General features: G+C 44.2%; 1 protein-coding gene across 1 annotated transcript; it reads right to left on the reverse strand.

Moving 5' to 3' along the window:
• Positions 1 to 42,884: 42,884 nt before the first annotated feature.
• On the reverse strand, positions 42,885 to 89,055 carry LOC128306479 (hemicentin-1). The gene is made up of 16 exons (XM_053044013.1): positions 88,788 to 89,055; positions 63,273 to 63,614; positions 62,674 to 62,784; positions 62,333 to 62,536; positions 62,076 to 62,227; positions 59,683 to 59,827; positions 57,326 to 57,456; positions 52,859 to 53,018; positions 49,631 to 49,800; positions 49,198 to 49,321; positions 48,521 to 48,681; positions 47,290 to 47,431; positions 44,488 to 44,611; positions 44,099 to 44,325; positions 43,720 to 43,910; positions 42,885 to 43,597 (listed from the first exon to the last, which is right to left on the reverse strand). Exons 1-16 carry the CDS (start codon positions 89,053 to 89,055, stop codon positions 43,355 to 43,357), a joined length of 2,895 nt encoding a protein of 964 aa, XP_052899973.1. The 3' UTR covers positions 42,885 to 43,354.
• Between the last annotated feature and the right edge of the window lie 55,124 nt (positions 89,056 to 144,179).

Here is a 144,179-nt window from a genome sequence, read left to right on the forward strand (position 1 = left end):
CGAGATTAAAACAGCTCGACAGTAATGTAATTGATAGCGATACAACAATTGCAAAACGGAAAGTTATCATTCAAGTGGTTTTTCCTGAGGTGAATTAAAGCTACGCGAAGCGTGCACAGGAAGGAACAAGCAAATGAAAGAAAAGCTTACTTATCTCGCCTATGCGGTGGCATCGCATGCAATATCTCATACGCCACGGTTGCACTATCGCATCATTTGTCTCGTTGCTGCAGGGAGCGTTTCGACGACCGCAGCCACAGTCCCGCAAAACAGCACATCCGCATGCCTTTCCCGGATCGCCATCCGTTTCTGGTTGGGGGCGGGAGTTATCTCCGGTGCCGTAACAATTTCCCTATCGATTTTTCCGTGCTCCCGTGCCCCCCGCACAGAAAACCGAGAAACAGTTCGTTAAGTAAGAGAAAGCACAATTATTTGTATTTGTGGTTAGATGCCACGAAGCTGCACATTTCGAGGGCAGCTGCACCAAAGCTCTTTCGCGGTTAAATCGAGTGTGACGCTTCTTGTGAGACGCGGCAAAACGGGTAGCAGTATCAACCGGATAGTGTGCGACCGGTGAAAAATGGTGCCCCGGGAAGCGCAAAACATCTCCGACCAGGCCGTCTCAGACGACGTGAGGCACGTGGTTTCCGGATGGTTGGGATGTTGGTAGGAAAAATTGGAACCGTGCACACTGTTTCCGGCAGTGCCGATTGCTCCGGACGGTCGGTCTTGTTCTTGTGAGGGCGCCGTGTGCGCCCGGTCGCTTCCGTGATTGGGCAATGCAGTGCGAGTTCGGATCGGGCTGTGTTTCGTACGGTGCTGTTTCTTGTACCCCGATCGGATGGTTTGCTTCACCCGTTCGGTGATAACAAATAGGACACGCCGGAAGTAGAGGACTGTTTTATTTATCTCCCGGTTTAGTTAGCTACGGGGCTGTTTCGTTTTTTTTTTGCCTGGTGGTGTGTTGTACTGCTTTGTTTCCTCTGCTCTCCATTCACCCACCCACCATAAACAGAAGGGTATTAGTGCGAAATAGTGCCAACCGGGTGGGTAGATTTCGTTAGTACCGGCTATTTCAACAGCACCACGCAAGCCTTGCGTGGTTGTACCGCACTTTTGGGGCACTTTTTTGCGCTGACCTTGGGTTTCGGCCGGTTGTGCAGTACGGCAGATTATTTTAGCACTGACCGGCGAGCACTTAACAATGTTTCCTTAGGCACCGGTTATTTACTGACTGGTATTCCTCGTGTTCCCGTCTGGTATACACGCGTGCCTCGCAAGCTGCTAATCGTATCGGTAGTGCCCCCCCCCCCCCCCCCCCCCCACCCACAGACAACCCATAAATACCATTTTCCCATCGAGCAGCAAATGAAGATTAATTATTAAGGCTAGCGAGCGTCGGGTCGGTGGGTCGAAGCGACGAAAACTACAGACGAGGGAGAGTTTGGAGGCTAGTCAAATAGCTTGTGTCCGACAAAAGAGGGATGTTTACGTTCCAAAAAGTACGTAGTTCGCGCGGTAACACGTGTTTTGAAGTGCTGTTCTATTTTAAATCCATTAGCAAACCGTTCGGTACGACTCGTTTGATATCCTTGGAGTACTTGTGGAGTACTTGTCCCTTGAAAAGTGTTTTTTTTTTATTGAACAGTTTCGCATTCTTCCTGATGCGCTGGAATTAAACAAATAAAATCCTAATATCCTAGAGTTAATCTACCTTAAATTCTGGCTATTAGGCAATTTGCAGCATTAAAATGATCTTGGTTTAAGTTTAAGTACCCATAGCGAACTCTAATGCCTTTCAAGGTGTATTAAATCTATTACTGGATATTTATCATCCAGCTGGTTTAATTTGCTGTTGGACGCATTATGTGATCTACCATTCGAACCATTTCACACGATTCATGCCCATTGTATCATGCCTCCCAGCCCTGACAGCCCTGTGTTGATGTGACCCGGATCTTTCAGTTCTATTACTTTTCCTTCCACCGACACCGGCCTAGCCGGTGAATCGCTGAATCGCTCACCCACACTTCTAATAGCTCCATCCCTCGGGGGAAGGGAGGTTTTTGACCGCGCGGAACGACATCGCCCGACGGGACCGGCACCGGTCACCGGAGTGAATGTAATCTCTCATCCAGCCGGCCAGAAAATGATTTATGACAGTCGCATAATGCAAAAGATGTGTTAATCTCAGCTTGAAAGCGATCTAGGCCAGATGCCCGGTTTCCCTCCAGCGCCTCCGGTGCCGCGATGGTCGCGCAACATAATTACTGTCGCCGCACACAATGGACGAATGGTTCGAATTCCCGCACGGATGCTGCTGCACTGGAAGCCTCATATTTTTACGCCCGATTTCCGTGCGGCTTCCGGTTGTTGGGCCGTTTCCCATCCCGTTCCCGTTCGGTAGCCATTATTGACTTGTGCATTTGTCCAAAAAATAAAAAGGAATCGCTACGTATGATTCGAAATCCTGTCCGAGCTGGCTGGCCATGCGCACAGTATCGTTCTGTTTGCGATGGATGATACCGATGGTACCGGACGCAAAAGGATTATGAGTGAATATTCCATTCATTTCGGCTGGAATCCTATTAATTGAATGGCTAAAATCCAAGCTTATCGAGCATGGCGGGACTGGACTGGAAGTTGGTTAGTGTGCACAACACAGTCCAACATCGTCGGTGGTCAACAGAATGTCGAAAGCAAACCGCACGGAACGTACTGTGACTAGTAGTCGAAAAGTCTGTGCAATGTGGCACAGTGGCACATTACGCCGGATAAACGGAACGGGGACCTTCTCACTGCTGCAGACGGTGTATGTGTGTGGTTGCAATATTTGGTTAATAAATTACATCACGCTTTGAAGCACCAGCGGTAGTGAACGAAAGTGAGCTATTTGTTTAATTGATGCATGAGTTTCCTAACAAAATTTAAACCAAAAGTCAAATACAAGGGATTTGATTATTGTATCTTGTTTTTACACGTTTGGGTTAGTAATTTTTACCTTTCCATGCATTATTTCTAGCTTCGTTTTGTAAGGATTCGTTGTTAACATTTATTAGCTATGAAAAGAAGAAAAAAATGCTAGTGCTTTTGCAGTGCCTTCATAAACAGATAACTTTATTGCTTTACAATTCGTGAGCTTTTATGTAAAAATAAAAGCTTTGAAGGGAAGGGCGTGTTCAAAATGTTCTTATTAATATTATCGCTTCTCGTGCAAAGCGTTTTTATGTACTATTTTACTGCATCGCTGCACGTGACATTGTTGCAACGGTTTCACGTTGACTGGCGATGCCCGCAATCATCACGTGCGTGGTACGTGATTTTTGATTAATTTCCCTACCCAGACCATGGTGACGTGAAACAGCTGGGAAATTCGAAATGAAAGGATATCGGAAAAGCAGCGAGCGGGAGATAAAGGGATGTATTTTTTTTTTTTAAAAGGAAGAAACATTCCTGATCATCGATGTAAAATCGCACGCAACGTAGCACGAGTCGAGTTTGGTGATGTTTGGTGGCTTAATTTCCGGTGGTGTATCTTAACTTGTCAACCCCGCGACAGCGGTAAACGAGCGAATGATCCTGACGCTTTCGCGGCCACCCGTTTCCATCGAGAAGCAGGCAGGCAAATTTGGCGGACGTCGATGGAAAACCATTTTTCACCCCAGCACACACACACACACACACATTGGTGTCGCAGGCGATCGACGAAATCGGGCGTATCGAGCGTACCAGTGGTATGGTACCAGCCTCAAAGTGACGTCGTGTCCGCCGTGCCAGGCGGTACCTTCACCAAAAGGGAAGACTATACAACGAGTTGTTAACCTTCCAGCACCATCAGCACTAAAGACAGTGAAATCGAAATCCATAAATCAACCGGTGCAAATCTTCCCGGCCGAGCTACCGGGTGAGACGGGCAGCAATGGGTGATCGGTAGGGGCTTCACTGGTAGGTGGAAAACAGGACCAAAAAAAAAAAAACCAACAAACAAAATCCTTCCAACTGCACGATGGGCGATGAGAAAGGAAAAATCGTTTTTCGCGCAACATCTAAATCTCCCGGTAATCCGCTTTCCGTGTGCACGATTTAACGATTTTCAGTCAAACTTCCTGCGAAGGGCGGTTGGTAAAGGCCCGGGTGGGGCATAGCGGGGCGAGTTGTCGCATGAGGTGCGTGCTTGGTGTTGGCCGTACCCAGTGCTAACCGGGACCGGGGTTCGTGTCGTAAAGTTTAAACTGTTCCCCTTCCGGCAATCGGTTCACGGATTGTGGTGCGATGTTGAAAAGCAGTGTACAACCATAAAGCTCACCATTTCTTCATTCTAGGCCGGTCTGCTGGTGTGGTGTGGTGCTGCTTCACCAAACGCACGGGTATGGCTTCATATATGACCTACCGCAGGAGGTAGGAAGGCCAAGCGAATGGGAGTGGATCTTCCCGGACGAAAATAGAAGAAAAAAAAACTCCGGCCCCGTGCTAAGGAGACGATGATGTTGCCCGTTTAGGTAAATTGAAAATGTGATTCCTGTGTGCGAGCGTGCTACTAGATTAGGCTGAAACCAGTCGGGCTTAATGTTATGGCTTAATGTATTGTTTTGGCCAAAAAGGAAAGCTCGGAAAGCCACCTTACCACCAGCCGCGGAAGCACTACGCGGGTTGAAAGCAAAAAACCGAAATCACTTGCAGGAATGTGAGGGACCAATTTATGGCGCAATAATTGTCAATCTTGTGCCATAAGAAGATAGAGCCGGTACGTGTACGTGCCGTGTAGTCGTCCGGGAAGCTATGTGTCTTTCTTTACCGGTGATAGCACCAGCAATAAAGGTCGGGAAAGGAACGAAAAGTGTAAAATGTCCGATAAGCGGATGGTATGATACAAAAACTTACTTTTTCAGAAAAGTAGTTTAGATGAAAAACTTTAAAAAATCAGGTAGTCATTCATACATAAATTAATTAATTTATTATTCTAATTAAATTACACAATTTAAAAGTAGTTCTAGCGGATGGAAAATATATACAGGCAGTCCCCGAGATACGCTATTATAGGGGACCGCTATAACTCGGAAAAAAAAATCCGCGTAACTCGAATTTCCGCGTAAGTCGAATCCTGGTGCAATTTCGTTTATACTTCAAAGTCACAGAGTCGACTTCCTTCTCTGGACTTAATTTATTCCCCGAACCAGGAGATTTTTAGAAAGATTTCATTAAAATAAGATAAAAAGAAATTTTTTATAAAACGAAAAAGGTTATTCAAACAAAATTTTCATCTTTTTGCTTAGATTTTGTGCTATAAACTAGCTCGTCTGTCAAATTTCCAAAAACCGCGTATCTCCGAATCCGCGTATAACAGGAACCGCGTATCTCGGGGACTGCCTGTATTGCTCTTTGTGCAACATTTAAAATATGTTTCGGAAATAGTTGTGATTTGAACTAAGATATGAAAAAAGTGTCTTAGCGAATCGTATGGCGGGAACATCTTCCTGCTAATCTTGTCTCTGCTAAGTAGCTCTTTTCATTGCTCCAGCATTAAGACCTCCATTGAAACCCATCAAACCCTTTGAAATATTGAAATATTAAACACTTTTTTGTATTGTTACTGCAGAAGGAGATCGATTGAGTGAGATAACTCTCGCTTATCTTCTTTCTTTTCTTCACTAATCCAGAAATCCTAACACACGGTAGTAGTGAGAAGTCAAACATCAAGTCGGAATGGTCAACGGCGTCATGTATGACGTCAAATTTTGCCAGCTGTGCCCATTGTTGACCAATGTATCATACTCACGGTTCCCCCTGCACATACGTAAGCCTTTTCTTTCCGAATTCGAGGCATTTGCAGCACAAGATGAGTTGATGAATTTGTGAATCTGTTTGACAGAAAGGGCATGATTAACGACTGGTTTGCCTCAGTGCAGATCGTGACCTTTACAATGTTGCAGCAACAGATGAGTTCTGCAAAACTACCGTGGTGAAACGAATCTTTGAATTGATTTCTTAATTAACGAACATTTATCAAAATTTGTTTCACAACAGTGACACACGAAGTTACGCTAAAGCTATGGAGAAGCTACTCTGTTTCGTAGAGCTTTTTCAAGGTCAATGCAGGAAGATTCTACTGCAGTTCAATAAAGCTATTTGAATTTAATTATTTGAAGAAGGTTTTTGGTATAAATGTTAATGGAATTGAAAATAAAAGAAAAACGATTCACGGCAAGTAGCATGATTGTTGATACTGAATTTATTCCCGCAACAAATCTTCACATTTGAACAACTCCTGCTTCCAGAATGTACATGAAATTGAAAGCCTAATGTGAAGCCTCGCTCCATTGTGCAAATGTTTGTTTGACTGAGTTCAGCATAATATTGGCTTTAGCTGCGGGATTCAACAACAATCCCGCTAACGCGTGTGCAATGCAATGTTGTCTTTTCGGTGGTGGAAACAAAAAAATTAGCAACCAAATTTTGTTTTTATTTCTGCAGCAAACAATTTCACCAACCGCAACGAGCTTGGGCGAGCAGCGCATCCCCAAGATAACCACACATTTGATGGGCTCGTTCGAACGGAATCGCACGAAGTATCCGGAAAGCATCACACATCATATGCTAACGATGGCTAATCGTGTACATAATGGGCTGTTGTTCAAATTTCTGCTCTCTGCGTCTCCTGCCGTCCCACGCGCACATCAATCAAACACAACACGGCGTAGCGTTTGCGTGCGCTGGCAGGCGGTGCTGAAGCGGAAAATAAATTCCGGCCATTCCGATTTCCGGACAAAGCAATCCCGTGTGCCGAAGGAACCCCTTTGCCGGGGTCGGATGCGGGCATGTATCCGCACTGTTTGTTTTGCACACACACACACACGAGCGCGTGCACAGATCCCGGCGATGCGTGACCCGGTGGAAAGCCTCGTATCCATTCCCGGTTTCATCCTTTCGGCGAAGCGTTTCCCAGAATTGATGAATGCATAAATTATTATTTGTCTATATTTTCCATATTTGATTCCGTTCTACCCGGCGTCGAGTTTTCCATTCTGGTGTGGGAGAAGGATGGGTTGATGGAGTGTTTGCGATGCGTGTTAAGTTTTGCAAGCGATTTCTCGATTACCGGGAGCGTGCATCCCTCTCGTGTGGCGATGGAAATGATTGTTAAATTCCTTGGAAGACGCACTGCATTTGTATTTCGCTAGGGGATTCCTCTCTTAGTGCTAACAGGTTGGAACATTGTGGCCACTCGTTTGTATTTCATTAGCGGTGAATGTTGGAATGGGCGATTCCACTCCAACAGCCATTGGTTGAAGGATTCATATTTGTTTGTAGTATTTCATTGGCAGAATTATAGGGAAGATGCCTTTCGAACCGGAGTTGTTAGTTGTGGAGAATGTATTGATTGATGTCCGGTTATTATTAAGTCGATAAAATTGTTTATATTAATTGTCAAGATTTATATTAGTGATGGAATAACTACAACCGGACAGCTTGTTACCGCTACGTGATCGCGACTTCTTTATCGCGACTCTTTCTTCTATTCTCTCTTACTTTTGTACAGCGGCACTATTGCGGCGGTACACCTCCGCCAAAAAGTCTTCCTTACATGTATAGGACTGAAGGTAATTCCAGAGCTTTCTAAGTAGGCATAGACTCTAGAATTTCAGTCTGAAAATGTTTTAAATATAAGAGCAAGGTATAAAAAAATAACAAGGTCCAAGGACCGGTTGAAATTGTACCGCTAAGTACTGCTACTGTTAGTGTGTCTCTTATAACTAATAACCTGGAAAATGAAGCATAAAAATAAAATGTATTGAGTGTTAAGCCGTGTTGGTGGAAATAGAACCGATATGCAAAGAAAGGCCATTTAATGGCATTGCGACCATTTCCTGCCATTTATTTCGCATCATAAGGGCGCCAAATGTCACACCCGGCCGGTTAGTGTGCATGGCTGACCAGCCGGGCTCTGATGCACCCGTTGCGTGCAGGTGTCTATAAACATGTCCACCCTTCGACAATTCCGCCAGTCCATTTTCCTCCGTCTGTGCCATTTTGTTCTTCGCTGCTGTATGTGTGTGTTTTGTTTTTCCTTCTTCTGTGTTTAGTGCTTCATCCATCCGGATATTGACCATTTTCCACCATCCCGGGCACCAACGCTTCGGCCCGGTGTGTTCGTTAAACAATGCGAAACGATTATCACGCTGTGCTAAAACCCGCTAAGCCCGGCTGGTGCGTCCAGCGGATGGAAAACTTACCCCCTCTCGGGGAAGTTGGAACTATTTCCTAACCGTTTTCCTCCCCCTGTACGATCCGGGTACGCGAACTGACACACGGACAAATGAAACGTTGGAAACATGTAAGTTCCCAACCCATTGCGTTCGTAGGCGTGATTTTATTATTTGTTGATGTTAACTTCTGTTTTCGCACTTACGCGCCTTGCGGGCAATTGCGCTTACGCCAGGAACACATCACTCACGCCAGGGAGTAGCGGGCGAACATTGGTTTGCGCGGAAATTGGGTTGGTGGTGGGTTTGGGGTTGGGTACGCTCGCAAAACTGCCATGATGTAACATGAGGCCCGTGCTGGGTCTTTCTGTTAGAATTACAACATTCACCGAATCAATGCACCGAATGCTGCGCCAAACGCGCGAACGATGCGTGTCGTGTTGGTTTGGTTTTTGGGAGCGGAAGCAATGGGACAAAATGTGGGCCCTACAACGCTACCTTGCTACACGAGCGAACGGATTTACCGCGCAACTTCCCGGATTCATCAAACAGTGGCAGGGGCTGCAACATGAAATTCAAAATCTCGCATATCCACGCCGGTATTCGCGCTAGATAGATACGCTTGGTCAACTCGACTGAACTGTGGGTTGACCCTGAGTAGGTACCGCGCATCCAAAGCTGCACTTCATCATGCTATTGGTTCCCGGTGCTGTAAGCGCACTCGAGCCATCTTATGCCGTCCAGGCTCGGTCTGGTGGAATGTTTCGTGCTGTTCGTGAAATGAAAATGTGCTCCGCGCTGCTTGTTTGTAACAGTTTCACTGTTTAACTTTGTTGCTCTTTCGGCCCGGGGTTTTTGGTGCGATGCGCTACGCAGCGCAACAAATGCGCTTATTGTACCGCGAGGAATGTAGAACAATGCGCGCCATGGAAGAGTGCAAGCTCGGTTGCATTATCTGCCCGTGCAGTGCACCGAATACGCCTGATTGCTGTTCGCGTTTTTTCGCGTCGGAAGCTGAAGGTTCATTCCCGGCGTTACGCTGTTGGTTCCGGCCGGCCGGGGAAGCAATCCGGCAAGACTTCTGGCCACCAGCGGTATCGTTTTGCAAGCTGCCTTCCTACGCAACCTGTTAGATTGCAGGAGTTTTGCCATTTCAAAACACGGTTCAGCGGATGCACAACGTCCGCAAACAAAGCATTTGTCAACAAGTGCGCCCTGATGCTGCTGCTGTTTGTAAGACAGGGAAATAATGTTCGTAAGCGCGTCAAGAAGCCATACGAGGGGATGTTCAGCATGGGGATGAAGGCGCCTATTAATGTTGATCATAAACAATCGCAAAGGAAAACGTTTCCGCATTGTTGGGTCTGGCAGTGGGAAGCACGGTTTGTTAATATTTGTGAAAGCCTGGCAAAGAAAATAGCTTTGCATTCTTCGAGGGAAGGAAAATATACAAACAATGCGGATAAATTTGAATTGTAAGCAACTAAACTATTTTCACATAATTATTGAGTTAGCTTTGCCGTACATTTAATCTTTCCGTTTTGCCATTATACAAATAAACTGTGGGAAAACAACAACTACTTTATTAAGATATAATTTGTGTCAATTTAATGAATTGTTAAAGGGTTGTTTTTATTTGAAAGATCCTTATTTAAAACCATAAATTCAAAATATAAAATTTGTATAGCATCATACAAGAGCCAGCTATTTTATGTAGCTATGATGCTGATGATGCTGACGATAATCGCCATCGTCTTAGTGTAGTATGGGTATAGTAAATACATTTTCTTCGTTTGTGGATGTGATTTATATAACTTGTACTCGCCTATTCGGGGACAACTATCTTTTCACGTTTGAAGAAGTGCTGCAGGAGTGCTTGAAAACTGCTCACGGTTGATAGCCGTCGTCTGCCTATCTAACATCCAGGCCTTTCTGGCGAACGCATCAACGCCAGTTAATGCTTCTTCTTAATTTGGACCTGTCCATGTCCATGAGCGATCGAAAAGGAGTTTACGAGCTGGAACATCTGATATTATTTACATAACATGTCCAGCCGAAGCCTAACGAGTCGAATTCACTGTACGACAGTAAGTTCATCGTATAGGTCGCAGAGCTCGCCAGTGTCGCTACTCTTGCGGTTCTCGTTGCGACTCCATCATTGTTTTTCCACACAAATGAGGCCAAAATCCTTCGGAGCATTGTCAGTTTTCGATAAGGTTCATGTCCATGGTCCAGGTCCATGTCCATGTGTGGTGTATATGAGTACCGGTGTTAGTTCTATATAGTCTCAGTTTTAATAGTCGCGACAAGTGTTTTGTGTACCTTAGTTAGTATCGCCATATCAATATCTGACTTTAGATCTAGGATAGGTAGATGCAATGTTTGACGATATCAAAGATTGGGTAGTATATCAGTACCTTAGCCTTGCGTAAGTCAGGATATACTGAAAGGAGTGCCACCATCATCTTGAGATATGCTTTCTTCAACAAAAGGTTTTCAGTCATTTTCAGTGCTCCTCTGACAAGCATCCGCTATAAAGGGTACCGTGAACCTTATCGTTATAATATACCACGATCAGAAATTGTCTTATGCAAGATGGTCTCCAGTTTCCACGTCTACTTGTTTTCTTGTTAGGTTTTAGGGCGTATCAAACTATTGATCATTAATGAACAATTTCTGACTTCTAAATTTTTAGCTTATGGCATTCGTATTTTATATTTTTCAGTTTTTACTTGTGGGACTTTTTTCATGCAAATACTGATAGTTTTAATATGTACTTGGAGGAATTCCTTTTAAAAGCTTCAGTTAATTAGCTTATCTTTTGTTTCGAAAACATAAAAGAGTGTAGTTAATTTTTTTAATTCAAATTGACATATTTAACTTAGCATATATATTTTTTGTATTAACATTGATTGCTTAACGTTCATACTTTATGTGCTGTTTCATGTTTTTCAACGATTTGTTTCTTTTTTTGTTGTTATTTACAATAGAACACAGATTCGTACATGCGTCCATAATTACTTCGCTGCTCTCATTTGCCACAATTATTGCGTTTTATTTTCTAGAGAATGCTAAACAAAACAAACAAAGGAAGGAAAGGAAAGAAGCAAAATCACCGCCGCTGTAAATGTTTACCGCCGAATGATTAAAAAGGTGGAATAATATGCACTAACAAGAAACACTAACCAGCTCGAGTTGCGTTTGGAAAAACAAACCATTTTGTGGAAAACCGGCTGCAAATAAATCATACGCCATCCGCAAACGTAAGCATCTCCGGCATCGTGTAAACAATCCGTGAAGCACCTTTCGTCATCGGAATGTTGGTTATTAGGGGGTGTGGGGGAGAGAGATAAGAGGATGGAAATCTGAGAGGGAGATAGAGTGATACAGAGAGAGAGAGAGAGAAAAAGAGAGAAGAAGAAGAGGGAGAGAAAAATCATATAAATTACCATTTCTTCGCCACCTTGATCCCAGCGTTGCGTTGCTGCTTTGGCAACAGAATCAAACCACAGGACGATGGCGTCCTGTGTGAAACGAAATGCTGGAAAAGATCATTCGACGAGAGCAGCGCTTAATCACTTCACGCCTCATAAGCACCTTGCAATTAATATTCGTTAGTAGTAATTAATTAGTGTAATAAAATTTTCCAACCTAGTGAGTCCCGCGGTACATTTGCACCCTCGTTAGAGGATACTCGGTGTAGTGTGTACTTGTGTTCGCTGTTTTTTTTTTTCGTTGCATTCGTTTTCCGACCCCTCCCATGGGACGGAAGGAACAAACCCAGGGAGACGCCGGCACTTCAAAATCAAACAAACCATTTAAATGCCTTCTGCGTGTGTGTGTTACCATTCCGCGCAACGGAGGGCAAACTGGACTTCGGTTTCGTTGTTTGAGGTTTGTTTTGCTGTGCATAAATCGTAATAAATTCCAAACGATCCGTTTGGATGCTGGTTTGGGGTGGGCGCTGAACTAGAGGGACCGCCGGGGTGTTATAAGTATCCCGAATTTACACTGACACGGATCATCAACGGCACCTCGCGCTATTGCTGCAACATTTCACAAGTGTGTTCGACACCCTCGCCGAAGCTCTTACTACCGAGAAACTCGATGGAGGGAAAGGAAAATAATTGAGTTTTCTTTTTAAAGACCGCTGCGTCAGCTTTCCCACACCGTACACCGGGTTTTTGGGAACAGGTTCGGTGTCTTCACGAAGTAGAACTCTCATTAATAAACACTTCAATTGGATTTTGTGTTTTCTTCCCTCCGAAAGATAGGTCCTATCGAAATGGTGTGCAATGCGCCTCCCAGCCTTTCCGGTGCCTCGCACGATCAGTTTCCGATCTTTGCCAATGTTCCTTTCCTTCTCATCAGCACGCGCACTTAAAGTTTGCGCTTGAGTGAACCATTTCGTTCGGCTGGATAGCCGGTGAGCAGCTCTAATAATGCGGGCCAAAAGTCCTTCGGTCGTTTGGGTTGTGTGGGTTTCGGTTTGTTTTTTTTTTTTGCCTACATCTCCGTTCGATCATAAATTCATTTTAAAAATTCAATAACCAGACGTGAGATAAAAGAGCGGGGAAAGCAATTCATCGTGTGACGATAGAACGACACCAAAGCGAAACCCCTCGGCAAAAGTGGCGAAACGAAGGTAGGGCTCACGCTGGAACGCACAAGAAACGTATCGTTCGGGGAGTGGAGCGAAGGAAATAAATTGATTTTGATCAATCGAGGGTAACTACTGTACGCTGCGCGACGCTGTTCGCACCATGCATACCTTTGGTGAGGCGTGAATACATTTCATCGGCACCATCGCGCGTCTCGCATTTTCCACATTTTCCTCAGTCGGTAATGGAGAAAACGTAAATGGATAGGTTATTACGCTGAGGAACTTCTTATTTTCTTCCCATTTTTCGTCTGTTTTCGTTTGCATCGTCATAGAAACGCAGCAAATGAACGAAAGCATTATGAGAACAGTGACTTCACAAGAATAGTGAATGTCCACCTAGCCTGGCCGACAGTATTGATACCATAATTGTTCTCCCATTGCTGTCGGTTATCGGGATGCGAAGATGCGATCTTATTTGTAATGAAATTTTGCCCCGCACATCGCAATCCGTACAGTGCAATGAATATCGAAGGCGAATGGAAAATTGTTTCCACTTTACTGTCTAAGTGACAGACGTACAATGCGACAAAGAGCGACCAAATTGTGTACCGTGCGGAAGGAAGGATCTAAGCAAACGACGATCATAAACGCGACTGAATAGCGACCTCGGAAGGCTGGAAGGAAGAAAATCAAATGATTATTAAAATTGATTTCCCCGGTCGCACGGTCTGCTGTGCCGGTACCATTTATTTGCCACCCTCGAGTTCTTCGTCATCTTACGTTCCGTAGGCAATGCTTTCCAGGGAGGAACTTTGCAATTAGTACATACGCAAGAACGCACAGTGTGTGGATTGTGTTTAAGTGTAGCGTGTGTGGGTTAAGGTAATTCATTACACAAAAAGTTGGAGACTTTAAGGGAATTTTGTTCTATGAGGAGTACGAATTAGTGAACCTGTTGAGTTTTCTTCGCTTCGCTTGATTTTTCAACTTACTTAGAGTTTATTTTTTATTATTTTTTTATTTATTTATTTATTTATTTCCATTCTGACAACCGAGGGCCGTATGATCAACTTACAGAGTTTATGATGAATAAATTGACAAGTTCAACGAGATGTTATTTTGTTCGGACACATATTTTAAATGTTATGGAATTGAACAGAAGATGCAACTGACTAATGTTGTTGTTGCCAGCAGTGTTTGAATATGAATAACATGAAGAATAATTTGTAATATGCAGTTGCGCTTTAATATAAATATTGTTGTAAATATTGATCAGTTTGATCCGAAGATCATTACATCTGAAAGTTGTCGATCTAGATTCTGTGTTCCGAAATGTGCTAGTTCTTAAAATCTTTCTAGGCACCTGGAAATCAAACTCTTTTCAATGTGTCGCCTATTTTATTTATTTTGTTATTTAATGAATATTTTATTTGAATTGCCTTTAATTTCTTATCCACCACTGTATATCAGCTGTTGTTGTTCTTATTGTCGTCTTCTCGCACTTCCCTCGCCAGTTCATTTATTCCTGTTGTGATTATTTCGCAGCCGTTTGCATTCATGCCCACCGTTCAGCACCGTCCGTCCCAACCTGGCTTCTGAAGCGACTCGACTCGAGAGCGAAGCACAGAATTAATAAACTCGCGCTTTATTAGGTTTTGTGTGCTGGAGAAGCCGAACGAACCGGAATCAAATCATTCGGTACGATTGGAAAAGCTCACCGGTAGCTGCTTTGCTTCTCCTGCAAGGGGTTTCCATTCCATGCTGGAGCATTCTTTTTGCTTACTTCCCCACGTTGTGCCCCCTCCAATGTGCCCCTCATCGATAGCAAGGTGAAAAATGTGTCGGAAAACATGTGCGGAACCATTTGCGGTTGAGGGGTCGGAGAGCGAAATGTCGAGGTCCCTAGTGGTGCTCGTGGTCGCTGTTTAGTCACGCGGGGAGCGCGAAGTGAGCGAATCGGGATGAAATATTTCACGGCAAGCGTGTCAAATCATTAGAAACGCAAAATATTATGATCGCGTAGTTGGTCCGAGCATTACACGGGCACCAGGGTGCGTTTTTTGTTGTTGTCGTTGTCAAAATGTTTCCAATCACCGACCGAAAGCGACGAAATGAGGATGTGAAGCCAAATAATAGAACAAAATTGGGAATGTGCAGAAGAAAGTAAAGGAGCAAAACAAAAAAAAAAAACACCCGAGCGGAAAAAAGGAATCCTCAAATAGAAGGAAATAAAATGAAATTGAAATGAAAAAGAAAAATCAATGATTATTCATGCGCAACAATAAAAAAAAATGAATAATCGGAATAACGCTTTGAGCGATATTCATGAAAGTTTTACGCGGTTTTCCGCCATAACGAACGGGAAATTGCTTTCCCCCTTTCGTTTTGTTCTTTGCTCGCTGTCTCCTTCTCTCCACCGCCTGAAAAATGTTGATGAGAACGCAAATTGGAATCGGCGCGGACCAATACGCGCGGGAAACCTTGGGCCACGATTTGTGTGTGTGTGGTGGTTTGTTAAAAAGTGTTCTTTTTGTTCGCGTTGGAGTACGGTTTGCCTTTGTTGCATACAGACGCAGTGCGTTGTTTTGCTGGCCAGAGCCGAGCGCTGATTATGGTTTTTTGTCTTGTCGATTGTTTTGTGTAATATTCGCTAATGCTGGTGCGGATGAAAGCAATGGATAAGCAATGGCAGCGAGCGTTAAGCTTGAAAAACAGATTTTCCGATCATTTATTCCACCGAACCGAAGGATACATCTTCTGCGCATGGGAAAGTATTATTTGAAGGGGGTGGTTTTTTCATCCACGCTTAATCCCGGCAAATGGTGCTAACTTTGCCACACACTTTTTCTCCGTCAAACTTGCGGCCGTACGCGTGGCGTTTGTCGCTCATTGAAGCTTTCGAAAAACAGCACGTGAACCCATGAAGCGATATGGATGTACGGCATTAATGCCGCCCTGACAACGGGCGCTACTCAGGGAAGACTCAGCGACGAAGGTACAACAGTGCAAAGAACGGTAAGACAGTTTCCGCCGCACGCACGTACGCGACGCACTTGTGAGCGTTCGGGGCGGTCTCCTTTTATGCTTTTTCTTTTTGTGTGTTGGGGTTGTGCGGCCTCCCCAAAGCCCGTAGAACGCATGCGAAGGCGACTGACTGACTGCGGTGACGTACCCGTAAGCAAACAGTAAAAAGCCTACGAGAGACAAGGGAAAAATCAGTCCACCACGCTGACCAAACATATAATTTATCACTTATCGTGATTTATGGTTTTTTGATTCATTCAGGGGAATTTAATATTATTTATTTATTTAGGGCCGCAACGATAAATTTCGTTGACTAGGGATACCGTTTCGTGGCTTTTTTTTTTGTGTTGCTGTTTGGTTGCTTCCTCTCGTTGCTGTATGTTTTGTTTGCTTGGTGGTGGTGATGTTTCATTTGTTTCATTCACGTGCATGGTGGTTCGGTTTCTTGCTGTGCCGATGGTACGGTTTCCCGCACACGTAAAGAAAGCTCGTCAGCTTTGGGGAAGGAGGGTCGACCACCGCGGCCAAACAAGCGGCTCGAGACCGAGCCATCTCCCAAATGAAAAGGTATTCGGTGACTCGTCGTACGGTAAACACAGGACCAGGTGCACGACACGATGACACCGGGAATGTGAATGCGACCTGTGACTTGTGAATGGTGCGGCGAGTGTGTCATAAGTGCTGGGCGGAGCTTTATTTGGCTTTAATTGATCAATGTTGATGGGGGGTACGTTACGCAAAAATGTGAGTGAAGAGTCTTTGACGACATTCGGTGACCTTGGGTGGCCAAGGGTTTGAACGCTCTGCTAGCACGTGGAAGAGGGTATTTTGTTTTGGTTTGCTACCAAAATGTTTATACAAGAAGTTTACGAAAGTTAAGAATGTTAATGAAAAATGATACCAAATATTTAAATTGAACATCACGTATCGGGTCGTAACGACCCTTTCAATCGTGCTATTACTTGCTTTAATCTTAAATTTCATTACTTTAAGTTGAATTCCTCTTTAGCCTCCTTCCTTTTAGGGCTTACTTCCCAAAGATAGGGTTTAGTTGTTAGGTTATTAGCCATTAAGTTAGGATTTGTAAAATTAAATAAAGAAAAAGCGTTTATTCAATTCCTACAGGGCTTTAAGCTCTGTCTAACAGAAATAATAATCAATAAATCCAAGGTATTAAAGTGCCGTTATTTATTGTTAAAGTTAAAGAGCAAATGCCGTGTTTTACTTCTCGCGAGTTTAGAACTGATACTCTGTAATCTTTTATCTTTTAAAGTTATTTATAGTGTACGTTACAATACTTTTATTAACATAATTTTTTGAAACAAAAAAAAAATAGTGAAAAAAATCGGTTTAAATTCAAAAAATGAACATTAGTAAGTTTAAAAAATCGATCAAATTTAAATCAATTTATTAAGAAAATATATTTGTCTGGAATTTCGGTTGAATGATGAAATTGCAGCTTTTGAGAGTTTCGTCAATATTTGTTGAGGTATTGTATGGAAGCTTCTTGTAGAATACATATAAAGAATATGCAAAGAAGTGGAGTAATCAAACAGCAATCATTATTATCAAACCAATTTCTCGGTAACCGGAATTGATTTTGATTCCCACTGACTTTATGTTGAGTCAATGAAGATAAGTTATGTGTGTGAAGAAAGCTTAATTTATATAAGAATAAACATAGGAATACGTTTGCATAAAACATGTCACTCCCGTCCACCGTGTCTCGTCGCAATGGACTGATGACACGCGCTGCATCATGTAGGAGGTTGGATTAAAAACAACCCACGCAACTTCCCGCCAGGTTACGGAACGGTGGTGACAGCGCGATTCGCTGTAACAACAGTGCGTGCTGCGTCACCTTTTTTTTTACTTCCATGCAGCACGAAGAATCGTTTACATTCACTAATTACAAGCTATCTGCCAAACGACCGCAGCTTCAGCCTGATTACTTCATTAATTTGCTGCAGTAAAACGGGACCTGTGCAGTGTCAGAGCGACCCACCGGGCCATTCCGGGCTGGTGGTAAGTCATGCCGCGCGGATTCCATCCGCCCTAGGGGGCAGCTCCAGCCCGACACATGTATAAAGTCTCGGGGTTTTTCTCTAATTTTCCCACCCATCCCAACGGTTATACGCTCTGGTTGCCGAAGCGACGCGTAATGAAGCCAGTGATCAGGGATACGGCCGCACCGTATCGGTGTAACGACAGCATAGCAGGCGGTGAGCGGTGTTGGTAATTCAAATCATCGTCCACCCACAAACAAACAACAGCCTCGCGTTCGGCTCGTTCAGCGTGGAAGCCACACCGAAAGCCCGCATTAAGAAGTGAAAATGGCCTGTCTCGTGACACATTAGCGGGGAACCGTTGAATTCCCGCGAAACGCGGAACGCAGCTCGCACCAGTGCGGTGGAACAAACAAACGACTAATGCTCTTTGCGATCGTTTGTTCTCCCGCCACGGAGGCACGCAATGCGAACATTAAAAAGGCAACGAAACAGGCATCTCCCCAAGGAATAGCGCACTCGAGCGACAAAACCATGACCTGCGCGACCCCTTTAATGGTAGGATTAGAGTGAGCTAAGGCAAGCGAGAAAAAAAAAGAGAGCGAAGAAAAATGGTGTAACTCAAACCGCAGACACGGGCCCAGCTCGGTGGTGATGTTGGCATTCTGCAGGACATTTGCAGGATGTGTAGAACGGGGGAGGGTCCTGCCGCCAACCGGTCCTACCTGGCGTGTGGCTTTTTGTTTTGTTGGGAAGAATTAATGTTGCTACGAAACAATTCGGACACTTCCGCCGGCCAGTATCAGTAACAATGAAACGTAAACGTAAAAAAATGGACGGGTGACATAAAAAGCACACGGGTACCGGGTCCGCAGTACGACCAGGTTTGCCAGGTGAAGCGCAACAACACGAGCAGCAACATTCCAGGCGCAGACCATAATCGTAAAGAGTCCTAAATTAAAAAGGACCTCAAGATACATTCGTGAATTAGTAATTGTTTCTACCTTTAGCAGATCTTTTACTTTTTCCGTGACCATTTCCTGTTCCACCAACAAAAGGCCTTTGATGCATCGTGGAGCAGCAGAAGAAAAAAAGAAAAAGCAACGAACCCCAACCTGCAGCCGTCGTTGGGATTGTGCTGGGAAGTTTAATTTTACTGTAATTTCCACTTTTTTATTCCACTTCCGCCTATCTGGTCGATGGTGGACGTATCTAGCAAATGTTGCACGTGGGTGGCATCGAGTAGGAAAGCGGAATGAAAATTAAGCTAACCGATGCGGCCACATTGTCTCATAAAACAGGACGAAATGATTCGTGCTCGGTGGCGGATGGGGCGCGTGACGCGGCACGCGGTGTCGTGAAGGAACCGAACTGAACTGAATGGTAGACATAAATTCATCTGGTGGATTTTGTAGGAAAAACAGGGATTAAAGCAGTAAATGGTTTCAATGGCTGGGATTTTTTGTTATCGTCGAATACGTGGATCGACACGTGGATAAGAAAAATATAAAATCGCGCTTAATGAAAACGTAATTACTGAAATTTGTTTTAATGCTTGGTTTGTAAGTTGAAACTTTACAATCAAATATTTAAATGATGTTAGAAAATGTAAGGAAATTTAAATAAGTGTTTGGACTTATGTACATATTGTTTTTGATGGATTTAAATAGTTTTAAATTTAAATAGTTAAAATAGTTTAATAGTTAAATAGTTAAACCACAACAAAAATGTAATGCAATTTTCGTTCTATCATGTGAACAAGAACAGTAAACAAGGAAAAAAAAAACAATACGTAAAGATATGAAATATTTACGTAATAAAACAAACCTTAAAATGGGCGGCCAAACACAAGAAAGGAAAGAGGAGAAATTAATGAATAAATGAATAAATTAATATATAGCTAAATACACAAATATGTAAATGAATAAATAAATTAGTAAATATATAAATAATTACCTGTGTTGCCAAGAGAACGATTTATACGCATCGTTAAGCGTACAAATAAATAAACATTTAGATTAATAAATAAATAAAGGATGAGAAAAATATGCTTTAGAGAGATGAATCCGGTTTTGAATCCTTTGATTATGAGTGTTTTAATTTTCCTTTGCAAAGTTTTAAGCCACTAAAACGGTGTCTACAGTCTGACACGGATTGTTGTTACAGTACTTTTCATTTAAAACCCGCCCATCCTGTGCGTTTTTTCCGCAGGAGGTGAGTTTCAAAATTGATCCCTTTGAAACCCTACACAACATCGATGAAACAATGTGAAAACGTGAACAAACACTAACCAACCATTAAATAACATTTCCCGGCCGCTTCGGATAGTCCAGGTAGGAAACAAGTCCACAGTCGCCAAGCACTAGCTAACCACACATACCGGTGTTACAGTGTGCCACAATCGAAACCAGCACCAAAAAACGCTAAACAACGAACCTTCGGTGAGCCCGGATAGCCTCACCGGTAAGTGAGATGTTTGCTGGTGATGGTGGCTGGCGTTAAATAAAACAAAAAAAAAGTGCCCCGCACGAAATGTGTCGGGTTCGAACAATCGGAAAAAGTTGATTGATCTGCTGCTGGTAACGATAATTTCAAATTATAGTTTCCATTTCCCTGCCCGGCCTACTGTGTTGGTCGTGTTGGGTTGGATTTCTTCATCGCTGACTATCATCGCATGCAATCATCGCCACACACTGAGGGGTTTCGCGATGCAAAATTCGATTCCGGGTGGCCTCGGCCGGGTACGTGGGTTCGGAGGTTTGGAATTCATTCAACTTCGCTAGTGGGGTTTTGATGAACGGGTCTATAGTTCGTTTGATTTTCTGAGCCGGTTTGTTTGCTCTGGTTTTTTTTTGTCCGTGTTTTTTTCCTGTACACTTCGATTTAAGGGTAGTTTTTGCGAGTTTTCGTCCTTTTCAACGCGCAACCGGAAATTGCCTTTGAACGTCTGACGGTGGGGATGGCGTGAAAATGTCGATTGCAGTTTTATAATGAAGGTTTTAAAGTTGTTGGCAGACTGGGCGGAAAACGCCTCTCGTTCCCTCCCTTTTTCGCACACACACAGTCGCTAAATCTGAGTAGCACTGAGTACGATTCTTGATGTGGAGTGATGGACGGGTTAAACGTTAGCGAGAACACACATTTTTGTTTGCAGTACTGCATACCCTCGCCAATAGTTCACGTTACCGATCGGCGGTAATATGGGCCCCCAAAATTAAGTCGTCACAAACGGTGAATGGTAGAAAATCGTTCCTTCAACGGGACGGGGCTAAAGTTTGATGTAATGCCAAAACTGTTGATGAAACGATTCGCTTAAGAGTGTTTGTGCGTTAGCAAAATAAAACACCAACAAAAAAAAAAAAGAAACCAACTTTGTTTAGGCAACTTTAACGGGAAGTTATTTTTGCAGCACAAAAACAGCATGTTTTAAATCGCTTCCCATCAACCGACTACATTACTGTGTGCCGATAAAACTCATTCAACTCGAATCAGAAGAAAATAGGAAAATTGTATTAGCGAATTGCGTTGCCCCATCTGCTGTTGGTAGTGTTTAAGGTACCAGCAAACGAGGGATGTACGATGTAAAAAGCTGTCTAAACTTTAACTTTAGTCACACCCCAATTCTATCGCAGGTCTGAAAAATTGTCCCGAATGGGAAAATGGTCAAAGTCAGTCGTTTGCTTGTAGATACTGGCAAATGAAATAACCGCAAAATATGACAGCACGTTCCGAGCCACCCACCCACCCTGTTTGCAGCCCTCGGGTGTAAGATTGCGCCATGCTCAACCGCGAACCGTCAGATGACTTTTGGCACGCTTTCGTGCGCGCGTTCGCTGTTCGGTTCCACACCTCATTCCAATAATAGATACCGGGTATAGCTGATGCTGATGTAAATGGCAAGATAAGTAATTTAAATTTTACAGCACGATTGTGTTTAGTGTTTGAGTTTCTTTGAAGCCGCGGGTAAAGTTAGCTGGGGCGAAAGGAAAACTCTAGCGCTCAGGAATGTTCACCAATGCAGTGGGGAGGGAAAATGTTAGCAAATTCCATACAAAAAAAACGGTGTGCGTATTCGGCGGGGACAGTTACAACAATACACATCGGTGCGAGGGAGTTTTCGTTTACGTCTGCCAGCGATGATATGACACGCTGGAATAACAATGTTTGATCAAATATTTAAAATGTGTAGAGTTTTGTAACGGTGTGTTTGCAGGCGAGGAACGTCCATTATAAGTTGCTGATTTGGTGCATATCATACACAGAGCTTTAACGAAGGATTTCAGCATCATCAAGAATGTTTGAATGATCCTAAATAATGTATTGGTTTGGTACTTGAAGAGGCTGTTTTGATCAAATCTGTAATATTTTCCACTATCCGGTAAAATCCCCAATTTCTATGGAGCCCCAATCTAGGACTGCTTGAAATAAATGTGATTAAGAAATGAAGTATCATTTCTTCGTAATTTTACATGTGAGGACTATTTGCCACATTACTCGAAAATTAGATCCTTGTTTTATAAAGGCAAGAAAATAGATTAATTTAAGTAGCAATCTTAGTTGTTCAACGTGTTATTACTTGTTTACAGTTGATTGCTAGTAGATAGACCAAATCAATAATTTGGAATCTGATTTGGAATGATTTGAAAATTTCAAGTTTATAAATTTTAATCGTTAATGTCAACCTCAAACGTTTAAATTATCAAAATATGCAATCATTTTCTTTGTTACATCCATTTTTGCTGGTCAAAAGTTATAAACTTTTATTTTGTACTTCAACTCGTGAATTCTTCGAATGATAAAATGTATATGAATAGCTCTTCTCAAAGGATACATAAAATATAACACTAATGATTTGACATTATTCTGTATGTACGAGATGTTGTTAAGCAGCTTAAAGGATGTCGTGACTTTTTACGTAACAAATTCGTAACTTATAGAAGCGAACAAAAATTATCATTCTTCACAAACCAGTGTATGGTGATAAACCCTACTTAAATAAAAAAAACTTCTGGCATATCATAACGACCTTAGACCATCAGATAGATAAAATTAAGCAATTTTCAATGGGAATTAAAAGATTACTACAATTAAACAAAACTAGTAAAATCAAGTATTGCAAATCAAATGCCAATAGTGCAATTAGATATCGAGAAATACGTTGAAAACCTTTTAATATTCCATCTTTTCTGGTTAAACTTATTAAATCGTACACGTCTGGTAGCATCTCCATGCATTATCTCTATGAAGCTTGCTGATGGAGCTTAATCAGTTAGCACGAAAATACTGAAGCTGTTCAAGGGGCATTGCAATCCATGGAAAGAAAACACATCAACAACAGCTTCAAAACTCTTCCTCATTCCCATTTTGGAGCAACTTTGCTGTTCATCGATTTGCTCCATTTACGCAACTTTCCCGTGAGCGCATCTAGACGTAACTTTACGTCAAAGCACTCAGCGCCTTCCCATATCCTGCCAGATTCTTGTCAAAATCTTCTCCCCATCAGCCGGCCCCTCCACACATCCTTGCCCATGTGCATTATCCACATAACCCGCAGTTCTGACTTTACAACCTCATCCATGCTTTTAGCTGCGCGCCCCTAGCTCACCCGGCTTACTGAAAATGTTGGAAAACTTTTAAACAAACTTCTCATCTCCTGCCAGCCCTTCTCCCCCGCAATCCACCCTGCCCAATCCACCAGGTTGGTTTGCCGTATAGTTGTTCCTGGAATGCCTAAACTGGATGGGACCCAAAAACGGCTCCTTGGGCTCGCACAAATCTGATCCGCGGAACGGAATGCCACCAAACGCGGTGTTTCGCAGCCCGGCGTAATGAGTGGGAAATTCGTCGGAAAATGTGTGCTCACCGCAGGGATTAGTGATGTTGGGTTGGGTTGGAAAGTTGTGTAGTTTTTTTTTTTCGTTCATCCATTCTTCGGTGAGCTCTTTGTACTCCTTTGGTTGGGAAAAGCTGCAGACCACCCGCTGGCAGTACCCAACAAAAATGGTGAATGTACGGCGGAGATCCGGCAAAACGAATGTGAACCCTCATTACGATGTCCTTTGTAATGGTGGCCGAAAGAAAGCGCTTTATCGTAGTGCGAACGAGTTGGGCAAAGTTTTTGATCCGCATGCACCGGTGCCTTTTTTTTTTCTTGCCGGTATAGGGAGCCAACTCCTTTGCTTGCGGTGGATAGTTGGATGCTACGGCAGAGTCTGCCTGCAGCTGATGAAATTCCCCATCCACTGTGTCACCGGAACGTACCGGACGTTAATGCATCCCGGTCGGGAACGGTCGTAATCAGTTTTTAATCAAAGCCTCTCCGTGGTGAGTTGAAAGCGCTTTTTGAAATTAAATTTCAGCACTGCTACAGGCTGCAGCAGGCGCCAACCCTCGCGGTGTGTAATGGCGGAAGTATGGCGTGTTGAGCTGTTGGTGATTGTTGGTGACTGGCCTGCTTTTTTTGTCCCTTCTCACACGTATATGATTTCGGCAGTAAATGCGATGGGCCCTTTTCAGAACCTTAACAAAAAACCTAATTAAGCCACTGATTCAATTCCGCACAATGCTAAAAGCTGCTGTGTAGTGATGCACTGTAATTATGATCAGTGTGGATATTTTTTCCCCCATGGAAAAGCAATGCTTGAAAGAACTTCAATCACAGAACGTAACAAGGATGTACGATACTGGAGTTGTGAAGCAAAATTAACTGCTGCTGTAACTGCCTTATATAACTGAGTAAATTCAAAAGCTCGATTTGAAAGCTCGATAAACAAAGAAATGATAAAAATGCTGGTCAATTTCTCGAAGTGCAGCATTATGTTTAAATCTGTCCTCTTTTTGGCAAATTAAAATAAAAGCGAAATTTATCCAACACACTCAATTAGTAAAACGTAAAAAGAAAACAGCTGAAGTGCTTTATGAAAAACACATTAACGATCGCTTGTGCCTTGGTAACGGGGAATCGTCCAGCTTCCATCAAAACCATCGATAAACTTCAAGTACGTGGAAAAGCTTATGGTGTGCCCCCGTCATCACGGTACGCACAAAAGCTCTTCGGTAAATAAAACAAGTTAATTTCATTAAATTTATAGCGTGGATATTTTATTAACCAGCCCATTTTACATCAAACGGCGCACAGGGCACGGGGCGAGCAGTGCCAGTGCCGAGGCCGCAAGTCAAAAGGGAAAAGTTCGTACCGTGGCAGTGTGTTTTAAGGTTAGGGGAATGTTTTTTTTTTCCTTTTTTTCCACCCTGGTTTCGTTTTGCTTTATTCATTCAGCAATGTTTTCTTTTCGCGCATTCTTTCACCCCCCCCCCCACGCCCCGCCCCGACCATGTTGGGTGTTCGCTTTCCCGAAGTTTTCGATCCGGCACTGACTAACTGCGCTGCAGCTCATCAGCACTTCGGTGCGCTGCGGCTCGATGGATGATCGGAAAAGTTTATTGTTTGAAGTGTTTAATAAAATTTGATCCTCAAACACACAGTGGAGCACACTGCCAGGGACCGGGTACACCGGATGCCCTGGCGTAGAGGCGATAGAGGCAACGAGGCATTCAATTCAAATCCTGCCACATCGTGGTTTGGGCGTAAATCAATTCAATTAGATTTAAAGTGAATTAAAATTTATAGCATCAAAATCGTCATGGGTCGTAAAATGGGGGGACACCATTGTCATCGGTGTCCTGTGGAGACACCGGAAGAAGCGCTACCGAAATGCAGACACACTCCCTGCAGAGAGTTGTTCAAAGTGTGGGGGGGATTTTTTTGTTCCTTCTCGCTTCGTTTGCGTTCCGTGCTGCTGATCGTATCTGATGCACGAATCGAACAGAGCTACCACCACTTTCCATCCAGCCAGTTGGGGCCAAAGACGGGGGGAAAAAAATCCCCGAATGAAATGGTCGTAAAAGTTAAGCCTTTCCTTCTGGTTGACGGTCGACGAAACGGTCACATCCTGTTGGTCCTTCAATATAGACTTCCTTCCGGTGATGGGATGGGAAGCACGGCGTGGGTTTCTTGATGATCGAAAATTCCAATATGTTGTGCCACCGCCGTACCGTTCCCCAATCCGACGGTGGAATGAATGTTCGTGCCCAATCTGCATTAATGGCGCTCACGATGAACGTTGGGGGCTGGAGTGTGAGATCACCGTTGACGACGAATGTCTCAATCAAAACTAGACGATCACGTCAACGGCGCTAGCACATTGCACTAATCCCGTCCAATATTGGCCTGCCCACTGGCAGGGTCCTGCGTGGTTCTTCCCGGTGGCCACCGACTTTCATGTGGCTGTGTCGGAACGGACAATTGGAGAAAAAAGTTGTTACCGATGTAGTTATTATTTGAGCACCGGTGAATAGACTTCACCAAAAACCTGGACGTATTACGGTTCCCGGTCACAAGGGAAATCGTTCGCTCGGCTTGATGTTGGCATGTTGTCCATTTTCTTCCATGCTCCAACTCCGTTCCGTTTTAGTCTCTTCTTGTGCCGGTGGCTTCGTTTGAATGACAGCTCGCAGTGTATGCCGCGGGAATAATTCACCCTTATGCTAATGTTATTAGAGTTTTTCTAGGTTTTTTTCTCTCTCTCTCTCTCACACACACAAAACGCTGTTTCCATTGTAGCTCCGGTGGCAAAAAAAAAGAAGCTATGCGTCGTACAGCAAGAACATGGTCGGAGTAGCTTAGAGACCCAGTTTAGTGGAATACGTGATTGGAGCGCGTAGGTTATGGCAGGACAATTCCGGCATCCGCCGTTATTCGGCAGTGAAGGACGCTCGAATATCGAGCACTCGAGTGCGTCCCGCGTCTAATTGTGTACGACCGAACCGAACGGTCGGTCGGTTGCCCTTTGCTGCAGCATATTTTTGGAGCAATTTATTAAGAGTGGTGTGTATATTGTGGTCGTCGGTAAAGTCGGCAGCTTTACCTTCGGTCACACCTGCCTCGACAACCCACGCAAATGGATATCAATTTGTTATATTGACACACAAATCTCTTCTCATGAGTAACGGCAAAGTAGAACGAAAGTGGGTGGGAAATTGGACTCGTGCTATCCTTTCGTACCGTTGACGTCAGAATCGTCAGTGGTGGCCAGAAGGATAAAGTTGCTGCTGCTGCGAAAGAAAGGGGATAAAGTTTGGCGACGTGTGCTTGGTTGGCCGCGGTAAGGGAGACGTACGTACGTAATTAGTGCTAATCACTCTTGCTCGATGGATGCGATGGAATACTACCAACCGGTTGGATTAAGTAAGAAGCTATGGTATTTTTTTTATGCTTTCACTTTTGTTGAATAGCTTGAACAACATGCAGGAACATTGCTCACTATTCAATACAATGTTAATTCTATTTTCGTGCAGCTTCAATGGTTCGAGCGGTTGGGAAAGTTTTAATCCCCCGTTGTAGCGCGCGGTAGTTTGAGATCAATTTAATTGATTTTGTTTATGGTAATGCCTGTATGCGCTTGCTTTTAGAGATAACATTTTTTTTATTGAAAGTATTATTAGTAGCACTGTACACTAGTATATAGAATAAATTAAAAGTATTGTAGTGTAGTGTAAATAGTGTAATAAAGAGATTATGACTTAAGTGACGTAAGTGTTTGAATTCAATTTCAACCGTTTAACTTCCTCTCAGCAATCATCATATTCCTACGGTTTCGAAATACCTATATGTTATTAAGAATCTCTGTGGAAAAATTGAGAATACTTCTCGACAACCATGTGTACAGGAATACACACTACGAGGAAAACATATTTGTAGATTATTTCTTGTTAAATGATCTCGAATGATTAAATTGGTTTTTCGGTATTGAAAAACCGGTATGAAACCAGTATGATATTGTGAAACTCATAACGAATTCTTCAATTTTGCATTGTAACCTTTAATCTTTGCAATGTTTAATAGCAACCATACGAATGCTCAATAACTGACACGTGGCATTCTTCCGAATTCTGTAACGAAATGGGATTGCGATGAAAAAGATTTTGTTTTGTTGATCAGATTTGAAGTAATTGCGAAACATCAGGTGTATCAATGTACAATTAATTAACGCCACGGCTGGCGTTTCGCAGAGCAACTCATAGTTTTGCAGCTTTCATCGCATCACGTAAATGTTTATTTAAATTGTAGATGGAATTTTTAATTTAATTATTTTAAATGTAAATGTTTCACTCTGAAAAGTTTCAAATATTCCTGGAATGTTGCCTTAATGTTATTATATTTCACACAAAACTGACAGTCGTTTCAACTCTTCGATATTTCTAAACAATCAATTCCAATGAAAATTCTGTCATGTTTATAATAATGGTATTCGTTACAAAAGCATATTATTGCATGTTTGGAAGTATAAACGTATCGTAAAGCCTGTTTTTTAGTCGTTTTTTTCCCCCCTCTTCACAATGTGCGGTACACCAACACGACATCATTTTACTTGTTGACCCACTGCACAGGACAAATGTCGATTTTTTATCATCCTAGTTAGCTCCGCCCAACCCGGTTCTGCCATTGAAAACCGAAACCCACATCCGTATCCGCCGGGAGGCGTTAAATTTGGCATGAAATTAAATCACATCTCGCTGCCACTTCAAACAGAATCCATCTCACCGCGCATTGAGCCGTGAATATTTTTGCCCTTTCCATTCGGGCGATCGCCCGTTTCCGTCTGATACCGCAGCCAAGGGGGGAACCAAGGGGTTCGCATCTGACCATCGGCCGTGGTCAACCATATCTACACTACTGCGGCACCACGGTTCAGCTTTCCTGTCCCGCGCTCAAACATGCCGGAAACCGGCTGAAATTGATACCCAATTTGTCCCGGAAAGGATAACGGTTGGCAGGCGAAAACGGACGCCAACCGCGCGGTAGGGCGCTGCGGATGAGCCCGGTACACGGTTGAGTGTAATTGGCTTCGGATGACCTTTTCGGGTGCTCGTTGTTTGTCGTTGTACGATTCCGTCCGTCACGCAAATGTCAGGACGAGCGTTCAACTTTAAGCAGAAGCATTGGTCGCATGCCAATCTTCGCTTCTGTTCCCGCAGCCCTTGGACGCGGACACAAATTAGACCTTTCTTGCACCCGCACCAACTCCCACCAAATGATGGCCAAATTTAGCTCCGGCGGCGACAAACGTTCGAAGTGACAAGTTTTAGCGTTTGGCAAACAGGAGCGCTGGTGGCGCGAAGGGGGAACGAACCAGAAGGAATAATAAATGGAAAATTTAATTCAACTACGAACAAGAATTTTCTTGTTGCTGTTCTCACGGAATCCCACGCTCCGCTTGGCTTCTTTCGGGCGCTGGAAAAGCCGGTAACATTTGCATATTGAGATAAGCGAACATCTGCCGTGCTGTGAAATTTTCGTTCCTCCCGTACACAGTACACATACAAACACGCGCAACTCGTACGCATTATACATCCACTATCGTGCACCTGCCGGAAAGGCAAAAGCCAGATTTTCCCGGGAAAACTTGACTATGTCTCCATCCCCGCGCATGGATAGCATTCTTTTGCTGGTGAAAATAAATCACCTTCTAAGGCGCTTCGTTCCGAGCCAGAAACCAGGAACTTTTTCCCTGTTTGTGTTTATTGGGGAGAAGTTGATTCGCCCGTCCGGGCGACATGAGGTGGCTTTTGTCGTGATGTGGGAAGGCTTTTTCGGCAGCGGGTGGAAACATTGTACAGTCACGTGGAAGTTTCGTTCCGGACATGTCGAATGTTGCTTGCGAGAAATGCTAAGTCTGCGCTCGGTTGCCGTTGGCCATTCAGCAATCGGTCATGGTATTTCCTGCCCGTAACGTGTCCTAGGGTGCGGAGAAGTTTTAATGGGGCCGGTTTTCTGATGATGTAGTACGTTGGGAATGATGAAGTGCAATTTAATTGGTAACTCATACCAATTCGCTCTTCCTGGAACAGAAATAGATTGTTTTCATGTCTTGAATTTCGAAGAATGCATTCACACATACGTGTGAGTACATTGTTCTGCTTTGCGAATAAAATACCACCTTGGGCGACTTCAACAAGACAAAAAAGGAATCGGTCGTTTGCCCAATGCGTGGCATGGTGGATTGATGGCGATGCTGGAGCTCATAGCAACTGTCTATTTTTCCGGCAGATTAGACCCAGGACAAAGGGCCCTTTCACAGCTTTGGGGAAGGAAATGACTCCCATCTAATGTGAATTATAACAAAGGTAAAGTTATCGCTATAAGCAAAACGGTTTAACAGTTCTGAATGAAAGGCACATTTTTTAAATTTATTGTTCTAGTTTTGGTGGATCCAACCGCAATCTAGTTTTAAAAGATTGTCAGATTATCAAGTGTCGTGGTATACCGCAACTAATGAAGAATATCTGCTATTATTAATAGGAATAATCGCCAATTCCGTTGCTAAAAGATAAGAACTACCAAAAGTCACTGATGTGGTGCAGTCCAGTAGCATAATGCTAGCCTTCACACGAACGGACCGAACCAAAATCCCGCAAGACGTACGCAAAATCGTACGCAAGACTGACAATCCTGGTAGGGATAAATAATGGCAAAATGCCAGGCGTATAGACTTCTTGAGATAGTTGTGCCGATAAAGAAGAAAAGTCGCTGATGTAGTGGCCATATTCTCGTGGCCTTTATTCGACTGTCCATGCCTGGGCCCGTACGTTATACTTTACGGGGGTTGTCAGACACACAGGGCCCCCAGACCCAATGAAACTCGTTTGCAAGTGCAGGTCATATAGCTTTTTGGATGTTAATATTCTTTCAGAGGCAAATGAATAAACATCCAAGGGTATTCTGTTTAATCTGGGGTATTGCTTTTATTTAGTGCTAAAATCACCGTATCGATTTTAGCTGATAGCTGTGCTGATGCTGTTTCCAAACAGCTTAATAAATAATACAGTGAAAAGTGCATTTAAATCAGCAATTAGTTAGTACGCAATCATGTTAATGGATCGGTTTCAATAAATATTGTTCTTAGTGAAGCATACGAGCACGTTATTATAATCCAGGATTTCGCCATCCCCGTTTCCCCCCCCCCCCCACCCGGGTGAATCCACATGCCTGCCTGGGAAGTTACGGTAGCAAATCTTCCACTTGGCAAGTTAATTGTGTCATGACGAGGTAAAATGAGAAAATACAAACAACAACCATCCATCCAAGCTCACCAACAATTCCAGCATCCTCCGCACCGTTCGGTGCACACGAGCCAAGTGCTGTGTTCGGTGGACAAGAAGTGCGTGGACCACCAAAAAAGAAAAAAAAACACAGCCGGTAGATTGCATCCACAAACGGCAGCAGTAGCGGTCATACTGTCCCACTTCAATTACGTGTGCGATGCCTGCGCGATGAATTATTCAGTAATAATAAATATAAATATCGACATTAAATGAAAATGGAAAATTAACGAATTAGTGACGCAACTGGGTCCTCCGTTCCGCGACCGGTGCCTGGTCACATAAATGCAAAGTTGGGGACAGGGGGACCGCTGGGAACGAACAATTGTTGGGTGCGGATTTTTTCGTGCAAAATGGCACCACCCGATACAACGGGCGCGTTCAATTCCAGATTTAACCTTGGTGGAAAATGTTAGTGGCGTAGGTTTGATGCTGGCTGTACCGGTTGCAATCAGAATGGAAAAGAATACCGAACAAAGAAGTACAGTACATGAAAAAAAAATCAAACACACAGTGAAGGAAACGTAAGCAGCACGAAACGGCACCCAGTGCCGGAATTGCAGCATGCATTTGCACATAACATTGCGCTGAGCGCACACACTCGCATGCACGGCCACAGGATAACGTTTGCTGCGTAAAGTGGAAACCTTCCAAGCATGAATCAGGAATTAATAAATAAAATCATATCCACAATATTAATTGCAACCTTCATTATTTTCGTTTCTTTCATTTAAATGGATGGTGTTTGCAGGTGCAGGCGTTTGTGCGTGCCGGCTCGCATGGCTCGTGCCGTTTCGCACATTTCGGTCGGATGTGCCATCCATATATGTATATGCACCGTTCCCCCCAAAAATCAGCCGGGACGTATTTGCGAAAACAAACGACAATCATCATTTATCATTAAACGGCCGGTGTGATAATTATTATTTTAATTATCATTATGATTACAGGCCTCAAAAGTGAGCGTGGGTGTGTGTGTTTGCGTTTTTTTTTTCTCGCTCGATTCAAGATCGGCAGAACCACTGGCTTGTTCCCATTGGTGCACATAACCGCATGCAAATGAATTCGACACGATCAATGATAATTATCGTAGCGGTTAAGGGTGTTTTTTATCATTTCTCCGCGCGCGTGTCCCATTTTTCGTTAATGTGTGCAGCTTCCTTTCAATAATTCTTGCATACCGCTCCATAAGCAGTAATGTGAATCGATTTGATTTTACTGAAACATTTTTGTCTGGCCCTATAACATTTTTGCCAGTTAATGATGCGCAATGCCTGAATTCAATTGAGTATCGAAACACTTTATTGAAAAGAGCCATTTTTTTAATATACTTGATTAGGCACCTTTCCAGTCTTACTTTTTCCTTCATCCGTGTGCAGCCACACGATCAATCAGATTGGTAGCAATCAATGGAAAGTGCGCAGTGTGGCACTTCATTGCGGTGGAATTAACATTCTATTACGTACTTATTTATCTTCCATTTAACACATTTTTCTATAATTCCATCCGATGGTGCCATTATCAGGCACAGGGTTGGAATCCCCGATAAGGACCGGGAATCGATCGTAATGCATATAATTCGGAAGGATTCGAGACGAGAGACGATTTAATTACAATTATTGAAATGAAATTGGACACACACACACACATAATTGGAATTGATTGAGCAGTAGTGAGTGGTTTGATAATAACCGTCTGATTCTTTTCCGCGCTTTAGGCTTCTACTTTTACGATGCGGAATTTCCTATCTGCTATAAGTCTTTTCTCAAATATCACACCATTGCTTTGTACCTTATGGTATAATCTGCTTTATTATTTATTATAAACTACACTTCGTAGTCTGTTGTATATTATTCGTTATTATTGCAATAGCAAGTATTGAAATGGTTTTTATTTATTTATCACTACTTCCCCTTTTTAGTTGCCTACAGTCTCTATTCAGTTGAGTTTTTCGCTAATGTTTTTTGAGCTCAAACCCGTATGCGAATTAGAGATGTGCGCGCTGAGTAAGAGTGAGTGAGTGAGTTGAAACCTTCGAGAGAGTGAATGGGTATAAATCAGCACGAAGAGTTTTTATGACTCCTTTAACCTCAAATCTCAATCTTATAGTACTCTTTTACTCACTCTTACAGAGTGATTATAATCTAAAGAGTGATAAAACAGTTTTACTCACTCCTGAGTGAGTTTCTAGTCGGCACAGAGAGTGAGAGTGAGTATACACGCAAAAGAGTGGTAATATCAGTAATGCATTGCAATGCTCTTTAATGAATCTCAAAAGTGTTAGTAAAGGTTTCAAATCTTTAAACCCATTCTTTGACTCTGATTCAAATCATTGAAAAGAGTGATTATTCTCATCTCTAATGCGAATGTTACGTTTATGAGATTGAATAAATTTCACCTTTACCACATACACAAAGTAAACCACAACTGGGCTGTGTTTTGCGTCGGTTTGAGTAATGCTAAAGCCAAAAAGGCTTTATTTATAATTTTTTCATTTTTGATTTTATTTTTGAACCACGGGAACAGTAATTTTCACGCAGGAACAAGCTGGAAAAATGAATTGAAATTTCCGACTGGAATATGTCGGAAAGACCTTAGAAATATGGCTTAATTTACATAAGAGTTGTTGCTATTTCTTGTCGATATTAATCGATCAATTCTTTTTTTCGGTTTGCAGAAATATTGTCAAATTTTTCCGCCCATTTTCCGCCCATCCGCATATCTTTACTTCACATTTCTGGTCGTTTGATAACAAAAATCCTCCTTTACTCTGATAATATACGTAATATTCTTTCAAATAAACAAAAACTATTGAGCGAAATTTTCCTACGCCAGCAAATTATGGAAATAATTAATTTCCATAACGTACGATTGTATTTTTTTCTTATGTGTCTTAACACAGTCCTGAGCGTGTATGCATGATTGAATGATTAAAATAAATCCACTGCCACGCAGCTCTCATATCTCATCTCTCCGTACGGCTCATTAAAACTATTTTCTCCACCAGCTCGTCCAGCAGAAACAATATTTCTTCTTTCGCCCACGGTGCAGAACCATTTTTTTATACTACCGGCAAACGGTTTCGTACTCGGCACTCGATTGCTTTGCCAGGATTGCCGGGCCGGATAAACATATGCGAGCTTTAATCCAATTACAGTATCCGTCAGCACGTACATGGCATGCAGGAATAAGCGGTGCGATGGTTATGAAAAATCGACAATCCAACAGCGCGGCTATCAAAACCGGCAGCTGCAACTCCCACGGGTGCCTCCAAACCGAGAACAAACAAACAGGCAAACAATCGAACGAACGAAACGTTCGTGTATCATCACCAACACGCCAGTGCGCCAAAATAAACAGCGACCGGTACCGGTGGGTTGCAAAAACAAAAAGTTAAGTCAAAAATGATTAAAAACATTTTGCATACGAGTGATGGTAATGATATTTTATTTTTCCTTTCGTTTCGTAGTAATGGAAAATAATGGGATGCTTGGGAACAAAACCAGTGCAGCAAAACTCTCACTCGCCGAAACGATTCACGCCTGGCCAGTGGATGGTGGCCAGCAAATCGAATGACCAATGCGCACAAATCAAAGCACACAGATGGCCCACTCGCAACTAACAGCTTGGCCACATCCCGCTGAGGGATGCAGTTGGGATGAGATAAAAATGGCAACATACTATCGAAAGCAATCTCGGAAAGGGAGCGATAAAGGAATATCTAAAAATTAACGTACCCCCCGAGGATCGTATCTCATGGTGGATGGAATTTGTTTGCGATATTCGTTTATCCCGGCCGCAAGCGAATGCAATCCGCTGCGATGCATCATGCATATTGCAACTTGTGCATTTTCTCTCCCTTTTTCTCTAGACCACATTTTGCCTGGTAAGGAGTAATAGGAAATATTTATGATGCATGGAAGGTTTTATTTTTCATCACGAACCGAACGAAAGGGAGATAGAGAGAGCGAACGAGATGTTGGTAATTCCATGGTAACGCCCGAGGGATGCATGTCGATGTGTGACGGTGGTTAAGATTCCACATTAATCATGCTTTCAGTTCACGGCACAAACGCAAAGCAACCCCCGGCTACCGGTGGGAATATACTTGAGCGGGAAAGTAATCCGGAAGAGTTTGAAAGTAACAGTGTGTGTAGGTGTTATACTTTGCTTCCGGGGCTACGACACTCTTCGGAATCCGTGGTTTTGCAATTTCATCAACGAATGCTTGCGGAAGTAACGACTCCCATATGTTTCACTCCAATCAGCTGAACAGTTCCACGTTGTATGGTGATGAAGGCAGTGCATTAGATTAGATTTAATCAACAATTTCTTTAATTGAAATTGAAGATTTAACCGCTAAGGGCACCAAGCGCTAATGATTATCTATAAGTTCGTAGCGTTTTGATGTCCGATGTGCCCACTGGTTTTCTAGTGGTAGTTGAAGTGGGAGTTTAAGGTTAATATGCTTTTGCTGAAGCCAAAATTTGGAAATTCTTAATTTGACGTGGGATTCAGAAGCTAGAAGAGTAGATGCAGGATGTAGATCCAACACAAACGCAACAAGAATTCGCTAAAATTTCTGAACAATCTTAGGATGTAGTTTACCATCGATTAAGATCAATTAAGTAATTGCTCAAACGGTGAAAGGAAAATATTTTTTCTTGCAACCAATAGTTAATGGAATAAAAGAATCGGCCCTTTAGGATGATGCAGAACGCCAGGCAAGGAAAGTGACCATCATCGATAGCCAAACTGAACATTCATGATCATAAGATCAAACTGTGAGGGATGGTGGGATCAGCTTTATTATTAGCTGCCACAACCGATCGAAAAGATCACAGGAGATATAGAACGATGACTACCAAAGCGTTAGTGCCGAGCATTGCGGAAAATACGGTCACAATAATAGGAGACGATAAAGTTATTCTACAGCATGGAAATGGTCGGCCTTATCTGTTTGGTAAGCACTATCTCAATTGCGATGAGTGGTTTAAAGCCGGCTTTTTTTCGTGGTAGGATCCGGAATTTACCTTAAAGTTGGAACACATTTTTTTTACCTTGATTGAACAAACCAAAATTTGCTTTTAATAACAATTATCGTTAGTAATCACTTGTTGCGATTATTACCTATAATTTTTCCGATTCTCTACATATACTGCGATATGCAAACATTTATTGGAGGGTGGATGAATTGGTAATTGAAATTAAATGCTTTTTGCACAATTGTTATTTAACCTTTTTTATAATGTACGTTTTGCATTCAAGTGTAACGATATAATGTATCATTAATATGAATTCCATGTAATTAAAATACCACAGATTGTACGTTCAGCAGTTATTCGATTTGAAAGAAATTAAGCAAATATTCATTTTCTGCACTTTCACTAATTGAATACATGCTAATGGGTTTATGGAATCGTTAATTGTATATGCAATATACAAAAGCATTGTTGAATGTTCTATGCATTTTGTTACCCACCCTGGTTACTAATGTGACAAACATTCCAATCCGGCTCTCTTTGTATACTTTACCCAACTATATAATGTCACCGATTGCAGCAATTATTACGAGTGTTTTCTATGGATTGAAAGTGTTAAAGCTCCCAACGAGTGATTGTGCGTGCAGAGTTTAGTTAATAATACGAAATTAAATACTATTTTCTAGAGCATAATCACAGTGTTAAAATTTCCTGAACAAAATGTATAAATGCATTCAAGGTAGATAGACACCCTTCATGGTTGTTGTTCTTTTAAAGGTACGTTCAGGCAGTAAAGTACCTTTTTGCCCAGCCCACACACGCATCCCCATCGGAATCAAGTTGATTTGATTGTTGATCCCTTCCGCTGCATTGTTGTTCCGTGTGTCGAATCATGGCCTTAAAAGACTCGCTCCCAATTGCACCGACCTGCCCACCGCAGAATGGCCAATCAAACTTTGAATGAAAGCAGGGTTGTTTATTGAGTTTCCGGTTCTTCGTGTGTTTTTTTTTTCACTTCCTTCCATTCCTCCTGGCGTAATGCGCGTAATGCAAACAATACGCCCATGTATTCCCTTCCTCCCATCCCGTGGTGGGTTATTTTTCCAACAGCTTCAGCTCGAGTGAGGCGTGAAAAACCGGGGTTTGAAATTGAGGTGGCATAGAGTGCGTGGTTGGCGCCACCGCATGAATTGCCTATATACATTGAACATTCGACCGGGTAGCCTATGATCCATCCACCTCTCCCACCCTCCCCCAAAAAACCCCGCTTCAATTGGAACGCCACAGTCACGCAAAGTGTCGTAATTGAGTTATTAAAAGTTGCAAGCTGTGTGTAGGTAAATTTTCTACTGCTCAATTCAGCCGACACTTGCTACAGTTCCCGGCGTGAAGCAGCCATGCCCCCAGGACGGAAGTCGGTGTACGCCGTTCTGCAGTTTTTGAAGTTGGAAGTTCCGCCGGGATGCAAAGTGCGCCACTATCCGCACGCTGTCCCGCTGGGCTGTGCCGGGTCGAAAGTGCATATACTCACGAAGTTTGAACTTTATCGCGCGGGTAAAGGATGTCGAACTGTCCGTCTGGGTTGTACGTTCGCATGACGGTGGTACGGTTCGGGGGACATGCCTTTTGTTTTGGGGGACGATGCGGTTAGCAGGATGGTTGGCTGGTTGGTTGGTTGTGATGGTGTTTGATTCAACTGGCCCAAACCAACCGAACGCACGTCCGTATCGTCCGGAGGCGAGATTTCTTGAAAGGCAATTAACACTCGGCAATTAAAACTTTTCCATCGGTGGCTGATCGACGTGGGCGGTTTCCCTTCTTTCTGGCGCAGATAGTAGCAGTGCTGGGTACAAGTATGGCTTGCAACTATTGAGATTAGGAACAAATCAAACGATAAACAGTTTGTTGTTGTTTGGGGGCTGCTATATGCACAATCCAATCTAAAGAAACGGTAGAAGAGGCAAGAATCGTACTCGAATTATGTAATTTGTTATATTGCTTAATGTTTTTATATTGCCGCATTGAAGGGTGATTACACACGCTAGCTTAATCGAATATTAATGCACATTGTTAAAATGACTCCAGAACGTGTTCGTTAGAATGGTGTCCAACTTCAAATGATAATGAAAGGGTATTTATGTAAATGGTTGGTATGGTAAATTAATCTTTTATTATTTTCTTTTGAAGCACACTCCTTCCTCCAACTGGTCGAAATAAAAATTTTAGCATTTGGATGCACTCTTTCTGGACCTCAACGTTCGAGTGCTTTACTGTTAAGACTTCTTAATGAATAAAGTAATAAGCAAGATTTAATAAGCTTGAAAGATACCATTTATACGACACTTTTATTCGCTTCTTCTAGGTGACAATGAGTACCAAGATCCGGCAGGCCTTATCGGTCACTTTGTCATCTTGTCCATGTACTTTTTCACCGTTTGGTCAAATCCCCTAATTACCCTAAATCTTCTATACTTTACGGACAAAGCTAAACTATTTTCATGGTTCTAGTCTTATCCCAATAGAAAAGCTACTCAAGCGGTTAGGTATGTCCGTTGCAATGATTTTCGACCTTTAAATATGTAGAAGATATTACAAACGCTCGGCTGGCGAATTCCTGTGAACTCGAAGTTCTTTGCGATATTATCTCTTCGAGGTGACGCTTAAAGTTGAATACAATCTGTGAATGCAGTTTATTTTTATTATTTGCTATCTTTTAACTAATAGAATATAGATGTTTGACACCGAAACGTCAAATCTCAAATGTTCAATCTGGCGTTTAGAAGATGTCAGATTGGAGAGAAAGGAAGAGATTAAAAAGAAGAAGAGTTTTTTTTTGAGTTGGATATGAGCACGTGTTTTATTCGGTTTGCTCACAACGTAGGGCCAAAGATATTTAAGTCTACTATTTATTTTACGTGCACGATCACGGTACGAAACAATAGGTAACACTATACAACTTTCTAACTTAACTACTGACGCAATAAACTACTCAGTGACTGAACAACTTTATAATGAGCAATGGTTGTTGATTCTTCTCCTTTCCAAAAAATACATTAGTAATTAAAACACTGTCTTATTGTTTCCATTTACATGTCAAGAATGTGGAGATTATGTTTCTGCAGCGCGTACTTCATGGGCTGCCGCATGCTTGGGTGAGATCCCGCAAAGAGACCGAGTAGGAAACAATGAAAGCTGTTGGAATAATTTATTAATTATCGGAAATTGAAGTTTTCTTCAGCATTTTCTTACAAATCTTGCTTTCCACCTTCGAAAAAGGCTTGTGCGTCTTGTTTGCAGAGAAGTGAACGGAAGGTCCCGTTTTGGTACGCAAAGCTGATCGCTTCGCTTCTACTTCACCGTCCCACCCCTGCAGAACGGAAGGGCTTTGAAGGAACGGTTTCCTCCAGCACACCGTTCCGCTTACTGGAACATTTGCCGAGCAGCGCCCCCCAATGAGGCTGGGTGCCGGTTCGCTTGTTCAAAAAGTGTTGCTTGACGAAATCGTACGATAACGACTAATACCGGAGCTAAGGGAACTCGTGTTCTATGCTGAAAAGGCTGAACTTCCTGCACTAGAGCAATCGATGAGGAACGGAGAGGGAGCCGGGAGACTTCATCTCAAATTCACACCGGGGTTTTCCGGGGTAGGTTCCGTGCCTCTTTGCGTTAGTCACCCAAAGATTTCTATGTGTCTTCGTGTCGTACCGTGCTCAAAGGAACAATCTGGGGGAATGCGGAGGAATGTGTTTGTGTGTGTGGGGGTGTGAGAGGGTGGAAAATTTGCGAAGACCGTACACCGTACACCGGGCCAGCTCGTTCAGCTCGTTCAGTAATTTTCTCCCCGAGCAGCAAGCTGATAAATAATTCAATGTATCGCTTCCCTCCCCCCCCGTCAACATCGTCGCGCCCCACAACGTCTGATCCACAGCTGAAGGCGTTAGCTTTGCTGGCGTAAAGTTTTCCCAGATTTTGGGGGTTTGTTTTTATTTTCATTTTGGGGTCGTAGCAAACAGGCAACCCGCACCAACGGTACGGACCGGAACAAAAAACCGGATGCTGAAGACTGGAGTATGTTTCAAGAGCACCCGTAATCAATAGGCAAAGTGATTTTGATTATAACTCGATATCATTGATATGGAGCAGATTTCGGTACTATCCTGTGCCGGAGCGACCAGGTTCCCGGTGTGGGACTTCGGGGTTTTCGTTCCGGGGGTAGCGTTGTTTTTCCGAGTGGTGTACGAGTGCTCCGGTGTGCCGGCACGATACGCCAGAGTTTGAACAATCAAAGGAGTTTAATTAGAACCAGCTTCTTTGCGGGTTTGCTGCAGAATCGTTTCTTTGAAGCGACTGTGTTTTTAGGATGGGTGAGTGGGATTTTCATTTGCCCGAACGGTAGTGTACGCCGAAGTAAGAGGCTTATGTGGAATGGTTAGCGTATTCAGCACTACCGGCTGCTTTCTTACGATGTAGCTTTTGTTGTGGAATTATAATGTGTTCAAAAATGAATAGAGAACGCCAGATTGCTGTGGGTTTTTCATGGCAAGGTGTGGTTTCTTTTTCGATTCAATTTAAACTGGTTTACCCATATGTGATCAATATTGAAGTATGTTTGGAAGTATGATAAATATAACGATTATGGTTAATTATAGCACAATATTACTTCGACCGATTAAAGCTTTCCTTTCGAAGTGAGTTGTTTTACATATAACAACATTTAAATAATAAGAACGCTATTATTATTATTAAATTATTAAAATTTTAATAAAAAACAGATAATTGTCTGTATATAGATGCATACAGTAATTTAAAGCTCGTCACATTCAACAGAGGCACAAACAATCTATACGGAACTTATTTGTTTCCTATTGATCTCGATAAACTTTTTTTCAAAATTAATTTCTATCACATTCTTATTCAAAATCAATATAAAATATTAATAGAAGATTGTGTCAGGGAATACAAATGGATTCAAAATGTTTGAAAATTAATAACTATAAACACAAGAAAATTTCGCAAATGTCAAACTTAAACTTATCGTTCCGACTTGTTTTTAACCTACAGCTCCTGGTCGGCAGACATCTTTCGGCCTACCCGGGGGTTTCTTTTATTTTGAATGTGTGAACGTTTACACCTCGCTTGAAAAGGCCGCACACGACGGCTAAACTTTGCCTTACGGTTCTCTCTACACATATCCAACGCTCACACGCCACACCGGTCCGGTGCGCTTCAAATTTTTACATTCATCCGGTTTCGGCTGCATCGTCTGCCCCAGCCGGAAGCGCACATTCCCAAGGGATCGTGTCCGCCCCATCGTCTCGAGTCAAGTGGAAGATTCATCTTCCTGGAAGAGCGACGTCGAAAAATGTGCCCGTTGTTCGCGTAAAAGATAACAAAAATAATGCTACCGCCGGCTAAGAAAGCAAAAAACAGCAGCAACAACCCGCCACCGGAGTTTCGGAACGTAGCGTAACCGGAAGAAAATTCCTTGACAAAGCTACCGTGGTGCTCGGTCGGGAGAAAAATTGCTAAGGGCATTGTTTAAATTTTCTGCCACACATTTTTTTTTCTCCCCGGGGCTTGTCTGTCGCTCTGTGGTTTTCCCGGTGCACACATACGGGATTGCCATTGGTTGTTTGTGGGGTGTTCGGTTTGAAGGTGTTGGGGTTTTGGAATGGTTTTCCACTATTGCTAAAATGCTGAATGAACTGAACGGTATTAATGTTTCCCCACATGATGTTTCCACCGGAGTGTTTCCCGATGAGGCTGAAGAAGGCACACGTTTCAACTTTAAAAATGTCTAATTTCTTTCGTCACATTACACTATTACGAGAGTGAAAACAATGTTTTGGAAATCATACACATGTTTTGTTTTATTTTCTTTGTCCTTATAAGTTTTTCCATGTATGCAGCCGCTTTGTATTTTTCCTTCTTTCCGTTTGTTTTTCGTACATTGTTTTGGTAATTTTCATCTTCCCGCAGGAAGGTTTACACTTTGTTTCGCATTCCTTTTCTAGATTCGATTCTCGTACCTTTTTCTGTCGTTGATTTTACTAGCTTGAAATCATAACAAGGAACGTAAAGCACAACACAAGAATTACCTAGTACTTCTTGACGCAGCCGCTTGCATACGCTCTGCCACCAATTCGCATCTACTTACATCCTAGGGTCTACTACATTCCTTAAGGTTGTGGTTTGTACAGTGAATAGAAACAACGTGTTTTGTCGCAGATCTGACCGTATTGTGCGCTAGAGCCCAGCGGAATCTGGTCTCGGCCTTGGTGAATAATGGAGACCCGACGCCGTCGTCGTGTCTCTTTGGAATTTTTACGGCTGTTGTGCGGTATGGAATCAGTTAGTCGAACCTTTTTCCTCTTGCCGATAGCTCCATGTACACGGGAATTTTTTTGTCATCCGCACCCTCACACGTCCTGCATGCCGACAAGCACGGGGATCGGTAAATGATTGAACGAGGCGATCAAAAACTCAAAACCAATCGGAAACATCAACGCTAACGACATTTAATTGAACATTCGTTTGCAAAGGAACAAACGGGGTGAAATGAATGGCGAATGGGAAAGTGGAACGGTAATTTAATAATTATTCTATCGCCCTAAACTATAATTATGGAAATCTTCTTCGTTTCCGTCTTCGATCGCACCAATAATACTAATCTTCCACCGTATCGCTTGGAAGTCTCTCCTGAAATGCAGGTTTTGCCGGTGCCAACTGCATCTGTTTGTTGCTCTTTTGTCTACAACTTCCATCCAGGTTTATTGTCCAGTCATTAACGCAATGTCTTGGAAACTTGTTGCGCAACCCTACAACGGCGCCCCGTTCGCTACTTAGATATGTCACATCGAATGGCGTTCCCTTCACTGTTGCACGCTTTTGCTGCACGCTGCCCAATCGAACCCCGATATGGGCTAAAATATGTACATCCACCCTTAGGGCACCCTTAGTGTTAGCGGGCCCCAACACAAACGATCCCTAACCTTATGGCCTGATGGCGCTACACTTTTCCAAAATTCGTTCCATTTCACTGTTCTAAAACAAAGGCTCTACGACACGGCTCTACGACTCTAAACTTACACACACACACACACACACATTCACGCGCCCACAGTCACGCGCACAATCACTCACGGGCACATGCACGCACACGACGAAGTTTTGTGGGAGGGTTGAACAGGGAGGATATGGTTTATTTTTTTTTTCTTTTGTTTTTTGGTTTTTGGCGGAAGATTCAGCAGGGATATGTATGGCTACCGGCCGTTGCGGAAGGATTTAACGCGCCACTACGCTTCAGCCCTCGCAAACACTTACACTAACTCCCGCCGGCTTTTGGGCGGGATGCTGTTGTGCGCCTGTTCCTACACATTATATACAACTTTCCTGTATTCGGTTGGATGTGGTGACCACCTCGGGCCGAAACCGGTACTCGTTCAGCGTCGAGGTGACCAGCGACTGGGAGGCGGGACTGCTGAGCAGGCTCCCGACGGCACCGACGCCGGTAACGGACATCGACGGCAGTGGCAGCGTCCCCGTGGACGCTTGCTGACTTAGTGGACTGAGCGTCGAGGTGACGCTGCTATTGTTTGCCCGTCCCAAGGTGGCATAACTCTGCGGAGAAAGCACATGAAGGAACAATAGTAGCGCAAGGGTTGCGAATTCGCAGCGATGTCAGTGATTGAAAGTGGAGACGTATTAAATCATGGCTTACTATGCCAGCACAGGTTACTTACGATTTGTTTACTAGGCTTAAACGAATAATGATGTACTTCCGTGTTCGACCCGGTCAGCGAGGCCAGACTGGATCCATCACAATGTCGCTCCTCCTCGTGGAGCAGATGCTCACCGCCATTGCGGTGTATCAGTCTTGCTGACGGGCTGCGGAACAGCGGCGTAGGTAGTGTCGTCTTCGGTGGCCTTCGTTCTGCATTCCCGTGCATTCGGCAGGGTTGTAACAACAGCACACGAACGACAACAAAAAAATAACAACGAATGCATTAAGATTTATGATAGCTGATGGGTTTGCTCTGGCTCGATCGTAGCCCGCGCATTCCCCGAAACATCCAACTACATCCGGTGTGAGGCTACACACACACCACGCTTACTACTTACCATACTGATTCGGTATCACATCCGGATCGGTTTCATCCCCGTCCGGTGGTTCGCCACCCATCGTGGGGCTACCTCGCCGGCCGAGCCCACCGATCCCACTGTCCACCAGCGGCGTCTGGATGCCGTTCGGATCGTGCGTCTGGTGATGTACGGTCGAGTCGAGCTGGCAGTCGGGCGTCGAGGTCAGCTGGGCGGTTTTGGTGGGCTTTAGTTTTTTGGTCGTGTTTCTGGGGGGGGTGGGAAAACGGGGAAGCACCAGGAGAGTGTGTTAGTTTTACCGCGTGTGTGTGTGTGTCTAAACGAAACCTCCGTTCGACGACGAGGCGCAAACCGATCGGAACTGTGCGCATTCGGCAAGGATAGGTTACACGGTCGGTTACAGAACTTACTTGCTCGCATGTCGCCGGTAGATGGTTGCCAGTACGATGCAGACCACGGCGAACAGGATGGCCACGGTGAGTGTTAATGCGGCTAATACCGGTGATAAAGGAACATTCATAACGTTGGACACGCCTGCAATAAATCAGTGGAAGCTTTTGAAAAAAAAACCTCGCGCGCAAATAGAGGCCCCTTTCGGGGAAGGTAGATGGTTGCTGACTGGCTACAGTACAGGTATCGAGCTTGGCAGTCGTAACGCCACTGGACAGCTTATTGGCGGTAACAACAGCAGTAGCGAACAGAATATTTGCACATTTTATCTTTTCAAAATTGTTAAATATTTCGAGTCGAAATAGAGATGTGAGGACATTTGTTGTGAAACGGTAAAATGCAATTAATTCACTTGGATTGTTTTATTTTTATCAGCGTAGATCGTTAATCTTACCGAAAGCTTGCACCATAAAGTACACACAGTGTTGGGCGGATCGGATCGGATCTGATTCTAGGATTGGATCCTCTGGATTGGAATCCCAAACAATCCTTTTCGATCCGGATCTGTTATGACGGGAAACCGGGATCGAAATCCAAAACAAGAGTCCAGATCCCGGATCCTTCAGGATCCGGATTCGTCAATACGAGAATCCGGGATGGAAATCCAAAACAAGAGTCCAGATCCCGGATCCGGATCTGTCATGATTGGAATCTGGGATAGTGGTAGGGATTGTTTTCAGGCAAAAGGCAGGGCAAATTTACACGGACAGAAGAAATAGGCTGCTCCTCAAAAAACTGAATGAAATATTATTTCTGAAGCATATAAGAAATATTGTTTTATGGTTTTTTTTTTATTTGGATTTTTAAGCTTTGGTTTGTATTTTTTTAAATTTCTGCATTTCGTTTAAAACATATTAATAAAAAAATCACATAATGTACTTTGGTGATCTTGATTTCTTGGTGGGTGTGATTCAGCTACGATGTAATATTAGTTGGGTTTAAAATTCATAAATTGAACCCTTTTTTAATTCAAGAAAAAAATGTCGTATTAGCATATCCACTATGCATTTTTTTATTACAAAGCAAAGAATTTGTATTGTGGTCATAAAAAAATCTAGTAGGATTCGGATCGGATTCGGAGGATCGAATCCCAAGGCGATTCCGGATCGGTCGGATCGAATCCCACATGGGAGCGATTTTTCCCATCACTAGTACACACATTATCGTCCCGAGGCCGGAATTCTTCCAGCGCCCGTTGATCCGGCCGTATTTTATCGTCGCAAATCTTTCGTTGACCCGTGTATCTTTCGCACACGCACCTTCACAATGGCAAATCTCTATGCGCACGGTCCCGCGTCCAACCGGTACCGTATCGGTGTATCCACTCGGGAGCGTCGCTGATCGGGGCTTTCAACCAGCTCCAGCGACATATGTCGCAGCCGGTAAGCCAGACGGTACGCTTTGCAATAAACTATTTAGCCCCGGTTTTTGCCCATCGTTGTCGGCCCAGCGACTAAACGCAGCACGGGCTCATCTTCATTACCCTAACTACGCCCGGGCGACCGTTCGAGACAGACAAAACCCGGGTCGCCCATCTGGCCGCCGGACCTTTAAGGCCGGATAAGTATCAAATTTATTATTAACGTCCCCGGGATCTCATTAATTTCCGAGCCTTTTGCCGAAGAAATTACCTTAAACACGGCGGTGTGGTGGCGCTTTCGGGGTGCTGGGTGACAACAGTTCAAGCGCCAGGCCTTGGACGATGAAACACTCTAATCCCGGGCACAAACATGACTCTCTCTCTCTCTCGCTGTCTCTCTCGTCCATTGCAAACTGTCTGATTCCGGTGGCGAAACCATTCATCACCGCTTTCCTTTTCGTCAGGACCCCTTTCCCTGCCTCCCTCCCTCCCCATTAGTAGTGCTTCGGGACGGGATTTTCCGAACGGTGCGCCATAGTTCGAGCCACACCACGGTTGGGTACGTAAAGATTCTCGATCCGGCCCGTTTTGTGGAGCCTGCTTTCTGGAGTAAAAATCACTATGACAGTGGGAACCCCGGGTGTGCTAGCCGGGCTATAATCTCTTTCGAGCCACCGGGAGCTTTTCTCAGGTGGCTCACAAACAAAAGCGAATCTTCGGGACTTTGTACACCGTGCGAGCCGTGAATGACGGTGGCCAGTGTCAGAGGTCATCAGCGTGCTGGATTTTGTGCCGGTGAGCGGTCAGCAAAGGCGAAGCCAACCGGTACGGGAATTATCGTTTCGGCTGATGGCAACCGTTCCGGATGCTGCACGTTCGTACACGGGAAGCCGACTTGAAGTGTGCGGAACTCGTGAACAGAAGGCATTAGACACAACATCAACAACAAAAAAAAATGCTCCTAAAAGTCGCTAAGCCTCTTTGGTGAAACGCATGTCAACCGATGGTGGTGTGAAGGACACGTTTTTTTTTTTGTTCTTCCTCGTTTGCGTTCGGGGTTTTGCCATAGCTGCGCACAAGGTGGACACGTTTCCATGGCGACGACTTGGGGCAGCGTACGGAAAGCGAACCCCGTACCGGGTGTTAACGGATTAAGATGCAACAATGACTTTGATGTCCGTGCGAGCAAATTGTAATAAGTTTCTGCAGTGCACACCGGTAGATATCTTCGCCGTGGTGCGATATCTTCACACAGAAGCACTGGCGAAAGTGGCTTCGTACCTAACGTCAACCTAACTGCCCCGCAGTACCATGCCGTCTCTGGCGCTCTGTGTTGAATTGTGCTGTGCAGCAGTGTTGTTACGACTGTTAGTTCGACTGTTGCCAAGGGGTTTCTGCTTACCTGTATATTTGGCCACACCCTTGAAGGTAATATCATCTATTATGACCGGCTCCGAGCGGCCTTTGGCGTTGGCGGCGAACAGTATGATGCGGTACGAGCTGCCCGGCTCGAGGTTGTCTATGAAGAACTGCACCGGAGGATGCTGCGGATGAAAAGATGCGAGTAGAAGCAATCAGCGACGGTGTTAGTTTTCATGGCCGGAGAAACTTTGCTTCGCAGATAGAAACAACTTGGTAACGCTATGCACCGTCCACCTTCGGAGTATCCGTGTGAATTGCAACAATATCATTCGGTCGAAAAAGATCGACGCAACAATCTCTCGGAAGGTTAAACAAATTGAGTCTAGCTGTACATAATGCAGTTCGACGTAAACAATTTCAAGTTCCTTTCCGTCTTAAATGTACTGGCGTTCTTACTCCGAACAACAGTGCAAGTCGTGGTGCGTAAGCAAAAAGGAGAAGATATTTAACGAATTCTATTTTGTTCTATCTCGAACAAAGTAAAATAATGTTGCCGATTGTCTGGCATTATGCAAATAATTCTTAACCTCGCCGAGTGGTACACTTCTTCCATCTGCCAGGATGGACATTGCAAAAGGCTAGAATCAGTAACTACCTTGGGCCACTTGTAACAATGCAAGCATTTCGTCGAAAAAGGAACAACCCTGGCTTGGAGTGATATTTCGCCTTGCTGCTGTCAAGGTACCTGCTAGAAGTTCTCCAAACCGTGGAATGTTTCATATTTTCCAATTTTTATGTTCCACAGTGCCCACACCGTTGTCCGCCCGGTTTGGCAGCAGATGCCACCCACCGGATAGTTTTCACCTGACAAGGGTTGAACGCGGCGAATGGAGAAAGTTTTAAGAACTATCTCAACAGCAAAATGAACTCTCTCTCTGTCTCTCTGTCTCTGTGCTTCCCCAAATCCTCGGCCACCGGAAGGTGCATCACTTTGGTCCCGGTTGTGCCGCTGTGTGTGAATGCAGGTACGGACTGCAACCGTTTTGGTGCAGAGATGAAAATGAGATTTTTGCTCACCCGAGCAGAAAATGTAAGTGAAACAATCGACAGTGACAGTTCCGATCCGGGGTGGGTGCGAGACACGGGAGCACTCGCGCATCGGTGCAGGCACTGACTCAGGAGTGCAAAAGTATCGATTTTGTGTTCGGTTCGCCGGTGATGCACCTGGTGTTCGAGATGGGAGCGAGATGGATACACGTGATGGTACATACCTGTAAGCTTAAATTTCTAACTAATCGCAGAACGGGCACCTCCACCAGCTCCAGCAGAAACATCTGTGGCAGCCCACCGTCGAACCCCTCGATGCACTCGATGTGCAGGGAGTCGGCTGATTGATTCGACACGGAACAGTTCTGCAGTGCGAAGGGGCGTCCTGGAAGGAAAATTTACAATTTGCGTTAGAAGCTGAGCGAGGACATGTCGCCGAAGTTCTTGAGGGTTTGGGGTAGTTTGAAAGGTTTAGGCAAGTGTGTCGGTTGCAGGGACACAAAACCCCATTCTTTGAAGCAAGTTCGATAAGAACCTGAAACATTTCAGGGAGACAAGATCGGTTATCTTGTGTCTGATGTCGGTGGGCTTTTTTTTTAGTTGTTTGCTGGTGAACGGAGAAGAGGAACTTCTCGTTTTCCGGGTTTCGCATCGGAACCGGTATGGATTATTCGTTATGTTTTGCGCAAACACCTTTCACTTTGCGTCATCTTCGTCCGTTGCTTCGTTCCTTATGGGCCTTTCCCATCAGGTCGATTGTATGGCGTTTTAATTAAATTCCAGACCCGTCCAATTTTTGCGCCCCCCGAACGTTCGACCCACTTGACCGGAAGTCCACTCCCGACTTTGGCACTTCAATCCTTTAAGTGGGCCGGATTTTCCACCGCCAGATTCCTCTTACCTGCAGCGACGACTTGGAAGACGCAGGGTGACTTCTGCACACCGATCGCGTTCCGTCCCCAGCAGGATATCGTCCCGTAGTCCAGATCGGATGTCGGCGTGTAATTAAGCCTCGATAGACCGGTCTGTGCGCAGCCGGTCAGCGTGATGGTTGCGGCAGGTTGACCGGTCGTCGGGAACGTCGGGTCCCGGGGTTGATGTTACCACGAAACGACAACAAAAAAATGATAAAACAGAGCAAGGAAAAACACGTTAGCAAGCGCTAAATTTCACCATCCAATTACCGGGTGTCCATCCGGGGGTTTTCTCCGGTGTCGGCCCGGTTCGGACGGTTCGGTTTTCATTATCGCATTTTGCGATGGTTTCTAATTATTTGTCCGTGGGATGGTACGGGATGGTTCATCTTGCGGCACCCGGGTCCCGGTGTCACTTACCTCGCTCGAGTGTAGACGGGACGGCAGTTCGGTTTGCTCGCCGGATGAGTTGAACGTCCAGTGGAAGGATTCGGCCGGTGGAGACGCATCGACTTCACACTTCAGCTGCAGCGTTTCGTGCTTGAGAGCGCCCAACAGTTCCTCGCGGTCCACTGCACAGACCGGTGCATCTGTTCGTGTCGATTGGATGTGTCGAATGGTAAGAAAAAGTGCATCTATTAGCCAGAGTGCATACCGATGGGTGCGGGTACGAGAGAGCATTGCGCTTTCGAGGTCGAAACGGGAAAGGAAAAAACCAGCAATATGAAGTGCATTATAATTGCAGCGCAACATCATCACACGGAAAGTTATGTTCCGAGCTCATTAGTTATTAGTTTGTGGTATTTAGAGCGCGCTGTCTCTAATACACTCCGTGATTTAAAATGCCGGACAGTATAAATTAGATTGCTGACCTGCACCTAGTTTCTCGTAATTGTGAATAGTTCGATTTTTCTTTGTATTCTGATTGCATTGACCTTTTATTGGCCGTTTTGATTGGGATTTGTTTGTGTGAATATACTCAGTAGAATCCTTTAACTTATGTGATTGATTATTACAGAGTGTTCCTGCACAAGTGGCTCAAGTGAGTTATTTTGTTTTGTTTTAAGTTCAACTGATACTTAAAACTAAAAGCTTATGGTACTTTGAAATTCTTACCAATTTCTAGAACTTTTGTGAGCTGAAATTGATTGTGTTGAAAGCTTTCTCCTCACACCGACGAAGCTTTCACCATTTAACTCGATAAAGTTTTGCATTGGGGTGATGTTTGTTAGTAGGAGTTCCAGCAATTGGAAACAATTTCCTAGACATATTCTAGTTTAAGTTGGTGGTAATCAAAAAATGGCAACTTTAATTTAAAATTTATAATAGCTGTATTATTCGCTTGATAGCCATTGACTGGACCGAGGTGCCCATTTATCACATGATTAACTTTAAAATTGAATGCACAAATTAAAAATCGTTTGCAATACTTCTAGCTGTGCCGCACAAAGCCCATTTAATTGTGCTGTTAACCAAAAAAAAAAAACAAAGCTCCACTGAAGGATCAATTCGCATTTTGCCATTTTGTATTATGAACTAATTGAGCGTGAAATGTGCATCGAACCAAAACGGTGGAAATTTCATTTCCAAAATAAACGAATTTTCCCATTTTCCCAAAAGGTACAAACCCGGGTCCGCTATCCTTCACGCAGTCATTTAAATGTGGCACTGAACGTGTGGGTGGGGGGGTGTTCGGGTGTGTGTGTGAGAGAAATCAAATGGCGTAAATTCTGATTTACAACCATTTCTGACAAACAAATTATCAGTCAATTGAGAGGGAAATGCGAGCACACAAGGCATGGCATGATCAAACCCCGGGACCAGGCACACGCGATCCTCATTCCGGTACCCACACCCGCCACCCATGACAGCTGGTTGGTTGGCACCATTTCCGCGGTACCATTGCGTCGCTTTTATTCGATTATCGTGACTGATTGCGGTACTATGCGGAGGTTGAAAATCAAAGCATCGCCCGGTCGTCCCATTTTGGGGTTGGGAAGGGCAGGAGGTGATGCTGGGGAAGGAATGGGCCCGGTTCAATCGCCATTTACAACGAACACATTCTCAGCTCGAAGCTCGAAAATCGAAGTGCGATGTTTCAGCACACTTGAGCGCATCGAGCAGTGCGCTGGTGCTTAAAAAACACATTTCAATGGTCAATGGCAGGAGCGAATGGGCATAATGGGAATATGTTCGCTTGATTTTCACTTCCACCGGCTGGGGTATGAAACGAAAAATAAAAATAAAAACAAAACTTTTAAACATTTTTCCTTTCTCTATTCTAAGAGAAGGAAGTTCCGGTGTGCCGTAAAAAAAAATCGCTGCTAAACGTTCTGCTAAATAGACCATAATTTTGTCCTAATTTTCCCACTGTGCAGCCACGGATGCTGGCGAACCGTTCCTTGATGGTATGTGAACGGAGGAGAGGGAGGAATTCATCGATTGAATTCCCTGGACGATTGTGACACTTCAATTACATTTGCACGAATTGTTACGATGCCCACAATCGAGTACAAAGTGGGACTGGGCATTTATTTTTTTTTTCGTACGAAACATTTGGGCTTCATTTGTACCATCGCCACCCTCGTACTACCCTGTACGTTTTACCCTTTGGGGTAGTTCACCCATATAAAAATACACACAGCCCACATACGCTCGCATCATCCATCCATAGGCAGTGGCGTCGAGCGAATGAATGGTTGTGGATGCCCGTTTGTTTGTCGAAATTTACGTAAAATACAATTTGAAATCCCACGCCGATCCGGCCACCCCCTCCCGGGTTTTTCTTCTTTTTTCGCGCCCTTGTGAATGGCAGTCGTTTGCTCATATTTGAACCGAATTTTTGGCGCTTGTTCATTGGGCCAGGAACAGCAGCAGGAAGTGAAAGCGAGCGTAAATCGAGCATTTGTAGCACCGGTTAATATTCATGTGTGAAATTAAATTCGATGCCGTGAACAAAACACCAACCGAAGTGGTTGCAATTTGCGGAACATGATGCGGTTTAGTTAAATAAAAAATTCACACACCCATCCACCGAATTTAAAAAGCGAGAGAAAAGGAGAGAGAGGGTGGGTGATGTATAAAAATAGGAAAGCTTTCCCTTCCTGTTGGGGGTTTGATGTGCTGTGTGCCACACTGTCGATCAGCGTGAAAAACCGAAGCCACTAGGAGCCTCATTTGTTCGGTGCCCGGTCGGTTGGCAAAGCTCCAGCAACGGGCGGAACAAGGTGCGAGGAGTTAATGAAATTTCATTTCATTTACAATAATGCGTTTCCCCCAAAATGAGAATCCGTTCCAGCCGTTTGCACCGTTCGGGTGACTTCATTCACCTGGCGCACACTGGTTGGGTTCCAAAACCGTCCAAGAAGAAAAAATAAAACAACAAGGAAACCTCCCGATTCACCGTACCGAATAAAATTCACTGTTTGCTCTGGCTACATCCAGCGGCTCCAGTTCGTCAAGTGGTAGGTTGGGTGGAATAAAAAAAAAAGGAATTTAACACGCAGCCCATTCAGGGAGGAAACAAAATATCGCGCAAGGAACCGCCACGCAGAGTGAAAGAAAATCAGGCCGCGATCGTTGGGCCGGGTGTGCGTAAGGATGTAATGAGCAGGCGGACGAAAAGGAGAAAAAAAACCGGATACTTACAGCGCACGCGAAGTGTGACGTGATTGCTCGTACCGCGGCCCTCGGTGTTTGCCGCCATGCAGGTGTAATCTCCGGCGAGGCTGCGGGACACACCTTGCAGGGCCAGCGAGTGGTCGGACAGGATGATGCCAGCTGTGACGTTATGATGGAGTTCGTTTCCCTGTATGGGGCGAGAAGCAGAAAAAAGCAGCGAAAAAGAAACGAGTGATAAAATGGAATGGTATTGTCAACAGTGTCGCAGGACGACAAGGACACACCGCAGAAGTGGTTCGCACACCGCACACCGAGGAGCTGGTGCCGTTTTTTCCTCCGTGTGGCTGCAAATAACAAACCCGACGAATCACGAAGATGGAACCGGCGTAAGAAACAATCCCATATACATATACATTACTTTTACTTTACTCATCGGGGTACCCGGATACCGGCTGGAAGTCGTAATTGAGTAGAGGAGGAGCAAAAAAAACCCTGAACGTACTTGAGCCCATACCAGACCAGTACCAAATCTTGGGCGGGAATTGAATTATTTACTCAGACCGCTTTTAATAAGGATCAAGTGAGGCTGGCACGAACGCGAGTTAATCTACCGACCGCCGACCTGGATGGTACGCGGCTACACACCATCCCATGGTGCCATGGTGGAAAACGCTGCGGCAAGCGTGTAAGCCGTGGGTCTTGCACCAGTTGTCATGAGCGCTCGCGTACACACGTAACACAACCGTTTGTTGTTGGTTTGCTGGTTAATTGTATTCTACCGAAGCTTCCCACCGGTGCGAACGAACTACACGCTGTTTGCGGGCAGCGGGATGGGGCGCGTAATGTTGATGAGAGGGAATGGGTGGGAGGGGGGGGTGCGAGGTGGTGGATCTTCTAACGATTATGAATGTACCGTGCAGATAATCCGAATTTTCAACATCAAACAGCTCCACTGTGAGCAGGTAGAGGGTGGAAAGTCCCGGTGGTGGTTACGCCTTCGGCAACAACGACAGACGGCTGGGGTAATGTGCGGTCGCGTGTTTGTGTGTTTTGTTTTTTTTATTTTTTGTTCACTCCAACGGTAAGTATGTTGTGTCTGTGTAGCTTTCCTGTGTCAATTAAATTGTTAATTATTCTGCTTGGAACATCATTCTAAAAGGCATCTGCTTATCTGTTTTAAGCGCGTATTGCGCGCGTACCGTGTAATGGGATTCCCGGGGTGTTCGTGAGTAGAATCAGAATGTTCAGGGGGTGGGGAAAGGTTGGGAGATGAAAGCTGCACAATGGGGAGGGTGTGAAAGTGTACCGTACCAGGTGGTGTAGTAGCGCAATGGATAGGATGTAACGTGTGTTTAATTGCTGCATGGAAGTGTTTCTTCAGCAATTAATGGTTGGTTGCTGGAAAGTGTCGTTGAACGTATGGTTGGGTAATCCATTTTAGATACGTTTTTTTTTTGAAGTTTAAATGTTTCATTTTAAATTGTTGATACAAGCAAGATGCGGTAAACTTTTTACGGTGTGTTGATTGAGCACGTCGTCTCGGCGTTTCGACCTTCTCGGTCATGTCTGTCATTTCTGGCTTACTAGATTTAATTTAAAAACGTAGGCGAATAATCACAGTCCTTGCTGCGGGGGATTGGTTCGGGTGGGATTTTGGGAGCTTTTCCGTGGTTTTTCCGTGAGAAGCTTAATTCGCCCGAAAAATGATTGTATTCAGTAAATTTTTAGAATACTGGGTTAGTAACAGGTGGGCTGATAATTGTTTGGCCTAACACATATATCGCGCTAGAAGATTTTTATCCATATCATATTTCGTTTGTACCAACCTTTACACGAATTCTGTCCAAATTTGACAGCACTCGGGCCACAACCTAATGAGCTAAAGCATTTTGTGTGACGCAACTTTTGTGTTTTGAGTAATCATGGAAAAGAAGGATTTTTGCGTGATGATAAAATATTAGTTTTTGAAGGGGAAAAATACAGTTGAAGCCAAAAATTGGTTTGATGAAGAGTCTTTGGACACTGTTCCATCAAAATCAACCATAAAATATTGGTATGCTAAATTTAAAAGTGGTGAAATGAGTACTGAGAACGGTGAACACAGTGGACGCCCAAAAGAGGTGGTTACTGTCGAAAACATTAAAAAAAATCACAAAATTATTAAGAACACCCATAATGTGAAGCTGATCGAGAAAGCTGACACCCTAAAGATATCTAAGGAACGTGTTGGACATATCGTTCACGAGTATTTGGGTATGAGAAAGCTCTGTGCAAAATGGCTGCCGCGCGAGCTTACATTTGAACAAAACCAACAACAAGTTGATGATTCGGAGCAGAGTTTGGAGCTGTTTAAGCGAATTTAATCCGAGTTTTTGCGTCAATATGTTACCATGGATGAGTCTTGGCTTCTCCACTTCACTCCAAAGTGCAATAGACAGTCATTCGAGTGGACAGGAAGCGATGAACCTGCCCCAAAAGCGGGGAAAACGCAACAAGCAGCTGGCTAGGTTATGGCGTCAATTTTTTTGGGATTTGCGAGGAATAATCTTCATCGACTATATTGAGAAAGGAAAGACCATTAATTGCGACTACTATATCAAGTTATTGAAGCGTTTGAAGGACGAAATCGTCAAAAAACGACCGCATTTGAAGAAAAAAAGTTTTGTTTCGTCAAGACAACGCACCATGCCACAAATCAGTGAAAACAATGGCAAAAATTAATGAATTAGGCCACGAAATGCTTCGCCATCCACCGTTTTTCGTAGATCTGGCTCTCAGTGACTAACTCCATTTCTCAGATCCCAAAAGGATGTCCTCTGAGAAGAAATTTTCGTCGTATAAAGAGGTGTTCGCCGAAACTGAGGCCTTTTTTGAGGCAAAGGACAATTACTACTACAAAAAGGATATCGAAAAATTTAGAGACCGGTGTATCGCCCTTGAAGGGACGTATGTTGAATACAAAAAAAATTTGGCCAAAAAAAAGTGTTTTACTGTCATAGGCCAAACAATTATGAGCCCACCTGTTATGCTAGGGTTATGTTTAACAAAACTAGAATAATATTTATCATTATCTATCTAACATGTCAGCTATATGCGCAAGATTCGAAGCGTTACAGTTGTGTGAATGTGCAAAATAGAATAAAGTAAAAAGGACAAAGCATTACTGGTTTTGTCATTAGATAACGGGAAACCCTGTAAAATTCATTTTGTAATTTTGTTCATTGCATACGTTATATTAATAGGTTGGTGCATAAAAATTTAAAGCCAATAAAATGAAGGCACTCAAGTGGGCAAAAATCCAGCAAATAGCGCGCCTTGCAACAAAAATAACAACTCAAATTTGCTGAGATAAACAAAACGCTCCATCCGTCAAAGTGCCTCCAGATGATGGCCATTATTTGCACAAACGAACATTTCGAAGAATGATTAAATTCAATCTCTTTCCTCGGGGCAGCTCCACTTGGCGCGTTTGAATTAACTAATTTTTTTTGTTGTTATGCCGCGGTGTCTTTTATAGCTTTGCATTACCCTCAGTGGGGCTGTAAAAGCTGTGAAGAACATCCTCGAACAGGTCGGTATAATAAGACACTTTGCGGGTCAGGATCCACTTATCCATCGAACAACCGCAAAGTCAAGTTGCAGTGGGAAATAATTCCGAACGCCCGCCCGACTGAAGTGACCGGCCAGAAAGGGTCTCACACATACTGGCGCATAAACGAATCGATGCAGAATGTTCTTCGCGTGCGCCACACATCTCCCCGTGACGGACAACGCCAGGAACGCAATTCTCCGGTCTCATTTGCAACGAGCTCCATCCCACCATTGCCGTACGGTAACACCCGAGGCACACGGTTCGCTTCGCAAATCCCATTTACAACCAATCCTCCGGTGGTTAGGCAAATCAAACATTGCACGTTTGCTTTATGAGATGAATCTTGGGCAGGAGCTTACTGAAGGACTGGAAAGCAAAAAAAAATGCTGTACGCCGAGCTGGACTAGTCCCAACGGTTGGTCGAGAGCCGGGTCGGAACAATGTCGAGGAATGCTACCGATGTCGCCGCTGAAAAGTTCCTGCCAACAAAGTCCTTCCGTGACACACACACACACACTCACACACAAAACCGATCATTTTTCCTTCGAACGCGGTCTATGGTCCACTTGGGTTTCAGCTTCCTAAACGGAATGGGGTAATTCCACCCCAAGGACGCCGGTAGTCTATTCTTGCTGAGCTCAGGAGCTTTCAAGCAGGGCACCGTGTTCGTTTTACGGTGCTTTTCCATCACATTCGTCGCTGGGCTAAGATTATAACGACCTTGGCGAAGGGAAGCTTCCGACTGGCAGTGTAATGCATATAATCGGGACAGGATAAGGAGCGAGGCTAGTAGGGCTAGTTTCGATGCTGAAAAACCTTGGTTGTCCCACTGTCCGACGTAGTGGAGCAATACAAAATAGGAAAAAAATCCCGAAAAATGTAAACCATGCACCCATACTTACATCGTGATACCAGGCGAGCTTGTACGGTTTCGGGTTCGATTGGATGTGGCAGTCGAAGTATATGTCGTCACCCTCCTTAATGTCGTCCGGATTAAGGGATGATCCCATTTTGAGCGTCACGATCGGCATGTCTGTTTTAAGGATGGGTAAGTAAAAGAGTTTTTGTTATTACAATCCCGGTGGAGTGTAAACACAATTTAGAGCAAACAAAGAGCGCAAGTTTAGCGCATGTCGAACTTTTTTTTTTTGCTACCCCACAATCCCACTTTACAGCAGGCACACGGGAAGCTCGTAAAATGCGGCAAACGATATAAAAAAAAATGCAAAGCAAAGCAAACCGCTTACAATGGCAGCGTGGAGGATCGGTGGAAGAAACTAAAAGTCACGACTGGAAAAACATCCATTACGGCGCATTGCGAGCACTGTTGCGATTTACTTGTAAAATCATCCGGTAATCAAAGCGGCACGAATCACTCTTCCATTTGCCATGGCGGAACGCGGAACCTTTCGCGTAGCACTTTTCGCTTTATCTGTCGCGACCGCACTTGCCAGGGCGCCACCGTACGTTAACGCCCGGTCCGTGCCGGGCCAATGCAAATAATGGTTTTACCCCCTTAGTCTTCTTCGGTCTGTTCGGCCGACCGGGGCCCCAACCAGCATCCGACGGTGTAGCATCGGTTTTATTGCGTTACCGGCCCAGACAGCACGCTTCTTAGCCCGGGTCCCGGGGAACCGTACCCCTATCGCGCGGGCAATAAGGAGACAAGTTTTATGCTACTTGTGTCGTTGGCTAACGGTCACATTTTTTTGTTGCCCATCTCTTATTTATTTACGATCCAGAACGATGGAACGACACCATTACGGTGGGGGATACAGGGCACACACACACACATACTACTCAACAACACGGTAACCCACCGTGGCCGGGAGGTTCTTAGCTATCTCTAGCACTCGTGGTTAAGTGGCGTTTCTTCGTGCCAAGTATTGGGGGCAGCAAGTCGAGAAAGAGAGATCGAGTGATAGGGAGAAGATTAAAAAGAAAAAATAAGTCGACTCTTGCAGCGCACGAAGGACGAAGGACTTTCGAAAGGGGACAATTTGAAGTGTCTGCTTTTTATCATTTCACGGTTGCATAAACATGGCGGGCACAACACATAAATAGGCAGCAACACGCTTAACCTCCCCCCGGGCGGTGAAGTAGAGCCGTGATGGGGAAAGCGAGAAGAAATAGAAGGAGATCTGGAACTCACCCCCCCCCCCCACCCCCCTTCTGTGGCTGGAGCTAACATCACCGAGAAGCACGAACGTGCGAAATCCCATTCACTTCCGCCTTCGATGGGACAAGACAGCCAGCCAGCCAGCAAGGAGCGACGCCCAGAGTGGCAGGGTTGTAACTTTGAATGAAAAGCTTTGCAAAACTTTTCGTCCAAGAGTATAAGTTAATTTCCCGCTTTATGCTACAGTATTTATTAGATTTGGTTTCGTTTCGTTCGTTTGGGTTTCCGTTTTTCGCCTGCACTGGTGCACCTAGCGTAAAGGTACTTTAGTGCTGGGGGGTCGCTAACTTTTTTTTTGTTTCGTAAAATGCTCGATGACGATTTATACGATTGCGTCTCAATTAGGACACGGCGTTCCGTTCTGGTGCAGCCCCCCCCCCCCCCCCCGGTTTTCCAACCCGGCACCCACAAATAGTGATGATGGGCCTTAGTTTGAAGTTTAGCATTTATTGGGTAGCGCCATAAAATGCCGTGTAACGCCGTCGTCGTAACCGTCCCCGGGCACGCACCGCCGGTTCCGGGATCCGCGGAACGCAGTTTTATCGTTGCGATCGTACCACGGGCAAATAAAACTGATAGGACGTTGTTTTGGGTGGGCTGTAAACGGAATTCAATTTCCGTTCGGTTCCGTTTTTGTGTTGCTTTCGTTGGCTGGAGGGATTGAACCATTGGTTTTACTGCTTGCCCAACGCCTCGTTTCAGCGCGGGCATCGTGTAACTCGGCGTCAGTCCGACTCCCGAACCCGGTCGCGCTGTTTCAAAGTCAATCACGATGCTGTGCATCGGGGGTGTGTGGCTTCGGTGATTTATTTTTTGCCTTCCGAAGACAGACGTTAATAAGACAGTAAATAAAGACGTTAAAGGAAAGCCATAAACTGTAAATACTTTTACGCAGTTTGCTATAAACAAAAATCCTGTGACCGCGCTGGAACAGTAAAGGTTTCGGCTTTAATCTCTTAATTTAGAAAACAACACCGCTCTTTCTTCTGCCATTGCAAGGGAAACCAGGGAAACCTTTAAGCTACTGTTCCGCATCCCTTTTCCGTGGGTTAGGGAATGAATGGGAGATTCGCTACTTACAATGCACCACCAGTCGCCACTTGTCCTCGATTGCGCTGTCCGGGATGAGCGGGTTCTCGGCCCGGCAAGTCAAATATTTGCCATCGTCGTCCACCGTCGGCGTGTACGATATAACGCTGAGTGATTGGTTGCCGGTCTCGGAGAACTGAGTGGAAGAAACGGAGGGGAGAAAAAAAAACCGAACGATAAAATGAAAGTATTGGGCCGGAATGAAGGGATTGGAAAGTGTACTCGCATATATAACCTACAAATAGAAGGAGGGCAAAAAAAAAAACAAAAAAAAAAAACACACACACACACACACATGTAATGCAACGGTCCAATTCGCAACCATTACGGCGCAACTTCCTTTTGAGCCGAATGGAAAGTCCGCAATATTACACATTTCAATCACGTGCACGCTCGGTACTTCGGGGTTTCAGTACGGCAGATGGTTCTCGGTTTTGCCGTCACTGCATGATCTCCGACTCTATTTATACTTTGTATTCGATCGAGCTGCAACTAAGTATTACCCTGATTCCTTTCTACAGGATTTGTTACTTGAGCTGGGTACGTTCGCAGTAGTGTTACAAATTTACACTCGTAACTCTTTTTATATTAGTTCTTTATATGCACTTCCTTATGTGAAAGTTTACGAAAGCACAATCGAATCAAAATATTTTATATTTATATTAGATTTTATATCGAAAAAATTTAATCCGCATCCGCGTATTTAATCGTTATGTTTGCGAGTGTATGCGTAAAATTAAATTTAAATTACTTTAACAAGATCAACAATGCTTGTTCCTTGTTGTAAGAAAACAAAATTGTAACATGGTAATTGAAGCATGGCAAAAAAGTGATATTTATATTTATTAGGTAGGGAAATTTGTAATACTTGTACCTGGCAAAAGTAACTGTAAATGTAAAACGGAAAATGTAAAAAAAGAGTTTTCATCAAACAGGGAACACAGAGACGGAAGAAAAAAGGTTTAAACTAGTACTTGAGGCGCCAGGTATAGAACATTACATGCTTCGTGGTCATTTAATGTTAACAATACAAGACATCAATTAAACATTTATCAGTAGTATGTTAATAAAGCAAAATTAAATCAGTTCCTCAAAAAAGCTCTCATCCAGTCCTAGCAAATTATGGAGGGAAAATCCTTAGGAATGTTTCAAGTTGATTAGTGTAAAGAGTTTTGGTTAAACTATCGGTAACGATTTGTTAAACATCATTTTAAGAAAAAATGCGTTTGGAGTTTGATCAGTTTATGAGTTATCGGCATTGGGCATAGGGAACTTAAATTTTCTAATTAACGAACAGTATCAAAATTAAACAAAAATTGATTGATTTGTGATTGTACTTTTGTTTTAAGCTTTTATGTATACTTATTAATCCATATGAGGTCCCTTCAAATTATGAAAGGGAATCTCGATTAGGATCAATTAGCTTTTCGGGACGTATCGATCGATTTCTACCATTTTCTTTTTTCAATCAGAGACAACCCCCAAAAATGATTCCATACTAAACAGCGCAATTATCGTTGCCTGCAAATGAAATTAGCATGTATTCCAGTGCTACAGTCCACTGGCCGTGAGACAAGTCAAACTGCGACCGGAATGAGTTTTAGAACTAAATAGAACTTCAATAACATTAACCCGTTGCGCTTCCCAGCGGGCACTGCGGAACAATGGGTATCTGTGAAATTGTTGATTAATAATTATTGCCGATTGGTTTTGCTAATTATTTCCTCCAGCGACAGGTGCAATCGCACCAAATCGGGCAACAAACTGCGACCGTTGCGTTGGTTCAAAAATCGGGCAAGATAATTATGAGCGCAATTAGCGTGCGAGAAAACACGACAGCACCGGCGCTGGTGCTGAGAATACGCTGGTGACGGGGTGGAGTTGAGGTTGTGGTTTGATTTAAAATTAATATTTAGCAATTCCTATTTACCCGAAACCCGTGGGCGATCGGAACCTGATCGGGGGGGGGTAACAGGCGCATTCCATGTCAGGACCGTTTCATTATTTCACAATGTTTTCCTATAAATTATCACTTCGAAGTTAACGTCCCACTATCAGCCCGGAAGGTATGCAATACAATGTTGTTTTAGCATCAGCGTGCGAGATCGTTGGGACACGGGCACTGTTTCGTGTGCACAAATTAACACACTTTTCAATTTGGCTAGAGGATGAAGGAAAAAAACCGATTCCATTGTTCTCATTGTCGAAAATGAAACATGTACCAGCCTTTGAAAAGAAAGCTAAACATGGTATTGTGTGAGTTTGATTCCACCCTCCACGCTCGGGATTGTTGCATCGTTCCCGTAACGGACGATCGATTGCGTTTGACCGAGCATGACGCATATCCAACCTGTAATTACAAACCGTGCCCCGTCCGTACTTACGTTCTTCGTTACGCGCTTCAGCATGCGGGTGCCTTTCCACCACGATATGGCCGCTTCTGGGCGGGAGCCCGAACTTTTGCACTCAATCTCGTACCGCTTGTCGGCGGAGACGAACTTTTCCTTGGCCATGATGTGGACCGCGACCGGTTTGACTGTGAAAAACGCGAACCATCGCAACACGTTAGAAGCTCATTTCCATACGGGAACGCGCCCACCCCGCCGGGCTGGTCGATGGTCACACCGTGCCGGGTACTTACGGTTAACGTCCAGGACGACTACTTTATTGTTGGGCGGCGTCAGGTTCGTATTGCTCGCGACGCACATCAACCGGGCGTCCAGATGCTGTCGGCCAATGTTTGGATAGGACAGATGATTGACCGTCGTTCCGTCTGGTCGGGTTTCGAACGACTCATCGATGACACTGTTGTCGAGGTACCAGGTCACGTTCGGCCGGGGACGTCCTGTTTTGGGTGGGGAATGGAATGGCAGAGAAAAGAAACTGTGAGTACACACTTGCACCAGGAGCCTACGGTGACCCAATCGAATGGAGGAGACTCCCAGGGTTGACCTTCCGCATCCGGAGCTGATTGAGGCTTACCTCCTTTGACCTCGCAGATCAGCGCTATGTCGCTGCCCTCGCTGTAGGGTTCGACCGTGTTTGCCTTTTCCCGGCGCCGCGAATCGTAGATGATGGGCCGATCTGGTGGCACTGCAAATGAGTAAACAGGCGGTGAACGAATAGATGCGAACGAGAGCGAAATGGGCTTCAATAGGTCGAGTGACATCGACGTACGATAGATGTCAGTCATTTAATTGTTTTTTTTTTCCATTGGACTTCGAACGGTCAGGGAAGAATTCGTTTATTATTTAATGATTTGTTGTGGTTTTAACCAGAACTGTAAGCAAGTTTCAGTATCGCATTTGGAATGTCCACACAGTGGTTCAAAATTCAAAAAGAATTAATAAAGAATAAAAAATGAATAATAGCCTCAAATACATGGATATTAAAATTTAATTCATAATTAGGGTCTCGAATTAGAAAGCAAAGATTTTTTTACGTAATTACTATATTATATATAATAAATATTATGAATTCTTTAAAAAACTCTTCAATCCTGTACGAAACGCATGCGTTGTCATTCGCAGCGCACAGCGGCCCTGGCCCGAACATGCCGATGGAGGCGCCCGGTTGCTTACCTATCACAGTGAAGTTTATTTTCAGATTTCGCGTGGGCGAGTTGCGAAAGTCAACGCGACACCGGTACATCCCTTCGTCGGAAAGCTTAATCTCGTCCACCAGCAGCTGGGCTGGGTGTGTCGTTGCGCGGAAAAAGGCCCGTTTGCCGAAGTACTTGTCCGACGAGGAGAGCCGTGCCTGGGCTACCTGGCGTCCCCGCACGTCAAAGTTGTAGAGTGGTTCGTTGTCGTCCTCCTTGAACCACAGCACCATGTACACGGCATCGTCCCGCTCGAGTGGCGTGATGTCGCACGGTAGGCTGGCCTGTTTGCCCAACACTCCGCTGACCGTCGTGATGGGAACTGAAATTGTAGCGGATGGGGGAGAAAAAGAGACAAAAACACACACAGAACATTAAAGTGCTGCACAACGTGTAACGGATGCCCGGGGCCGTATTTACTTTGTCGTCGATAAAAGCAATATCTTAATTAGTAGCACCAACCCGCCACGGATCCACTGTCCGGATCCGGCTGTGACAATGTGACGGTAAAATTTATCCGGGCCTATCAAAATAATCTCATTTGCGTCATGTTCTATTTTGGACGGTTTTAAATCGATCAACATATTCTCTAGCAAATCCCCGGCCAGCTTATCACCACTACGTCAATAACTTTAATTCTCTGCCCGTGGAATTTATCCTTTGAAATCGCTCATTTATTTACGATGTCGGGTAGTCGGGGCGGTGGTACGCCACTGACCCATCAGCACCGGCAAAGCACACAGGTGAACCGGATGCCGGGCGCACCATTAAAAGGACGCGAACCTCAGTGACGTTTATGGCCTGTCCCAAAACCCAAACCCCCGTGCAAGGCCGGGGCTGCAGGGATGCTTTGGCTTTGCGGCAATCTAGTGCCGGGCAGCGCAAAACTCGACGGTCCCGGGGTAACCGGACACGATCCGTCTCGGATCGGTTAGGCCAGGGGCACGAGTACGGAAATGCCGACCCAAAGCATAATCCCATTCCGCACCGATAAGCCGTAAGCTAACATCAGTCAAAGCAAGGCATGTAGCATGCTGGGCGACCCCGTAGCGAACACACACACACCAGAACACTCTTCAGCCGTTGATGATTGGTAAGGCCCGGTGCCCGACCGGCAAGGATGGGACCACTTCAAACCGTGCACCGTGATCTCGATGGAAAATCCCGGCACATGAAACGAATTTTATCCAACCACGGTACACCGACCGGTGGGGCCATGCATTCGCTCTCAAGAGGCACTCATTTGGTTGACTAATTTCCGTTGCCAACGGGTGGATGAAAGCGTGTGGCGTGTGTGTGGTACCTGGCACGATCCACACTCACGGCATACACATCGCATTACGTTCCACCGTTTGAACTTTATTTTATTACACTTCATTGTTATTGTTATAGCGCTCGTTGTCGTTGTTAGATACTTTACTCACTCACTCACGTCCACGGTCAACTTGCTCACTCATGCAGACACCCACACCCACACACACACACACATGGTGGTCGTACATGTAAAAAACGACCATCATCAATTCATAAATACCACCTGTGCCACCTGGACGAAGAGCTAAAACGAGGAAACCCCGAGCGCCACTGAACCGTACAGCAATGGTGCGCTGGTAGGAAGGGTTTGTTTATTTATTTATCACTGACATTTTTGCTATCCCTATACCTTTCACTTTATGTTTGTCTACAATATCTTTTTTTTCTGCTTCGTTCCTTCGTTTCTGTGCTACCTGATTCCCATGCACGGAAGGGAAGTCGGAAAATCACTGAACTAAATCAGGCGCAACGTATCACGTGCACAAACAGTGCCAAATAAACACAGTGTTACGTCGCACATACTTTTGTTGTACTATTGAAACGATAGAGTTTTGGTAGGTGTATTATCATTGAGCTTAGTAAATAATAAATTTATTGAATTTTCATCCTTGCAGACACAATAACAGGGTGTTTCCAAGATTTTCGTTAACAAACGGGAACATGTGAGTCATTTCTGCCCGTTCATGGCGAACGAATAATACAAAAAAGACTTCCGGGAATGGATTGGAATTTTCATTTGTATTGAGTTATGCGATTTTTAAGCGTCTTAACGATTAAATGTTAATTGGGTCATTTGCGAACTAGACATTAGAAACGTGTGGTGAGATCCCCACCACCACATTGAACGAAAATGAGAGATCCTCATGGAGGATATCAAAGCAGCCATAATTTGTTGCTCGACCTCTTTTCTTCCTGCAACATCTTCGCAACATCGACGTCGCGACAAGATATCCCGTGTGGTCCTCATCGGCTTTTTTCAGAGCCACCGAAGCTGTTAAAAGCTTTTTTGACTAACAAAACACAACGTAGGACATCCCCGGATGGAACAATATTCTTGCTATAGTGAGAGAGTTGATTTAATTCTTCGTGATGGTATTTGAGTGAGTTGTTGTGAGATAGAACACTTCTCGTCACTATTTCAATCTACTCAGTTCAAGTCTACTCACTCCAAAGGTTGACTTACTCGCCAACGATTTGAATGGCCTCGAGGATCATCTCGAAATTCTCGAAAATCTGGCTAGATATGTTCTTGGATTATGCTCTTATACATTCAACCGGTTATGACGATACAAATTTTTACTTCAACCTAATTGCTACTTTGAAACCCCTTTGTGGAGATTAGGACTGCAATAATTATGCAAGATTATGTATAACAATTATCAACTTAAATCCAGTTTTCAGTATATTTATTAATGATTTATTGCAGTTTGATGGCTACCCCGTACTGTCATTGTCACATGGCTATTTCTCCTTACGTTTAGTCTTATTATATAGGAATTAGTTTATGACAAATTTGTAGTAGAACTTTTGCAAAAGCACATTTAATATGTTGAAATAGGAAGATAAACATTTTTGTTGAATAAAAGCACAAGCCATCAAAACACATGCACGCATAAATGCTCTAAAAAGTTGTTCCCTTTGAATAGAACAAGGAGTGCGTTATTCAGTGCGTTACCAAAAACAAAACAAAAAACACCAGTCACAAACTGAAAACCTTTGAAGCTTGTTTGAAGAAAATTCCAGCTGCTGAACCACCCAACAAGGTACAAACATTTGCCTGCACCACTGTGCCAGCTTTAATGCAATTAAACCCCCCGAAAGCCGACGGTGCTTTGCGATACCGGTAAAACCCTTCGGATAACATCGCAACGGCAAAGTAAAGAGGGTTTCCATTTTCTTGTTCCGAGGGGTTTTTTTTTTCTCCTGGGGTGGGGGTCGGTTGCAGTGGTGACGCCTCGTTTGTACGTCCCGGGCACGCTATTTGCTTGTGAAGATGTCTACCAAAGCTACGGGTAGTAGTATGTTCTTAAGGTCGCTTAAACTTTCTTCGATTTTTGCTTTCGAAAAACTTTCACCGACAATCGCTTGTTGGTCGAGTTTCATTACACTGTACACCGTACTATTGGTGCAAAGGAAGGGTTTTTGTTAAAGGCATTGTGCTTTAAGATGCGGATAAGAAAGAGTGACTGTGATCGAGGTTTCAATATTGACGATGAAATACTTTGGCAACAAACCAAATCCAGACCGCGGTTTTTTTGAGGTTTTATCGCATTTTGCTAACAACCATTCCGATTCGAGATTTGTTGCCAGTATGACGTGAATAAGCTATTCAATAGTATGATTTTAACGCAAAGCTCCTCAAGCTTTTAAACTGAAATGGAAAATTTGCGGCAGGAAAGTTTCCGCTTTGACACGCGGTTGGCCGTTTGATTTGCTTCGTAAGCCTTACATTCCAATTATACCGACCCGGGGTTGTTAATCAATATTTACAGCGTGCTCCCACCGTGGGCGTAACACCGCCGCACAAGGTGCAAACGAACGTGACCATGAGAAACAAAATAATAATCAAAAAACTAAAAAAAAAACATGAAACGATACCGGTAACGTGGACCACCTTATTGGCGTTTCCCGGTGTTTGTTTGCCACTTCCGTGCCACCCACTGGCAAAGCTGAGGCCCTTACTGAGCCAGAGCCCAGGCTCGCTTCCCGGAATGCGACCAACGCACAGTAACGGAAGATGGGGGAATGAGAACATGCCGGAACAATTTTAATTGCCGACAGCCGAACCCTGACCGTTCCGGGTGTCGGATCTTTCGGGCCCAAGGCAGGCAACAACAACAAAGGTTTCGATGAATTAAAAAAAAATAAAAAAAAACTGCTGATGGAAAAGAAATCAAAAACAAACGTGAACCCACGATGTGGCGTGAAAGAACCGCTGAACCTGATTATAGGGCTCGCTCCTTTACCTTGCCGTGTTTGGAGAATTTCTAGAACAAAAAACCACCATCAACATCGCACGGAAATGTGACCTTCGTGCAGTGAGAGAGAGAGGCTTCATTCGGGGTTTTGCAACACCGCACCACGTCGATTAATTAACGGAATCGGAGTTTTACTTTCCATTTAGCCCCGTGAGGGCTCGTGCAACCCTTGCCTTTCGGGGCGGGCAGTTCATTGTACAGCTCGCCATAAATCAAAACCTTGCCAGCCCACCCGAAGCACGAAAGGACTAAATTCTGGGTGGGCTCCGGTGTGTTGGATTGATGATTGAATTGGTAGGTTTTTGAAATGAATCGATTGATTCCGAATCGTCATTAATTTTACCCGCTTTTGGGGTCTGGCAACCTTTTTCCACCGCTGAATCGCCAGTTCGCCCCCGTAACCACTGTTGCGTGCCCGACGAATTATTGAAAACCCCTGCTTCGAGTTGGGTAAAATGGGTCAAAGGCACACGTGGAAATGTGTCCACGAAACAACCAGCCAAAGGCTTGTCCAGACACATCCGCCGGCATGCATTCTTTCACATTTGCGCATCCGTGTCGGTGTCATGATTAATTCACAGCCCTATCATTGCGGGGTTTTTTTTTTTTTGGTCGAAAGTGTCAAATATTAAAACCGCTCATGCTCCTCACCGAAGCGATCAAATATTCAACGGTATCTTTCTATTTTCCCGGCCGCCCGCAAACGGTGCCAAATAGTGCCGGATCGATTTACCCGACCAGTCGGGTAAATGTCTTAACCTTTATCAAATTTAATCCATTGACCGATCCGTGATCTGCGGCATCTTGTGGGGGACGTTGAAGTTGTACGTCAGCCCGCACATTTTCCCAGCCACACTTGCGGTGGAGGAGAGCGAAATCTAAAATAGACTTCACACTAAACCCGAACGCAGACCCTTCCGAACTGGCTGCCCTGTCGGAGTTGAGCGGAAACTCGGTCAATATCTTCTTTGTGCGGCTTTGTGCAGGATGCAGAAGCAGCGGAAGGGTGGGCAAGTGTGTCGCAAATTTTCCTTTCTTATCTGATAGACTTCCCAGTTCCATGCCGTCCGACGTGCTTGTCTCGCAAAAAGTTAGCACCATGCTGCCTATATCTCTAGGCGTTTGTCTTTTCTTTGGGCCCCTTTTTTCAGAGGGTCCCTCCAACAAACCAAAGCCATATCCAATTGTACGAGAAAAACTTTTCCTTATTCAACGGTTTGATTTTGATCGTGAACGGTCGTCCCTATCCGTCTAGCGGTTGTGTGTGTATTTGAGCTTTAGCGAACAGCTCCGCTTCGGTTTAACGAACCGCACAGAAAACCAACCCTGCCGAAATGTTGACCACTTCGACAGGGTAAAGAGGTTGGCAATAGTGCTAAAATTTATTGATCGTGCGAGCACATAATCTTCCAATCCCGCCTCATAGTAAAGGGCGAGAGCGAGTGAGGGCACATGAAAATCACGCTGGCCCGGGGTTGAAGGTGAGCGCGGGGTGGCGCTTGTTGGCACTTTTGTGCTAGTGCTATGTTCAGGCTAGTGTTGCACCGCTTTGCAGCACACTTTATCGATATCCTGTGCGCAACGGTTTTCCCTTCCGATCCGCCAAAACGAGACGGTGTATGATTGGCCGGACCAATGTCTGGCCGAATGGAAGGTCGCTGGGGGTGTACTTCACGATACTGAAGTACTGACAGCAGCGGGTAAAATGGTTTACAGGAACGGTGGGGTTTTCGGAGGTGATGGTGCACAGACTGCGGCTGCATCGTATGCGCCCTGACCGACATCCGAAAGTGGCTAGCGAAAGCAGTTCACTACGCCAGGAACGTATTGCCAATCGGTCCTTGGCAGTACCAGCTAAGTTCTGCTCGCCACAAAACACGCTCGGTGTGGTTTTTCCGGTCTCGCAACGGAACACTTTTGCTACTTTGCCGGGTTTTGTTGCGACCGGATCGATCGGATCGTATTCGAAGTGCAGAACTGGAAAAACCATGCCATGTGGTTTTGAGTGTGCATGTGTGCTGTTGTGCGGTTTCTTCGCCGAAAAAATCGTTCACCATCGTTCTTGACGTCAGCGGTACACCAGCTGACTCACGTTCTCAAGATGGCGACAATTTGAAAATCTCCGCAAAGGGGGGGGGGGCTTTCCGCACTCTGCCACTGCCAAACCCACTGCCCACTGCTCGGCTGTATTAGCTTTGTGGATATTGAATAACAACCGTAGGAAAATGCTTCTGTGGAAAGCATCGTGAATCTGATCCTTTTCGTCATGGTTGAAGTTGTGCGCCAATTTCATTTCAATAAAGCCCTTCCAGAACGACGTATTAGGTTACGGCCGGTTTGTTTTTTGAGTGTAGCATGCAACGTTCTATTGATAGATGTGAAGTAACAAAGTGTCAATAAAATATTTTTTATTGATTCGTGCTTATTCACACAAACTGTTAAGTATAATTAAATCTATAAGAATGTTATGCTGGAAGTACTCGAAAGAAGTTGATTTAATTTTTTCACTATTTCAAAATGGTGGAATAAAAAATGTATACTTTGAAACAGTTTTTGAAATACTAAATTAGTTAAATAGTGTCACACTCAAGGTCTGTGTAGGATAGTGCCTGTGTAGATAGAGTGTCGAGTAATATAGAGCGATTTGACAAGTAGCCAAAAGTTCGTTGCACGTGATTTGACGTTTGGACGCCCTTTTCCATTCAAATGTTTTGTGTGTAGTTGTGTTCATTAACCGGACCGGTTATAGCAACAAGATTTTTATTGTTTTAGATTTGGTTGGAGATTTGTGTCGCTGTTTTTCGATTTTAGACCGGAATAAGATCTGCAAATCTTATTGGCGATTGGTGTTAGGTATGATTGGTGTTCAAGGCAGTTGAGAAGACAGAGAATCGGATTTTGTAAAGCGATCATTTGGCAACGAGTAGGTGAGGCTCTTCACATTTGAGGAAGAGAATGAGGCTCATCATATCTCCCGGTGATCAACCGTGTGATCAACCCTTAGTTTCAGAACACTAATAGGTGATGTCTACACATCACTTTATAAAACCATCAACAGTTTTCTGTTTTAACTAAAGGCATTCAAAACGAAGGAAAACTTAATCGCTAATTGTGAAACGCAAGCTAATTGTGAAACTTCGCGATATAGTAAACAATAAGGCTATATACGTGTCACTAATACCACGATAAGAGAATGTGAGTGAGCATATTATGCATCTTACACGGGCGACCAAACGTCAAATGAAATCCAAAATGGCGAACCCCTATCTTGGTTATTATTTGACCTCTATCCTACACAGACCTTGGTCACACTGCATAAAATAAATCTTAGTGTTTGACACCAAAACGTCAAATGTCAAACGTTCAACCTGGCGATTAGAAGATGTCAGATTGGAGGAGGAGAAAAAAGAAGAAGAGTTTTTAAGTTTGATATGAGCTCGTGGCTTATTCGGTTCGCTCCAAATATCTAAGCATTTTTGTAAATTGAAAAACTGTAAAATATACACAACGTAGGGTCAAAGACATTTGACCATTTGACATTTGACAGTCTACCATTTATTTTACGTGCACGATCACGGTACAAAACATTTGGTATATTTTAATTTTCCCAAAAATAAACGATGTGTCGAAACTGTCTCAAATCTTAGCTAGCTGTGAATTTTTGCTGATATTAATTTAAGACTTCATCTTATAATAAATTACCGCTAACCATGAAAGCTCAAAGTATATTACAGGAAAAGTTACACTTTCGCAATGGCGTTGATGTGACAGGTCGAGAGTATTTCATTCGATTTAGCCAAATTGTTCACCGACCAGGACGACCCGGTGGTATGTTTGACAGTGGTACCAGTCATGACTCGACAGGACCGGTTCAACAGCCCTTCCGAAGATTTCTCTCGTTGACAGAAATCCAGCTAAGGGGTAAATAAGGTCAAACAGAGCTAAAAATGGCAGGCCTAGGTCTAGACCGCTTGAAGTTGTTGCCTGCTTGTTATTAACTTTTACTAACACTTTAACTCTTGCGAATAAATTATTCATTCATTGAATTACCAAAAACCACAATTTTTCAAGATCCTTTCCATTTTAATGTACACTTGCCATCTTTTCCAGTCGCCAAACCACACTTCAATGATCCTTCATCTCTTGCAAAAGACGGTAATTGTAATGAAAATGAATGCAAATATGAGTGTTTTTGCATTTGAAATCCATTAAAAATAACCACATCTATGGACGATCATCTTCTATCCAATTTTGATGACAAATGTTATCGTTATCAAAAGCAGAGGCTCACTCAAACAGATATTTTGAAACTCACTGCCCCATAAAACTGTGCCCCTTTGAAATGGCAACAAGAAAAAAAAGAGGTAAACAGTACAACCGTAGGTTAATAGCGACACAAAACCAGAAAGCAATGCGAACTTTTAAACAGTGCTCAGCAGCTTCGGCTTAACTGGTGGTCATTTCATGTTTTTGACCCCGGTCCACTTACAGCAAAACGTAAAAATCCTGCTCCGCATCAGGCCCCGTCCATTGCATTTCTGGTTGCAACCGATCCTCTTTTCCGACGCATTGTGGTGGAGGTGGGACAGCATCGGTACCTGGGAGGGAAGGACAGCATTTACATTCAATTCACAGCCACAGGGAGTACGGTGGGATTCTCGAAGCACAACTTCCGCCCTTAAATATCCCCGCCATGCAACGACCCGTACCAGCCATTCATCGCAAAAGTTGCTGGTTGAACCAGTCCGAGCTGGGAGTTTCTTTGCCACCACCATCACCATCGCTTTTTCGCCACTCCACTCCGCACTGTTGCACTGGAAAACTGTCCTCCACGAACTGACGGTATGAATTTGAGCTTTTGAATAATTAATCGGACGCTCCGGTCCAATGTGCCACCCTGCATTGCTGCAAGTGTGGGTTGGATGGTATTGCCTCACTCCGGCGCGCTCTCCACCATGAAATGGGTCTGCCATCCGCTTGCTGTGCTAAGGGGAACGCCCGGTCCGGACTTTGGGACCGGAGCATAATCTCTGGCGAACAATCTAGTCATCGTTGACGTCGTCTGGTAGTTTCTAGCTGGCAGCTCCACCGGCCAAACCGGGATTGTTGTGTGGCGGTATTCATGATTTCAGGTACCATCCCTGCAGCTCCCCCCCCCCCCCAACCCAGGAAATGGATGAGAGCGAATGCCCAACACAAAACACACTCTGCAGGAGCGAGTCACGGGACGAAGCCCAGGGAACCAGGTTACCGTGCACGATAAGCATCCAAAGAATAAATGTGGAGCGTGTTGCTCCTTTGCAACAAGGGAACGGGAACCGACCGAAAAAAATTTAAAAACAAACGAAAAAAAAACGCTGCATGGCTTCAGTGTCCCGAGGCACCACGTGCCAAGACACGGGCCGGGTGACCAGCCCCCAGTTGCGGAGCCTTTGCAACGTTTGGGTGGGGAAACGCTTAAAAAGCTTTCACACAAAAAAAAAAACTGGCGCTCGAAACTGCTGCTGCTAAACTTTAGTTGTGTTGTTATGCTCGGCCGGAACTCGTTCCATCATCCCTTTTTTTTGGGAGGGGCAGTGGGTGGGCACCCAACCCAACCGTAGTGCCACCCGGACATTTCGGAAAATGTCCCACTTTTCTGGGCGCTTTTAATTTTCCGTAAAACGACAACGACGCCAACCCAGAGGGCTCTTGACGGTTTCGCCGCAAAAATGAGACCACATTCACAAACGCACACACACACACACACACACACACACACGCAAAGGCACACAAACACACCTACAGTACAGTGTGTTAGCATGGTATTGGGCAACATGCAAGGGTTCCCGCTTCACGAGCGACAACGGTCGGAATGGAAAAGGTTAAAAAAAAAGACCTGGCCATGGCGAATAAAAAAAAACAAGAAGAAGCAGCTCACCTCAACACGTCGACATGAATAAAAGTCATGTACCCGGGGCCCGCAAAACCGGAATGTGTTCGGCCGACGTTAAGCAAAAATTCACCGGAAGTTTATTTTAACCCGCGCTCCATCTACACCGATGTACCGCAGTTCACGCGGGCGTAAGTAGGGCCCAGCGGCCGGTTCGGGGCTGGTGTGTTTTGTTTCATTTCGGTTTTTTTTTTCGTTTTGCGCCACCGTTTCCGCACCCGCGTCACATTCCGTCACATTTCCGGGCGCGGGCCGGTGCTTTGGTGCACACTTCCGGTCTCGGGATCTTGCACTGCCGGGTCCGGATGAACCCCCGGCACGTAATAGCTTATGAAGATGATTAATAAAATCCATTATAGCAATTTATAGAGAGATAAGATTTTTCTCATTCGCTTTGGCCCCACCCAGCACAGGATGGCAAAGCCCCTACAGGAGGTGGAAGTTACCCGGTGCGGGTGGGTTCCGTACTCCTTAGGCGCAAAGCACAGGACCCAAAGATGGCGGAAGGTGTGTGTGTTTTTTTACCTCCTTGCTTCTTCCTGCGCCGCCGTTTGGCGTACTGCTTGTTTACCATGTTTACAATTAGGAATTTTTCATTACAAGACACCCAGGATTCGGGTCGGTCTCGTTTCTGGATCTGGGTTCTGGGGCAACGTGTTTTGTTGTTGTTGTTGTTGTTGTTGTTTTTCACCCAACGGCATTTGCTAGGCGAATGGTCCTGTTTTGCTGTAGCTTTTAGCGGCCGTTGTCGGTGAAGCAAGCGAATTTAGCGTGAAGATTGTTTCGCGTGAAAAGTTGACGCAAGCAGACGAGAGCGATTGAGGCTGGATGATAAGAACGCGAAGGCACGGTACGGTGCATAGAATTTTCACTGCCGCGATCAGTTAAATGAGCAACAGTTTCGTTGTCATTTTTATAGCTTGCTATTGTTGTTTTTAATTCTATAAGCAATATTTTGCCATGAAATAATAGTTGAGATCTACGGGAGGCATGTTTTGTGGGCAACATACTGACAGTCATCAAGTAGGAAGGGCTCCCGTGATGCCATGCTCTGTCATAGGCGGTGATCGAGGTAGCACATCTGATTATGTGATAGAAAATGATTTTTTGCAAGCTGAAATCCTCCATTGGCACTTTAATTTAAAAATAAAATTATCAATTTGCCAGGAGTATTAAGACGAGAATAGGTTATAGTTTTATCTTAAATAACTGGAGCGTTTTTTTCTTTAAATTATAATTTTAAATTATAATTATAAGAAGTGGAATTCACCTTTAGCAGAATATGCTTCAAATAGATTTAAGATGAAGTCATTTTTCAAGTTTGATCATTTTATGGTAAAAATTACTTTAACCTTTCGGCCGTTGGACTATTTTTGTAGTACTCACTTCTAAAATTGACACCCATTAATTGAACTTAATTCAGTATTGATAAAAGAACAACTAGTTAATCAAAATCTTTAGATAATTCTATGAGCTAACTGTGAATCAAAAAAAAAATGTACTGTACCGGAACCAGTACGATAAATCAGCTATTGCATATTACTCCTCACTCTGTAGTGCAACGATTTTCTCGGTTTTCTCCTCAAGGTTTTCTCGGGCAAAGTGGTCAACGGGTTAATTTACTTTGACCCGAGAGGATTCATGCCCTTGGGTAAGAAAGTGAGCAACTTGGCGCCAGTAGGACATCCTTTTTTCTAATTTATAATTCGTCATTATTACTAATGTAGAAAGTATCTGCTGAAGCAGTAATTGGAGACTAGCGGTACTTTCTTTAAATATTTCCCGAGTCCACCGGAGTTACAGTGCCAAAATGAGGCAGATATTCTACAACAATCAATGATGTTTTTGACAGCAAATTATGCTTTACAATAATTACTGTCAGTGCAGGAAGATATTACCCTTTGCAATTAGGTTCAAATTTTTATTCGCTTTTTTTTCGCTTCAAGTCGACCAATTTAAGCAACTGCAGGTTAAAAATTACCCTTTTGGGCATCGGCGGCAGCAAGCCCACGGCCCCACGGTAGTAAACAATTAGAAAACGGTCTAAAACAATTTCACCATCACCCCACTGCCAGTGCCGGAATGGTACAACATTAAGCCGCTATCGGGGAAAAAGCGAACTGGTTTAACATTTCCTCCGTACATGGCCTTCCGTGCAGCCGTAAGAAGGTGAAGAAGAGGTGAGCGAAATAAATGGAAAATACTCCCAAAACAGTACATCATAGCAAACCTCCGTTTCATGGCCATCAATTAAGTCGTGTCTTATCAGATGCTAGGCCCAGGCTCGACGCGGCCCACCATTGCCGACCGGAGTTTGTTTGCAGGCCAATAAAATCTTTCACCAGAATTGGAAGATTCGTTGCCCGTTAGCGGTGGGACTGGTGCCGCTGGCTCGCGGGCTAGTTTATGCCCTTCGTGTGCCACGGTCCGCCCCAAAAGGTGCGCAGCGCAGCGGGAACGGGAGGCCCTGAGCCGTATGCTAATTAATGTTGCATAAATTAAGATGCGACCAGCGCGATAAGTAATTACACTTTTGTAGTCTCAACAGCACACCAGACCACGCAATCCTTACGTAGGTACAGGACTGCCAACACGAGAACCACGAGCCGATTGGCGAGCGGCATTAGCGATACTAGCATCAATCAGCTCGGCAAGCAAAATGGTGCTTGTAAGGATATACGTTCGGATGTTTCGAATCCCTGGTAAGCGATTGCGGAATCGTACCAAGTGTCCAACGGATCACGATTGTGGTCCCTTGGTCCCTTGGTCACACTAGCCGTGATACGGACCCGATGACACACTGACGTACAGGGACGATGTGTTGCAGTGCTTATCTGTTTTTATTTTCCCGCTCTCCTTATTATTTATTGCGCAACGTGTGTTACAACATTTTCCGGCTCGGCTTGGTACGCTGTTACCGGTCTGCTGGGAGTACGGAGACGTTTTTCACTGAAAGTGCACACGCCTGTCGACACCTTTCCGTTTGCCGAACCACGGCCGCCGACCGTCGACCATTTGGTGGTGGCGCTGATGGTTGAAAATGTAAGATCCGGTCTCGGGTCTTCCACCAAAAAAAAAAAGAAAAAGAAAAAGACAGCCTGCAGCGCGTGCTGGTTTTATGGCATTTCTTCTGTTTTTACGCTTCATTTTGTGAAGGCTTCACAAAACGAGCCCGCAAGCAAAACTACGAAGCGAAATGTGTGGCAAATGGATCCCGTGGCCGGAAAGACACCGGAACGTATCCTCACATTCGCCCCTTTTCGCCATGTGTGTGTGTGTGAGAGGGATGAAGGGAGGAGGAAAAAAACCCCAGAACGAAACCGAACGACATTCTGTGGATGATGGCAAAAGATGAGCCGACTGGGCATAGGTGATAAAACGACAAAAACTCTTACCAGATGCTTTTGGAGGCGCGTGTGGTGGTACGGTTGGACCCGCAAGCTTCTGTTTTATGTTTGCCTGAACTGACAGACCGAACTGGTTGGCCGTTTTACGCAGCATCGTTTATGTGGGCGTGGGGAGGAGGCCATCGAGATGGGTGGCTCGATTACACGGAGGGATTTATTTGTGCGCTGAAGTTATAATGTTGTCGCGAGGTAAAGCAACTTCCACACGACACACGACGTGTGTGTGTGCGATCCCGTTTTGCTGTAACTCATCCTCGGTAATCCTCGGACCAAAGTTTTCGCCTGCACCGGAATCGGATGGTTGCTGCCAGCCAAAGCTTTATCGTCCATGGGCTATGGGATGGGGGGGGGGGGGGGGGGTGAGGAGTTGTTAAGCCGGTGATAAGGCACACATACTTCTTCATAAACCGTGTCCAATTAGCTCGCTGTCTAGCGTAAGTGCAGCGTTCGGTAGGTGCAGGTGGGTTGCTTTATTTAACCATTAGGCAGGACACACATGTTGTAGAGTGCCATGAACTAGATGTAAACAGTAACACGTAGAGCGTTACTTTCGGTAACATATGTTAACTATGATCGTAAATATTTGGTCCCTTTTGTTGGTGGATTTTTATACATTTGCGTGTAAATGTGATCCAAATGTATCTAGTCCCTTCTTTTTTCACCCGGTTCTTGCCATTAACTTCGCTCGATCTCAGATCATGCTTAATAAGGAAACGTTTTAGCTTTCTTTTTTTCCACAGCCTCTAACCACTTGCTAATGTCACATCTACAGATGGATTTCGTGTTCGCCCATTTAATAGAAAGCGGATTTGAAAACAAAACTCTGAAAGCCAGAGTGTGTAAGGGACATTTTTGTTTCCTGCAATTTCATAACATGTTTTATCGCTCGATGTACGATCACTTTGAAAAATCAAATCTTTCCTCGGTTTCAGACATTTAATGGTATTCCATTTAAAAATCCCAAGTACCTAAGGCTAGAAAATAGTCTGTTGGAAAAATTTCACTAGAATTGAAATTGCCGAAGAAGATTTCCGTTTTAGCACTTAACAATATCCACATGATAAGAGAACATCCTACTTAGTTTCGAGAAGAAGCTTTTTCCATAAAGCACTCCATTAGCCTGTCTGTGCTTGAATTTTCTCGGTAAAGCTTAAGCTGAGTAAGGATGGAAAGTGTTTCCAGTTTAGTTTCTTTAGATCAATTGCCAGAATGCATTCAGGATTACTTTTACTAGTGTTAAGAAAGGTAACCGTAAAGTTACTATAGCACAGTTTATTTATTTTTTAATATTTCAAAGTCATGGTTCTTTTTTTTGTTCTTGATGATAAAGTGGCGTTTTAGGTGTCAATATCATATTTATTTTTAATTTTATTAAATGTTAGGGTATTTTATATTAGTTTCACATTTTCAAATCTGTCTTCATTAAATTCTTTACGAGGAAGCACTTTCTTCAATGCAAATGAAACTGATCGAAATCAATTGACGAACAATATTTTTAGTTCGTCACTTCAATTCAATTTATCTGCTGAAAAATATTCCAACTCGGAAAGTAACATGTAGTATACTAAGTCACACAAAACTACACAATTGACTGGTTCGACCATAAAAATTGGTCAGAATGTAATTTGTTCTTTTCGGCCTGTCTTTTTTGCCTTTAATTAGGATCTAGATCTTTAGCCACAATCCGGCGAACTCGCACCGTGTACTCTGCATCACATTCATAAGAGATGTACTCACAAATTCCTTTCTTCACTCACTAATTCTTTTCGAATGTTAGCTCATCCTCATCGAAACGAATATCTCCTGAATAGAACACCTGCAAAATGAACTTAATCGGCAACCGAGCGAGCCCAACACTTCCTTTTGTGCTAACTTAGTGTCCACGTATTTTCAAAGCACCTTTTTTAAAAACATCTCATTCGCTAACCAAATGCGCTTCCGCACAGGAATCATAAGCCGAGGGGGGGGAACTATTTCTGGAGCAACATTTCTTTTCACACCGAGTCCGCGTTCGGGTGCGCCGGAAAGTCAACGGCAACATAAATCACTCCTCATTCATAGCGCACAAAATAAAGTCTAATTTATTTATGGTTTGCTTTCTTCATTAAGGTTGGGTTGTAAAAAATCACTCAACCGCACACGCCCGGTACAAGACGCGAAATCAAGACGTGGCCACAAAATAATGGCCACGGCGTGCTGTGCAGTGACAAAAGCTGAACAGAAGTTTTCACCCTTGCTCTCCGCTGTCCGTTTGCCACACTTCCGCACGCTCCGTTTTAAGTGGTTGCAAGTTAATGCTTCAACTTCGTTCTCCAGTGCTCAGTGTACTCCACGCGCGTATTATGAATTTTTATCCATGCCTGACGCCTGACGGTACGGAACGTCTTGAAGAAAGGTAAACGAAGAAACTCGGAACCAGTTGGCGATGGAGTGAAACATAAATCCTGTAATAATCCTATTGCAGATAGACCCTCTTCGCGGGATGACCGTTGAATGGACGAATTAGAAAGGTGCACCGAGCACTTTCTGTTTGGATGCGAACTTTTCCGACTCCGGACCATCGTAAACCACGGCCAACATTGGATTTGAGTGGGGATAAAATGAAAAGGTGAAGCGTAAGGATATTACAAAACAGCAAGAGCGGCCTAACGAAGCAAAGGCCAGAGGATGGCACAACTCATAGGAAAGTCATTTGCAATCGAGACAAAACTAACTAACTCCTGCGCTCAGCAGCGGCAAAAGCTCTCAGCTGAGACCAGCTCGCGAACTTCGGTCGCCTTTTGCCCGTCGCTGACGAACGAACGAACGAACGAAAGCCACGAGCAAAAGTGAAATTGTTTCAAAGTGCTTCTACTGCGCATTGCACAATCGGAATAAATATTTCAAACGTCAAAAAGTTGCCCCAACGTCGGTCGTCTTGTTTGGTGAGCAGAAGGTCACAAACAAAATAAAAAAGCAACCACCAAACCGAGATGGCACTTTCGTACGGAACATTCGTTCTTCGGCTAGTTTTAGTTGAGTGAGCTGAGTCACCGTTCAGCATGTGCACGGCGTTATTCGGCTGCATTACGGCTGGAGGCAAACTTTGCGTCAGCATTCTTCACTCGAAGGGGTGTCATTTCCACCCCGGAGGGGGGGAGGGGGGGGGGGGGTTTCGGTAAGAAAAGGCGTAAGCATCAACCGAAATCCCACTTCCCGGTGTGGCGAATTGTGTATTGTTTTGCCCTTGGTGCGGTGCTTAATTCGACGGAAAACGGGCTTTTCCTGCCAAATGCGAAAGAATGAACAGCGTACTAACACACACACATCCACCCAACCAAACGCACTGCCGTAGGGTTGTTGCAAACGCCAGACACGTACCCTTGTCAAACAACTCCATCCCGAAGTAGCACTAACGGCAATGACAACAATCCCGGTCTCCCGACTTGAAATTGATTTCCCGAGAACACAGCACGGGACAGCATGGCGCAAACGTTGGCGCGGTGGCGCGGGAGTGGTCCGTGGGTTTGAGAAATCTCTAACGCAAAGGCAACATACATCCTCCATTCGGGGACCTGATTGTATGCACAACAATGATACTGCCAATGTGTGCGGTTTGCGATGCACGGTTTCCCGGCCGGAGAAAAGAGACCTACGTAAACATAATTAAGAGGAGCCATAGTCCGTAACCGAACAAATCACTTTCCTTCCTTTTGCGAGCCGGACTGGACTCCGGTCTAAGGTTTGCGGTTTTTGGAAAGCGCGTCGGCTCGGTACGTCTTACCCGGGGTATCGGGTACGACGTGGGACAGAGGCTCATGCTTGAACAAAATTGCCGTTGACTAGATAAATAGAAACAGAGACCGGTGGATGCTCTCTTGTGCTTACGCAAACTTTGTGCGCCATGCGATGATTCGGACAGAATCTTGCGTTCCGTTGGAAGAAGACGTAAGAATCGGTCCTGGGGAAAGACTTCCTTCGGGGTCTTTTACCGTCGTTCACCTAACGGAAGGAGCTTTTAACACTCTTATTTCTCTCGCTCATTGAAACAACGCTTGATTGTTGAGTGGTTCGGTTCCGGGGGAAGCAGAACCAGCAGCCTGGTGGCATGCAAAAGGACTGCCATGGCGGCACCAAACCATACGCGACCAATTCTGGCCCTTTTACCGGCCCAGCCCGGTAGTGTGGGGCGCGTTCGCTGCACGGGTTTTGGCAAACAATGGAAAACGAAACGGTGATTTATTATGCAGTCTGCAATTAACATGTTAAGAGAATTAGGATATATTATTCATCTGCCTGGCTATTTTCTTTGTGTCCCTTCAGTGTTTTCGGTACACCGGTGCTCCGGTACTGGTGCTGCCCGTTGACGCAAAACCCAGCGCAAGACGTCAGCGCATTTCGTCTTCGATTCCGTAACCGGCTTTGGTTCCCGGAAGCTGTGGCGCACCGTACGCAACGAAAAGGCTGAACGGCTACGGCAGTGAATCCGCAGCGTCTTTTCAGGCGTTGACGGTTTAAGATGATAAATGAGTAATGGCTCTCGGCAGGAGTGGTTTCACCACCGGCCCGCTGCAAAGTCAATCGATATTGGATATTGGTTCGGTTGTGCAGCGGGCGAGCGATGTCATTGTGCAGTCACGGTGAATAGGTGTAAGGATTTCTACGCGCCACGACCAAAGTGCCTCCATGATTGATCATCACGATCGTCCTTCTTCGGTGGCAGGCTGTGGTGGGATAAAGGCTGTCTGTGTGGATATGACAGGAAATACATCATCACATACACCTTTTAAGGAGAATTTAGTGCGAGTAAGGGATTTCGGTCGGTGGCACGCGGAGACATTTTGATAATTTTGAATTACTACGATGCAGTTTGATGTCCGTTGGTATAGGAAAACTAATAATAGCTACAGGAAGTTAGCTAGATAACATACGACTTATATCATTTTTGTACATCTTTTGCCTCAGACACCTCGAGTTGCAAGAAATGTGATTATTTAGACACATTTAACTAGATTTTTATCACTCAATGCTCTTATTTCAAACATGTTGAACTTGAACGAATGTATTCCCGTTTTGTTATTGTTATGTATTCCCGAAAAACAATTCAAATAGTAACCAGTGTTCTCGAACCTATCTGAGAGTTATCCATATATCAAACATGTTGAAGGAAGATGTTCATTATTAAGTAAAGTCAAGGTCTTTAATAGTTTCTAATTTAGATTTTCGTCAGAAAATTTCGGTTTTGTTTGATCAAAGTCAAACAACAAGAATGTAGAAATTCTCATATTGCTGATACAATTTCACCGTGACTATATTGAACACAATTTGTTGGATTTCGGTAAATGAGCAGAAGTTCCATACATGACTTCTAAAAATAAAGCACTCAAAAGGATGCGACTTAAGAGTTTCTGCCCGTAAATTAAGTTTGCGAATTCACAATACAGGAGGTGTTACACGCCGAGCTTCTTCGGCAGACCATGCGAAGGACTGATCCTTTTGCTGAAGCCTCTGTATGCTACGGTAACGGAGTTTTCTCGGTGAAGCAGAGGTGGTGATTCGACCCGCTTACCAGACCTTCCCGCTAGTTGCTCCTTATCCAATGCTTGGGGAGCCTATTCAGACAGAAGAGGATAAGGTGCCGAAAACCAGAGCTCTGATAAATGAAACCTTCACTGTTCGCTGTTTCTACATCAACAACCGATTTACGAAAACTGCTTTATTGAACAATTGCTCCCGCTTACATAGCCATTTAAAAAAAAAAATCATAGCCTCCTTAAACTATTTTACTGCGGTTTACAACAAGGTCTGTGTAGGAAAGAGGTCGAGTAATATAGAGCGATTTGACAAGAAGCCAAAAGCTCGTTGCACGTGATTTGACGTTTGGACGCCCTTTTCCATTCAAATGTTTTGTGTGTAGTTGTGTTGATTGAACGTGCCGGTCATAGCAACAAGATTTTTATTGTTTTAGATTAGGTTGGAAATTTGTGTCGCTGTTTTTCGATTTTAGTCCGGAATAAGATCTGCAGATCTTATTGGCGTTAGGCGATTGGTGTTAGGTATGATTGGTGTTCAAGGCAGTTGAGAAGACAGAGAATCGGATTTTGTAAAGCGATAATTTGGCAACGAGTAGGTGAGGTTCTTCACATATGAGGAAGAGGATGAGGCTCATCATATCTCCCGGTGATCAACCGTGTGATCAACCCTTAGTTTCAGAACACTAATATGTGATGTCTACACACCACTTTATAAAACCATCAACAGTTTTCTGTTTTAACTAAAGGTATTCAAAACGAAGGAAAACTGTAACGACCAAGCTAATTGTGAAACTTCGCGATATAGTAAACAAGTAGGCTAGACGCAAGGAAAAAGTGTCACTAATACCAAGATAAGAGAGTGTGAGTGAGTATATTATGCATCTTACACGGGCGACCAAACGTCAAATGAAATCCAAAATGGCGAACTCCTATCTTGGCTATTATTTGACCTCTATCCTACACAGATCTTGGATTTACAATGTTACATTTTCGTATGGTTACTTTGATTCAAAATTCCAAAACGCAACAGGAGGTGTTACTCATTCAGATCAACCAACGGTTGGTTCTAGCATCTGCAAAATTCTCAGATTTTGTTAAAGACCTAAGCATATTTCAGTCTGCAAAATTATGTTTAGATCACATCTAGGATACTTTTGTGTGATTTATATAGTTAATAATAGGAATAAAAATCGAATCGCATATTCTCTCGACGAATTATACCTTATCAACTACTACTACTACTAGATATTAAGCGTAGTCTATAAGATATACGGCCTGGCCGTTCTAACGATAATAAAAAAAAGGAAAAAAAGCGTAGGAAAATTGAACCCTCACCCGTACGAGTTCTGCTGCATTTTCCTTTTATTGCAAATACCTCGGACATGTCTAGCAAACTGTTCAATGGCATCGAGTAGCAGACAGACTCTAACCATCGCCCACATTCCTGTCGGCACGTAAATCTCACCACCCGGACATAATTTTCCTTTCGCTTCAGCTCACATCTACCGAGTGTAAAATCGCGGGCGTTTGTTTACAAACACAAACAATCCCGATACCGCGCACAAACGAACGTTCGCAGGGCCGCGGATGAAACTTTTCCATCCGGAAGCGTTCGGGGAAAATGTACGCTGCAACGCTCGTGTAATAAAGTTTTGCACTTCACTTCAACTCCCGGCTCGGTTCCGTGGGTGCGTATGCCAGGTAACGTGTGCGATGCAGTAGGGGTATGAAAATTAATCCCTAATTGTATACAAACACAGCCAGGGAACGGTGACCCTGGGCGTAACTCCGCTCCGGAGAGCTATCACACCAGCCAGTGTTACCCATCAGTTCCGAAACCAGCACCTTGGCACAGTGCAGTTGCATCGGGTGCGGTTGCAACCACGGTCCGTGACGGAGTGGTCGGGACTCCCTAACTGGTGTTGGAATTTAAATTAGAAGTTAGTGCACGCTTCGAGTACCCATCGCACTGCATGCATCCCGCGGTACAGTGTGCCACGTTAGTTGGGCCCAAGAGCTAAAAAAAAAAAACTGCTGCTGCGGTTACCAAATTATCTTCACATCGTCGAAAGCAAAGCACAAGCGTTACCACCGTGCTGCATGTGCATCCACCATGCAAGTTGCCATGCTTTGAAGTCAAACTACTCTATTTGACAGCTCATTAGCGTACACTCGGAGCCAGCAGCAAAAGAAAAGGGAAAAAAGTCATGTGTGCATTTTGGTTTTACGGTCACGGGAGAAAACGGAATGGTCAGGGAACCTTCAGAAGGGAAACACACAAATGAGTACACGAAGTACGTGAGTACGTAAAAATAAAGCCAATAGTGGAAGTGCATCGAAAACTATGGCTTTGTTTGCTCTTTCTGCTGCCCTATTAGCTTCCTGCTGTGTCCGTAAACCATACGCTCGCATAAGATCAAACAAACGCATAGACCACAACTAGCGCAACGTTGGTTTTTTGGGTGCGGCAAGAGCGTAGCAGAGGGCGGGAGAAAAACCTCCCCAACAAGCAGCGTTCCCAAAACTTCCGTACAAGAAGCAGCGAAAAGTCCAAGTCAAACAGACGCCATAGCGCGGGATGTATGTCAGTGAACGTCCCTTTTGATGTCACTACACGGAAGCGATGGAGACGGACGCGCAACATTTGCCGTTTGGTAAAAGTAACTTCAAAATTTTTACTCGCATCATACCACCAGCCCGGGACAGTACGCTTAAGGCGTAATGAGAAAGAGATTCGAGATCTGGTGTCGTACGATGACCATCATTCGGGTAACGGCTGACTAAATGTGCATCAAAATGTTGATGACACTCGGTTGGACAACATCACTATGGAAACAACACTGCAACACTGCAACACTGGGGCTAGTGATGTTGTAAGATTTTCCCATTCTGAGGACCGACAAAAAGAACCACAAATAAATACAAATTAGTAGTAATTTTAACAAAATTCATCGTACAACATACAGTGGAACTTATTTCCGCAGTAAAAAAGGGACGCGTAATGAGAAAAGTGCCAGCAAGTGCTGTAACAAAGCACAGGAAATGAACTCTCACCTGAGTCCATTGTTGCCATGGTGCTGCTGTTGCACACTATGATCTTCATATGGCAGCAAGGACTGTGAGCAGTTGAATGAAATTCACCTTTTGCCAACATTTTATTAGTGGGTGGATGCATACCTTACAAGTGGTTTATTTTTTTTCTTCTCAAACTTGTTTTATAGTACCTCCAGTTCCTATACGTTACCTCGTGCAAATGCTTCACAGCACTCGTGAGAATGGTTTTGATGAAATTTAAAAGGAAGTAAGAACGTACATAAAATATTTAAAACCCACCGACCGAATGTCCTTGGCCCAGGCAAGGCCATCGTCCGTTGCTATCGTTCCGAAACAACGCGACGCCAGACGATATATCTGCCGGTGTAAGATCAAACATTTTCACCGTAAATAACTTTCCGCTTTCCGTTCGGTGGACACCTTTACCATTTGCTTCATTGTTGTGCCATACTTGGGCGTTCTCGTTTGTTAGCAGCGTCATGCTTGACTTTTTCTCGCAACGATTTAGTCACCTTTCAGCGGGTTTGCAGCACACACAGAAAAAAAAACATACTCAACTTCGCGCTATCGCAACAGCTCTTTCGAGTGGCGCTTTCTGTTCCCGTACGCCAGGCGCAACCCGGCTTTGTGCGGGCGCGTTATCGCGAAGTCAGCCCAAGACATGTGAGAGGGCATAATGGTAGGGCGAAAGAAGGACCTTGGTACTGAAATCTTTACACCGGTGAGTCAACAGTGAGAAATGGGTAGACAGAATGGAGGCAGAACGCTGTACCTGTACAGAACGCTGCCGAAGCAAAAGGAAAAAAAAAATAATACAAAGTGGAAAGCTTCCTGAAAACAAGCAGCTAAATGTCAGGCCAGCGTACTAGTGTGGCGGCTTGATTTATGTACACGTGTGCGCCCTGCGTACGATTGCCACGAGCATGAGCCTGCCATGCCTTTTATCGCATTGCAATACTTTGTGTGACTTTGCCGGGCGAACTTTTCGCAAACCGGATCACCGGTAATGGTGCCAGCATTACTTTGCCGCGTCCCGGGCGTGCCGGGTTTGGTTGATGCGCGGGAGTAAATCACGCGAACGTTTCTGCATCAACTTCACTTACGTCGGGCGTTCTGGTGTACCGGCTGTCGTACCGCCGCCGAGTGTCATAACGAATTAAACAAAGCGTCAAAATGTCCGTATCGCTTGGAGGCCTGACAGCTTGTTCGGGGAAATATGATTTTCCTTACGATACAAAATAAAACTGCCCTCGAGAAGGCACATACGTACCCGTGCAAAAATCGCTTCCCACACGTGCAGTGATTGTGGCTTGAATTATTGATAAATGGCTCGTAATTATAATCGGTTTTTACTCCACGGCCAAAAGCCCCATCTAAAGCTACTTCTCCATACCGACAATCCGTGGGTGAGCATGCATTCGCGTCTCATAATAACTTCATTGCAAACCGCACGAAATCGAATACTGTGGGCCGGCTTATCTCGCTCCTTCGTGCCATAATGTACGCCTCGTAATGGCTTCATGGAGTTGTGGATTCTCACGCCCACCTAAAACACTTCCCGCGTACTATGTGGTCCGTTCCCGGGGGATGCCCGGGCATTAGATGCCGGGTACGGATCCCGTTGATTGACCGTGGGACGGTCTCAATGGCGCTGGCTCGGGAGGCGGATGGTGGCCACCGATAACGGGCTATTAAAATCGTTATTAGTGACTGGTCACGGATGAAGCTGCACGACGCCACGGGGTGCCATGCTTTGCCGGGTGGAGCACTCGAGTATTAGCAACACCAAGCCGGCTTGGATGTGATTTGCTGTTGTTTGGAAGAGGGTTTCGCCCAGCGTGCAGTTTATTGGTGCCTGAAGGATATTCGTCGTAAGTGTGCGATTGTGCGTGATCCGTAATTCATCAAATGGATAATTGAGCTATTAGAACGATAAATTTAGCTAGGAAAAGCGTGAAGATACTTTATAGAATTTTCTATTTCTTCTCAAATAAGTACAGGGACAGATAACGCATGCTTTGAACAAATGGGCTATTCTGAACGAATTTTCAAAAGAGTTCTTAGATGCTTGCTGAACGCAGGGCAACATCATCATTTTTATAAATCCTTTTATGAGCAGAAAAAAAATTTTGATGGTGTTATTAGTAACAAAAAATACGGCCGGAGGCGATATATTGCTTTCGAAGCTTTGTTAAATTGCAGGACATAATTGATGTGAAATCTGTTCTATCCTCTCTTATCTGGAGAAGTCAGAAGCAACAGAAGTCCTCTTCAGGCAACTTGACAACAGGCGTTACCGTAAAGTACAAAAGTATCTTTTAGATTCTGAGATGAAGATCGACTGTCGATCGCTCCAGTTTGATCCCTTCTGAAGTACCTGAACAAGATGGACTTTGTTGTTAGCCCTGCAGAAAGTTCTTAACGTTTTTTCCTGGAGGTTGGTTGAACACAGGATTCGAACCAATTTTCTCGAAACTTTGAGTCTCCGGAATATTTTAGAATATATTGGTATATATTGAGGTAACAGTCGATAGATTAAGCTCATATTTAATTTCTCTTAAACTAGTCAACCGAATGACTACTACACATTACTAGCCATAATTTAACGAGGAATCCTTCCCCCAAGAAGGCACAATCTCCTCCTAAGTGGTTCAAAACTAGGTCTAATTTGTTGTTGATTATAATGTTTTCATATTTTATCAATACAAGAATTGCTCCTTATATTTCTAAACATCTACGGTATGAATAACAAATAATTAACTTTTACATAACCAAAATACATTTGGATGATTAGCCCATACGTATGTCTAGCCCCATTGTTATACGTATTGCCTAGATTTAGGCGTTTTATTTTGCTAATTGCTTAAATATTAAGTACAGCAAAATGCCCATTAGTGTTTTGATCCAAAATGTTCGATGGGTTACGAAAAAAAAATGTCCAACACTGGTTGTAATATATCAGCAAAACATTTACAAAAATTCGTTGTTTACCGAAATCGTAAACAGTATTAACGTATCGAATTAATCTGTGCAGGTACGCGCCCAGAACTGTGTCACAGATTAATCGACCATTAAATAAAGAAAAAGCATCTCTTCTACGCCCTCGACGAGTGTCGTTTTCATTTCCGTACAGTGCCCTTTCCATTAAGTGACCCTTCGGCACCGTTCATTGAGGCCGGCCCCCTCACCATCGTCGTAATACAATTTCGCTCGCAATCATTGCGAGACAATTTGTCACCTCATAACAAAAGGAATTGGCTTTTCGAGTGACACTCCCGGGTACCGGGGGCTACTTACTCGGTCGATCGAGCTCGTTGATTAGATCGTCCGTATCGGAGTAGGAAGCACCGGCGTGGCTGGCCATCGCGAGCACCCAGCACAGTGCGACCAGCCGGGTCCGAAGCACGGCCGTCACGGTTCGCCGTCTGCTACCACTCGACATCGTCCTTGAGGTGATGAGATGACCTTTCGAGCACCGTGTCGCTCCACGGCCGGTTCCGCCACCAGCGTCTGCTGCGCCCTTCCCACCGGTGACGCACTCAGCAAACTGTCGTGAAAATGTCATCGCACTGTTGTCAGATTTTCGCCATACCTAGTGACGCACACGTACACACGCCCGTACCCACACATACACACGCATTGCGTTAAATCACACGCACACACACACACGCTTACGCCCTTACGCACCAGAATGCTTTGGAACGAATTTTTCACCACACTTTGTGGGTCCCGTTTTCCCCGTGACGAACGGTTTTTCACCACACATACACGCACGCACGTAACACTGAAACACGCGGCACCAAAACACGGGGGAGCACTTGTATTTTCACAACAAGATATCAATTTTCTATCCACTTTCACCGGCCGCTTATCGCGCGCTATCTTTAGACGGGTGGCAACAAAAAAAAATCTACCCCCTTTTATTCTCTTTCTCTTCTTCGCCTTCACACAAGCTTCACCTTCACGCAGCGGAAACAGGCGGGTATAGAGCCAGGATATGCGGCAAAGATGATCTTTCCAAATTCGTTGTTTATTTTTCCGGTCCGTACTGCTGCTGGTGCCGTTGCTACTGGCGGTGCCATCGCATGGTGGCTCGTTTCGGTTTCCTTATCGCTAATGGATAGCTGTTGAGCTGTCAGCAAAACCCGTTGCTCCTGCGCGGCTCCACACTGGCCGACACGCCTGAAACGAGGAAAAAAGCAATCAGACGTACACGCACACACAGACACATGGGAAAAGGATCGGAGTTGGTAAAATAAAATAAAAAAGGATGGTAAGATAAGCAACATTCAGCAACTACAAGCACACAGCAAGGTGCCCTGGTAAGGTGCGAAGGGAAAACTTCGAAACCCATTTCCGTTACTCGCGCAACATTGGGAAAAAAAACAAACCTCCCACCGGAAGCGAGAACATTCCGAGAGCTCCACCAAACTGCCCTTTGCCTCAAATCTTCCCATCTAGAGCGCCATCGTCCCTGTCCCTTGCAACAGAACGTGGGTGAAGAAAAATTCTGTCTTTTATCCGTATCCGTAGGGTTCTCCCTGTCTCTCCTCGCCTTTGTGCTGCCTTCTGGTCCTGCGAACGCGAATTGAGAAACCACTCGTTGGTGGCGTTTTCCACTCCACAAGGTTTATCGTTAAGTTCTTGTTGCGTCAAAGTGTTGTGCTTTTGCTTCTCGCTTCCCTACGGCAGGCCACCCTGCAGCTTGCTTGCTCAGTTTGCTAGCGTAGAACCCAAACTCCGGTGCAGCCCAAACGCGACGGGGTGAGTGTTATTCGATTGTCTCAGCGCTTCCGCCATCCGTTTCCGACCATGGCTGCAGAAATTCAGACACTCCCGCGACTACCCATGCTGGTCACACGGGTTCCGCCACTATGCGAGCTTTTCGAAGGGGCACAAATAAAAAAAGGAGCGTACGTAGGGCACTTGGAAGATGAAGATGGATAGTTTCCGAAAGGCTAAAGGACACACTTGGCGTCCGCGCGGTGTAGCTTTCCCCGGGTGGGAATGGGCGCTGCAAGTTGACAAAGCGGCATGGCATGATAATAGGAACGGGACGAAGATGATACTCGTTATATGATAAGGATTAATGGTCGACGTCTGAGCGAAGGGACAGTGGTCTAGCGTTGGACTAGCGGTGATGAATTGAATTTGTAAGTTAAATATACCAAGTTCGCGATGGTTGCTTTTTTAAACTTCCATGGATAAACTGTTGTTTGTAGTGGTGTTTTACAAGCATTTTAATAAGGTTGAAACATAATGCACTTTGACCGTTGAATCCATGGCAATTACACTAATTTGCACACTTCTTTGTTCACATCTATTGCATTTTTACTTTATGCGTTTGATTGTATTGGTGGAACTTGTTTCTTCATTACTATTTTTACATACGAGTAGGGTTCGGTTGCCAAATTATTTGCAGCTGGTAAATTAAGTTGGAACAAGGAACTAAACGATTAAAATTTACATATTGTCTAGCGCATCTATGACAACAACTGATCGTATAAAACATTACAAAACTCGTTGACACTTTGGTTGTGTTAGGCAAAAATAAATAAATTGGATTTAAAAAGATCTTCCCCAAACCCAAGAAAATGAGCATATTTGTCCTTAAATTACACCACATGAGCGAAAAGAAAAAAAGGATTTCGTTATTTTAGAAGCATGCAGATCCGATCATTATTCGGACTAAACTGCACAACCCTGACAGAACTCTGCAGGGTTTTTCATTTATCTCAGTAACATTGTGTCCATATTATCTATTGTTACGAAATCGTTTACAGACACGCTTAGTTTATTGAGGATAATTGATAAACCTAAGTGATTCATTCAGATCTTCAAGAATTTGCAAGCTATAGACGATCATTATTTTAAGAGCTAGAATACTTTTCGACTCGATTTATGTTCAAGCATTAACGGGCATTACCGAGAACCCTGTAATTGTAATTACTTCTTGTGAAATTCTTATATGCAAAAAATAATAGAAAATTATATTCGTTATATTCGTAAAATTATATTATCGAAGCATAAACAGCAATTTTGCATCGAAATTCTAGTCAAGTTTTATTGCAGTGTTTCTGGCATGAGTTGCCGAGCAATGGAGTTTCAGAGTTACCAGTAGACAAACAGTATTGCTAGTCAAAAAATTAACAAACAGTCAACGGCATGCGAATGTAAAGCGGGGAGAATTCATTTTATTTTTAACAAAGAGTGCTATAAGGAATACGACCATTAATGTTTTGCTAGAGTGCGAAAACAAAATAGAAAGAATTGGCCAGATTTTGAGAAATCATACGGAAATAGATTTATTCTTACATTTTTAGTGTCCTGTTTTCAAGTTCACTAGTTCTTCTAGTATCTTCTTCACTAGTACTAGTTAAAGAATTTTTACGAAAACATAATTGCAACTATAGAAAGTGGTCAAAGTATATTTGTTATCGTGTCGTTTACTTTCAAATAACTTCTTTGTATTTTTTGTCTTCTTTTCATCGACTGAAGCTTGGAATTCTTGACGTAACTAAGTTCGCCTATTCGTAACTAAAGACGTTTGCAAATTTGCATAAAGCAATTTATTAAACCTTGATTCCTCTCGATATTGCACCTGTGCTGCCAATCTTTATCATGACCAAATTCCCATACTTGTTGACGTGGGAATCACTGCACTCCCGGATGTGTACTAAAACCATGCCAAACAAATCACAACACAGGTCCCATCAACCAGGGAAAAACTGGCTGGCAATTTTCCCGAAACATGTCCACCACCCCGGCGATCAATCTCTGACAACGTACGTCACGAACGATCCATTCGATGGGAATGTTCGCGTGCCGTACGTCGTCATTGCCGCCCAGATTTGCTTACCTGAGTCCTGCGCCCATTGTCACACCCTGCGCTGCAAAGACGACCCATGACCGTTACCACGGTACGAGCAGGGAAAATGATCGCATCACCTTCTCCTCCGAGCAGGAAAATGTGTTCCAGTTCATAAACGACACTGGAAACTGGTCGTGCATACGGAACTACACGGTGCTGGTGTGTTTTAGAAGCGGACATGCGAGTACATGCCGTTGCATAGGCATTCACGACCAAGGAAAGCCATACCGAGCGGTGAAAATCACATCACGCGCTGCGAATAAAATGATATATGGCGCATAAAGCTTCGTCGGGGTCGGTTGCAGTACGGACGACTCAAATAGGCTCATTCTTCTTGTGGCAAGCACGTCGGCAAGCGAAACGACAATTTTGTCGACGTTCGGCACGACGCTGATGAAGATAACGAACTTACATCCACAGCATTGTCTCTTGGCTGTCGAACGGACATTTCTTCACTTTCGGCAGAGTTTTACTTCATTTCGCACTTGTTTTACGATCGTATTTTTTTTTTGCTGTTGTTGCCCCAGCTCTGCAACCAAAGCTTTTACCACCACGATCGCAGCTGTGCGGGGATGATTTTTCCGGGAAAAACTACTCTCCGCTGGATGGTTATTAATTCAACAATTTTCTGCATAAGAACGCGCACTGAATATTTCTTTACTTCATAATCGATGCAGCACACAACAGGCTGGGTGCTGCTTTTAGAAGCATTACTGTTGACCAATGGGAGCTCGAGAGAAAAAAAAAATAAAAACGATAAAATTATTCACTCACAAAGCACGGCCCAACTGTCGCCTGTGGCACATTTTCGACACCGATAAATCGGACGGCTTCGAACCGCCTCTGAGCCATTTCCATCAAACGCTCGTAATTAGGTTTGTCACCGCGCGCTGAGCCGTGCTGGTTGCGTACGACTGGTAAGACTTGGTCTGTGTTTCCTGCGCGGTCAACAATTTCCCCCTACCACGTCCAGGATTCCCTCCTGCCTGCCGTTAGCCTGCCTTTTGCTTGCCACATCGTGAAATAGATTATTCATGAGCATCCGCCTCAAAAGCGCCTCGGGACACACGATCAGGCCGATGTGCCGCGGTGGTGCCAACCATGAAGGAAAGTGTGATCTGAAACCGAATTTCCTTTCCGCAGCACACGCAGAGAGACGGCAAAAGAGAGAGTGAGAGAGGCTCGGCAAACACGGCCACCGCATTAAGGGGCCATGCCAATAGCGAACTCCACGTCGAACCCTGTCCAAGCAAAAGGGTCGTCAGCGAACAACGACGCGTTGTTTGCAGGTTTCCACACGGCAGCAGCCATCCATCTGAGCATCTCAAGGGGCGTTGCTTTTCCCGGACTCTGGCGGTGGTGTTTCGACTTGCAAAATACCTTCCTTACCCAATGCTCCCAAAAGACAAAGGAAAAACCGGACCCGGGAGCGCATAATTTTTAAAAAGCATTTCATCCAACCAAAAAGAACTTCCCGCCCCCGACCGTTTTCCCCTTTCCGCACCGGATCCGGCGATCCGATTTTTCTGCGCAGGATATCACGCGAAAACCGTTTCGAGGTAGGCGAAATTTAGATGCGGTTTTTATCGCACATTGCCAACCCGGGCTGGGGAAACCGCGATAATATTGTGTTTCGTGGCAGGGTAAGTTACAATATTTGCCCGGCCCTCCGCCAAGGGAACATCGGTATGACAAATTGCCGGGAATTTTGTCATTTTTGTGTGGAGTTCTTTTGCGCAAACAAAAAAAAAATGGACGCAGCAACGGAATGCCAAGGCGGGGAAAACAATAGCGCTTAAAATAGCGCACACATTACTGTGACATTCGGAAAGGAAAAGTTTACCGTTGGTGGAGGAAAAGAAGGCTAAGGAAAATAAAACAACCACACCAATCAAATTCACAAAGGTAATTGAAAAAAAAGCTAACAATAAAACCCATAAAGCCTAATTACGGCGCTATGTTCGCTGGTGGTGGTGGTAGTGGAAAAAAAAACGAGATCATGATGAACCGAACCCGAACCATGCCACGGTCGCCCACCGTCCCAAAAAACCCCCTGCGGGATATTTGCGGTGCGAAAAGTTGCGGTCGCTAATCGCTTGTGAAGAGGGCGTCATTTTGCTTAGCCTGGTGGGCCCCACAGGAGATGGCCAACGTTTGTATATATTTTTTTGTTTTGGTTGCTTCTTTAGGCTTTCCATCAGAGCGCTCTTCTCGAAGAACAACGCCATGTTGGGGTGTACAATTTTGCGAATTTTCACCACGGAAAATTCGGTTGGGAGAAAAGTGCGAATAAAAGGCGCAAGTCCCCGATGGGGCTGGATGCTTTCCCGCTTTTCGGTACCGAGACGTCATAATTCGTTCTTTAAGATGGCTGAGCGCTGTAGCGCTTGTGTGCGTGCCAGTGTGCGTGCGTTTGTAGATGAGGACACACGATATGGTGGGGCGAGCACTTTGCATTTAGTAGCGGTAGCGATGAATAACGTCAAGTGACACGTACCCGAAAATGAAAATGGTTAACCGAATTAGTGTCTGGCCCGTTTATCGTCCAAGCGGTTGTTGCCGCGAACATCGGCATCGTCAATTCGATTGTTTTCATTTGAGAATGAGCTGCTCAGCAACTTTATTGTTTTGTTTTCCTTTTCATTATAATTTGGTATTGTTTAGAAGTTTGAAAGTGTTATAAGTCAAAAGCAGATTTTAAAGTGCCTAATAAGCCTGTGTATCAAAAGTTGAATCAGCAGTTACAATCTGAAGACTTTGAAAATTAGATATCCTCTCAGGCGATTCTTTTGTTCTGCAGTAAAGAGCATTAGCGTTTGAAAAGTTTCCAAAATATTGTTAAAGAAACGAAGCTTTAAAATCAACCGTTCGCGAGGGATCATCTCATCGTAACTGTGTCCTGTTTAAAGCACAAATTTGGCGAGGAAGTTGCAACAAGCGTTTCGTTGCAGATTTTGAATTTTATTTCCTGAACAGAAAGAATACTTCAAATAATGGAGTATGACGTTTTTCAAAGAGAAACTTGGAAGATCTACTAATACGTACAAAAGCAATATGAAATGAAGATATTAGGTTTCGTTTATAAAAATTGATGACGACAATATAAGACAGTTTATGGTACTCCTTTGGCCTTTATTTAATAGACGACGTAATTTTAAATAAAACAAAGCTGTAAATTAGTGGTCGATTTCCACACGAAAGAACCTGAACCAAATCCCATCCGGACTAATGTTCCGTATGCAGCACTGACTACACAGCTGCGGGTAAATACAATAAATGAAAGCCAGAAATTACAATATTCTGTAGTTGAAAATCAATTATCGACAAAAAAATCATATTAAAAAAAATGAGTAAACAAATACCTAGAAAAATTTCGAATAATAAAAATTAATTAAAGTAGAAACATATAAATAGACTATATAAATAGCTACAAGAAGTTATGGGATAATCGACAATGTTTTTATGCGATGCATTTACTACAGAAGAGATCAACACTTGTCAGTCGATAGTAAGTAAAAATATCGTAAATGTTGCAAATCATATCAATCGTATTCCCAGAAATCAGTTAACATTGCGCATGAAAAGCTTTTACAATTATCCGCTATTTGCAATCCAATCAAGAGAGATTAAAACATTTTCGAATTATTCAGAACTGGGCATCATTGTGAAACCAGTTCAATTGCTGCAAACAATCCTTTATTTGTTTTTTGTCAATGAATGCAAAACATTCAGATGAGCATGGAACGTTATGTTACGATCAAAACTTGACACAATTGACACTGATAACGAAAACGCCCTTTATGTGCGGCTTATATCACCTCATTGGTGATTTAAATTGCTCATTTTTAGAGTACTGTTTTGAAGCATCTGTTGGCGGTTTGATACTGTGTCGATAAAGATTTCCTACTAAACGATTCAAAATGGGGAACCAAAGCTTATTGCACAATTATGACCATCCCAATGCCGACATTTTCCACGCCAAACATTCCATACATATCGAATGCACAGTGCTGCATGCAGTGAAACATTTGTCAAACATTAAATGGGTGAGTTGTGGTGAGTATTTTTCCTGTTGCAAGACAATCCCGCTGGTGTGATTTGTATGAACACGTTTTGCACATTTTCTTCGCTACTGCAATCAAATACACATTACTGTTAATTTGCGAAAACCGGGGCTAATCATTTTCATTTTGTATGCCCGAGCCACGCTCCCCTCTGTTCCGGGGGTTCCAACAACTCAACAAGCATCCGACACCACCATCAGCGACCGAAAGTAGCAATAAAACTATCATTTGTCCCAGATTCGAGTTCGGAAAAGTGGCAGCTGACATTATCGATATGCCACAGCAATACGTGGCATTATTAGGGGCCGTGGTCGGGAACCAAAAAAAAACAGCCAGAAGAAGCAAAAAAAAACGCATAGTCTTCTGTCCGTTACGAGCCGGGAAAGCTTTTAGCCATCCACTCTAGTGACTTTTCGAGCGGAGGCTGTAGGTAGCGGCTGTTAGATAGTAATGACCATCACGAACCGCTCGTGCTTGTGGGAGAGTATCGCGGGATCCGGGCGGTTAGTGCTACTTTCGGCATAGTTCATACATTGATGGCCATTGTTATGACTGCAATTAAACGATTATGGAACACGCTTGCCGGGGGCAGGGAAAAGATGTTTCGTCCTTCCAATCTGTCAGCGACAGCTGAGCTAGTGCTTACCCGAAACGGGCAGAGTTGGGAAGAGCGTGGACTGGAAGTGTACATGTGTGACGATGTCTGCTTCATCAAGGATAATGGTCGAGTCCGTGCGGCCCGGTCGGAGTGGACGATGAACCCGGTACGCCCGGAATGATCACCATCAGCGTCGATTTGATGTGCTGTTCCGAACTCCCACCGAAACATGGGACCCCGTTACATCCCCCGGGATGCGGCACAACGACACATCCCAACCGTCGGTGGAGGGTGGATTCGATGGTGCAGACGAAGCCGGAAAAAAAGCAAGTTCGAATAAACTCTGCTTAACAGAATTAAACTCATATTGTACGATATTACAGTTATGCTTCTTTATTACATTTTCATGGCCATGACAACGCTCGGTCACATTCGGATGGCGTTCCGTTTGTTCGGCTGACCGACCGACCGGCCAAGCTGTGTGTCTCGAATGGGTAGTCAATTGGAGATTATACTGCTACGCCATCGTACCGGTCGTAGATTTAGATACCGCCGGTGTGGTGCGTCTGTTTAGGAATTTTCTGCTCGGGATTCCTATCCTTCGGACAGTGCTGGAGAAAATATCTGTTGCAGCTTTTTTTTCTTGTATGAGGTTGACGAAATGTGATTTTAAAATGTTTAATAAACTATTGCGAATTAATACTAGGAGTTACCAGAATACCGAGTAGAATATAAGAGTTTTATGTTGTAAACCATTAACTTTTAAAGCGAAAAACTACCTCGCGTAGTGCGACATTTTGGCACTGCACTGTACGATTCTGACGTGGCAAATAAGATTACCACACGTTTGGAGATTTCCTTTCCCGGCTAGCTGACGGTGAAGTATTCAACGTCTTGCAAGCGATGCGATCCACTGTGGTTGGCCAAGTCGTTGTTTGTTACGTTTTCTTTTCCGTTTTGTGTGTGTGTGTGTGTATCATCAGGGAAAAACCCAAGAAGGAAATCATTATCGAAGGATGTGAGCAGAATGTGTAATGTGTCGGTTGTGTCCGTGTTTTGCCCCACGTGTCTCAGCAAGGAAGTTGTGGTCAAGCAGCGTGGACTACGGCAACGCTTAGATAATATTTTCCTCAGCACGGCACGGGGAAGGTCAGCCGGGTGCCGTGCTGCTTCGTGATATTTATTATCCCTTTTGCTAGTGTGGCAAGTTCAGCAGATAAGTGGTCACCGGCTACTATCTCGTGAACAGTTAGCGCGCGTATGAATTTAATTTCGCTACCATTTTCCAACGTTCCAACCGGCAGGTGGTACGTGCTTCTCGATTCGTTTCGCTCAATTGTACAATTATTTTGCTCGCTGCCACTGCAAGCAGCAGCACGGATGCATCAGGAAATGATCGATTTCGAAACACGTGCGAATAGTACGAAGTTACGTAGTTTTGCGAACCCTAACTGCCAGGACCGGGTGATTTATGTTGATTGTTGATCGTAATGGTGCCCCGCGGGAGTGGGTCGTGTGTGTAGCAACACGTTTATTACTTGCAACGTAAAATTAAAACCGAATCTTCTAAGCATTCTGCAATAATTGGAGCATATTTCATACCATTTTAAACGATAGAATGCAGCAGAAATTAAACGGTATTTTCCGCAGATACTCTCTCTCTGTCTCTTTTTCTCGCGCTTCGGGGTGGTACATTATTGGTTCAAAACATTTCCCCAACCAGCAAGGCGAGGAGATCGGGTTCACTTTCCATTAACTTTTCTTGGAACGAAAAAAAAAAAAAACAAATCCCCCAGCAACTCCCAGAATGCTTCCATCGAATGCGGGAGAAAAATAATTCACGCTCCAATTATTTTCCCACCCAGCACCCAGCACAGGGTGGATGAGGATGATGATGATGATGATGATGATGTAGCCCGCCAGCGACAGTATGTAGTAGCAGCACGGGCAGCCAAGCGAGAACAAAAGGGAAACAACAGTCAGTTGCAAAACAAAACCATCTAAGAAGTGTTGAAAAGGGTCAATTTTACTACGAGGATAAAATGGTTGTTGTTGTTTTTCCTTCCGCTTTTCCCATAATTTTCTTCTCACTCACTTTCGCCAATACTAATGTGCGAACCCGTACGTTCGAGAGCGTTATTTTGGTAGCAAAAGGAAGGATTTTTTCAGGGGAACGTGAAAAGCCCATTTGCCAATCAACCATGCCGAGCGGTGCTTGGGAACCATTTTTCGGAAGGTTTTAAAGGTTTTTAGCTCTAAAGAAATTTTCATTTTTAGAGCAATACGGAGAAGAAAAAAAAAATCCTCGCTCAAAAGCTCAAAACATCCCGCAGTTATTCAGTGTTTTGTTAGTTGCTCCGTAGACTTCCTCCCGTTGCAGATCAAAGGCAGGAATACCACACCGGTGTACAACGGTGTAACAAAACAAGGTGACGGGAGCACCTCTGAAGGCAACCGTCTGTGCACTGACGTTGCAGAAGTACTGGTGGGGAACAGTACAACATCTCGTAAAAGTTCTGCAAAGCATAATAAGCATATATTCCCATTTCTGCCGGCGGCCATGCTATTCACTTTCATCTCGCCCAGCCCAGCTAATTGACAGGACCGCATAATTTCATTGAAAAGCATTTCATTTCACTCTTTTTTGCTTCTGTACGCATCGTAAGCCCACATTCAACGTTCACCGATTTTCCCCCTACTCGATGGCGCGCTTTGATATGGTGCATCAGTGTGAAAACGGAAATTAAGGAGCAAGTGGGGGCAACTACGAAAGAAGGAAGGAAAGAAGAAGAAAAAAAAAACATCATCAATTGCGGATGCCCCGAACGCCATGCTTGTCATCCGTGCGGGTCGGTGTGACAGCGAAATGAAAGCAAGTTTACCATCGACAGCGAGTGCTTGAGCTTTTTAAATGCTGAAGGATACGCTGTCGCAACGCAGCGGGCACTATTGTTTCTACAGTTTGAATTGCTCGCAGTGGAAAACCGCAAAACCCCGGCGCACAATTTGCCAGGACATCAAGGACAGTTTCGGTTCATTTATGGCGCTTTCTCGCTAGCATACAGCCACACACACACACTGCACAGCAGCGCAGTAGCGCATTGTGTGTCGGTAAGCCCTGCCACTGCACACCGCTGCACTGGGACAATGCCGTGAGTCGGAATAATTGATTAGTTAATTAAGTGCTCGGATAATGATGTGTCTCACAGCACAATACACGGCACTGCACTGCGCACTGCGAAGCCGTAACAACTGCGGACGGTTTGGACTTTAAGCGTTTCGGTGTGCTGACTCCATGGAAGCTGATGTTCGATTCGGGGCCAATGTTGGTTCGGCAACGAGTTTATCTTCTTTAATGGGGGGCATCTCAGGTTGGATGTCTTGTGTTGAGGTGTGTTTTTTCAAAGTTTTCCGAGCGATGTCTTGATAACTTTAGTGAAGAATTTTTCAATCAACATCCATAAATCAAATAACCTCGTCGAATTCCTCGTGGAAGCCCTCTGATTAAAAGTAAAATATTGGAGTAGGCCAATTAAACCTCTCAAAGTCTCGCTAAATCCAGCCACCCGAAAACGTGCTTCATTGTAGAACCATACAAATCAAACACTCGATTCACTGCCAGAATGCATACAAAAGCCCACCGTAATGCCATCCGTAATCTGGGTGCATTAGCATCGAGCAACACCAAAGAGCAACTTGTCCACGGTACGTGGCACCATATGCAAAAAGGGGTGGCAAACGTGTCCGCCGGCCAGACACGAACATTTACCATCACCATACCCTGGGAGCACACCAAATTGCCCTCCCATTGGGCGAGGTTAAGCCAAACTACTATTTGTCAAGAAGTGCCGGAACCCGGACGCCCATACCGGTGTGTTCGTCGGCTCGATTGCCGCAGTGTGCGCGAGCTACGAATCACGTCCGCGTAGACGAGAAAGGTGGCGCACTGAGCACGCGACCACCATTTCTTGATGCGGACACACAATAATCTACTCACATGGGTATGTGTGGGACCACTGGCAGGAAGTGACACCGGCACCGGTACCCATCCTGAAGCCAATTATAAATATAGTTTAATCACTCCCCCGGGAGGCCATCCACTTAATCGAACCGTGGCACGAAATCTCGGCCCACTCGTTTATGGGCTCTACCCCAAACGGGAAGAGATCGGGCGCTAGGACAAGTTTCACGATTGTCCTCCGAGCCCGAGCCACCGAGGGAGTCGATTGTTAAGTTGCGCCCGGAGAATTCACCGATTTGCTAACTGCTGAAAGGCATCGGCGACTTAGACCACCACCATCGGAGCGAACCAAGTGACAATTAAATTTAATTTAACATTTTAACCCGAAATTACTGCTCGGTCCACTAACAAGCGTCTGCAGCGTACAATCCACAAAATGGAAACAGATGTTTTGCCACCTTAAAGATCGATTTTGTTACGGGAAGATGCAAGATGTGCCGGGGGGAAAAAACAGCCACGAGTACCTCCACGGGAAGACTGCACGAACCAACGTGACACACTGGTTTACAAGCTGCAGACCATTAGAAGTCGTGAATTTCTGGCACTACATACGGTGGAAAAACATATTTCATACGAAAATGGACGTTTTGTGTGGAAGAAGGGAAAGCGTCACCCGAAGCCGGGCGGGCTCGCGTGGGGCCGTGTACGTCTCGTGGGAAAACTTTGGACCCATAAATCTTTTCCACGGAGTGGGAGTTTTTCTTTGCTTTCTGCCCATCCGGATCGATTCTTTCACTGGGAGAAGGTTCTCGGTGAGTCCCGGGAATGGGACACGGTGTTCCCTCCGGGCAGAAAAACATATGACCCAAACAAGCACCGAACAGACGGTTCGAACAAAAAACGGAACCGAAAACACACCTATACACATGAGGAAAGTTGGGTACACCCAGCGCACGGAACGGCTCATGGGAGAAATTATGTACGTGCGCTAACACACAAAAAAAAACCGGGTTATGAACGGATTTTGCTTCACCCAGGCAGTGGCAGGATTTGGCCAATCGATACTTTGCCTATGTAAAAGAGTTATTTAGATGCCAGCTCGTGCACTCGGATGTTGTTGTGTGCTTGGGCTTCCTTTTTTGAAAAAATAAAATAAATAACGATCGAATGTTTTCGGAAAACATGCCCCGACCACAAACACACATTTGCGCATTGCATATTAGCAAGCAACGCATACGTACACGCTTGAGTTGGTTGGTTAAATTTGCTTCCCTTAATCAAAAACGATCAAAGCCGTATTACGGAACACAACCGTACCCCGGGGGTGCGATGTAGCGTTCGAGCTTAAATTAAAATTTTTGCAACCAACCCCGCAACCTGCAGGGTTCGCCGTCCGAATTAACCCAAAGCCTACTGATTGAAAGATTGGAAAAAAAACAAAACATAGCCAACATCAATAGTGGTCGAGACATCACATAGTGGTTGAGATTTGGTGAGCACTTTAGCTTACATTCTACGGTCGAAAAACTTTCGGTCGAAAAACTTAAACCAAGGTTTTGATCGCTGCCCCCGGGCTTGCGGAAAAATGGGCTCATCAAGCTAAACTTTTTATCCCATTCCCTCCGCTGCGGGAAAACTTCACGTGTTCCGGTGGCGCACAGTTTACGCCCTTACGCCCGGTTGATAATGAAACGGATTTGGCAACGGGTAACCCTCTTCAGCTTTTCCACCCACTGCGCTCCGGTCATTTGCGCTCTTCCCCCCATCCCCCCCCCCCCCCCCAAGAAGGGGAAAACTTTCGTTCGGTCTAGGTTTTGCGGTGGTGATCTTAATAATTCATCGAATCTTCAAACGGAGTCTTCGGTTTCGGTGGGTTTGTTCGTTGTTGCGGTTAAACCACTGCGGATGGAAATATCGGGAACTGAGACGGTTCGTTAACAATGCTAATTTATGCCAGACGTACGGGTTTTCGGGTGGTTTAAATTTCGAGGCTCGGATGTTCCTTCCCTCTGAGCGCACGAGAAGCGTGGCAAGGAGAGTAGTGCGGTCTGCCCCCCTCCCTCACCAGGGCCAGGGTGACAATCGCATCGAAACCGACCCGTCACAAAACCGACATCACATGGATCACCGAACCGGTTCCATTTCGTTTGCTTAATGCTTCGGTACGTTTGGTTTGAAAGTGGCCGGTGACAGCTGGTGGTCAGTTGGAGCAAACCATCACCACCTTGCACGCAGGGTAATCCAGTTCTCACACACCGGATCCGGTTTCGTTTGCATTCGGTCAACAATGGGTTTGGTACGATTTGACATTGTTTACACTTCAATTACAGTGGCGCGTCCGAATGTGCACCGGAATGGAGCCGATCGATCAATACCAATCCGCGTACCCACCGGGCTTAGATGCTGATTTCCGCCCGAATATATCCTCAAACCTCGCTCATTAAGGTCACACCCACACGCGGTATTGTTAGTACAGGGTGGTTAACTGGGTACAGGGTGGTTTTTTTTTCTTCTTCTGGTCATTGTACCACCGCTCACATTAACTAGAACATTATGTCACCCAGTCGTAGGCTTTGCATTAATTAATCGCTCAAAAGCTTTCCCCCCACATACACATACACAAATGCACACCGTCCGGGCCCGGTAAAGTAGAACAGTCAATACTAGTTATCGGTGACGCTCATTATCTCGGACATCGGCACCCATCCCATCCCACCCCATTATCATTAACAAAACACCATCCGTCTCCACCCTTTAAGCCCCCACCCCCTTTTCCGACACAGCACGACCTACCCCAAAGTATCTCGTTTCCGGTTTCCGCTAGGAGGCGACGCTTTTCCGGCGCTTTTCTCGGCCAGCACAGCGAAACGGATCGATGCGAATGTGACGCTTACGGCATCAACACTGTTGATTCGCGTTGATGGCGCTTGGTAAAATACCATTCACACACACATATATTCATACACGCGAACACACACACACACACAAACACACAGGGAAAAACCCGCACAATGGTAGGGCAGCTAATGCGTGCACAATAATCACCGTTCACTTTCGCGCTGGCACAACGGAAAGCTTTTATCCTTATTATGCATCCTGTTTCAGCCCTCGCATCACAACATCCTCCTTACGGCAATGGCCACTTCCGGTTGCTTCCGGGTTCCCGCTAGCTTTCCAACCACTCACACACAACCCCACACTAGTGCCACACGCCCAGATAAATCCACATGTGCATCGGCAACAAATACCAGACCTGGTGGACGCATGCGACTACAGAGATACTTTTCTCACCTCAGACACTACAACCACACACACACACCGGGCATTATTTCACAATTCCTACCTTCTTGGCGCTTTATCATCTTCTCATGGGTCTTACGGTTGGACAGGTTGCAAGCTTGGATGGGTTTATTCGTCCCAGCTTTTCCGAGCTTAAGGGTCGGGCCCAGCACAGCAACAAATACACCCAGCAACGACACACAATCCACCGAATGCTCCGTTGCTCTGATTACATAAACACTTCCGCTTCGATGGCGGTGTTGCATCAACCGAACTAATGAAAAGGACCTGCCCCGGACTTGGCTTGTGAAGTGGTTCGTTACTGTTGGCTTATCCTTCTCACCTCACTGTACTTCAAAGCGAACTGGAATTGGACACACAATGGCACAGGGATTCAATTTTTGCCTGCAACGAAAGGTTTTCCGGTTCCGGTTTCCGGACAGCTGTCTGCAATTGGGCAAAGGAGTCACTTACAGTTAACCGTACCTTCACTTCAGCGCTTAGCGTAAGCTGCTGAAACCTGAACGGAAATTCGTTCCTTTTGTACCGCGTTTTTTTTTTCCACCAGTGTATCCGTTTCCCTACGTTTGGTGCACTTGTTTTGACCACGCTCGAGGGCACGGACCAAACATTTGGGGGACTGAAGCTGTCACGGCTTTACGAAATCACGCACACGCACGTCCCGACTTCACGAGCATCACGATGATGTGATGAGGTGATCACGAGCGTTACTGATGGAGCCAGGCGGCCAGCAGCAGCACCAAGCTGGGATTCGAGTGCGCCTTCGCGTGAGCATCCGCGAGCATCGAGAGATGAAAGCGCGCGATTCTCCTGGCTGCCGAGAGTCGAAGAATTCTGACTCGCGTTCGTGTTGCTCACCGCGTTTGCTACGCGCGTTTACCGTAACTCTGAGTTACCCGCTGTGTCTGGTGGGGCAGCGAGCTGCAGATGCGTGTTGTCGATGTTTATTTGGATCACTCGCATTCCCGAAACTATGGGACGGCGTGGACATAACTCCATCATACCTCATTTCCAGATGAGTTTTTAGTAAGATTAAACCAAGATAAATTGAATTTAAGTGAATCTTTTGAAATATACAATTGTTTATTAAATTACAACATTCCTTTTTAACATTCTGGAACAAAGCGCACCAATCTTTCCCATATTAAATGCTTTTGCTGGCAAATCAATTGGTAGGAAAATATCAGTACGCAGCCAAATCTGTAAGCAGAGAAATTGTGAATATTTCATTATTTATTCGTTTTAAAAAGAAAGGCAATTGTCATGCGTATATGCTTTTAAAAATCGCTTTTGGTACTTTTACTATTACTTATTATTTGATAGCTCAGAAATATTCCATTAATTTTAAGCATTGTACTTCAACATCTTTAAAAATATCGTAGATGCACCTCAAAGAGTAATCACATTTCCAACCGAACTATCTCAAAACTTTTCGATTTCCTGTAAACCTATAAACTGGAATGTTTCCACAGTTTCGTTGTATTTGACGCGTGCATTTACAATGAAATGAATTGATTTGATTTTTAAGGACGTCAAAGTTTGGACCGTTCGACATTTCTTGATAAATTGATAGTGCCGACATTCGGTCGTAAGGATTAATTATACTGAAATAAACTGTACTCTTTCAAAAAAAAATAGGAGACGACTTTACATTGTATCAACAGTAACAATAATTACTACGTTTGATGATTAAGCCACAGGGGAATAATATTCCAAACAGTACATGGAACTGGCAACACTTTTCTCTGATATTAGAATTTACTAACCGTGGGGTTAACCAACAGTGGGATGTTAATATTGTAACCGTAGCCTTCTAATATAAGGGTGGCTAATAATTAATGATAAGTGTTTTATGATTCAATTTGTTACATTGTTATTTAATAATATTCCAAGGCATATAAGATTGAACAAGATTTTCTTGGCGAGATATTCGGCCCTTAGACACAATGTTACGACAGTTTAACAATAGATAATAAATTGTTTAGGTAATACGGAAATGGAATGATGCTCATGCGATCACGTACTTTAAATCTCAACGACGACAACTATCGAACCGATAAAGTCACCTTTTTATCTCAAACCCCTTTTCTGTGTGCACGATCCATCACCGATCACTTCAACGCATCGCAAAACGCTACAAACCCTACCTAACCTTTGCCCAGTTGCAACGCAGCCCGTCATCGCGCGTTCGATCAAACCGCCCGGCGCCTGCGTGCACTTCCCGGCCCGGCATTCTGCGGCAACCGCAATCCGATGGGAAAAACGGGGTGTGAAAATGATGACTGGCACCTTGTTGAGCAGCGCGCAACCCATCCACAGCATCGACAGGATGCAACCTATCCTGCGGGCACCGTTTAGCAGCCAAGCAGCGCGAGAAGATCGATCGATCAATGATCGACCGTTTGCGATAACAAGACTGACACAGAAAGCAGCACACGGAGGAGTGTGCGAGAGAAAAAAAAAACGACAACGACAACGATGATGAACAACGATCGAGCTCTGATCAACGGAATCGGTTGATTGATGGCAGAAAGTGGTTTCTGCGAGGGAATCAGACGCCGCATCCGCATGGCACATCTATAAAAGTCAGTTCTCGTTCACTCATCAATACACTCGGCGATAAAAGGTACGAAGGTACCGGGGCCCGTTTACTAAGACTTTGCGTGGCTTCTCGTGGGTCGAGCCACGTGTGGTCGAGAAAACTAGCGTACGGGGAACCGTAGCCAAGCATCGTGTTGGCAAGCGTGCATGCTAATTTTCTCGCCACTTTAGCGCACACCACACCGATAACCGGCGGTCGGGCGCGGGAGGTGCGCAAAGACGGTGGGATTCCGTTTTCCAAGCAGATTCCAGAAAAGAAGCGATACCGCAAGGATCTCACCGGCGTGGAGCAGCGAGGCCTTGGTGCCGGGGAATGGAAAAAAAATCGTTTGCACTGCACGAAGCGTAAGCGATATGCAATTTGTGTAAATTACACACCTTCTTCAGCTGAGGATGCTCCATTGCTCGGTTGGCGAGAAGCGACATTTTTCATTCCCCACTTATCCGTTACGCCTGGCCGGGCCAGCATATCGATCACACGAGCTGGCACCACTGCCCGAACCGAACAATGGACCCCGGTGTCCGATACACTGGCACCACCAACCATTTCGTTCCCTCGTGGAACGCCGTGGAGGACGTCGCGAGACCACGTTTTTTTTGCGAAGGTTTTGCTGACGCTTATACTGCAAACCCCACCGGGGCGTCAGTCGGGTGGTGAATTTCTGTTTTCGCTGCAGTGCAGAATCCGCAGGAATCTGAAACGATATTTCTTCGCATCATTGTCGAAACAACTGCTGGGCGAAAGACAATACGAGCGCTGTGGAGCAGAAATGCAGTATCTAGTGAAGATGCTCGAATGATAATCTGTGCTTTCTATGCGATGTGAAATGGAAAGGATGATCGTTGCATACAACAATACCAGCGTCTCACCAAAAGACCACTAATTTTATGTTATTGTCTTGTTAATGTTTCATTATAACCGACGAATCGTTCCAGTGCCGTTGGGTAATGGTTCTTTATCTACGTCTTTCCGGCAAGAAAAAAAAGTGGGTTAGCGTCTTGGATAACGCAGGAAAGTCGGGCCCGTACGCTCACATACAGTTTTAATGTGCTCAGATTAAATGAAATCGATAGCGGCGGTCTTCAAAAACGGTGACCGGCCCGCTCCATCGTGCCAGCACGAACCGTTCGGTGAACGGTTTCGCGCAACATTGGCGCCAGCTGAGGTAGTTGAAAGGCTATTACGCGGTTAAAACTATGCTGGCATAATAATTGCATTCGCTGTGGTCATATAAGGAATGTTTCCATATAACCACCACCCAACCCAGACGATCGGCCTTCCGTCTGGTGCCGAAAGGGTTTTATGGCGTTAACAGAGCCCGCTAACCATGTCCCATCCGACATGGCTGGTGGCGAAAGAATCCTTGCCTCATCGCACCGAAGGTGATAAATGAGGGCTGGTACTAATTATTCGCGCCCTATCGAGTGTGCACGCTTGTGCACGATCGGGTACCACGGTTGCAAGTGCGAACAAATTGTAATTACCCGTGGTCACTCGATGTGGACTCGCTGCATGTTGGGAAGGAAGGCAGGAAGGACCAGATAAAGGCTTGCTGGCCCGTGCTGGCTCAAGAAAACCGATCAACACCACGCAGGCAGAACCGATACCGGTGTCCAAACAGGTGTTTTCGCAATATTTTTTATTCGTCTCACCTTACCCTTCCCTTCCCCATCCTTCTCTGCCACTCGTCTTATCAAGTTATCGCACGTTTGATTTTTATTCTTCTGATTTGCATATGGCCGTTCGCTTTTTTATCGGATCCCAATTTCGATGAATATGCAAAGCGGCGGCAAACGCTAACAGGTTCTGTGCGCAACAAAACTGTTTCGCCCCGAAAGAGGACACGTCGGACCCGCCGCGGAATGCGGTAGATATTGGCCGTTTTGAGCAGTTATTTAGAAAGAAATGGGAAAATTGTTTGTCGAACTTTGCCAGTAAAATGACAAAAACCTGCTGGGCATAAAAACCGTTTAATCATTAGTGGAAGTGCGTGATTGTTTTGCATCGCGAGCATTTTTATCGCTCGAGGACGGTTTTGTTTGTGCTGCTTAAAACGCGTCGCGATACATTAAGCGGCGGTTCAAGCACTTGATGAACCATGCAGCAATAAAGTATCCTTCCGAAGCATGATATGTTTCAATTTACAAAATAACATTCGAGGGCCACTCACAATTTAAGACACTTTCGTTTTTGGCTTTACGACGAAAAGTGGGCACCCGCGGGGGGAGAAGATCAAATGTTAAGTCCACACAATAACACGCACCACACACCGGGTGCCTGTTTTTGCGCAGATGCGTCAACATAACAAACCGTTCGCGGGACCCGGGCGAGATGGTGGAAACGATAAACTTGTTTTCCACTCACAGCGCACGGTGCTTGTTATTTTGGAAGCACTCAGAACAACATACTCAGGGTAAGGTACCAGCGTACGCACCGCATGTCATCTTGTGTGTTGAAATATCATCTGCGAAGCTTACGGGGTTTGGAGATTGGCATGCGGCAATTCGGTGAAGTAATTTATCGTACTGCTGCTCAAGTGATGCTTGGTGATACTATTGATATGCGATTGATGCGCCGGGCAAATTGTTATGCCATTTACAATATGCGGGAATTTCTGCTATAAATCCTAGTTTTAATGTAATGCAATTTTAATTAATACTACTATCTACAGATTCTTCATGGCCTCCCTTACAATTCTCGGTAAATTAAACCAATCACTTAGTCACGCTCTTATAAATAGATACATCATTTGATATTCAGCTTCATCTTTTAAATTAATTAATAGCAAGTTAATGTACTGAAGCTATATGTACAATGTTATTCAAGGACTTTCGTTGGACTTTCCTAGTCTACTGTTACTCGGGTTTAATTCTTTGCTTCATTCGCTGAGCGGCAAGCAATCCCAAAACTAAGTGTAGAACATCTGGAGAGAAAATAGTCCGAGGGGTAGAAATGGCAGTTTAAGAATATTCTGCAAGAGTTTTACTGAATTCTTGCTAGAAAATTGTCCATAATTATGTCATTTTTTGCGTGTAGTAGATCCTAGGTCGTCTTACCATTAATACCATTCTTGTCGCGAATGATATTTTTATTGGTAAAAGTTTGTATCAGTAAATGGTTATAAAAATTTGGTCATTTTTGATAGCGATATTTCATATTATCGGAAGTATTACAGATCAATAGGATAGGCACAGGTTACTGAATTTGACATTTGAGTTAGATTATCGGGATGAATGATACAGAATTGAACTAAATATGGTATCGCGTGCACAATTTATTGAATGCTGATATCAATAAGCTGGTTAAAGTGGAAATAATTTTTTTTAAATAACTGGTATATAGAGTAGGAAATTATAAACATGTTTAATATTTATAAATAATTGTACATAGTTCATCAGTGCCTTAGTGTCACCAAAAACGTCAAAACGTCAAAAATTTCTTGTTTATCACAACTCTTGAAACACACCGATATATAAACCGACATATCGGAATTGCATTGAATAATTGTGAACCCATTACCCTTGGAAATATTTAAAATATGACCAAATTTGTTCTACGATAATGACTTAAAATAGAATAAAAAGTTAACTAAGTCCACACAATTATAAAGTATTTTCCATTTTTTAGTGTTTTGTTGATATCCTTTGTCTGGCTCAAAGCCATACAGGTATTGTTCTACAATAATTCTAATAGTTTGTTGATAATTTATCTTGTGCCCTTTTTTGTTTACAGGGTTTCGAATCATTTAGGGAAACATTTGAACCGTACCCCTGTACGTTTGAATATTATTCCCTTTTATGATTGTAAAACTCTCTTCATTGACTGAACATATAAGCCAATTAATTGCAAATTACCCCCGAACTGTTTAAATGTTTGCTTATATGATTCGAAATTCTGCATATTGCGTATTTATTTTTTAAATAATGTTTTTGTTTTTCGAATACGATCATCAGTGGAAGCTGAATATGACGATAAACTTTTTATGAAAACAATTTCCCTTTTTTCGTACCAATGCTTGTGCAGTTTTTCAAACATCCCACGCTATCGCATGTAATTAAACTTACGCAACAGTTTTACCACTTACTGATGGCATACATGGGCAGTGGTCGGCGCGTCACATTACGCCCATTGCCAGCTGTTACCGGTCCAGCCGAAACGTGCCTGCCCAGCGTGGTACCGTAATTGTTTTTCTTTTTCCGAGCACAGCGAAACATCCTGCGACATCCTGATGGCTGACGATGATGATACCCACCGTGCCGCATTAAAACTTTCGCACTCATGCCATGCCTACACACACACACACCGGCGTACTGAGCAGGAAAGCCTCGCCGGCGCATGTAAGTGATGCTGCGAATGGGGATTTAATTAAAATTTAATTTTTAAATAATTGTTTCATTTCATGTTTTCACCGACGCGTCCGAGCCACTGCACGGCAATGCACCTGCGCCGCGATTAACGGTGATAATGGGTTTTGTGCCAGGGCCAATTCTTTTCGCACGCTTGCCCACGGGAAAGTGTGAAGGGATTTGTTCACTAAAAGAGTTTTAATGTTTTGTGGTTCGTAATGGTAATTTCTTTTTTTTTGCGATTGCATTTCGTTGTTGCTCATTTACGGCCCAAGCGTTGGTGATTCGATTTTAATTGATAATTGATCCATTGTCAATTGAGAACGATTTAAACACACACACACACAGAGAGAGACGCGTGCGGTGTGCTAACGATTCACGATTTATGACCATTTGGGCGTTGATTTTCATAGTTCCGCTGTCAGAAGCGTGCGTCGCTAGTATCAGGAGTGAGTGTAAAGTGTATCGATGCACGATTAATGGACGTCAAATGAAACTGCCTTGAGCTTGTTGAGGATATCCTCTTTTCGAAAGGAAAGTCCATGCGCCTGCCGGCGCAATAGTCGATTGTAAATTAATCTCTTACATCCCAAAAGTACATTGCGGCACGGTTCGCAAATGTTGCTGATCATTCATTTTAGCATTCAATCGGTGGCCCTACATTGGCCCCCACCGATGACCCATTCCCGGAGTGCTGAACCCGATAGCGGAGGGGGGTTCGAAGGTGAGCTAAACTTTCGCAGTCATTATCGTCGCCCGCTGGGCAAAAGTTTTACGAAACGCAAGTGTCAGCAGTGCTGGATGTTTGCTCCAGCTCTCTCTCCCCCGAAAAAAAGCCTCCCTCCAACGCACCACGCATCGGACGAGGCGAAGCGAAAGTTTCCCGATCCCCGGGTGCGTCCCATGGGTCGGTGAAAGTTTAAAAGTATTTCTTTCCGAATGCTGTTATTTGTGCTTCCAGCTGCTGGGAAGGATAACACCGGACGTACGGACGCACCGGAAACGAATGCTCGCCCATCGGGTGGTACTTACTGGGTTGGGGTTTTACCTTTACCGTTGCCACCGCCCGCCGGCTCCGACCACGTGCGGCTTAGTCGATAATAGAAATTATTTGATTATAATCAGCTTAATTTGATTGGGTAATAATCGTACGTTTGTCCATCACCCAACCACTCGGTTGGCCCAGTTCATCCCGGTTTGGTCTGTTCTTCGTAACGATGCGGCGCTGGTTTTGGGCGAGCGGAACGCAACAAAGTTTTCTTTCCAAAGTTGACCCCAAACGAACTCAAAGCAATCGTAAATGGTCCTGGGAGGCTAACATCGGTGCAAGAAAGCCGGGATACAACCGGGATTGCTTTCCGTTCCAGCTGACTCAACCCCTTTTGCCGGTGTTAGGCGACCGGTGTTAAGAAAACCGATTTGAATTTAAAAGTATCGGAAACTTCACCAATTGGTGGTAAAATTCAATTAGTGTAATGAGCGCGGATGGTTGGTTGCAAACAGGTTCGATTCCCACCGAGCGAGGAGCGTACATGCGTGGTTGGTGGGAAGCGGATCCCAGCGGAGGAAAGGGAACGACAGCGGGAATTGATGGGGATGGAGAAAAGTTTGTACAGGATAATGCTATTGGATTGAGCAAAACTGGGAAAGTTAGAATCGGTTTGAAGCATCCGATGAAGCGTCAGCTGCCAGGAGTGCTAGTTTACAACAGTTGCAAATGACAGCGACGGCATCAGGTTTTTGGAATAATTTCAGGGGGCAAAGTTTACGGCAAAGCTTTTTCCAAGCATTAGCGAAGCTTCCAGGAATTGCTGAGTTATTTAAAATTACGTTTTGGAAATAGAATCTTTTAGGGGAAATTTTCATTGGATTGCAGAATATTTATTTTACTGTCACTTTGCTGCTGAATAACAGCGTACTGTTTATACAATCGCAATTAATTAAGGGTTATAAATAACAAAGTTTAGCATACAATAAACTTTTCAAATTAATTTCGTTATCCATAATTTGGTCTAAAATAATAAAAATGGTACCAACCAACCTTAGTTTAGATAACGAAATGAACTTTGAATGATAGTATTTCCTAAACGTTATTCGTATTTTGAAGTTTTCTGTATTGAAATTTGTGATTTAATATTAAAAAGCCGCGAGAACACTGCTTTTGCTCAAAATTTGGAAATCAACAAGAAAGTAGCAAAAAAGTATGGAATAATTTAATTTTTATGATGTAGATAACTCGACTATTCAAGATGACCACATTTTAAAAATGCCTTAGAAGCTCCATTGCATTGGTTTAGTATGAGGATTTCGTGCCATTTGAACGAAGTTTTCTTTTATTTATAGTGGTATAATAACTAATAACGTAGTGAAGAGATACCCTCAAGGTGTTCAGTTGATCTTTGCGAAAGTTTATAATTTACATGATATTTTGTTTCATGCATTAAATTCAAGTTGCATTGTTGTACGCCAATTCTAGAAGATAACTGAGATAACTCAGCGTTTGGGCCTAATGTGTTGCCATACACTTTTGTTGCTCAGAAAGAATAAAATGGAAGAAATTAAATAATATATTTAAAAACATAGGAAATGAAATATGTAGAAATTATGAAAATATGTTAACGCTGAAAAGTTGAAACATTTTTAATATCTCACTGTAACACCTGTTATATTTAGTTTACTAACCCTAGAAAATATGCATCAATAACGGCATGTTTTGAACGGATGTTACGATATCGATTTTTACAAAGGTTGAATACCTTTCGAAAGCTCGAACACCAGAAAATAATAAAAGTAATTTTACAAATTCCTAGCAATCTTTTGCGAAACCAACCAGGGAATATAGTATTCCTATTCCGGCAGTTACATGGGCTCTGTCCAATTAGCCAGGAAAAGAAGAACCATCTTTGTTATTTTTCTTCCTAGAATTCATGTTACTGTGTTTAATTTAAAAACCAAACAGATTTTCCCCGCAAAGCTGATGAATGTTGTTTCTGTTAGTACGAACTTGTCCCACGATTACTGTGGTTTCTGTGGTGCTCATATGAGCACAGAAACTTGCCTCCGTTTATTATTGATCAATATTTTTGTTCCCCGTACAACGCTTTTCGATGCATCAGCATCCAGCATTGGCGATGAATTGTATTGTAACAAATACCCACGCAACGCCCGGTAAGTGAGTGGGCCCATTTCGCTAATTCAATTGCACGATTGTATTACCATGCTGATGTGCTACGTGTTTTACACGATTACTGCCTTTAGGGCGACACATTGATAGATATCCCTGTTCAGCTTGTGCTCAGCATAAAGAAGAGCGTTTCTAAAAGCGGGTTCCTGCTCAACCCCGTTTAATGTTTGTTTGGATCAGAAGCTAAAACCTTTCGCTGGTTCGCGTACACACCGCTTAAATCTGGTGGAATTCAATTTCTTTCGCCCATTCCACAACGAGGGTTCTCATCCGCCCCGTAATCCGATCAGAAGGTGAACGTGCGACACTCCTCTTCCTGCCGTTCTTTCTGCCCCCTACTGATCCGCTCGATCCTTATCCGTGGCTGGGGTATCGGGAGGTACGCATTCTTAGCATGCATTCTCCAAGGTATGCGTCTCTGTGGGTGTGTGTGTGTGTCCATATGAAGACGTCCACGAGTCTCAAGTACGCGGCCGGAAGGTAAGATTTGGGGTTCGCTTTTCGCGCGCCTCTCATAAGCGGCTTGTCTTGCCGATGGCACGTCGTCGGCCAGGAAGTCGCCCATCGTCCCCGCTTTCAGGCAGGTCACAACGCACACAGCGCACCCAAGAATATGGGTTGACGCGTCTGTTTATGTTATGCTGCTGGTGCTTTCAACGGTGTCCCGACCCTTCATTCTACCGCGGGGCTTGAAAACCGCTCCGCGTGAGGCGGTTTTGATCTGGATCAGGCACGCGCATCACGGGGCCCTGCTGTGTTTATGTTTCATTTTCCGTAGCACGGCGACGTACATTCTTTCCTCGCACGGGACCCCCGTAAAACGACAACACCGTGATAATCTTCAAATCTCGTTTTGTGACCTTCGGCCTCGCACCCAACGCTTGCCGCGGCAAACCTTTGGCTAAGGTCACACTCACCGTGCGACATAAGCCGGATCGAGCGGGAAAGCGGACGGTTCCAGTGCAAGATTTAGAATAGAGCAGTGAAGGTGTGTGCGGCCTGTTGATGGCAGTTTATCTTTTCCCGTTTTTTTTCTTGAAGACGTTCATTTTCTTGAAGACGATATTAATGTGCAGCGAGTGGGAAATGCGATGTAATCGTTCCAAAAATTGATGCAGAGTCAAGAGTTAAATGTTAAAATATTTAAACATATTTTTTTTCGAAACGGTCGGGCCCTTTTGTCAAATAGTCAAAAGTCACCTTATCGCCAGTGTACTCGACCGATTAAAACACAAGTTATTGGGGAATAAATAATGCAGCGCAGAGCTAAATATGTTGGTTCCATTATAAAATATATCATCTGGTTTGCAACATTGAAATCTTAATTATAATAATTCTGCATAAAAATTGTCAAGAATATCTTCCACCGACTCTTAATGCGAGAGTTCCATTAGGAAGTTGTAAAACATAAATCTGCCAAAGGAAAACCTTTTCTCCAAATGCTAGGATTCAGCCGTTTGACTCAAGTTGTACAAAGAATAAGAAATTTATCAGACCGTTACCACCTTCACCGATCGTCAAGTTGTTATTCTAGCGTCTCATGCGTGATGCGCGTGTTAACATCTTCATTCAGCTTAGCCCTGTTCACTTTCTCCCGTTCCCATATAAACCGATGACTTACTACGATCCGCCCGAAACTCCTGCTCGGGGAGAACGTGCTGGAGAGGGAAAAGAAAGAAAGAAAAAAAAAACCCCAATACCCTTGGAGAAGGAGACAACGGCCGGAAAACCGATTATACCACGTGCTACACGCCTATCAGGTTGTGTGGATATGGCTTGCTCCATGCATACGCACCCGAAGCATCGATGTCAACGGCACATTCAATCAAGGTTTTCCCTTTCTGTTTCTCCTTCACCTCCGCCTTGTAGCTATCTTCGAGGCAATGTTGTACTCCGATTAGCGTGAAATGTTATTAAAATTGTTTACAAGACACAAAACACCGCATCGCATCGGTTCGGTGGCAGTCGAGGATGGGGTTAGGTCGTGACGACGTTTCTCCCCAAAAACCCGGCATATCCCATTTGCGGTGCGGCAACGGTCATGAAGATATTGGAACGGATTACTGTCCAAAGCGTGTATCGTACCGTACGTCCTCGGAAGATACCGGTCCTGGGTCGACGGTATGCATGGACACGTTTGAAAACGCTCCCGGTACCCGGGGAAACTCTTGAAAACTCCGAAAAACCCGAAAATGCGGCAACTGCGGTACCGGCACCACCACACGCGGTACCGTCTTCCCGTGTTTCGCCGACGGCCACAACGGATCGTTTCCAAGGGCGATGGGTTAACGCTACGGTATCCCGACCGATGATGGCATTAGAGGATTTTCACTTTTGGGGTGAAGATTTTCTTAATTGGTCACCGCATGCATCGGGTTTTGATTTCTCAATCGGCCGTACGGGTGTGGGTCGCATGTAAAGGGGTGGCGTAGTAAATGAGCGCCCCACGACATGTGTATGTGGGGGCTGGGGGGGGGGGGGGGGGGGGGGAATTAAGAAACGATATTATTTTTATCTGTGACAAACACTTTCTGACACACTAAGCGACGAACTTGTGGTGAATCACCGGGTGAATTGAATTCCCCGAGTGCGGTACCGTTTAGCTTAACGAGGGTGATCAATTTCGAAGCCGTTGCGGGGAACGATCGATAAAATGGTTCGGGATCGATTTATTACTCATTTGAACGTATTTATGGTTTAGAGGCGAATCAAACCGTATCTATACCGATCCATTCGACAACGAGTCGAATAAGGTCAGTTAGATAAATTCTTCGCGAATTTACAGAAATGCTATGATTAGTAAATTAAATAAAGAAATGAATCAATTTCATAATAAAAAACAGATAAATAATTATTGAACTAAAACATATATAACTAAATTAATGACACAACACACACAATCACAAAAGAGCATGACCAGGATAAGGTAATAGATGAGGAGAAAATGCTTTAAGAAAATAATACTCTCATCAGCCTATAAACGGTAAAGAGCCGTCTTGATATAGTAAAAAATAGTATTAAAATAAAGAAATAATTATGAACAGTTCAACAACAGTTTAGAACCATTCATAAATCTTAACAAAACGCAAAAAGTGAATCGTGTTTCCATCCAGAAAGCAGATTTTTTATAAAAATTCTCACCCAGAAACCATTCGCTCTGCTTAATGTCATCTATTCGAAGGTCTGTACATTTAAGACCATCTCCTGCATTTGTGGGTAAATTCCAAATCTAATTATTCCTTCCTTTCGGCCCCATCTTCTAGCACCGCTTCTGCTTTTTTTTTGTTCTATTTCCCCAAAAACGTCAAAACGTAAACTTCTTCATCCGCAATGACAAAAAACATACAATCCTAATCCTCCCCGCTTAAGACGCCTTGCTTCCACTTAAGCGGCCTACCCCCAAACGCCCGGGCACTTCCCTGTTTTCGGTGCTTTATATTGTCACACCAATAAAAAGGTGTGTACATTATTGTTCCCTTAGAAAAAAAGCCTACTGGCTTCCTGCTGAAACGCGCCTAACGCCCGTAGACCTGGCCTATCTGCGCGGTGTTTTCGTTAGGGATTGTTCTTTTTCTTTTGCGTGTCGCATTCCGGAAAGGTGGTAAAACCGCCGCATCAATTATTTATTTCATAACAACACCGATCGCATTGCATAAATTACGCCAATGAATAATAAACAGACAGCACGGGACGGAACCGGTGGCAAAGGCCGGAACGAAGTGCCACCACATTCCGATTCCGAAACCGACCGAGAAGACAATCTGTGGCCCCCCGCGGGATTAGTGAAGGTATTTCGCGGACATTCGTTTATGGTGTGGTTTTTTTCTTTTGGTGCGCCTTCGTGGAAGCTGGCAAGTGTCATCTCCCACCGGAGATCAGGAAAATTGGGGAGCGTGTAAGACGAGGAAAAAAGAGGCCCACTAATGAACGCACCCACTAGAGGGGCGAGCCGAAGAAATTAGCAAACCATCCCTGGTCCTTCGCCCCCGGCGAGCCCATTTCGGGCGAATAAAACTCCGGCGAAAGTTTGATGCCAGCTTCCGCTCCGCCGCGGAACGATACGCTTCGGATCGCAGGATGTGGAGTGCCATAATTCCGGTGCATAAATTAGCCACCCAGCAATCAAGGTGGGCAAAAGGGCTTTGCAGATGCGGATGATTTGTCAGCGCAACGATTTCGATAGGCTCACAGCGAGGAAACCATTCGGTGAATGGGAAACAAACAATCCCAGATGTCAAGAACTGTAATCTGCTTTGCCAACTTGCTAATGAGCGGCTTAGCGCGATGATGGTTTATTATTTTTTTTTTTTTGGGAGATGAGAAGTACATCCGTCTGCAAGGTTTCTTTCGTTCGTTAGGCGATTCGAGGAATTTTGTTTCGATTTATCTTTCATTAGTTTTCCGATAATAAGCTTCATTATGTCGAGCACCGATTCCGTGAGCCCAAGAGGTCAGAAGTTATGTCCATCTTGGACCCGGGGGCTTGTGGAGCGTTAAAGGGTGTTTGTTTGATCTCTCGAGCAAGAGGACACCATCAACACACCGATAGATCATGGTTGCTAGGGTAGTCCCGCCAAATCGTCCTCCAAGACGATGAAGGCTCTTGCACCCATCTGTCCATTTGGATTACCTCACCCCCCCCCCCCCCCCCCCCCCCACCCCGAGGTAAAAGCCTCACAAAAGGGAAAAGCTCACTCCTCGCCCCGTGTTTGTGTCCGTGGAAACCTCAACCGATCGGATGGAAAAATCCCTTTCGAAACTATTACCGGTTATTTTTCTTCCATCCCATCCTACTGCTCGAGACCCGACCCTATTTTGCGTTTGCCTCTGCTTTAGCTACGAAAGTCAGTTTCTTGATTTGAAAACTTCAAACCCCCCGGCGATAACAGTTCGGGGCTTCTTTGCAGCTGCCTTCCACCGGGGATGTTTCGTTTTATTTTGTCTATGTGCGTTTGTGTGTGTGTGTGTTCGTGTGTTAGAAATCCTTTCGATTTCCTTACATTGCTGGTGCCTTTGGTGAAATTCCTGCATTACAATGGTGCCCTCAAAATGGTTAGCTTCCCCTCTGAACGCTTTCCCTTTCCTCCCTTCGCTTGACCTGCGCAGGTTTTCCCTCCGCCCAGCATCCTTTTCGGGTGTACCGACGGATTCGTGCCCAGTTTTCGGACTTTCCCAACGTAAACCACGCCAAACCACGCCACAACCGGCAGATTAGTATCGGTCGAAGGGAAAATGGTCAATTTACTTGTGCGATGGCTAAACTGCTGGTAAAAAGGATAATGGCGGTCGGTGCGGTACCCATCGCCCAAAAAGTGGAACTTAAAACCTTTCCCGCCCTTTAATGTGTGTGTGTATGTGTGTGTGTGTGTGCTTTTTTGTTTTTCCAATTGGTAAAATGGGGGGAAAAAAGAGCTTGCCACCGTTTTTTCGGGTCACCTTCCATTTGGAATGGAATCGACTGCAGCAACTAAAACGGCTTTGTGAAGGGAAGTTCTTTATTTTGTTTTGTTTTTTGTTCTTTGTTGGGAAGGATTCCATCACGCCTCGCTAGTGTAGTGGTTTTATCTCGCTTATCTTCTGCTCTACCGTTGCAGTAGTACGAGCGGTGTAGTATTTTATTTGCGTTTTGATAAGTGAAATGTTATTCTTTGTTTCACGTAGCACAGATAGCACCGATGGCAGGGAGTGATTCCTGGTGCGTTTAGAACTGGACACGAAATGGAAAAAAAGCACCCAGCATCGGTACCACTGCACGTTTGCAAGTGTTTGCCGCACGAGTGTGCAACCTCTTGCGTTCTGATGGGCGTTTGTGATTGTTGGAATTCGGGTGAAATGTTTCCATTAGTAGTTGAATAGATAAATTGGAATTGGAATAAAGGTTTGTATTTCCTATTTTCAGAACGCTTGGTTCTATATTTCTTTTCACTAATACACTGAACTAACTATTTCACAACCTCAAATCCTCAAACGTTAACAATTAACGTCCCTGGGCAGGACGTGCGACCGGTGTAATGCCACGTGTGCGTGAAGAGCGTAATGGTTCCCGATTGCTCCGTACGCTTAATCGTTCGACCTTTGAGCCATTGGGCACAGAGATGCAGAACCGTTGTTAAGTTGATAGTGTTCTCATTCGAGTACCAGAATCCATCCAGTGATCTTCTATCAGCATTGCCATCACCACCATTAGCAGCAGCAGCAGCATCAAACGCTTGACACTCGTTGACCTGGCTGTATTACGCAATGCATATCCTGCCTGCGAGCATGTGGGCTGTTTGTATACCACCTCCATACACACAGGCATACTATTTACATTCACTCAATTTCTACAAACTCCATCCCACACACACACACACACACTCTAAACACACACCTGCGCAAATGGGAGACACACGATACGTTTCGTAGAGCGTGATGCTGGATTTTGCATTAATGGAAAACGGATAGAGATTCTCGCAGTATCGAGATCTTGACGGCCATCTGTGCGTATGGGGACGGTTGTGTTTTTTTTTTTCCTAATGAGCTTTTTATCTGATTTTAGCCTGATGGTGTGATGGTCGTTCAAAAGCAAAAAGAAAAACGCCACATACTTTTAAATCGAGGGGAGTGGTCGACAGAATTTCCACAAACGGAATTGATGATGTGAGCGTTGTGTTTTTCTTTCTTTTTGCAAAAACAAAAAAAAAATGAAGAAGGAAATACTAATACTGAACAGTTGTTGATTCATTGGAACGCATTTGAAGGAAGGTGGGGGGACCCTCTCGGTCACCTAATCGTTCACCGTAAGAGCGCCTCACAGCCCGGCTCAGAGTTCAAACGAGCTAAAAGCTAAACCACATCATAATCCCATGAGATGGGACATTTCGAAATCGCTGAAAGGTAGCACCGAACGGAAGAGTGTCAAAGGTTGTGTGGGTGTGGGTGTGTGTGTGTTTCCCTCCTCCCCTTTCCACCAAAGAAAAACAGCCCCATCCACGCGCTTTCGGAACGGGTCGCCCGTGCAAAATGAGGGAACTTTATTAACGTATATGGATTTTCGGCTGTTTTTATAAATAATGGATGAGAAAAGTTACTCACCGGGGCAGAGCGCGGTGAAAGGCTTCGGTGGAATGTGCACCGTGCCGTGGTCGCAAAAGGGTAGCGCTAAATGTACAACCAAAACAACCTCCCTGGGCCAGCCCAACACCCACGCCGACGCACAAAACGAACAGCACTAAAAATTTTATTGCCTCTCAAGCAGAACGCGAATTTTCCAACAATTTATTTATTGCTCCCCCGCTCGCTTTTTCACCTCAAACGTCTCAAACGTGTCTCGGATAAGGGAAGGAGTGCTTCATTTCATTGGGGAAACGGAAAACCGATCTTAAAGATTCATCCGAAAGGAAGCGTTGTGCTGCGAGACGCAATACCCGGCATCGCCAGCCGTGTACGTGTCGCCAGTGCCGTGCTGAAAGCGATCGCCGCGCAAACTTTTATCCATTCGCGCCTCCGTAAGTCCTGCCTTCGGTTTGCGCGCTGTTGCGGTTACGATCGCACCGGTAGGAAAATATCATAATCATAAAAAATGTACATCCGTCGCGCGTACACATTTCATTTCCGCGCGGTCGATGATTTTATTTGCCCTGTGCAGTGCGTCCTGTGCGTTTGTGCGGCTTTCCGTTTTCCCGGGCGCGTCGAATAACCTAACCTTTCCCACGTGGAATTAATTGAAATGCTTCAGGTGCGAGAACATTCGCGTACGGCAAAATGAAAGCTAAACAAGCACTCGCTGTACCAGCCGAATGGAAGGACGGCGAGTGGCGGGAGTGCCCGACTCGGCCGAGTCGGTGGGAAGTGCCGGGAGTTGGCAATATCGCAATTAATTTGTGTTGATACCATGAACCAAGCACCAAGCGGTGTAGAATACCGGGGCCGGGGAAAACGGAAATCGTCACCTGCCGTATGTGTACGTGTCAGTTTGTTTGTGTGTATGGATATGTTTGATATTCGTGCAAGGAAAAACGGTCCAGAATTGAGTGTGTATTTCATTCGGGATTTTGCCTCCGTAGAGATTGCTTGTTTGACTTTGGCTCACGGTTCTTAGAAACTCCACTAGCCAGCAAACCTGCTAACCACCCCAGGAATCGAAAAAAACAACCAAATGCAGTGGCATTCCTACTTCCGGAAGGGTTTCTGTGAGTTTTAGCAAACACCAGTCGGTTTCGGTTCGAGTGGTCATATGAAGGCTAGGTAAATGTTGATGGTCTGGTGGTTTTGCATGTGTGCATTGTGTGCAGCAAAATTTCCGACTTGTATCATTGCACCAAAAAATGGCATTTGACTGCTGTACTATTGTTCTCAAAACTGTGACCTGCTGGCAAACAAACAAATTTGATTTGAGTGACTAATTAATGTAATGTTGCAACTCAACCAGATGGAATACGAGTTTGTGAGGTTCAGGTGAGGTTTGGTTTGGAAGTAATTTAATGGACTAAAGAATCCCAAAGAAGAATTTATCAAAAACATTTGTTTTAGTTTTTAAAACTAAGCATTTTAGTTGGACCCTGCCCTTGGAGCTGCTAGACTACAGTCACCGAACTGAACCGAACTGAACCTGAAGCTTAGGTGCTCATTGAACAACGGACAAGTCTGCCGAACGTATTCTCTACTCTTCTCAAGCATCTCATATCAAAGTGGTTTGATTTTAATTAAGCATAATTGTTCATCAACAATATTTTTAATGAACTCGAACAGCTCAGCAGAATTGTTAAGTCGCTGAATAGATACCAGTAAATGACATCTTTTTCTCCGAACCGTGAATGGATACCATAAGCTGCGTTTACTTCGCCTATTCGAACATTGTGTGATGCTATGTATTTGATGAAAAGAAAGGTGAATCGTGCAACAGGCACTTTTTGTAAAGAGAATCCATCAGAAAATTAATTACTTCACCCCTGTACTGAATAGTTCCAGTTCGTAGAATCAATTTTTGACGATCATGTTCCATTATTAAACATGATGTCTAACTAATTCTGCTTGCTGCGAATTACACCGTTCTTATGATGTGAGTAAAATTCAAAGAATATTCTCGATAGATCAATTTGCTGCAATTCACTGGTAAACTATTTATTTACAACAAACCACTCACAATCACAGCCCATCGCTTTGATTGTAAATGAATACGAAATACAATTCAATTACAATTCTGTGTTCTTCGTTTTACAACCAGTGCAGCTCCGTACTTTTCTAACCTCAATCGTAACAACATTTGTATGACATCGTTTTTGGCAAATTCCGTTGCCACTGCTAACACTCAGGGCATCGATTTCCGAACAACTTGGCTCGGCTCGAAAACGGCATACATCATCCATATGAGCCATTCATCAAAACCGACCCGGAAGCTTCCGAGAACCGAGAAATAGACGCATGGAATTTCGATTGCTCTATTTCACATTGAAAGCAACATTCCGGTACTGGGCCCCCAGACTCCAGCCGGGCCCGAGAGTTCCGTTCGGTTTACGTACAGCCGAACCTTGTTAGGCTATCCCGTCAAACCGTTGCTCGGGCTGGCAAGCCAACCAAAAACCATACCAGTGCTTGTAATTATAATCTAAATATTTTTATGCTGATAGATTTATTTATTCTTCTGGTTGGCCATATTTTGGCTTGTTCAAAGGGATGAAACCTTCCGTTTACCGCACCCCCAACATACGTTCACACGTCACGTCCACAGGGGTGGATATTTCTCAGCCTAATTCTTTCTGTGTCTCACCGCTCGGGCGTTCGGCTGCTTGGATGCCGTTCAAAAATAGAGCAACGAGCGTAACCAAAGCAACGGTCGAAGGGATCAGTTTTCCTTCGCGCTTCAAGACAAATCACTGTCATAAATAACGAGCATCACGTGAACGAGCGGGAACGAATCGCACTCAGCCACTGGGATGGAAAATCGGAAACGGGGTTTGCGTGGGGGTAAGTGTAATGGAAGTGAAGAAGGAGGAACAAAAAGTGAGTGGAGAAAAACCAGATATCCACGCATCGGACACGGCCGACAACGGTGTCTGGCAACTGTATCGTGATTTGAACGAGCTCGATCTGATCTGAATTGAATATTGGATCATCTCACCGGGGCTCGGGCTCGAGTTTCGAAGCTGCAGTGAAGGATTCACTTTTTACGAGTTCGAGTTCGAGCTATGGGCCGTGCATGGGCGATTTTTCTGATGCTGTTAATTTCAAACCTTCCCGATCCGTCTAGCGGAAGAACAGCGGCTCGCCACGGACATTCCGCCTCGGACGCCGTTTCCATACCAACGGAAGGAAGCGCATCGGGCATGGGTGTGAAAATGGATATGGAAACTCATTTAAATACAAATGACATCTGTTAATGAAACACTAATTAGAGCATGCCCAGCCGGTCGACATATGTGTTGGCTCCGGAGAGCACCGAGCATCTTCGGCCCGTCGAGCTGTAATGCAAATCACAAAACCCTCACAGACACAGACAAACACATATGGAAGATGGCCAAGCGCATTGGATGCAACATCGTGAAACAGATTGTGTTTTTTTTCCCGTGATATTCGATACCTTTCACGGATAGCACATCAACCGTTCGGGAACCTGGGAATGATTCACCGAGGCTAGAGGTCATAAAATAATTGGCTTTATTTGGGAGATCGACCCAACGCGGCTAGAGCCTACCGGGGGTTTTGTGTCCCGCTGGGTGAACTGTGCCACGCGTGGCCAATCGTTTCGTTTAACATCTTGACTTTAGGTGCAGGTAGCGTCCGACCTAAAGACAAACGTTTGGTCGGGATGGTTGTGTGTAACGGACGCTGTAAAATTGATTTCCACTGATGGGCTATGAACGTTTATGGTCTGGACAAAGCATAACAATCGGTTTGAGCTACGGTAAACATTAATGGTGAGACAGTAAAACGGTGAGCGATGGTAGACTTCAAGAGGACTAGCTGTGGAAAGAATCCCAAGACAGCGAACTATAGATTGATTACATTTTGAATAAAACAGTAATATTTTGGTGCGAAATTTAAAATCCTGCGTTTAAATTTAATAATTTCTCATTGAGAGTCAATTGTAAACGAAACCATTGATGTTGAAAATAGATAGCTTAGTGAGTGTTTTACCCGCACTATTCAAAGTAGATAAATTTTTTGTCAACCTGTACCTGCCTTTTTTATTTATTCTAAAGCATAGTTAAAAAATTGAGCACATATTTCATTGTAAAATAAATCATAATGTAAATTAAGTTTGGATTAAAACGTTGTTCACTTTATGAACAACCGATCCCTGGTCGTATTACTTATAAATAATAAAATTATTGGTAACACTTATAGTGCAATGGGCTTCTTTTGAATGCTATGTTCCAAATTCAGTTCCTTTTAATTTTTGTTTCATTAGCCACCTTAAGAGGTCCGTCATTTTTGTCTCTCAATGCCTATATTTACACGTAGCTGAATAGTCAATTTTCCGAAAATGTGGATTCTCCGCAGATTTGTAGGTTTCTACAATTTATTATTACAAAGTGTGTTTCTTCACGGTATCAGGCGATACCGGTGTTCGCGCACACAGGAGTATATCGAGAGAAAGAGATCGCTTCTTCGATCGGACGCCTTTTTATACGCACCTATCCTAGCTTACGCATCTGTCCTAGCTATTCGTGTCCTGCCCGACTCTTCCGTTATTTGCTACTCTCTATTCGTTATCCTACTTAACCCTTAACATCGCGGACTGTTATACACGGCACGAAACTGATATTTTAGTTATAGGATAGGCGAACACCACAGATTAAAAGTATTATGCTATTTTCGAATTAATGAAACAGTAATTAAAGTGATGTGAATTGATTTTGCTAATGATTATTGTTGATGAATGTACAGCTCTCCCAATGGAGCTTGTGACTTCTTCTGTTAGTAAATGCCCCATGCCTGTTGCCAAGCTAAACATTGCTAAATTTGGGCGATATTCTTTAAGAATCACACAATCTATATTTTAGGAGTGTACGCTACTTCTTTGAAATGGCTTTTCATCAATAAATAATTTATCTGTGGTTCTTAAATCGAAGAAAAGATCTCTGGATGTGTTTGGAAGAATTAACTGAACTGAGAATATAATTATTATTATCCCTGCTTACACCTGTATTAAAAAAAAAGCCGACTGAAATTACTGAACGGCTCCTTTAAAGTTGATTGTTTATTGGAACAACATTGACAAAAACTATAATTTAAAGGTTTATACACGTTCACTATTACGCATCTCAATATATGTTGAAATCTCTTGCTATGGATGAGTAGAGTTAAACAAAATTTTACTATAACGGTTAACGTAATATTTTTCAAACTACTACTTTATTCCAAAAAACATACTACGACTAAACAGTGAGTAGTGAAAATTTATTCATATGTTATCCGATTATGAAACATATTGACATCAGCAAAACACATCTTAATCTTTCCTTCGAATATCATGCATTTATGCCATCGATTCTCCAGACAGTGATGCTTTAACAACACCAGCACAAACGATTTATGCTCTCCGATCGAACGTGTGTGTGTGTTCCAATCCAAACGGCACTTAAATGTCTTAAATTTCCATTTTACAACGCAACGACAACGCTTTCACTTTCGTTCAGCAACAACGCACATCTGAAACATACGATATGATTTATTCCACTCTACCGTACGCTTAATCCATCGTAAACACATAAATTACCATCGCGACGCCGGCCGATCGTCAGCTGCCTGATGACAGAAGGACCCCTTCCGAGGGGGAAGGAGGGGGAGGGAGAGGGGGAAATAAAAACAGCCATTGCCCCATTCCGGTCTCCACCGTAGAACCTTTCAGGGAGTCTCCCCGTAAACACCAAGTCGAAAGATGGTTCGGTTCATCTTCGATCCGTTTGCAACGCTCGCCGTGAGGAGTGATGATTCGGTTTTGTTTTTACTGTTTCTAACTCGCGTGCGATCGTAAAAATTCCATGCGACACCAGACACCGGTGCAACCCGGTGTGATTCGGGCCAGGCGATAAGAGATTCTAAAAATATGTCCCAAGCAATGAGCCACCTTGCCAGCTACTTTTAGAGCTCGCCTGTTTGGCTTCCTCGGAATGAGCCATGGGCCGTAGACGAGGCGATTTAATTGCTCCTTGATGGCCACTGGGACCTTTGATAATTGACTACTAAATCAATCCCGGCGGCGCAATAAATGGCCACACTCGAACGGGTGCGCCGCCCGGGCGGTCTTTGAAGTGGAACCATTTTTACGAGGAATTCGGTTGCATTAGGCAGTTAAAAATGGTCACATTTGCGTAGTGATACCGGTGTACTGGCTTTACGAAACGAGTGTATCCGAGTGTCTGCCGATCGTCCGTTACATATCATGAGAATTTTATGTTTTTTGTTTTGTTGGGAATCGTCGTTCTGAGACGTAACGTAACAGTTGTTTCTGTTCCGTTGCGTGATGTGTGCCAATGTTGTGGGGGCTGTTGAGCATCGCGCAATTGGAAATTGGTTAATGAACTTCAAAACTCGTTCTACAGACGAGAAATTCTTCGAAATGGTTCATTATTCCAATCCTGAAAGTAAGGAATTTTAAAGCAATCCCTCGTTGCGGCCAAAATATTCCATCACAGTCGGAAATGTGCCATTATTACAGCGGAAGCGAAGACAATGGCTACTGCGTTGACATGGGTTGAGATTTTTCGTCGCTCAAAAACGCGACCACCCACGTGTGTGATCCAGCAGCAGGGAGTTGGATCGCGTGTGCGGTCATTTGCCGTCTATTTTGGCCTCCTTAGCACGCCGTTCATTCCACTTCCTGGCTCGCAAGCCGGGACCCATTCTCGAGCGCGTTTGTTTGGTCAGAAAACAAACTCCCAGCAACTGCCGCCGGGCTGGGCGAAATGAGCGGCTCACATGGCAGATAAATGGTTTTCGAACTCCAGCCGCGTTCCGATCGCGATGAATCGTTTGCCCGATTGTGTTTTGACTGGTGGAAATGGATTTCCGAGCAATTGTTGATGTTTTGCGTTTTCGAATGGCACGCGCGTACCGCACTCATACCAGCGCACAAACATAAATGCCGCTCGAATTACGCGGCTCTGTTTGCTCGCGCAGTGGGAAAACATTCACGTGGGATTAGACCGAGGGACGAGTAGTTTTCGGTAGCAAAAATAAGCAAACAGGCCGCGCGCGGTGGAAATTAATGGAGAGCGCGGTCGTCCGCAATGGGCATTGGTGAAAGCTTTGCTGGAATAACAGTCCATAATTTACACCACTTTTCATCGCCCACCAGTCGTCAGTCAGTGTGTGGATTGTGGAGCGAACGTTACTGAGAACTTTCGGTAAAGGTAGCATTTTACCAACAGACCGCTGCTGGTTCTTTTCATGTCGTAAATATTGACTAGTGTGGTCACTGTGTTTATGTTTCCACATTCCTGCACGATGCATCTCAAACGACCAAAGAGAATGAAATGGTTTCTTTGAAATGTCATATTTTATATTCCGCCTGTATTGGGCATAGATCTGTTGTTATTTGATTCTGCTGATGTATTGTGATATATAAATGCTTGTGGCATATTTGATCTGAATGTGGATTCTAGCAAAATATTACGCATCCTATCTCATACTGACTAGAGCTGGGATAAACACACATTATTCCCGCAGATAGTCGTTCAACGGTCGATGAAAATTATTCATCGATGTTTAAAATGATGTCATAAAACTTCTTTGGCAAGTTATTGTATATAATTACAAGTGGAAGTTCTCGAGAGGATTTATTCAGTAGCAGACAAGTGTACACCTCGAAAGTCGGAACGTAAAAGAGGAACGCTCTTAGTTGGCTGCACGCATGTGGCCTCCCTCGCTGTGTCAGTAGCTAACGCACTTGTGCGTACGCGTGTTTATAGGATGAGGTCCAATCCTATAACTATATACATAAAAAAATATTATATAAATGATGCATTTTTTGATGATCAAAACAGCAAAACGGATGGAACACTGGAGGAACATGTCTTTAATAATAAATATTGTTATACTGAAGACCACCAACCCTACTTTATTTTTATTTTAAGTAGTATTTTTAGTTAAAAAACTAATTCAATGTAATTCGTTAGATTAGATCTTATAGCCTCGAAATCTCAAATAGCGATATACTCTAAACCACCTACGGTCTAGCGCCGTCGTTAGTCAATCCATAATCCCGATATGTCTGTTGGACTCATCAACGGCATCCCTCTAACTTAATTTGGAGCTACCAAGCCTCCTCTGTCCATGAGGACGACCTAAAACAGCTTTTTGGACAGGGTCGTCTGGTGTCATTCTTATGACGTGACCAGCGCGGGGCCCAGACTGATCTAAATCGCTGTACGAAGGTAAGTTCGCGATACAACTCATAGAGCTCGTCATTGTAGCGGCTCCATTGTCCTTCCACACATACGGGGCCAAAAAACCTTCTGAGCATCTTCCTCTCGAACACGGCTAAGAGGGATTCGTCAGTTTTGGACAAAGTCCTTGTCTCACAGGCGTATGTGAGTACTAAAGCTGTATAAGTTTTATATACTCCCAGCTTCGTTCAACTGAAAATTTTTGACTAAATCTACTTTACCAACAAATGTATTTATGCTTTCACCATTTTTTAGATTCTTTAAATCTGTGTTTAATAAAAAAAGTTAGCCAAAAAGGTGAATGAATAATGATATTTAATAGAAGACAACTACGCAAAAGAAAGGTTGCTAGATAAATAAGAAAGGAATAGTACTGATAAATAATTTACGTACGATTTCTTTTTCTTAACAGATTACATCGATTCGCCATGGTACTATGTAATGTAAACTTTAAAACGAGCTTCTTCAGCTTTGCTCAGTGGACGATCTTCGTTTGGTATCTGTGGTGTGGAAGACTTGTATACGAAGCGTCTTCCGGAAATTAATATCTTTATCCAAATTAGTTAACTTGGTACATGCCAATGATACCAATTATATTGATGAAAGATACAGACAGCCTGAAAACAAACATGGTTTATGAAGTATCGTATGTAGAATTGTAGCTGTATAGATAGAAGTAGGTTCTAAAACCGCTTCAAATTATTAGCAACGATCAAGCAAGGCAGCCTGGCGTGGGTAGTAAATTTATTAGGCAAAATGTTTGTTTCTTTTTGCATTTGTAGAAATACGATGGAATTACATGGATTACTTAAGAAAATTTAATTTTTTTTAAACAAAAGGGGGGGGGGGGGGTCAACGAAATGTTACTTAATTAATGGAGGGGGGTTGCGTCCAGTATTACGTTTTGTTACAATAGGGGGGGAGGGGGTCGAAAATTGACAATTTTTGCGTTACGTAATAATTGAATGAGCCCTTACGAATTGTATTGTGTCACATCCACTGGCTCTTTTATTAAAAAGGCAGTTAACCAGCAGGACTGAAGCGCTGTTTTTGTAGGAAATATTTTTTAGTTGTAATTTCTATCATGTGCAGCGATGTTTAATAAATGTTATATTTTTTCGGAATTTAATTGTGAATGTATTACATGGTTTTATATAACAGAAAGTTTAATTTACTTTGCTCTTCCCAAAGCTAAAACGTTTCATAACAAAGCGGCAGATGAACAAAAACATTGTAAAAAAATAAAGATTGGTGAAGCAATATAATAAAAACCGCGTAAAAAAAATATCCCAAATATTTTATTCGTGTGCATAGCTAATTGATGAAAATAACATTTCCGAGAGCGATTTACCATTCGTTCCGAATCACCCTTTAAGTCACCCTTTAATTCGTCTTTCACACTAAATCAGTAAACGATTGGTGTGGTAAAAAAAACGCACACACCTTTACGTCAGGCTTCGATCGATCACCGACTCACTGATCTACTGTTCGCCGGTAGATAATTAAATTACCGATCACATTTTTGCGCTACAGATCGAATCGTTCGTTTTGGACACGCATTTCACACTCGAATTCGGGACGGGTCGCGACGGTTGCGGTTAAAACAAAAGCAACACCGAATCAAGCGCTTCAAGGTCGAATGAATTAGAAGTTCAAACAGCACGATGTCTTCGCAGCGCACGATTGCTTCAGGTGGGACGCTCTGATTTACGATCACCATGTATCTGGCCCGAATCTTCCGACCGGTCCGAACTGCCCAGCGGGTTAGCTCTTTAACTTATGGTTTCGGTATGATTAATGAATACACCCGGTGGACAAGTACACCCGTCCGGCTAGTAACCCTAACACCCGGTAGCATCTCCCGGTCGGATGTTGTATTAATCTGTCCGGGCGTACGAACGGCGTATGACAATAAGTGAATAATAATCGTATTTGATTGATTAATTATGAAGCCGCGAACGCCCTGCTGAGGGGTTCACCATTGACCGGCGTGCTGGAAGATCGAATTAGCTTGCTTTGAGCGCCGATTAAATTATCTCATCATCTCGTCCGAAGGGATGCCCACGGCCAAGCGGGCAGCACATCCGCCGCTGGGATGATGCATGGCGTTCGCATTGCCAGGGGGAACTCACGGTCTCGGGTGTAAACAGCTGTCTCTCAGTTTTCGGAAGCTGCCAGCTCCCACAACCCACGATGATAACGGTGGTGACGCCACGGTTGGTTTACTGACCGCGCTGACCCGCTTGGTTGACGATAATCCGTGCGATTACCTGCTCGGTACTGCGTAATCGTAGCTGACAGGCACGGGAAGCGTTCGCGGGATGATGATTTACACAGCCACGGAAATTCGGGAAAACCCGGGAAGGTCCCTCAAGTACACTGGATGCATCCGGGCAATAATCCGTCTCTGCTCTTCAAATCCATCCATGCGTTTCCCGATGGACGGAATTTTAGAAATAAATTAATCAAAAAATGCTCAGATCGCTGGGAGGCAGGATGGCGGTGGAGGTAATGTACTTAGCCCCGTTTGCCCTTTCCAGTCCGGCTCTTGGAAGATGCTTCCCATCTGAATGCTGCTCTCGGTTCATTAATCTCCTTCTGATGAGCAGAAACCGTTCCGCCATAACTCATCGTTATTTATTTATCAAGATCTTGTAAACACGCTGTCCCACATTGCTGGTACACAAAGCGGAAAAGTGAAACGATCGCTGACCGGAGACAGTTCGTCAAATTTGGAGTGGTACAGCAGGGCCAGCAGCTGCAACAGGCGGCGGCCTGCAAGCGGTGAAGCTATCGTAAAACAACTAATGATAAAAACCAACGGATCGGATAGCACACGCTCGCACCGGATCGCGCCGAAATGTATGCAAACATCTTTTTCTTCTGCCTGCCTTTACGGGCACGCAAACCCTTTTAAGCTGATGAACATTGTTTACACTTTTGTTTCCCTCCCGATGCTTTTACAACCCACCTTTTTACACCATCTTTTTTCCGATCAACCATCACGCGGACGGTTTTCCGTCTCGATAACAGTGCGCGAGTCAACACGAGATGCAAAACATGCTGAATCAATAAATCATGAGCATCTGTGCCGTGGGATGGTGACGATCTTCATCTATCGATTACAGCCCGGTTTTTGTCATTCTGTTTTTATTTATTTACGTTCCGTGCAGAGCGTGGTTCGGTTTTGGAGCGGGAGTTGCATCGGACGGTTAGCAGTTGGAGAAAAATGACGAGCCAGAGATCCTCTGCCAGCGCCGATGAAGGAAATCTTCCTCCCAAGACAAAGTGTCGCGGCATCGCGATGGAAGCTGATGCATGCAAGTGATCAAGGTGACACAGTTGTTTACCGTTTGGAAATTGGTACGGTTCTGTGAACGATGTGTCGATTGGATTCCTTTTGCCTGGTCTGGATGGCGGTGAGAGTCTAAAGGAAAATAATAAAAAACATGTAATAATTTTCACGTCATATACACGTCATCTAGTAAGCTAGATTTTGCTCTAGTATTATAAAAGTTACTTAGTAGATTAGTAGTACGTGCGAGTGCAGTTGAATGGTTAGGAAACATCCTCTGGCGCTTCGTTAAAATATTGGAACAAATTAAGAATGTATTGTGAGAATTCATTTGACACTTAATTTTGAAATGTAATGTAAAATGTTAAGTACTCATTGCACTACAACAAATTTTTAAGTAATATTTGACAGTACTTTGCTAATATAAAAAATAACGATATTGCGAAACATAAGATATTAAGCATTCCTTTTTATATCTTGTAAAATTATTTGTTGATTATACAGTGTCAAAATAACTTGTTCTTCGATTTTGAATTGATTCATAGTCGCGATCGTTGTTGATAAATTAATAAACAAATTTAATTTCCAAGAAACCCTTCACAGCAGATTACGAACGAGGGTTCCATTTGGCTATTCGCTTCATCATTCAACGTACCCGTTGGAGGATAAGAGTGATGAGTATCGCAATCAGTTCATTCAAATTGTCTTCGCCCGCCCGAAGATGACACGAAAGAAGTTTGACATTGAGTATCCAAAGTCCCTGAATAAACGCTAATTAGCTTAAAAAGTTGAAAAGAAAAAAAACTACACTCCATCAACAGTACAAGACATCGATTTTCACACGTTCACGGCCCAAAGCTCCATCAGAAGTAAGGCTACCGGGCGACCGAAATGGCGTAATAATCATCGCTCAATTACCAAACAGACAAAAGCACAAACACAAAACCGGCTCCAGGGACAATAATTGGGCAACATTGTCCAAGCATGCTTTTTTTTTTGTTGTTGTCCCACACGTGAATGCTTCTGCCCGGCGTACAGCAGCCAGTTCGGGCAAATGCAAACGTATTGCTGGTCGGCTCGTAAGGCCCGATCGGTGTGAAGATCTTCCTCGACTCATCTACGTAGAGGAGGGGCCCTGTTGCTTGGGCAGTGTGTAGCGGGTTTCTCTAATATCGCCTTTGCTAACCATTTATCACTTCTGACGGTGGGCTTATCCCTCTTCGATGCTATTTATTCAACAGATTAAGCGCCACACAACAGTCCGCCTTGGATATGGTTACGTTTCGATGCTAATGAGCGGTATCGACACCGCAAAAGCAGACGGGCCACATTTCGGGGTTGTTGGCTGGGGAATGAAAATGAAAAATTCTCCCCGTTCCGCTGTCGGTACTTTTGGTAGCATCCGTAAGGGAGGCAGCAACAGCAAAAAAAAACCATATAAAATCAAAGGAAAGCATCATGATGAAAAAAAAAATAATGGAGAACCACCTTTTCCACAGTTTTTCCTTTCCGGCTCACTTTTCCACTACCGTTTTTCGGCACAACATTAAACCAACACACACACACAAAAAACCCGGCTTCAGAACAGAGCAAATATGGAATGATTTAAGGTCTTCTTGCTTAACCTCCGAACCGTGATGGATCATTCGTTTCCGGTCCGTTGCCCGGTTCTCATGCCCAAGGCACGACCACCCATCAGCACGCTGCTCCAACCGGCAAGGATGTAATACGCTAATGGCTTGTTTGTTTGGGAACGAGAATTTAATGATTTCCAAACAATTGAATTGGGATAAGCACTGTTTGCAGCGGGTACAGAGTGGTCGAGGTGTTGGGCCAGCTGCGGAAGCAACTGTCGGCTATGTATGTTGGTAGTTTGGCTTGGGCCGTTTTCTCCAATACCCGGCAAAGAATGGACTTACGTGTCGGTTAAGTGTGCTCCATACTGTTGCAAACAAATACGCCAGCTAATTTGATGCCCAACCATTAGGCTTATCCTGTGCCGGTGACGCCACCATGACAAATGGGTGGCTTAAAAGGCAAACAGTTTGTGGCATTGGGAAACGAAGAAAAAAGGCTTAAGAGAGGTGCACACAAAAAACGTAAGGTTTTGGGTTAAAAACGGCAGCTCTCGGTGCGAGAAATGCCGTTAGGAAAAAAATCATAATAAATTGTTGCAAAATTAGAAAAATCGTACACCATTTTGCTTGCGAGCACACTCCCACATAACTCCCGCAAAACTTAATCAAACAAACATGTGTGATTAATTTCGTACAATTTGACAACGTGTGCCATGTACGTCGTACGTACAACCCATGTATCTTGTGTGGCCTGCTGCCACATCAGTTTTTCCATTCAATAAGTTCGATAACATTACGATAAGACACGTTCTTCAAGGCTCCACCCCATGAAGGTAGTGCATGTACATGGCAAGCAATCGAATCGGTAGGATCTCCAGCAGTATTCAGCTTTCTGCAACAGGAGTTCAACACACACACACACACACACACACACACACACACACACACACACACACACACACTCATAAAAAATCTCTTCCCACTGAGTATAAACCGAACCCAGCTTAACCAGGCCTGAAAGCATGATGAACCCATAAGTCATCCCATTTGGGTGCCACGTGCGGGTACTTTATTCGGCCGCACGAACCTTCAACAGCGGAAGCTGTACGTAAACTGTCACGATAAATCGTACCAGCCGCTACGGGCAAGTGCCTCCACCATGGGGACCGAAGTACTCCAACGCAGAGCAAATCCCGAAAACACTGGAGGTCGGCTGGTACTCCACACAACAAGCGTTCTCCGGTTAAAATCCATCCGGTGTGCTCGGTAGGCCAAAAATCCATCCCCACACAGCGTTGCCCATTTTCAACTTCAACACGTCCGGAAGGTCGACCGTTTCCCTACCGACGGGCTATCGTTACGCTGAATTATCGCGCACCGGGTTCGCGGTTGTTAATATTCCGTCCGATTTTTTTTTTGTTTGCTTTCATCCCGATTTCCATCGAATGCACCAGGATATCGGGTGAATCGGTTGTTGCTAACGTTTGCAAGGGTTTCCACTTGTTTTACTGCATGTTTGTGTGTGCATGAGTTTATGGAACGAAAAAAATTACCAAAAAAATACCGTGCACTTTTACGAAGAACTCGTTACGATACACCGTGCGATCAGGTTTACGTCGGTGTGAGGTTCACGATTGCAGCACTAAATTGCAGCTGCTGTTAGCTGTGCGTACATTTTAGCTGCGTATGCACGGCGTTGATATTATATTTCCCTGGATGCAGTTGTTCTATACATTTCAACTCAAAATCAACTAAAATGTAATATCAGAATGAACAATTTGCAGGGAATGAAATTCAGATGGGCAGGAATCGACCGTGATGGACCATACACGAATGCGATTTTTTTGTTGAAGTGAATGAAATCAATTTAGTGTATAATATTTAATTAAAGAAGGTTATATGGAAGAACTAGACTAAAAGCATCGTTTACAAAACTTTGGTCCTATCGGAAGTATTCTGTCCTTTACATTAGGCATACAAGTAATGTTCCGGCGCTTCACAAAAATTGAACCAATCAGTACATTAAGGGCAGAAATATCACATTAAATTTACCATATTTGTGAATTAAGTATCAGTCAATAAAACTCCCCTAAATTAAGTTGCGAATTTTTGTAATATTTTTTCGAGTTGATAACTCTTTTCGCAAAGGAAAGTTATGATGAACTGGGTAGAAGATCCTTCAGAAAGGATATTTTATATTATGAACTGATCGAGATGGTCAAACTATCGCTGGGGAGCAGTGTTGAACTCATTTTATTCGAATGAAGTGAATATTAAAGGAAAAATGGCCGGAATATTAGTCTAAAATGTTAGTCCTTTTCTCTTACTTCAATACTCGACCAGTGCACAGGATTCTGAATCACTTCCCTCACAGTCCACACTTCCGACATCATCCGTCTTTCCCTTTCCTGAAACGGCACTCACCATTATTGTTGGAATACATTTCTTTTTAATTGGTGGATTCTACAAGGTACTCCATTCATTACCGATTAGAAAAAAACGAGAATATATCTTAGTTTAAAGTTCATAGTATGATAGATGAGGAGGTTAGTGAAAATAGTTATATAATAAATTTTCTCAAAAAAAACCTTATATTTTGGGAAAAAAATTTTTTTTGATTTAAGACACTTTAATGAAGAGTAAATTTTGCAAACGTATGTCGACTTCAAGAGATGCTAAACAATAAAATCCATCTTACGCAATGTTTTGAAGTGTGATAGTGGAGAAAATAATGTGCCCATTTGTTGTTGCTTTACATGAGTTGTTCGTTGTATTGTACCTTTTTCCAGTATGTTGCTTTAGTTGGTTTCAATCAAAGTTATTTTTATATTTTTATCGCTTTTAGCATGAAATATGGCATTTGCTGGTAGAAGTAACCTTGCCGTGGACGCTTTTTCCCGGCTGCAAAGAATGGGCACATTCATCAACCTCAACCCCAATCCAAGCGTAATCCAACAGTCGTCACAATTCACGAACCATCTATTTCGATCGTTCAATTTGTAAGAACGCATATAAAAAAAAAGAAACAGTCCATGTTTAACATAGCGCCCACCACCGCAGAACCTTTCCACAGCCAGTGGCGGTAGCAGCGCTAGGGAAATCCAACCCGCTGGCAGACCACCCCAAAATGGACCACTCGCGCCACCTAGTGCAACAGTGGTAACACTCGATCAAACGCTTCCTTGATTCGATGGAACGCAGCACGGTTCCGGTTTTGATCGGTGCCCGGCTCGTTCGGAATGGCCGCCGGCCGGTTTCGGTGTAATGGCACGGCGAAAAAAAAAAAGCTGACCGTTCATCAAAAATAGGAACCACACCGTGCCGTTTTTCATCGGCCGATTTGGTTTTTTCGCATTTTCCTTTTCTCTCTCTCTCTCACACACACACTCTCCGCTACCGTTTTTGATGGTCGCACACAATCTCACAACCGTAAACTGCTTTTCGGCCCCGGTCATCCCATTTCCATGTAATTCCGTCCAATTTAGTTGGAGGGATTCGATTTTTTCCCTTCCAATGCCACGACGTGAATCGCATCAACCGTCCAACACGCGCTCGCGTACAAATGCTCACTGGCGGGGGTTATGTATTGCGCGTTCAATACCGTTGCGGGCGTTGTCGGGCGGAAGAAGATGGAAGGTCACCATGATTGGACGCAACGTGGGATGAAAATGGCAGAAAATTATCGTTTTCCAACCGACCGACCACCGAACCCAGGGACCCGCACGAATGTCGACCACCGTGTCCAAGTGCCACCGTTGTAACCGTTTCGATGGGGACCGAAATGAAACGAGCCCGCTCCAATCGGTTGTGTTAGAAAGAAACGCGACCAAACCAAAAAAGAAAAACATCAGCGGAAAGGAACCATGTCAGACGACATGAAGCGAAAATTCGTTGACCGATGATGTCATTAAGGGTGGTGTGTTTGGTCCCGTCCGGTCCGGCGATGTAATCTGTCGCAAATTTTTCGGTTAAATATTTGATAGATTAAATCTAACAACCTTACCGGGTGGCGGAGGGGGGGACGAGTCCGTGGCTCCCATGCCCCCGCATAATCTGTCGCCGACCCGGGTGCCCCCGGTGCTCGGGGCGTGCCAAACCAATCAGGAATCATTTATGCTGCCCGGACGGTTGCGTGGGAATTGGGAATAGGAATTATGATAAATATGCGCCGGACACGCTGGCGGTGCTGTAAGGCTGTAATTGTACCATTGGGGATGGACAGATTCGGCCGGGAAGCATTTAGCGAACGTTGCTGAGATGGTTTATGGCATAACTGCTTTGTGTACGAAAATTATGATACGAAAAAATTAAGCTATCGATTAAGCGGAAAAGTCGTTACGTTACATTTCATTCTGCCAAATGCAAATGATGTGCTATAATTTAATTAAACACTAATTACATCGAACAACGATCGAAACACGCCCTGAAACAGAGCACAGTTCATGGAACAAGGGTTGGTGAAATATGTTGTAATTATTATAAAAATGATACCATTTCCGGGAAATGATGAAATTAACTATGAGTACAATGCCGATGACGCACAGTACGGTAATTAAATTTAAAAACAAAACAAAAGCCCACAAACATGCAATTAATTCTTTGTCCGCCGGACTTGCTGCGTGTGTTATCGGTTAAATAGCAATTAATCTGTTTACTACATTTTGCAATCCTTTGAATGAAAAATTAATTGAATGAAGTTGAATGGTCGTGGGAAAATTAATTTTTGATTTGAATCAATTTACAAAAAAAAAATATTTGCAAAAAACGTTTACCGGTTTTGCTCGCCGTGGCTAAAAGCAATCCTCGTGCTGTCACCCGCTGGGAAACAATGGGGACGAATTTATGGGCCCGCGATCTAGGGACGGTACTGGTAAAGTTGATTTAGATTTAAATTGAAACCGAACACCGAACACCCCAAAAAGCGCTCGTGTGGCCACTCCCACCGGGCTGATCTGTTTCATTTTCGAAACGCCCGGCAGTACATTGCACTACGCTAAAGAAGCGTTGCAGATTTTGTCTCATCTGTCCACTCGCTGTGCACTGAAGCACGGTGCGAGGAAATGTTCCCCACCGGGAGGAACCGGTGAGGACCTTCGGGCAGTGCCAGCCCGAACCTGCCACAAGTTTATCGCATTAGATTTGGGATTTTTTTTCCCCTCGGTTGTTGCTGTTGGTTCGGAACCCGCGAAACAACCGTCCCCAAACAACAACGAAATTGCGATTGGCTTCCAGAAGGGCGAGGGTGCGCCTCGAAGGTTTCTGTCCGGGACCAAAATCGAAGGTAATACATTTCAAACAAGATGCTCTACTCCCTGCACGGGGAATACCGCTGGTAGAAGATTTATTTGACACTGATTAAATCTCGAAGATGGGTTTTTTGTTATTTCTTGCCCAACGGCATCTCGGGCGGAGGTTTGCCATTCGGCAATGGCCACAGTAATGGTAGCGGTGTGCACTTGCGCGAGGGTAAGCAGGATCCGGCGCGGTAAACACGGTGGCTAAATCAACGAGGAATTGAAAACTACTTTTAGACTTGTAGCGGCAACTCCAACGCTACTCCCGAAGTTTCGTTTCTCAGGTGAGTTGCTGAGAAGCGATAGGATATGATAATAAACACAAGTCATATTGATTGGGGAACCAATTTCGTCCGACAACATGCTGGGTGGCAGTCGTCGAAGGCAGTTGCAAGCTATCGCATCGTGCCCATCGGGAGATCGTATTGGGTGGGGAATTGCATACCTTGAGCAGATGGGATTTTTAAAAAACGTTTTATTGAAAGCTGTGAAACCTTTCTGGACTTTCATTGGAATTATTTTTGCCGCTGCAACATACAACTAATTAAACTCTTCGACCCACACCAAAATGTAAAACATCCACGCGCACTATTGGAGGAATTTTCCAGAATTTCACCAACTGAAACCGAGCTCAATTAAAACAATAACAAAAAAACCTCAAAATGAATCACCTGACATCAATCGCGCCAAAAGTTTTTTGGAGATACAGTTTATTAAACAACAAAAAACAGAACTACCATGAATATTGCACGCATTGAGGTAGGCTGACGCGCCCTCATAAAATAGCAAGGAAAAAATAAACCAGATGCATTAATAATCTCAGATAAAAAGGTTACGACAAAAAAAATAAAAAATCCTTTTTGCGTACAGCCAACACGGCACGGTGCGTATTGGTGTGTAACGAAACAGAACAGCTCGTACAACGCGTCGTGTGTGTTGCGTCATCTGTGTGACCCGGTTGACGTGTAACCGCAGGGATATTAATCCGTGATGTGTAATAAATATTGCAATCATGCATTTTATTGTTTCTTTAGTCCTGCACTGGGAGCATACCCGAGAGGGGTGGAGAGAATGATCGTCACATGTTTGAGGTTTCATTTTTAGGAGTTGGGGCTTGTTAGTCATTCCGGTGTGTTCCGCTTACATTCGTCAACGGTCCATTTTGTTTTTGTGCTTCCAACAAACCAAGGGCTAAATTTCGGGGAATGTATGAACGGACAGGGCAAACAAATGTAGCTAATTATTTTTACGTGACACTTTTGTTGACCGTAAATGAGTCTGGGTTCGACGCCGCACGGTATTTCGGGTCGATGAATGCGAGTAATGCCCCTACAGGTTGCGCTGGACAAATTGGGGAACACGCTAGTGTATCGCCGTGCGGTCAACCAGTCACTGTTGTGCCCTTTAGCACAACTGTGGTTGTACCTGTGTTTTTGGGTAATGGTTGGCCGTTCGCTGATGCTGTTGATTATTAGTTCAGCTTTCCATCCATTCGTCAAGCGTCAAGGTGCTGTGCATGGGCTGATCGCCGTCGGTTTGGGTAGGTAGGTACAGAATATCGATTTACATGATTGCCTAGCCTGCGTTGGCAGTGCTTTGAGGACGAAATAAGCAGGGTACTTCTCTACCATCATCTTTGTATAGTAGCCACCAAACCAAAAGACGAATCGTCTTGCAACAGTTCTCACCGTGCGGGCGACTAGTCACCGCTAGTGCGACGGTCGAGACGGGAATGCAGCTCGAGCGCGCTTTATCCGATTGATTAATGACACGTATTTAGGTACAGATAAATCAACGGTTAATTATGAGTCGAACAGTCACTGGGATAACCAGCCACCCAAAAGATGATCGCTGTCATTAGTGAGGCTCATTGAAGTTAAGCAACTTCAATCGGTTCAGCCTTACGGAGGGAGGGTTCCATTTTCAACCCACAATTCATTATTAATCGTGCATCTTATTCCGGGCCCGGTTTTCCGGCGACCCCGATTACGTCCGCCTTGCCCATCCGACACAAATTTCCAAGGAAAATGGGACCACCCGACGAACAAATGAACGGGCTGCTACTGCCATTCTCCTTTAAAGCAAGGAGGAGCACGGGAGAGAGACAGAGAGAGAGAGAGAAAGAGAACGAGTGAGCGAACATAAGGGCCTGGAAGAGGAAACCCGATAAGCATCGGGTACCGGAGTTGTGTCTAGACTAGGAGAGTTTCATAAGGGCGTTTGGCGCCGGTTGGTATGAATGTTGTTCCCGCGTGCCACGAAAACCTTCTGGCCTGCCACACTGACATCCAGCATCATCCGTTAACAAGATGATCGGCGTGTTTGGCAGTTTGATCTAAACATCAGACCGGATGAACGTGTGCGTGTGAATCGAATACGCCCGAACAGGGACTTGTTCGCAGCTGGGCCGCATGGCAGTTGGTGGAATTGGTTGCCACCGGCAAATGATGCCTTATGATTATGGCTAACGTATGCTGCCGGCTGGCAAAGGGCGGGTGGCAGAATGTGCGATAACAGTTTTGTTTATTTACGTCCGCTGCGATATGTTGCGAGCTTATGTTTATCTACTGCCGGTATGTTCGGAGTGGCTGATGAAGATGTTATGCGTACGAATATCATTAGGATGATGAAGGGTTTTGTTCGAAATTTGCCTCAAGATGGACACAACCGTCATTGATTGTTGTGCTGGTAGGGTGTTTGGCGATAGATTAGGTCCCTCCCCCAGGAGCATATCGAATGTTTGGCTCGGTAGGTAAGCACTGAAGGAGTTTAAAGCCACGAATATTCGTTAAATATGTTGCGAAATTATCACTTCCTTTACAGAACCATCTAACGACCATCGTTGCTAATGGGAATGCTCGTTAGTGCTTAATAGAGGATAACAGAAATAATTTTCAAAACCTTCCAAATACACACAAGAACTTTGATGAAGTTCCTTCCTTTATTACTGTCCCACTAAAATCAAAATGAGGACTCAACATCCGTGTACTTAAAATATAAGGTGTAGTCATCTCGTTCAAACTTTCCGTAGGCTGGTACGAAATTCCATACAACCCAGCTGTTTTCAGATTTCCAATACCAGGCGAGCATCCACGGAAGAGGTAGCACCTAGTACAGCAATTTTGCTCGAAAACCGCCGAAAGGTATGCAATGTTTAAACACTAACTTTCCCGTTGGAGTACCGAATGTATAGTACCAGGAGAGCATCCACGGAAGAGATAGCTCCTGGTACTGCGCCGTAAGGTATGTAATGTTTATACACTAACTTTGCAACCAACTTTCCGCCGTAAGGTATGCAATGTTTATACACTAACTTTCCTTACAAACCAGCTGTTTTCAGATTTCCGATACCAGGAGAGCATGTTTTAAGAGGTGACACCTAGTACAAACCAAGCAAGATGGCGCGCAGGATGGTGCACAAGATGGCGCTCAACTTCGTATGCAATGTTGAGCAACACTGCATACAAGAAACTTGCATGCAACAAACTTGCATGCAATTTCTGGCATGCAATTTCTTGGATGCAGTCAACGGTATAGTGTTTTTTTTGCAGTTAACAAGCTGATTTTGTCACTTGACATATTTGTCAGCATTTCGTCAACTCTCGTGACCCTGCACCTATTGTTCTTCAAACAATACGACACCGGCTACTTGAAGAACGCATTACACAATACGCCCAACTTCGAAACTCACTCAAATGTCGATATCACTTATCACCTTCGGAGACGGTTTCCTCAAATCGAAATCCCCCAAAACAGCATCATCGTTTGACGACTTACGAATGGCACATATCCGAACGCTGCCTGCACACTCTGGCAGGGGAGAGCAAAAAGTCTTTCGATGATAAAGTTTTCCGACCAAATGAAAAAGTTTAAATTTTTTTGTTGTGTGTTTTGTATTTCACAAGATAATAGGATTAATTTTTAATGCGCTGGAATTATTTTAGGATACGCTACCGAAGTAAAATTTATAACGCAAAGTATGTACCGCACGGCCTACTGTACCATGCCAGGCGTTGAAAAAGCACGTCGCTAAAAGACACCCACGCCGAAGAGTGCCGGGCAAGAACAAAATACCGTACCGTACCGGCCGTTTCGCCTTTTTTGGTCGGCTTTTCTCGGTAACCGCAAGCGCAGGAACGGAAACAGCAAAACAAAATAAACAAGGCCTCATTTCGGGGTTTCCTTTTGCACAAAGTGACAGTTGCTCCATTCCATTCATTACCCCC

Source organism: Anopheles moucheti, chromosome 2, assembly GCF_943734755.1.
Source record: "Anopheles moucheti chromosome 2, idAnoMoucSN_F20_07, whole genome shotgun sequence".
Taxonomy (NCBI): domain Eukaryota; kingdom Metazoa; phylum Arthropoda; class Insecta; order Diptera; family Culicidae; genus Anopheles; species Anopheles moucheti.

Bases quoted from the DNA above. Each gene is read 5' to 3' on its own strand.
- LOC128306479 (XM_053044013.1), bottom strand. From the start codon at position 89,055: ATGACATTTTCACGACAGTTTGCTGAGTGCGTCACCGGTGGGAAGGGC. The intron at 44,612-47,289 runs GTAAGCAGAAAC...GATTTATTGCAG, and splicing joins GGGTGTGGCCAAATATACAG to GCGTGTCCAACGTTATGAAT. The intron at 44,326-44,487 runs GTAAGTTCTGTA...CACCCCCCCCAG, and splicing joins TACCGGCGACATGCGAGCAA to AAACACGACCAAAAAACTAA.